A 135,467-nucleotide genomic window follows, 5' to 3' on the forward strand; every position below is an offset into this window, starting at 1 on the left:
GGCCTGGATTTTAAGGTTAGCATCAAATTTGTCTAGTTTTTTAAAATTTTGCTTTAAAAGTTTCAATCAAATAAAAACAAAGCAAAACATAGAATTGTATAAAAAGAAAATGAAAGTAAGTAAAGATGATCTCAAGAGCATTTTCTGCCACATATGGGTTAACAAAGGCTGAAATAGACTGAACTGGACCTCCTACAGCATGCTGGGTAGAACCACAGAGGCAAATTATAAATAAACTCTATCTGCATCTTTCCAATGGCCAGCTAAAATAACAGAGCAGGATAAAGAACACAGGCTGTATTTAAAGTTCAGGGGAGAAGTACAGCATATACCATCCAAAATCAAACACACATTCTTTTTTTATGAATCTTGGCACTGGCACAGTACAAACTAAACATAGGGACGCCAGGCTGTCATGGAATGTGAATAATGGCAGAGGTACCACAGATGTTAAAAATGGGAAGGAGTTAGAGCCTATCGGAGCTCCAAGTATTTTAGTTCCAGGAGTTAGGAACTTGGATTTGCTCCACTGTGTATCTGCTTGCATTGAAAGCCAAACATAAAGGCTTTGTGCTTCCTGCCCCTGCTGTCTGCAGCATCAGATAGCAACCCCTCAGTATTCGCATCTGGCTACAATGTAAGTTTGGTGTATTGTACTGGGATTTGGAGTTGGACTAAGCGATTTGCTGCTGGTTTTCACAATTTGCTAAATGGGGCTTCAAAAAGTTTTGAGAATATGGAATGGAATTTTATTTTTGCTCCACATTGCTAAAGCAAATTGCAAGGGGACTGCTGCTTACAGATTGGGTAAACATATCATATACTATTACTATGCCCCCATACAGGGCAAGGTCAATGTAAGCAGTTCATACTCCACAGGGCTTATTTATAAACTCAAGTGCAAGTGTCAAATACAAAATTGCAGGCATTTAAACAATATTCACAAAGTTCTTTCGTTCCTTGCAACTCATCGGCCCATTCATCTTGCTTTGATAAATTGTCTGCAAGGTGCAAAGTACCTCAAGGAAGCCGTCGAATTAACTCCTGCCTTCAGAAAGTGTTACTTGCAGGCATGCCTTTACATCAGTTTTCCCCAACCAGTGGCTCACAAGCAACATGTTGTCCAACAACCCCTTGGATGTTGCTCCCAGTGGCCTCAAAGCAGGTGCTTATTTTTGAATTTTTGGCTTGAAGGTAAGTTTTGGTTGCATCAAAACCATGTGTAGTGCCAAACAGAGCCTCCTGTAGGCTATTAGTCAACATAAGGGCTACATATAGCCAATCACAGCCAATATTTTGGACTCCCAGAAACCTTTTGCATGCTTGTGGTGCTTTCAAATTCTTTTTACATTTGAACTCACAAGTAAAAAAGGTGACCCCTGCTTTATATGTTGCACCTAGAAGTGTACCTGATTTATTACTAGAAATGGTGGAATTTGAACATTCATTGACTAAGTAAAAAGCCATTTACAACTTGAACACAGTTTATTAATGTGGATACTAACTGGTAAACATAAGCCGAATTGATATTATACAGAGGGTCATAATTTTGGAAATAAAATATTGCATTATGTTCTTTTATTGATAAATGAGCCCCAATGAGTAACTGCCTCAAAACAAGGTGAGAATATGTAAATACAAACAGGTGAATACTATGTGTTTATTATTAAAATGTATTTATAAAGTGCCAATATAAACCAAGAAAGAGAGCATGGTCAGTATCTACAGATGTCCTCTGTCTGTACAGTGGTAAAGGTAAGTGCTACATACAGAATAAGTGATCATAGATGTGCCCTGTTCATATAGAAGATATAAGTAATTGCACATACAGAATAAGCAATGTGAGTGGTACATACAAGATAATAACAACAGATGTGCACAGGCAAGATCAAGAAGTGGACCAGCCCAAGATCTAACATTCCCATACAAATTGCAATTTACAATATTCAGTTTGGATGTACATTGCCTAAAGAAAAATACATATACAGGACTTCACAGCCTAGAGAGAGTAAGGGAAGGGTCAAATTGGGGGGTGCAGGGCCCACCGGGCACCCCCCAAAGAGACCTCCACCTTGGTCCCCACACACCCCTGGTGTGTGGGTGCCAGTATATTTCAATATATTACCTTTTAGGGTAAAACATAGTAGCCCAGTGTAGCACCAACCTTTTACTTAGCTTTCACAAGTACAAGAATTTTACTTTTCTTTGCATGCACAAGTCTAAGTCAGAAAAGGGATGCCTAGGAATGGCAAAAAAAAACCAGGAAAAAAGTTATTTGCCTAACATATTGACACCCTCTTGGTATTTGGTGTTTCTGTAACGCTTAATCTGGCAGCCTTTAAAATTGTTGTCCTGTAGTGCTGTGGTCCTGGCACTCATTCTGGAACTATTGGCAGTGAGTTTGTATGTTCTCTCTGTTCTTGTGTGGGTTTCCTCCATGTACAAAAAAATACAAATAATTGACTCCTGATGGAAATGACCATAGTGTGTGTATGCAATCAATTATCTGAATGATGCATACTACTTACTTAGGGTAAAGACACTAGTAGCAGCTACTTGCCATGGCTACTAAAGAAGACAATGCTGATCATTTACTGATAATTGTCTCTATGTGTGTTTTAGCAGAGGCAAGTCTCACAATTGTCTATGGCAGGGTATTTTCTGGAGTTTAGTAGCCTTGAAAAAGTAGCTGCTACTAGTAGCCCATTGTGTCTTCACCCTTAATGTTCAACAGGATCCAAAACCTGACCTTAAAGTCATGTGATGTTAAAGCTCCAGCCAACCGTATGCAACCACTTTAACTTCAGAGATTTGGTTAGTCATTTTGTGAAAGATTTGGCATTTGGCATTTGCCCTCTTTTTATTAAGGTGGTCATTTATGGGCAGATTTAAGCTGCTGATTCGGGTCCTTCAGACCGATTCAGAAGCTTATCCTCCAACATCTGGATAATTATTGAGCAGGCTTGATTTTTCTGTCGGATCGAGGGCTGCAATGGCTGTTGATGTGGTTGCACTAGCATATTGCACACCCAGGCTCACCAAACGAGCTAATCTTACCAAGTATGGCCAGATTTACTCACAAAAGCAAAAGGGAATATTTCTCCAATGTCTTTAAATAATACTTTTGTTGGAACTGGGTTTAGTTTCTTGCAAAATTACAAAAATAAATAAAAATGTCAAAAAAGAAATGCGCTCCTGAAAGTCTTTCAGTCAGCCGAAGCAAAATTTAAAAAACTACACTGCTTGGCCAACAACTTTGTCAGATGTTTGCAAATCTATCACAGCTAGGAAATAGAAGCTTTTGATATGAGCCATGTCTCTTACTCCTTTATTTATCCAGCAAGCATAGACCTAAGGAAATAAATATTTGTTTTATAAGGAAAAAACATGTTCCTGAGACAATGATGCTGACTGACTGCCAGAACAAGTGGAGTAAATAAACAACACCCTACCTCCAGTTAGTTTATCACTGTACTCATAGGCAGAACATGTGTCAAGCTTCCAAAGTGCTAACTGAAAATACAGTGGAAACATTTAATCAGGAGCAGTGATTATAACTGCCTCTTATAGCTGCCTTCTGCCCATACTTAGCATCATCTCAGTCCCTAAATCAAAAAGGAATGCCTCAAATCGCATGGGAAACATGTAACAGTGCCAGTACAGACTTAAGAGAAAAAAAGGGGCCCTTTCCTGTTAAGAATGAAGGGTTTAAGAACACTTCAAAGTCCAAAACATAGCCTCCTACCATACACAGATACCTGTACACATTCCTCACTGGTGCATAAATGTAAATAACTGTGTGCAGATGTCTGGATGCCTTATGGCTGGAGAAAGTGACTTTTTCTGTGACTTTTGCCCTGCAGTTTTCATCAGAAACACTTATGTGAAGCTCCAGAGGTTCTGTCTACAATGGCAGAGTGCCGTCAAGAGGGAAACCCTGTGACCTTTCCCTCTTTCCTTTTTGGCTTACTCAAAGTCAACAGAGAGAGAAATGGCTCCCTGTTGGCTCTTAGCAAGTACAAAGGGGCAAAGGGAAGAGATGTTTGAGGACAAGGAATTCTCACAGCTCAGCAGCATATTTTTTATATTATTTGGGTCTTTTCTCTTTGGAGGGTTTAGGCGTCTTCCAAATGAATAGACCTCTGTGAGCAGCATGCAGCAAAACTGAGATCAGAATATCATTAAATCAACTTTATGACCTTTCTGATATTGTAGACAAAACCTGAGGTTTTAGTAACCCTTTGGGGCTGGAAAGCATTCCCCAGTACTTATTCCCCAAGATTTTAAATGACCCAGTGATAGTCCCTCTGTAGCTGGTATCACCATGGCACCATCTGCTAAGATAGAATTATGACATGCACTTTGTCACCTCCTTCTTCTCCTTTAAGGAGATAATGAGAGATACTGTCTCGTTGTAGATTATCATATATAAGACATATACATTTCCCCATCTCAATCCCCCTAACCTCAAGCCAAAATATTGCATTTCCACATGGACTAACATATTTATTATGTTAGAGCAGCTGCCTCTTTAAGGAAACCAGAGATTCTTAAGTGATTTAGAAAGCAGGCAGACTGACAAACCAAATGTTCTTTTATGCTGGGAAATTGTATGTTTCAAGGCGGAACCTTAAGCTTTAGTGCGGATGCATTGTGCGACTGTTATGTAATTTTCTTGCATGTACCATAACAACATTCCAGCTGGGTTACCCTAATGTGGTGTGAACATCCTGGCTCTTAATTGGCTGCTGTGTCGGGTTGTTCCATCTGAGACAGGGCTTGGTCAGATTAATAATAAATGTAGCGACCTGCAGCTTCCTCTGTTTCGTGTATGGGTGATGCTAATCACTAAACTTCCTGGCTACTTGGCAGTTATTTAATCCTTCTCATTTATCATGTACATACGTGACTATAATACTGTGATGAGATCTACTGAGCTGGACAAATGAAATGCCAAAACTGTGATATGAAACTAGAGCGGTACAGGAAGAAAACTGCTTAAACAAAGTTTATTTCTAGGAATTGTGTTACAAAGGGCTAGAAATTTGCCCAAATAGGACTCAATGTCCTCACACTCTTCCCCTTTACAGAGCACTCTTCCCCTTTACAGAGCACTGGTAAGGCCCCATCTAGAATATGCTGTCCAGTTCTGGTCTCCAGTGGGACATGATTGAGTTAGAGAGGGTCCAGAGAAGGGCAACTAAGTTGGTAAAGGGTATGGAAAGTCTCAGTTATGAAGAAAGACCAAGTTGGGTCTGTTTACGCTGGAGAAGAGGCGCTTAAGAGGTGACATGATAACTATGTATAAATATATAAGGGGATTATATAATAACCTTTTTAATGTTTTATTTACCAGTAGGTCCTTCCAACGGACACGAGGGCACCCACTCCGTTTAGAAGAAGGGAGGTTCCGTTTAAATATTCGGAAAGGATTTTTTACTGTGAGAGCTGTGAAGTTCTGGAATTCCCTCCCTGAATCAGTTGTGCTGGCTGATACATTATATAGCTTAAAGAAGGGCCTGGATGGATTCTTAGCAAGTGAGGGAATACAGGAGTAGGGGGGATAGCTCTCAGTACAAGAGAGGGAATACAGGGTTATGGGAGATAGCTCTCAGTACAAGTTGATCCCATTGCCATCTTGGAGTCAGGAAGGAATTTTTTACCCCTCTGCGGCAAATTAGAGAGGCTTCAGATGGGGTTTTTTGCCTTCCTCTGGATCAACTTGTAGTTAGGCAGGTTATATATAGGCATTATGGTTGAACGTGATGGACGTGTGTCTTTTTTCAACCCAACTTACTATGTTACTTTGTAAAGGAACGTTTGGTTCAGCCTGCTTAACAGAAGATGAGCAGTTTATCTATATGTACCATTGGCACACATTACGAGAAGCCATTTGGAACAATATATGACTATTTTCATACACCACATGACCAAAAGAACAGCCTTTACGCTTCTGAGAGGTATCGGAACATTTGTGGTGGGATTTGCTTTACAAGGGTAAGGTTGGCCCAAATGTTGGGAATCAGGCCTTGGTTTGCAGTTTGGCATTCCCATTCATCATACAGGTGTTTAGTTGAGGTTAGAGCTCTCTGCAGGCCACTTAAGTTCTTCCACTTCAAATCAGTTCTCTGTGGGACTTATTGTGCGCATGGGGGTGGGGGGCATTATTGGTCAAAAACAGGAAAGAGCTTGCCCCCAAACTGTTTCCACAAAGAGGAAGTCAAGAATGTAACTGTATGATGTCCACATACATTTGGCCATGGACTGTATATACTATTACAGACATTTAGCATAACAGTACTACCAAATTATAGGTTTTAAGTAAGCTTAGGTAAGATGCTATAAAAAATTATTTTTGCAATAAAAAAGCTTTACTGGCTAGGTGGCCTGGCTAAAGCCAGGTGGGAGGATGCAAGGAAAGCCATGGGTGAGCCCCCTCTACCCCAGGCCTCTACACCCATGGGGTCTGCTTTACTAATGCTGCACTGCTGCACAGTATACAGATCTGAATTGTTCTGAGACCCTGATATCCAAAGGTACCTCAGGGAGCTTTCCTGTAAAGTTCTAACAATCACTGTGGAAATAGCACATAAAATATATTTGAAATTAATTAAAGGAATGTTGGATTTTCAGAAAAATTCACACATTAGCCAATGAAGCATTACTTTGACTGTGAAAATGCGCTTCCTTTTTAAGGTTTGTTTATTTCTTTTCTATATTTAGAGAGTGGAAAGCCAACACATTTGCTGCCCCTGTGCTTTAATACAGTCCAAAGGGAATAACAAGGCAAACCCTGCTCCTATTAGTTTATATTTAGATTATACAGGAAAATCTTACAAAGAATACCTTGATAAATGCCAAAATTCCTCTGCTACACTCCCTTAATGAAAAAAATCTTTTATATATATATAGTGATCTGCATGTAGGGCTGCCATCAGAAGGGCACTGGAGGTACTACAGTCAGAGGCCCAGCAGCAGAGGGGCTCCCAACACAAGTAAAGTTTGATTTAGGGGTAGTAAAGGGGGTTGGGCTTGTGGTAGAGTAGGCTGGGTTTAGTTTGCTCAGCCAACGACTCAAAGGACTGTGCTTGACTCCCCTTAGCTCATAGCGAGGTTCAATTTCCATGATAACATGGTTCTATGGTACAGGTATGGGATTAGTTATCCGGAAACCCATTATGTAGAAAGTTCCTAATTACAGGAAGGTCATCTCCCATAGACTCCATTTTAATACACACCTTGTGTCTCAACCCTTTCTCCTTGTAGATTGTAAGCTCTTTTGGGCAGGGCTCTCTTCACCTCTTGTATCGGTTATTGATTGCTTTATATATTACTCTGTATGTCCAATGTATAAAACCCAATTATTGTACAGCGCTGCGGAATATGTTGGCGCATTATAAATAAATGTTAATAATAATAATAATAATATTATCAAACAATTCAAGATTTAAAAACATATTTGCTTTTTCTTTGTAAATATAAAACAGTACCTTGTATTGGATCCCAACAAATATATAATGAATCCCTATTGGAGGCAAAACAATCCTATTGTGTTTATTTAATGTGTAAATGATTTTTTAGTAGACTATGTATGGAGATCCAAATAATGTAAAGACCTTAATCCGGAAAACCCCAGGTCCTGAGAATTCTGGATAACAGGTCCCATACCTGTACTAGTTATCCATCTCTAGTTTCAAAGATATCCAAGGCAGTAAATCAAATTCATCTAAATTGTCATCCTAATTGGCCTTCAGACCGGACCCTCCCTTCCACCGCACCCAACAGTTTAGGGAGCAACTGATTTACTGTTTATGTATAAATACAAATAGAGAAGGATGTTCTGTGTAAATAGTAAGTTACACCCTCACCAGGAAGCGCAAGATTAAGTATGTGTGAAATATACTTATTCCATAATGTTTGGTGCTCCATAAGGGCTAACACTCAAATTATAGTGACCAGCTGGGAGTGAGGATAGGGAAAAATATTTTGCGCGGAAAATACTATGCAAATTGTAATTTCTGAGGTATTTTTCTTCAGAATTTCAGCATAATAGCAGATGTGCACTAAAAAGTGTGCGCACAGGAGGCAGTCAGCTGAGCTGGTATATTACTTGTACATCAACTCTTTGCAATGAATAATTTATACCGGGGCTCATTCCTTGGTGGACCTTAGCTGCCATTTAAGAAAGATAAATCCCACTAGCAAAGAATATCATATTTATCACAGGGGTACAATGAGTAAAGTACAATACATAGGAGCAAAATGCCATGTGTTTTGTGCACAGTGTACCTGCCTACCATGAGAAATGCCAGTTGCTGACAAGTGCAACTCTTGCCATTAGCAGAATGGAGCACAAAGTGTTAAACCTGGTTGTGCTGCATATGTGAGGGGCTGCACAGGGGTGGGATGTGGGAGTTCCCTTGCTTGCCACTTCCAACTAAGTATGCAGCCATAAGATGGAGAAAAAGGAAAATGCAGTGCAGTACCGATGAACCTTGGTACTGTAAGTTTTCCTTAACGTTAAGAGAATCTCACAATTTCCAAATATTGTGGGCCATCCTGGCATATTATGGGTTACTCATTGTCCTCACCCTGGCATTCTTCCATTAGAAAACATGTAATCTATCTGGCTAGATTGTTTTACCGTTTATGATGCCAAACATCTAGCAATGATGGATATGAATGCTTTTGTTCTCACTCCCCTACCCCAAATACTGCAGTGCCCAGTCTGCCTTATCCTAGGGTCATTACCCTGCTTTCCATGAGGGCCTAGACAAAGATAAGGCACGAAAGCTGCAGCCAAAACACTTAACAAGAGGATGGGTTCAGCTAGTCAACAATTAGCAATTTCCTTTCATTCCGCAGTCTGGGACATGTACATAAACAATCTACTTTCCTGCCCTGATGGAGGCTTAGAGGAATGAGCCAGATGGTTAACCCCTATATTACTGGTAGCGGAAAGCTTTTTAATAAAACAGATGCAGTGCAACAAAAACAGAATTGCGGCAGGTTGGGCAACAATGATATTAAGGTCACCATCTTGCCCTACTGTCCTTGGGCAGGACACAGACAGATCAGAGTCAGCAGCTGTTTGGGGAGACAGGAGGGGTCCTATGTGATGCTTACTTTTATCATAAGGCATGTGTATATGTCTGTGTGTATGTGCACGTGAAAGAAACAGAAAATATTTGAGATATGATTTGAGGCAGAGGCACTAAAAGAAATTGCTGTGGGGGACCAATTACTTTTTGTAATTCCACTGCTACAGTTGCCATCTAGCTCCGTTATAACTACCATCTACTATTCTATTATAATTACTACTAACGGTTCTAATGTAACTAAAGCCCCTGTTGTCTGCATACATATTCATATATACACCCACACCTGCCCTTCTTACTTATCCCAGTAGTTCTGTTACTGCTTTCTCTTAAAAGATCAGATAGTTGGATTCATGGATTCATGTTGGGATCATGTCCAAAAAACCTTGGGAAGCAAACCTGTTTGATGACGTCTTCAAACCACAAACATCTGTACCCTGGTATCGGGTACCCCATAACATTTCGGCTATTTTTTTGGAAATATGGGCCCACAAATATTCAGTGCCCCATGCCTCCATTGTTTTGTGCAGATATTCACGGACATAGCAATGCAAGCCTCCCATAGTTACAGTTGGTTTGTCCCAAAGAAATATAACTGTGCTAATGCCGTTATGTGACATTAATGTTATTTTGTTCTGCTGGTTTCTAGACAAATGAAAGTAAAAGAAAGGCAGGCAATAAGAATCAGTTAGTAAAAGTATGGGATGTATTATCTAAAATGCTCGGGACCTAAACCCAGTAGGATTTTTTGCCTCCAATAAGGATTGTATCTTAGTTGGGATATAAAGAAATGATATCTTAGTTGGAATAAAGTACAAGGTACTTTTTTATTATTACAGAGAAAAAGGATATTATTTTTCAAAAACTGGATTATTTGCTTATAATGGAATCTATGTGACATGGCCTTTCCATAATTTTGAGCTTTCTGGATAATGGGTATCCGTTACATGTATAAAGAAGAAAGTGCACATCTGCCAGGTTGTGTAAAACATCTTTTTAAAATGCTTGTATTTAATATATGTAGTAGCCTAGCAAAGCCTGCAGAAATGGATTTAATTTCTGTTTAGTCTATAAGGCTGTGTAAGTGAAGAAGATGTGGGTGAAGCAGGCTTGAGCAAAGGTCTAACATTTTTAAGGATATTCTTCGGCTTCAGTATTTTTAAAATGACATTTATGGAGTGATATCATCAAGAAGATAAAAGGAGTCATTTACGACCACAACTGCAGTTGGGGGGCTGCATGAAAAATCCTATTCATTAAAGGTACACAAGGCTATGACATGGCTAGGAAGGAGAGAACCAGTGGAGTGTGTTAGGAATTACGGGGGTTGTAGTTTGTTGGGTTGTCTGTTAGGAAGGGTGGGTTGTTCTCTTTTAGTCTAGTATGTTATCTTTATAAAGGGGGAAGGAGCTTGTGGTTATTGTGAAGAACCTGTTAAATTGACATTGTGAGGGGCAGGCCAAGGCCCTGAAACTGTCCTAAGAAGCAGGCTTGGTTTAAATAATGAAATATTTCCAATGGAAAAATATCCCCAATTTGCTCAGTAGGAAAAGCTGTACAAAATTACATTTTAATAAAAATAAAACAGGTTAAATAGGGCCTTATTATACCCCTTGACTGCTACTTTAAAAAAAAACAAACTTTAACTAAGGTTATTCCTGTGGCCTTTATATTATAGAAAGTGTGTATTTTGAGCTTTGATGGCCAGTTACTCACATATTTTATCTGATTAGATTAGTTCATAAAGAAAAACTTCCGGACCTCCCCATGATTTTGCATTCCTTGTGAGAAGATCCACTTGCCTTGCCAAGTCTAGCCCTATCAAGTCAGAGGGATAACGTTTGTCTTCTTTTTTCCATATATATCAGCTGGAGAGCGCTGCATATTTATATACATAGATCTTGCGCCAAAAAAACAGGATAAAAAATAAAGCCTGCGGTTTTGTCTCCGAACAGATGACCCCCTGCCCTCAATCCCCAAATGTTCCAATATAAACACAGCTTTTCTAAATATATTCGGGATACAGTTCTCTTTAATTACTCCCTTGTTTGTGGATATACTTGACACTCAGAACAGGAAGTTTTTGGGCAGCTCAAAGTTGCAGAAGAGGACTAAGCCTTATCACTTGCTTTTTCAATTTGTCTAATCTGGAGTCCGTAATAAGATTAAGAAGAAACTAAAGGCAGCCATACAATGAAAGATCCGCTCCACTGGCAAGGTCGCCAAATGGATTTTTTCCCGATATGCCCACCTTGATTGGTGCATAATGCCTCTATGCAGGCTGTTGGATCAAGGACTGCATTAATGCACAGATCCTGACGTGAAAATGAAACCTACACGATCGACATCTGCCCAATATTTGCCCAGGTATCAGTCGGGTAGGTCCACCAGGGCGGCTTTTATTGGCCCATGTATGGCCAAGATGATCTAGTAATACATCAATAATTGTACTCATAAAGTCAGTACATTTATCAAAGAAGATCTCTGAGCTGCGATTAACACCTCCATACCCCCCTGTGAGGTAAGTGAGTATATTTCCAAGAAAACACCTACTGATGAAAACACAAGTGGTACTGGTAACTTGAACATACCAATCACTCGTCGTAGTAAATTAGCAGCTTTTTTCATCTGCCTTGACTGCATATGGACCTGCAAAGTATAGATCATCTTAATAGTTTCTTCAGTAAAAAATACTGCAATACTGCCAAAATACTGCAGTTTTTAAAAACAAAATTCAGAATATGGGAAATGGGAAACAACACTGCAACAACTTCAAAAAGTGTCTGTAACCCTGTGGTGTGGCACAAGGATTTATAAGGACGGACGCTGTCTGCTTTAATTATCTCTTGTACTAAGAATAATGAGATGAGTGCAAAGGAGCTGGACACCATTCAATGTTTATTCATAATGTGGTTAGAGAAGGAATATGCACCCTTCTCTTAATTAACCACATCCTAATCTGATACATTGGATACTCCTGTATAAGAAATAAAGGATTTTTGCTTTAACAGAGTAGCAATACACTGATGAGATCAACAGAGCCCCATGGGGAAGTTTTATATCCTGTTCTACACAAACTATTATCCTTTTGTCCATCGTCCCTGCACAAGTGGAGATTATAATTTAAGTTCCTTTCACATTCTCCCATTAGAGTTAGTTTCATTAAGAGCCAATTAATTGTGGTATAATATACAAACTTTTCACAATCACAAGTTCTGGAAACCTGTTATCCAGAAAGTTACAGCAAGTCCATCTCCCAGAGACTCAATTATAAGCAAATTATTCCAATTTAAAAAAAATAATTTCCCTTTTCTCTGTAATAATCAAACAGTACCTTCAGTACCTTGTACTTGACCCCAGCAAATCCTAATCCAACTAATCGTTATTGGAGGTAAAACAATCCTATTGGGTTAAAGTTTAAATTATTTTTCAGTATATAATGTATGAAAATCCAAATTACGTAAATATCCTTTAACTGGAAAACCCCAGGTCATGAACATTCTGTATAACAGGTCCTGTACTTTATATAGGGCCTGCCAGGTGGCAGAAAATTCATAGCATTGGCAATAGAAGAAGGGGTTCCCAGAGCTCTAATTTACCTAAAACCCAGTTTGGTCTCAGATTCCTCAGCAGAGGTAGTGTAACTGGATTGTAATCACTACATCTACTGGTCATTATTAAATGCTGCTGGCACTGTTGCTTCCCAAGGAGTTGAGCTGAGACAAGCAGCAGGGCAGCTCCTTATCCAGTGCAGAATAAAAAGCTCATTTGTTCATTGACTGGGACCCTTTTGGTGAATCGCATGTGTTCAATTTATTTTCTTTTTGATTCTATGAATTTTTAAAATAATGGACCCATGGGACAGTTGGGTAGGGGGTATTTTATTTAACTGGGGGGCTTCACCAAGCCTTTTCTAACCAGTCAGCTGCATTGTTCCTGCAGTGAACTGAGTATTTACCAAATCAAAAGACGTAATGCAAACAGAGGCAGCATATTTTCTGTAAAAGAGCAGCCCTTGCTCCAGGTAGCTGAGGGATTAGTGCTTTCCATCTGATAACATGTGGACTGATGCCTAGCACTAATACTGCAGGGGTTAGGCTGATAAGGGACTCTCCCCTTTGACTCTTTGTCAGATCTCAATTCATGTGCTGTCTGATAATGCTGCCCTATGACCCCCTCCCCGCGCTATAATAACTGCAGAGTGCAGAGTCCTTTGCTATCTCTTCTTTGCTATTGCCCTGCCGCAGCCACAGACCAGTAAAAGTGCACTGGGTGTGAGCAGCGAGGAACATTCCTCCAATACTTTCTTTTCTAGACTCCAATCTGTAAGTAAACAGTTAGGGATAATTTTCTTTTGTGCTTTCTGTCAGTGCCGTACTGGTAGCATGTTAACATGTTGCCTTTCAGATACAGCTGTAGAGAGCATTTAGTCGTTAGGCAAACACAAAAACATTTAAAGGAATACTATACCCCCAGAATGAATACTTAACCAACACATAGTTGGTTAAGATATCAAATTAAGTGTGCTACTAAAGAATCTTGCCAAACTGGAATACATACATATCAGTAAATATTGTCCTATTACATCTTTTCCCTTGAGCCGGCATTTAGTGATGTGCTGTGTGCTCCCTCAGAGATCACCTAACAGGAAATAATGCAGCTCAAACTGTAACAGGAAGAAGTGTGGCATTTTAAAAAAGATGTCCATTAATTGGCTAATGTGACCTAACGTATGTGTGCCCTTGGTTTTATGCACCATGAATCGTATGAAAATGGCAATTTTCTATTTAGTATTACCCAATAGTATACTGCTAAAAAAAAGTATATATTTATAAAAATTTTATTTAGATGAAGCAGGGTTTTCAAATAAGCTTTATGCTATATATTTTTTACAATTTTTGTTCAGGGGCATAGTTTTGCTTTAAATGGAATATATACCCTATTAGAGCATACCTTCAGTTAATGATTGTTTTATTCATTTGGCACTGACATGAGTATGATTATATTTATAAAACACCAACATATTCTGCAGCATCAAATACATCCAAACTATGTGCAGAACCTAAAGGTAAAGTGGGCCCTGCACAGTCTCAAAGATATTCAGCATTGGCATCAGAATGTGTGTTCGTACACATAAGATCTGCCTGTTCAGTCACACGAGCAGATCTCTCCATGGTATGCCCCCCATAGAGCTGGGCGATATCAGGTTGATCTGAACGGTTGGCCCTCTGGCCAAATGACTTGACCACAGTGATTAAAATGCAGGCTGTCAGGGCAAGGAGGCAACAAACATATGTGGCTACACACAGAGGGAACTGTCTTACAGGGCTGGCATATTAAAGGGGATGTTGACTCTCTATAAAACTCTTCCATGGTACTCTCCACTTCTCCAAAGCAGGCAGCCCAAAGTTCGTGTTTCAATAGGATTCTGCCTGTTCTTATCTAGTACAGGGAGATTACTGTACAGATTGGGCTTGCTTTTATTGCACGGTTATCAAACATCAGATAAAGTGCTGCTTAGATGTGCGGAGTGCCATTGACGGCTACATAAACAAAGATCAGGGAGCTAGGAACACACAGGGCAGACAGGATTCAGGTACCTGATAATATTCTAGTAGTTGTAGTTCAGCAACATTGGGGAAATACATGGCTTTGCAGTAGTCTACTTTGTACAGGGCACCACCATTCTTGTGCTCCAAAGACAATAGGGCACATGTAGATCACAGTGCAGTGCAGTGAGGAATGTACAATTTTGAGCACAATCTCCATTTATTTCCCACAGTGCAGCTTTTTTTCCCAAAGAATTACATTGTCACTGTGGTTGCAACTGACAATGAACTTGGTGAATTTATGCTGCGCCTGCAACAATTGTGTCTGAATCGTCAAAATTACCACAACTGCATGCAAATCTCTTCCAAAACTGGACACGCGTGGAAGCCGCCATTTCCAGTGACACTTGCGCCCAATTTTTCAGTTGCAGGTGTGCTGTGCCTATTAATGATGGGCGCAAAGGGAACCCTGAAGTTAATGTCTAGTCAGGAGGAGTCAGTAGCTCCTACATCAATAATAAAATGGAAGGCAGGAAGGACTGTGAAGCACCAAGTGCAGCTGTACAGAAGAGCACATTTTCATGCGAGTACCTTTAATAAAAGGTACTGCAAAGACAACTGCCTGCAGGGGATTGCAGGGAGTGTGAGTGCTGGGAAATTGCGGCGAGTGCAACTGCACTGGCAGTCGTACATGATCCCTAATATTTAGTTGCTCTCATGTTGCTGCAAATAATACTCTAGTGGCCCCCAGTGATCCTAATGAGTTTTAATGGTGCTGGCTGACACCCACCCTGCCCCAGAAATGCAAAGGAATCAGTGAAAGGCATCTGTGGCAACTGTGTTGGCAGTGAGGAATGCCATTGTCTCCTATAGACTGTTGTTTTGTCCTAGAGTGGGGATTTTCCCTCCTGAGGAGTTTCCCCTGTGTGTGGTACCCCCTCTCATTTTAGAGTGTAGGCTCTATTGACCAGGACCCTCTTTACCTCCTGTGTCAGTCAGTATTGTTTAATGTATACACCCTTGTACTGTGGAACATGTTGGTACTTAATAAACATGTTAGTAATAACAATATATCTAACGCATGTGTATAAATATACAGGGTATCAGCCTGTTATATAGTTAACCCTGTCAGTGCCAAAGCAAGTGCAGCGTACTGGAGAGGGGTGTGACATGTTTACACACCCTCTGCTGGAACTAATTCCCGCACTATATCCGACTGCCTAAAACTTTTTTTCTGTTTCGTTACTGGTCTGAGCTCGATCTGGGTTTCTCCTCCATGGCAGTCTCCTCCGCAATATTCCTAAAAATATACCCGCCTAATGCATTCAATATGTATGAAATATACCATATGCCGGGGGCTGCAGACAATAGGTGCTCTGTTTTATAAAAACTCCCCTCTCCACACCCCCCTCCTTCTCACTGCTCCTTCCTCTGCCTTCTTCCTGATCCTGGGACTGCTAAGTGACAGAAGGAGAGTGCAAGCCTGTGAGACAGTGTGTATGGGCTTGTGTGGAGCCAACCAACTCCGGAATAGGGGTGCGCTGGGCGGCTGTGCTCTGCAGGTAAGTCCCCCGCTTGCACTACATAAATGTATCCTGCCTTTTCTCTCTGCACAGGGGGATGCACACCTTGCCTTCACCACATAAGTTGTAGGAACAGCTCATTTTATTTATAGGGGGGGCATTATATATATATTCTATATAAGCAATGTTAAATTCCTCAGCTCTTTATAATGGAAAGTGTTGTACTGTTTCATTGTGAATACTTGTTGAAGAGCTCAGCTTCCTATATAGATGTTTATTGAATGTTCTTTCTCTTAAAGTTACTCAGAAATACTTTCCAGTCCTGTTGATATTTTCTGTATAGGAGGCTGTGCAATGTTCTGCAAGGCATTAATTGCAGACAATCTCCCAGATGCAGTCTGGGGGCAAAGCCAGCGATGTAGAAATGAATGGGAGTTTCTGTGCTGCTCGTTGGAACTGGCTGCAGCCCAATGACTGGTGGGCGTCTGACTCGTCTTCATCCAGCTGTTGGGAAGTACAGCTCCTAGCAGGGGATGCTGGGAATTGTAGTTGGTACCAACTGGAAGAACACAAGTGTGACATATCTGCTGTAAGCAATATGTAACTGAACAAAGTAATTAGGTGGGATTAAAAAAATCAAATTTTCCTGCACTCCCAGTCTGTGTATTCAATGGGTGCATTGGGGATGGGGGGGCACAGGTGTACTTATGGCAGAGGGCTCTTATGGTGTTACCTTGGAAACTGTTCCATATATATATATATATATATATATATATATATATATATATATATATATATATATATACACACACACACACACACACACACACACACACACACATATATATAGTAGGTGGCTTTTTATTCTTTCCCTTTTTGATGGTATTTTTGGTTAATACTTAGGCCAAGAAATAAGGTATATAAAGAAATAATTTTCATATTCTGCATTTTTTTTTCAAGAAGCGTTTACACAAGTAAATAGTTGTACATGCAGTAGAATGCTTTAGACTTCTTTATTCACTCCATCTACTTAAGAACAGCAATTTAGATTCAATTTAGCTGCAGGAAAGACATTCATCTGAATGGAATAGCCACTATTGTGATTTTGGGGTGACACAGTAGCCAGAAATGTACACTACGCCCCTAAAGAGGTATAGTCCACCTTTAAATAAATTGTAGTATGATGTAGACAGAGATATTCTGAGACAATTTGCAACTGGTCTTTGTTTTTTATTTTGCATGCTGGTAGTTGAACTATTCAGTATTTTGTTCAGCAGTTTTGGAATTTCAGACAGTATCTGGTTGCTTGGGTCCAATGTACCATAGCAACCAGGCAGCTTGGTGCTGGGGAGTACAGTTTCAGCAGTTCATTGTATTACTTGTGCAGCTGCAGCTGTTCATGATGTTATTACCTGTGTGAACTGCAGCAGATAATAATGACGCCATATGTGCTGCATATTTACTTGTTTGCAGTACTTATAAAAGGATTTATATTTGGTGTCTGGCATTGAAGAGAAAGTCTGTCAACTTTACTTTTACTGGGGATACTTGTTTGCTATTCCTGTGCAATATATGGCAAGTAAAGCCTATAAATGGAATACCATGGAGCTGTTCAAAAGCACAGAAACAAAGGCATGCTTACTATCCATTCGCTATAGGATGGTTTGTTGATAGTTACATTACTGCATTGATGCCAGTGTTATACATAGGTCCTATGGGGTACCTGCTGTTCTGCTGGAAATGATCGAGATACTTCTCATAGCACAAAAAATATCTCTTTAGACTGTAAATAAGCCAGCGTGTTGTTAACAAGTACAGTTGGGGGGAATTTCCCTAACTAGCACTTGGATGGTCTCAGCAGACACAATGCGAGACTCGCAGACACTTCTGCTGTTACTGTGTATATACACAGCTAATTGACATTAATTGACAGTAATTGTTTTTGTTTGGCCAGTGACCTCACCATTCTGGTAATAACAGAGCGTGATAAAGCTGTAGGAGCTTGTTTGAAATCATGTGATAACAAAAATGAACTGTGCCCTATGTATCCCTGCCGAAAAGTTACCTTTAGAAGTCTATTGAGTAAAAGGGGAGATCCAACCTTACCTTCTCCCAATATGTGTAATAAAGATGATAACTTTCATGAGGTTTATACATATAATGAAGATGAATATAATCAGAAGCATTGTTAGAGGACCTGAAATTGGTGCTGCATATGCATCTGAAAGTAGCAGCCTGCTTTGGTCATGGTTGAATTTCTGGGAAAGAAGCCAACCTTGGATTCAGCGTTTTCATTTTGCTAAAACACCCTACAAGCTGATGCTCATGGAACTAATAAGTTATGAAATGAAAGTTTCCAGTGTTTGGTCAGTGGTACAGTAAGTTTCTAGCTGTAGCTGAAGAAAGACCTAAGGCAGGAGTTCCCAATGTTTTTTACCCACATTCAAATGTTAAAAAAAGTTTGGAGAGCAACACAAGCATGCAAAAAGTTCATGGAGCTGCCAGTTATAGCTGTGATTAGCTATTGGTAGCCCAATGTCGCCTGGCAGTCTACAGGAGGCTCTGTTTGGCAGCATTTGTGGTTTGTTGCATCTAAAGCTTGTCTTCAAGCCAGAAATTCAAAAATAAGCACCCGTTTTAAGGCCACTGAGCAACATTCAAGGTGTTGGTGAGCAACATGTTGCTCCTGAGACACTGGTTGGCGATCACTGACCTGAGGCATCTGGAGAAACACTGTGCCACCCAAAGCACATCCTGACAAGCTTTTCATTTCCACTGGGAACAAACCTCCAGGTTGTCGGACACACAACCAGCCTAGGTGCAAAGAAAGCCTGCAGTGTTGTGTGCACTAGGAATGTTGTTCATGCTCTGTCATTTCTACTGTACTTCCCAGTGCACCAGGCACCATTTTTACCTTCCTGTAATGAGCGGAGGTGGGTTTGTGCCATCTAAAAAAACAGTGCAACATTTGTTTAATTTACATGAACTCCAGAGCTGTCAACCCACCCCATGTCATGAGGGAGATAATGATCCAGTCCTATTTTTTTAGGACTAAATTCCACTTCACACTAAATGATAACATGAAATAAGGCCTTGAGTGGATCGTTATCTCCCTCATGGCATGGGGTTGGTTGACAGCTCTGGTTAAAGACATTCCCCATGAAATCTTTTGAGACTGAAGGACTTTGTAATTACTTTGGAGAAACAGGGCGATAAACCAACAACAGGATTTTTATCAAGAAGTTAAAAAGTCAATATACCAGATTTTGCTATTAATTGTATATGTATCTTTTGCAACATTGTCTCTTAAGCTGCCCAAACACGTTCAGGTTTGAGTTGTCTTACACCGAATGTTCAGATATTGGTCATACATTTTAATGCATCAGCTTAGGCTGGTTGGCCACACCTAAATTCATCATCTCCCATATGTCTCCTATTGTGTTTTAAAGGAACAGTAACACCAAAAAAATGAAATTGTATAAAAGTAACTAAAATATAATGTGCTGCTGCCCTGCACTGGTAAAAGCTGTGTGTTTACTTCAGAAAGTCTACTATAATTTATATAAATAAGCTGCTATGTAGCCATGGGGGCATCCATTCAAAAGAGAAAAGGCACAGGCACATAGCAGATAACAGATAAAACACTATTGTATTCTACAGAACTTATCTGTTATCTGCTATATAACCTGTGCCTTTTCTCCTTTTTTCCAGCTTGAATGGCTGCCCCCGTGGCTACACAGCAGCTTATTATATAAATTATAGTAGTGTTACTGTAGCAAACACACCAGTTTTACCAGTACAGGGCAACAGTGCATTATATTTTTATTACTTTAAAGCTCTTTCATTTTTTGGTGTTACTGTTCCTTTAATCCTGATACAAGAAGCTAGAAAGTCTTGTAGTCCATGGGGCATAATGTTTTGGGGAGTGGGGAATCTAAACAGGGCTGTAAATAAAACTTCCCCTATGTAAGTTTGCACAAAGATATACCATAAATCTAATGTGTGTATATAACATATTGCATATCTTTTACTGCAGGAATTGTGTAAGTTGCAGGAATTCTTTAACCCATGGGCTAAAGGTTATTGAACAAGAACTAGTCATAATAGCAGCAGTGATACAGTATAATTGGAGCTGTTTGCTACAGCACAAAGGGATTCTTAGGAGGATACCAGTTTCTAGGTAAATGCAAGGATTCTTGGATAATAGCCCCACTAGTTGGTGGTACTCCCCAAAACAAGTCCTAGCTCACTACTTATGTAAACTTCTTTCAGGACACTTTCTTAGCTTCTAGAAGGGACTCAAATCTGCTATTTCAAATGGTCACTAAGCTTATCTAGACATGGAATTCCTTGCCGTTTCATGTTTCATATACCTGTATGTATGTATATTTATATATAAATAGACAGCCGGTAAGCAGCACACCTTTAGCGCGAGGTAATACCTGGGTGCCAATGCAGTATTTCAGTAGACATCTTCACAGGTAGTGACAGCACTCACAGGAATTTGCATGCAAGGTAGCAAGTTAAAAATGAAAATTGAAGTTTATTTAGTCCAACGTTTCACTTCCTAACTCTGATGAAAGTTCCAGTTGGGAACTGAAACACTGGACTGAATAAACCTCAATTTTTATTTTCACTTTACTACCTTGTGTGCAAATTACTGTGAGTGCTGTCACTACCTGCGAAGATTTATATATATATATATATATATATATATATATATATATTCATTCATAGATTGTGACAGCACTCAAATGAGTTTTCATATAACGAAACAAGACAAATTAGTTAGTTACTTACAAAGTTACTTAGGTTAATTACGTATTCAGTAGTATTGTTTTTATATATGTAATGTTAGCAGCCCTGCAGTTCTCGGGTACCCTCCCTCTTCTGCTCATTTATGAGCCTTGTCTTCCCCTATTGACTAATGGTCTATCCTTGTATTGTAAAAGTCAGAGTTTAACTCTTTTTATAGAGCATTTCCAGTATATGATCCGCAGGAGTTCAGATTGCAACAAATGACAGCAACAGAAACAGAGGAAGAGCATGTCTGTAAGCCATTATTTCAGCGTGAACTTAGTCTTAAAATCCCACTTTTTCGCTAGATTTACACATGACACATGCATTTTTACAGTGCACCTTATGACCCTTGATCAGTCAGGCACAAAATGCAAACCCAGTTTTGTGCCACCTAGAAAGATGCACACAGGGACTTATATAGAACAGAGGTGATGGTCAACGCTTTTTAAAAGACATGCTGTCTTTCTGTGTACTAGAACTCCAAATGTTAAAACATATTTAAATACTGCTGTTATTTTCTATCACATATGAGGTCACATAATTATTTGAAATGCTTTGTTAAATCTGTATTATACCTCTCCAGCCCCCTAACCGATGGACGCCTATACCCATTGTTCTAATTCGATTATCCGATATAGCCCGATATCACCCACCCATAGGTGTGGATATCGGGAGAAGATCCGCTCACTTGGCAATGTCGCCAAGCGAGCGGATCTTATCGTGTATGGCCACCCTTAGTTGCCAAACAATGGCTTACATTTGTTTGTAGAAGAGATAAAAATATTAAGTTTCTTGTTTCCTCCTGGAGTTATTCCTAACTAATAGGATAGGACCCTTTTTTACATTAAGGGCTGATTTACTAATATAGGTGTTATATTGCACCAGTGATGTTACCCCTTAGCCATTAGCTTTGACCAGAGTACTCCAAGTTAGAAAATGAAGGCAGAGATCTACAATAATTGAGTGCTGGTGCCAACTGTACTAGTAAATTTTAGCACCAAAAGTAATAAGCAAGACCCAAATGAATGACTGAGCCAGGCTTATAATTTAACATAGTCTATCCTCATTTACTAAGAGCAGGCAAGTAACAAAGATTGATATTTGACATAGTTTACCATATGTTTACCATATGTTGTATGTTGTGACAATGGAGGGCAATTATTGACATCTTGATATTGTACTTTTAGTTAGGCATAAAAGGTAGCAGCTAAAAAGGTACCTTGTACCCTCAAAATGATATGGGGTAATTTAATAATGGTCACAATGTTTGCACCGGGTCTAATTACCTATTGAAACCACCTATACATATGAGTTGATCCCTAAGCTCATAGACTGCAAGCAGCACAGAGTATGTACAGTGAATCAGCAGAAAAGAAAATGGGGAGCTACTTCAGAGGCACAGATCTTCCCTGCTAAAGGGCTGTGGTTGCCTTGGGCTGGTACAGAACATAATTTACAAGATTTCTGCTGAAGATCATCTGATAGTCTGGCAGGCCAGTCCGACCCTGGGAAAAGTAAACCATGGATCCGGAAGCACTTGAATGGGTGGGTTCTTGACTTATTTGTAGTGTTGGAAGGCTCTGTAGATTTCTGGAGGCTTTAGAGCCCTTTCAGTACAAGGTGCTCAATGCCTATATGCAGTAACAGATTTGGGAGCACACTACATCTGGAAAGTATTAATCAGATCTAGAATTACATCTATTTCCTCTTTTGATGTTGCAGTAGTCATGTTGCAGCTAGACAGTAAAATCAACTTATTCTTTGCAGCTGTAGAATGAGATTTGGTGGAGCTGGGTTTTTTTTTCTATCTTTGGCAACAGCACTGCTTACCAGTGTTCAAAATAAATAAAAAATCACCATCTATATGTATCTCAAATAAAGTTCTCACGTCTCAGGCAGTTTGGACCAATATACCTGTGCTATATGTGTATCCTCAAGAATAGACAGGCCTTGCCCTAATTTCTCCAGGGTGAAACATCTTGTTAAGTATTCCGCAGTAATTATGAGCACATGTTGTTGTCCAAAAACATTTACTCTGGGATCCCAATCAAGTTAATTTAAACTGCTGCAAACTAGGAATTTAAACAAGATAAGTAGTGGCTACTTCTTTACAACTTTACTAATATTGCTAAGGAAACACCTCCAAAGAACCAAGACACTGTAGTATAATCAAGGTCTCCATCTTCCGGTGGTTCTTGGGGTTAATCTGAAATATTATTTTTATGCTTCTTGTACTTTGTATGTAGAGGCATTTCGGAAAGGAATCATAAAGTGACTTCAAATCATCTGAAATACATTGCCTCAAGAACAAAACAAAACCATACCAATCTCCATATTGATCACTGACACTATAGGTTCATTACCAATTTAGATACTTTAGCTTCTCAGATTCTCAGAACATGATAAAAAAAACACAGTTTACTGTGTGTAGAAGCTACGCAGAGCATATCAACATCAGATATTGAACCCTAACAGGAAAAAGAAAAGATCTGCACTTTTAACAGTCAAATAAATTTCAGAAGTGTATGCTGCATATTCACTCGATGAGTGATTTGTATCTAGTACAAAGGGACCCAAAAGGCAACACAGTTTCTGTTAATTTCTGTGGCTTCCTGACCAACAACTATGATCATCAAACACTGTTACAGTATTGGTGGCATGCCTGTAGCACTTTCCCTGTTTACCCCTTATACCCCACAGGTTAAAACTAAAACTGCATATCTATATATGCATATGCATAATCTATATATTGAAGGAAGGAAAAGGACAGGTAAAAACTAAATAAGCTTTATCAGAAAGGTCTATGTCTATACAGCAATAAACACTTACAGAACTGCTGCTCTGAGTCCTTAGTGAAAAGAAACACCACTTGTCTATCTGTCTATTCTGTTTACATGACCTTCTGTGTCAGACTTCCTGCTCTTAGCAAAATCCTTCAGGGCACAGTTTGCTCATCTCTCCGCCTCCCTCCTTATTGGAGGCAAAACAAGCCTATTGGGTTTATTCAATATTTGAATGATTTTTAGCAGACTTAAGGCATGGAGATCCAAATTACAGAAAAACCCCTTATCTGGAAAACCCCAGGTCCCGAGCATTCTGGATAACAGGTCCCATACCTGTACCACACAAAATCAACGTTTCGGGGGGCTACACTGCTATCCTATTTGCCTATTTGCAATAAAATGCCTCAGTATCTTTCCTTTTCCTTTTATTATTTTATATTTTAATTATATGTTTAGGATCATCCTAAGACTCGCGAGTCTTTTTCGGCGATTTCCCGAAATCGCCCCGCCGCGTCTGCCATCCCACCGGCAACTTACATTGTCGCCGATAGGATGGCAGGGGAAGGCAACTCGGGGAGATTAGTCGCCCGCGAACAGGGAGTTTTGCCGCGGGCGACTAATCTCCCCGTGTGCCAGAGCCTTAGTTAGTGACTTTAGGCGGGCCACATGGGACATAACTGTTTGGTTAGTTTGTGACCACGCAGGTCAGATTCAAATGCAAACTAACTGAACAGTTATGTCCCATGTGGCCTTCCCTTAAGTCACTAATTGGTTACTGACTGCTAACAGCTTAGAGAGCTGTAAAGGAGGAAGTAGAGTTCTGGCTATTATGTTAGACATTTGCTCACTCCAGCCCTTATAGATTACATTTTTGCCTAACTAACTACTGTACATTTTTTTATTTTGCACAGTCTGTCTGTTTACCCAGTTTCATTTTTACCCTGAACTGTTCCTTTTAGTTGAACATTTCCTATAGCTTAAAGTTTTCCCTAGATGATGTTAGTTGATATTTAGTTTGCCTATATTGGCATAAACTATAACACAGCGGAATACTATTGAATAAACAATATTAATAATAAATAATTTTGCAGTTTGTCCTTTCTGCTCAAATTCTTTGTTTAGTTTGGATACTTGGCAACTGCAAGAAGGTATAGCAGCTGCTGAATGGATATTGTTACCCAATACCTTTGTAGCTGACTCTATGGACAATATACTCATTCTGTGAAACGCAGTGGCTTCATTTGTATTTGTTGGACAATGAAAAAGCATATTAAATACAAATTTTACTCACTATGGACTAGACATTGAGCCAAATCCTAGCACACTGTAAAGGACTTGGATGCAACTGCATTTAAAAAAAAAAGAAAAAAAAACTGCTCGCCATGGCCATACACTAATATATTTTCTGATCCACCCAAAACCCACTTATTGCAGGCAGTTCAATACTCAGAACTGTCATGGATAATTTGAGTAAATGCTTAAATAAGGTATTCTGCTCATGCAGTTCCTATCATCTCATTCACCAACAATTGAGTTAGATTGCCTAATCTGCAGCCTGCACCTATTGTTTCCCATGACTTTGGAACATGTATAATCTAATTAACATCTCAGGTAAATACTGTTTACACATTGTTTAGTTTTCTGTTTCATAGTTATTATTATGATCTAGTTCTGCTTGTTTTGCATCACTATTACATTTGTTTCCATTCGTTATATTATCCCATAATAGTTTTCCTTATCTAACTGACATAGCCTGTTAACATTTTCTAGCAGCAGTGACCCAAGGGCAAAGACACACGGAGCTATTAGTAGCAACTACTTCGAAAATAGACAATGCTGATCATTTGCTGATAATTGTCTCTCTGTGTGTTTTAGCAGAGGCAATTCTCAGTATTGTCTATGGCAGGATATTTTCTGGCGCCGTGACAAGTAGCTGCTACTAAGTAGCTCCGTGTTTCTCTGCCCTAAAGGTTGTACTGGGATGCCAGGGACCAAAAGTAAATCCTTAGGTAAATCCTTAGGATGACGAGGCGTAGGGCGGATATTTTCAGCAAGCGGAAAAACGCTTGCTGAAAATTCAGTCCTACGCCCCCTCCTAAATGTGCCTGCACCTGAATTTATGGAATACGCTCGGGTGCAGGCACATGTAGCAGAAATATGCATTAATTTGGGTGCAAGCACATGTAGAAGGCGTAGGTCGGTATTTTCAGCAAGCAATTTTCCGCTTGCCGAAAATATCTGCCCTACGCCTCATCTAGCATTAGCCTTAGACCAGGGATCCCCAACCTTTTTTACCTGTGAGCAACATAAACACAAAAACCTTCCTAGTAGGTGACCAATAAGGACTCAAATTGGTTAATAAGTAGCCCAATGTGGACTGGCAGACTGATAGAGGTTCTGTTTAGCAGTACACTTTGGGGCTGATTTACTAATCCACGAATCCGAATCCCGAATGGGAAAAAATCGGATTGGAAACGAACATTTTGCGATTTTTCGTAAATTGTCGCAACTTTTTCGTAGCCATTACGATTTGCTCGTAAATTGTCGTGACTTTTTCATAGCCATTACGACTTGCTCATAAATTGTTGCGACTTTTACGTATTGAGCGCTCGTAAACGGCGGGCAAACCTTTGCGACTTTGCATGATTTTGGAAGCCTCCCATAGGACTCAATAGCACTCTGCAGCTCCAACCTGGCCCAAGGAAAGTCTCCCATAGGGCTCAATGGAACTCTGCAGCTCCAACCCGGCCCAAGGAAAGTCTCCCATAGGGCTCAATGGCACTCTGCAGCTCCAACCTGGCCCAAGGAAAGTCTCCCATAGGGCTCAATGGCACTCTGCAGCTCCAACCCGGCCCAAGGAAAGTCTCCCATAGGACTCAATGGCACTCTGCAGCTCCAACCCGGCCCAAGGAAAGTCTCCCATAGGGCTCAATGGCACTCTGCAGCTCCAACCCGGCCCAAGGAAAGCCTCCCATAGGACTCAATGGCACTCTGCAGCTCCAACCCGACCCAAGGAAAGTCTCCCATAGGGCTCAATGGCACTCTGCAGCTCCAACCCGGCCCAAGGAAAGTCTCCCATAGGGCTCAATGGCACTCTGCAGCTCCAACCTGGCCCAAGGAAAGTCTCCCATAGAGCTCAATGGCATTCTGCAGCTCCAACCTGGCCCAAGGAAAGTCTCCCATAGGGCTCAATGGCACTCTGCAGCTCCAACCTGACCCAAGGAAAGCCTCCCATAGGGCTCAATGGCACTCTGCAGCTCCAACCCGGCCCAAGGAAAGTCTCCCATAGGACTCAATGGCACTCTGCAGCTCCAACCTGACCCAAGGAAAGCCTCCCATAGGGCTCAATGGCACTCTGCAGCTCCAACCTGGCCCAAGGAAAGTCTCCCATAGGGCTCAATGGCACTCTGCAGCTCAAACCTGGCCCAAGGAAAGTCTCCCATAGGGCTCAATGGCACTCTGCAGCTCCAACCTGGCCCAAGGAAAGTCTCCCATAGGGCTCAATGGCACTCTGCAGCTCCAACCTGGCTCAAGGAAAGTCTCCCATAGGGCTCAATGGCACTCTGCAGCTCCAACCTGGCCCAAGGAAAGTCTCCCATAGGGCTCAATGGCACTCTGCAGCTCCAACCTGACCCAAGGAAAGTCTCCCATAGGGCTCAATGGCACTCTGCAGCTCCAACCCGGCCCAAGGAAAGTCTCCCATAGGGCTCAATGGCACTCTGCAGCTCCAACCCGGCCCAAGGAAAGTCTCCCATAGGGCTCAATGGCACTCTGCAGCTCCACCCCGGCCCAAGGAAAGTCTCCCATAGGGCTCAATGGCACTCTGCAGCTCCAACCCAGCCCAAGGAAAGCCTCCCATAGGACTCAATGGCACTCTGCAGCTCCAACCCGACCCAAGGAAAGTCTCCCATAGGGCTCAATGGCACTCTGCAGCTCCAACCCGGCCCAAGGAAAGTCTCCCATAGGGCTCAATGGCACTCTGCAGCTCCAACCTGGCCCAAGGAAAGTCTCCCATAGAGCTCAATGGCACTCTGCAGCTCCAACCTGGCCCAAGGAAAGTCTCCTATAGGGATCAATGGCACTCTGCAGCTCCAACCTGGCCCAAGGAAAGTCTCCCATAGGGCTCAATGGCACTCTGCAGCTCCAACCTGGCCCAAGGAAAGTCTCCCATAGGGCTCAATGGCACTCTGCAGCTCCAACCTGACCCAAGGAAAGCCTCCCATAGGGCTCAATGGCACTCTGCAGCTCCAACCCGACCCAAGGAAAGTCTCCCATAGGACTCAATGGCACTCTGCAGCTCCAACCCGACCCAAGGAAAGTCTCCCATAGGGCTCAATGGCACTCTGCAGCTCCAACCTGACCCAAGGAAAGCCTCCCATAGGGCTCAATGGCACTCTGCAGCTCCAACCCGGCCCAAGGAAAGCCTCCCATAGGACTCAATGGCCCTCTGCAGCTCCAACCCGACCCAAGGAAAGTCTCCCATAGGGCTCAATGGCCCTCTGCAGCTCCAACCCGACCCAAGGAAAGTCTCCCATAGGGCTCAATGGCACTCTGCAGCTCCAACCTAGCCCAAGGAAAGTCTCCCATAGGGCTCAATGGCACTCTGCAGCTCCAACCTGGCCCAAGGAAAGTTTCCCATAGGGCTCAATGGCACTCTGCAGCTCAAACCTGGCCCAAGGAAAGTCTCCCATAGGGCTCAATGGCACTCTGCAGCTCCAACCTGGCCCAAGGAAAGTCTCCCATAGGGCTCAATGGCACTCTGCAGCTCCAACCTGGCCCAAGGAAAGTCTCCCATAGGGCTCAATGGCACTCTGCAGCTCAAACCTGGCCCAAGGAAAGTCTCCCATAGGGCTCAATGGCACTCTGCAGCTCAAACCTGGCCCAAGGAAAGTCTCCCATAGGGCTCAATGGCACTCTGCAGCTCCAACCTGGCCCAAGGAAAGTCTCCCATAGGGCTCAATGGCACTCTGCAGCTCCAACCTGGCTCAAGGAAAGTCTCCCATAGGGCTCAATGGCACTCTGCAGCTCCAACCTGGCCCAAGGAAAGTCTCCCATAGGGCTCAATGGCACTCTGTAGCTCCAACCTGACCCAAGGAAAGTCTCCCATAGGGCTCAATGGCACTCTGCAGCTCCAACCCGGCCCAAGGAAAGTCTCCCATAGGGCTCAATGGCACTCTGCAGCTCCAACCCGGCCCAAGGAAAGTCTCCCATAGGACTCAATGGCACTCTGCAGCTCCAACCCGGCCCAAGGAAAGCCTCCCATAGGACTCAATGGCACTCTGCAGCTCCAACCCGACCCAAGGAAAGCCTCCCATAGGGCTCAATGGCACTCTGCAGCTCCAACCTGACCCAAGGAAAGCCTCCCATAGGGCTCAATGGCACTCTGCAGCTCCAACCTGGCCCAAGGAAAGTCTCCCATAGGGATCAATGGCACTCTGCAGCTCCAACCTGGCCCAAGGAAAGTCTCCCATAGGGCTCAATGGCACTCTGCAGCTCCAACCTGGCCCAAGGAAAGTCTCCCATAGGGCTCAATGGCACTCTGCAGCTCCAACCTGGCCCAAGGAAAGTCTCCCATAGGGCTCAATGGCACTCTGCAGCTCAAACCTGGCCCAAGGAAAGTCTCCCATAGGGCTCAATGGCACTCTGCAGCTCCAACCTGGCCCAAGGAAAGTCTCCCATAGGGCTCAATGGCACTCTGCAGCTCCAACCTGGCTCAAGGAAAGTCTCCCATAGGGCTCAATGGCACTCTGCAGCTCCAACCTGGCCCAAGGAAAGTCTCCCATAGGGCTCAATGGCACTCTGCAGCTCCAACCTGGCCCAAGGAAAGCCTCCCATAGGGCTCAATGGAACTCTGCAGCTCCAACCTGACCCAAGGAAAGCCTCCCATAGTGCTCAATGGCACTCTGCAGCTCCAACCTGGCCCAAGGAAAGCCTCCCATAGGGCTCAATGGCACTCTGCAGCTCCAACCTGGCCCAAGGAAAGTCTCCCATAGGGCTCAATGGCACTCTGCAGCTCCAACCTGGCCCAAGGAAAGTCTCCCATAGGGATCAATGGCACTCTGCAGCTCCAACCTGGCCCAAGGAAAGTCTCCCATAGGGCTCAATGGCACTCTGCAGCTCCAACCTGGCCCAAGGAAAGTCTCCCATAGGGCTCAATGGCACTCTGCAGCTCCAACCTGGCTCAAGGAAAGTCTCCCATAGGGATCAATGGCACTCTGCAGCTCCAACCTGGCCCAAGGAAAGTCTCCCATAGGGCTCAATAGCACTCTGCAGCTCCAACCTGACCCAAGGAAAGCCTCCCATAGGGCTCAATGGCACTCTGCAGCTCCAACCTGACCCAAGGAAAGCCTCCCATAGGGCTCAATGGCACTCTGCAGCTCCAACCTGGCCCAAGGAAAGTCTCCCATAGGGCTCAATGGCACTCTGCAGCTCCAACCCGGCCCAAGGAAAGTCTCCTATAGGGCTCAATGGCACTCTGCAGCTCCAACCCGGCCCAAGGAAAGTCTCCCATAGGACTCAATGGCACTCTGCAGCTCCAACCCGGCCCAAGGAAAGTCTCCCATAGGGCTCAATGGCACTCTGCAGCTCCAACCCGGCCCAAGGAAAGCCTCCCATAGGACTCAATGGCACTCTGCAGCTCCAACCCGGCCCAAGGAAAGCCTCCCATAGGACTCAATGGCACTCTGCAGCTCCAACCTGGCCCAAGGAAAGTCTCCCATAGGGCTCAATGGCACTCTGCAGCTCCAACCTGGCTCAAGGAAAGTCTCCCATAGGGCTCAATGGCACTCTGCAGCTCCAACCTGGCCCAAGGAAAGTCTCCCATAGGGCTCAATGGCACTCTGCAGCTCAAACCTGGCCCAAGGAAAGCCTCCCATAGGGCTCAATGGCACTCTGCAGCTCCAACCTGGCCCAAGGAAAAGTCTCCCATAGTGCTCAATGGCACTCTGCAGCTCCAACCTGACCCAAGGAAAGCCTCCCATAGGGCTCAATGGCACTCTGCAGCTCCAACCTGACCCAAGGAAAGCCTCCCATAGGGCTCAATGGCACTCTGCAGCTCCAACCTGGCCCAAGGAAAGTCTCCCATAGGGCTCAATGGCACTCTGCAGCTCAAACCTGGCCCAAGGAAAGTCTCCCATAGGGCTCAATGGCACTCTGCAGCTCAAACCTGGCCCAAGGAAAGTCTCCCATAGGGCTCAATGGCACTCTGCAGCTCCAACCTGGCCCAAGGAAAGTCTCCCATAGGGCTCAATGGCACTCTGCAGCTCCAACCTGGCCCAAGGAAAGTCTCCCATAGGGCTTAATGGCACTCTGCAGCTCCAACCTGGCCCAAGGAAAGTCTCCCATAGGGCTCAATGGCACTCTGCAGCTCCAACCTGACCCAAGGAAAGTCTCCCATAGGGCTCAATGGCACTCTGCAGCTCCAACCCGGCCCAAGGAAAGTCTCCCATAGGACTCAATGGCACTCTGCAGCTCCAACCCGGCCCAAGGAAAGCCTCCCATAGGGCTCAATGGCACTCTGCAGCTCCAACCCGACCCAAGGAAAGCCTCCCATAGGGCTCAATGGCACTCTGCAGCTCCAACCTGACCCAAGGAAAGCCTCCCATAGGGCTCAATGGCACTCTGCAGCTCCAACCTGGCCCAAGGAAAGTCTCCCATAGGGATCAATGGCACTCTGCAGCTCCAACCTGGCCCAAGGAAAGTCTCCCATAGGGCTCAATGGCACTCTGCAGCTCCAACCCGACCCAAGGAAAGCCTCCCATAGGGCTCAATGGCACTCTGCAGCTCCAACCTGACCCAAGGAAAGCCTCCCATAGGGCTCAATGGCACTCTGCAGCTCCAACCTGGCCCAAGGAAAGTCTCCCATAGGGATCAATGGCACTCTGCAGCTCCAACCTGGCCCAAGGAAAGTCTCCCATAGGGCTCAATGGCACTCTGCAGCTCCAACCTGGCCCAAGGAAAGTCTCCCATAGGGCTCAATGGCACTCTGCAGCTCCAACCTGGCCCAAGGAAAGCCTCCCATAGGGCTCAATGGCACTCTGCAGCTCCAACCTGGCCCAAGGAAAGCCTCCCATAGGGCTCAATGGCACTCTGCAGCTCCAACCTGGCCCAAGGAAAGTCTCCCATAGGGCTCAATGGCACTCTGCAGCTCCAACCTGGCCCAAGGAAAGTCTCCCATAGGGCTCAATGGCACTCTGCAGCTCAAACCTGGCCCAAGGAAAGTCTCCCATAGGGCTCAATGGCACTCTGCAGCTCCAACCTGGCCCAAGGAAAGCCTCCCATAGGGCTCAATGGCACTCTGCAGCTCCAACCTGGCCCAAGGAAAGCCTCCCATAGGGCTCAATGGCACTCTGCAGCTCCAACCTGACCCAAGGAAAGCCTCCCATAGGGCTCAATGGCACTCTGCAGCTCCAACCTGGCCCAAGGAAAGTCTCCCATAGGGCTCAATGGCACTCTGCAGCTCAAACCTGGCCCAAGGAAAGTCTCCCATAGGGCTCAATGGCACTCTGCAGCTCCAACCTGGCCCAAGGAAAGTCTCCCATAGGGATCAATGGCACTCTGCAGCTCCAACCTGGCCCAAGGAAAGTCTCCCATAGGGCTCAATGGCACTCTGCAGCTCCAACCTGGCTCAAGGAAAGTCTCCCATAGGGCTCAATGGCACTCTGCAGCTCCAACCTGGCCCAAGGAAAGTCTCCCATAGGGCTCAATGGCACTCTGCAGCTCCAACCTGACCCAAGGAAAGCCTCCCATAGGGCTCAATGGCACTCTGCAGCTCCAACCTGACCCAAGGAAAGCCTCCCATAGGGCTCAATGGCACTCTGCAGCTCCAACCTGGCCCAAGGAAAGTTTCCCATAGGGCTCAATGGCACTCTGCAGCTCCAACCTGGCCCAAGGAAAGTCTCCCATAGGGCTCAATGGCACTCTGCAGCTCCAACCTGGCCCAAGGAAAGTCTCCCATAGGGCTCAATGGCACTCTGCAGCTCCAACCTGGCCCAAGGAAAGTCTCCCATAGGACTCAATGGCACTCTGCAGCTCCAACCTGGCCCAAGGAAAGTCACGATACTGAAGCTTGAATGAATCCGAAACTCTCGTACTCGGCATGAGAGCTACAAAAAAGTCGCTACAATTTACGAGCAAGTAGTAATGGCTACGGAAAAGTCGCGACAATTTACGAGCAAGTCGTAATGGCTACGAAAAAAATCGCAAAATACCGATCATTACAAAAAAAACGCATTTGGACGCTTTTCAGACGTTCGTGGATTAGTAAATGTGCCCCTTTGTCTTTATGACTTCAAAACATGCCCCCAAGTCAGAAATTAAAAAATGGGCACCGACTTTGAGGCCACTGAGAGCAACATCGAAGGGGTTGGTGACCAACATGTTGCTCATGAGCCACTGGTTGGGGATCACTGCATTATTAGACAATAGATTGACACACTTTCCAAACATTTTTTACTCTTCTCCTCACTCAACCTCTTTATTCTCCTAATGTATTTTCTTAAATTAATCTGTCCTTCCATCTATTTCTCCTCTTTGTCTGCATACAAAAATAGGGAATAGGGAATAGTAATGAAATAGGCCAAGTGTTAAAAGCAGGAGGGCCCACTGACCCCTTGGCTCACAGGGAGTTTTCCTAGTATTTCAATGAATACTGTGGTTATAATAAAAGATCAGAATCAAGAGAAGAAACACAGATCTGGGGAGGCAATCAGAGAGTATGTCAGTAGTCAGAGTCAGTAGAAAGAACATTAACCATAAACTCTCAGAGCAAGAGCCCCTTCAATGGGCAGAGTACAGATGGAGATGACTCCATTTAGGACAGGATATCTTCAGAAGGCATGGGGCATTATATCCCAGAGAGAATTCACTGGAACAATTCTGACTTTTTCCTGCTTTAGGTAAATCACTGGGTCCATTGTCAGCTAAATATTTCATGAGTGAACATCTTGTGAGCTTTGCCAGTCTCTCTGCTGCTCAGCTGTTTGACTGGACCATAAGCTCTGTGGTTTTTACAGCTGCCCCTACTGTTCTATGCAACTAGAAGGACAAGATCATTTTTATTTACTTGCACAGTATTTCTTCCAAGACTCTGGGAACAGGCTGCTAAGATCAAGATGCTGATTCAGTGAACACTTTGACCTATTAATCTAACAATTACATAATCAGTGCCTAACCATTTACTGCATAATTGTACCCAATAAACCTGATCTAGCTTCAGCTGGCAAAATATCAGTCCCCCGGCTCCATTCAAAGTTTCCTCATTAAAAAGTAACATTTTGCCTAGCTATGCATTTTTAGAAGTGAAGGAAAAAACTGAGGGGGTAGTTATGACCCGTATTCTTGTTCTACAGCTGTAAGTCTGTCGGAAATGTAGCTGTTCTCTGGTTGCTATGGCCTAAATACCTCAGCAACCAGACAACAATTTGAAATTCAAAATGGAATATAAATAGGACAAAATCCTGATAATATTAAAGCTTCACAGTTAATCTGTATTTGTGACACTCCAACAGCCATTGCATTTTAAATTTAAGGCTTGCAATATACACAATAGGAGGAATAATTAAAAAATAAACAATAAATACAAATGATGAATTGTTGATTAGGACTGTCTATAATAGCTTAAAAGTTGAAAGGTGAACTTCATCTTTCAGGTATGAAGACATGTCCTTATGGTACATCTTCCCTTCTAGCTTCAACTAGATTATATTGCTTAAATATTTTGTTTAAGGGCATATCATACTTTGAAAAGATCTTTCAGGATAAGCTGGGTCCTACGACAACGAAAAGATCTTTGGCCCCAGGCCCAAACGACCAAATTAGCCTGAATTAGCCCGATATTAAAGGGGACTGCTATTTTACTTGTCTTGCTGACAGAGCCCTAAAATTCCCCACAGACTGTAAAACTGGCCATACACATTAAAGGTGGCCATACATGCTAAGATCCACTTGCTTTGTTTAGCACCTCTCCAGTTTGGAATTTCAGCAGCTATCTGGTTGCTAGGGTTCAAAGTACCTTAGCAACCAGGGAGTGGTTTGAATGAGAGACTGGAATATTAATAGGAGAGGACCTTGTTAGAAAAATAGGTAATAAAAAGTAACAATAACAGTAAAATTGTAGCCTCACAGAGCAATAGTTTTTTTTTGGCTGCTGGGGTCAGACCCCCATTTAAAAGCTGGAAAGAGTCAATAATCAGTAAATAGTCAGTAAATTAATTGACTTAAAGGTGAACAACCCCTTTAACGACAAAAGTTTTTAAAACTTTTATGACCACTGAAGGTACTTTTCTTATGAAAGGTATCATTTGGAGCAAGAAATATGGCAGCATACGCTTATATAACTGTAACGTGTACAGAAGGCATCGTGTACAGAGGCATCAACTAACTACCTCCACTAAATTTTAACCCTCTCATCACATCTCTGTGTACACAGCTGCTTACTGCTCAGGATCAGGATCAGGATATATTAAAGAAAAAGGCAATCAGTGGCCAAAACTGCAGAATCTTGGACTTGACCCTCTCTTAAACGAAAGAATTAAAGTAGAAATTCCATCCAGCCGCTATGATGCAGCTTGTTTTCAAGCAATACAAAGGTTGCACTATCCAATCAGCTGGAAATGACTTTACTACTAAAATGACGGGATGCAAGCAGATGCATCTAATAATTTATCTAATAAGATAAATTTCCAAGCTGCTGCCAGGGCTGTGCTTGCTTTATTATTAAGGTGGCCATACATGGTAAAATTCACTCATTTGGTGAGGTCACCAAATAAGCAAATCTCTCCCCTGATATGCTGAAATGCCCATTTTGGGTGGGCGATATCATGCTAATGTGATCGCATTACAATGTAGGGGATACAAAAAGTCAGAGCGAGGACTTTATCTCTCTTTTTGTCTAGATATTGGCCATGGGGGCTCCATACATGGCCAGGTAAGTTGCTGAATCGGTTGAATCCCAGCCAGGGCACTATCTGCAATCTGCAAGGAGTTTGTATGTTCTCCCTGTGCCTGCGTGGGTTTCCTCCCACACTCCAAAAACATACAGGCAAGTTAACTGGCTTCTGACTAAAATGACTATAGTGCGTGTGTGTGTGTGTATGTGATAGGGACCTTAGACTGTAAGCTCCTCTGGGGCAGGGACTAATGTGAATTATATATTATCTGTGGTGGAAATGTGTCGGGGCTATATAAATAAAATAAAAAATGAATTCATGAATAATGAACGGGACAGGAAATTCTATGAGAAATACTAAGCAGTCTATAGACCTCTTTGTCCAACCATGTGCATTTGGCTAATTGTTGCTTATACATTAACTGTAAATTCAATGGTAAGAATTCTAACCATGGCTTCCCTGGTATCTGTAGCTTCTGTGGGAAACTGATTTCTACTTTTTCAGTAATTCACAAATAAACTTTGCAATAGTGGGTCAGATTATTCTTTGGAGGTATTATCCAGGGTTAAGGACTCTTAGGGCAGTGACACACGGGGAGATTAGTCGCCACGCGACAAATCTTCATTGTCACGGGCGACTCCCCACGATCTCCCCACAACACCATCCCACCGGCTAGAATATAAATCGCCGGTGGGATGGCATAAGCAGCACCGCTGCTGAAGTTGCCGAAGTTTCCTCTCAAGGCAACTTCGGCGACTTCGGAAAATCGTGGCGCCGTGTATGCCATCCCACCGGCGATTTTCATTCTAGCCGGTGGGATGGCATTGCTGGAAGATTAGTCGCCTGCGACAACCGACATCAGGGACATCAGTGTAAGATTTGGGGTTAAAAACCTAGATATTTTTACTATGGCTAAATCAGTGATACACCAATGTTATCCTATAGTGCTAAGAAGGGATGCTGAAACTGCAAAACTCTGATGACCACTGCCTATATAATAAACCTCTCAGCTGTTGCTTTCACAAAAAGAAGGGAATGCCTCCTATTTATCCGAATGCCTCCTATTTATCCTTTCCACAGTGCCCACCTCTCTAAAATAGCTGTTGCCAGCCAATATCGCTGCTTTTGGACAGAGCGTGGCAACTGTCATGCCAGCCATTTAGATGACGATATAGTGTAAGTTTAGGTGACATTAGCCCACCTATTCAAGTTCTGGGTCTGAGTATTTATTCAAATTCCTTGTCTCTGTATCAAGGGCAATTCAAGACCACATGATGAATCCATGTATTCCCATTGGCCTTGGACATTTTTTTAAACATTTCATGGAATGCTTTGCAGAATGCCACAGAAACATATTCTTTGAATATTTGCAATTTTTTGGTACCTGGCCACAAACCACTAAAATTCATTGAAATTCAATACCTGCGGAATCTCTTTGCCTCATCTCTAGTTGCAATGAGCACTGTAGTTTATCAGAGACCACAAAAATAATAAAGGTTTCTGCAGAATATATAGAATTACAGTAATTAGCATTAGCCATGTGTGGAAACGCAGCCTTTAAACTGCAAAGTCTGGGAAGAAACCAAAATTACTGATGCATTTTGTTAAATGGTCAGCTCACATAGATTTCACTTTTTTTTTAATTTAAAACAACAGCATCAATATTCCGACTTGCTTCCAGTGTTGCTTTTGGTAACAATCACTTTGGTCGGGGTAAATCAATAAGACAATAAGATATAAATATACCTCTAGAAAGAGGTAATCTTTCTCAGAGTTCGTACGAAAGGTTCCAGTGGAGCCAAGAATCTCTGTCTGTGTCTCTGTTCTTGGTGCATTTAACACACATGGGTGTTTTAAAATGTGCTGGACCTCATTGCCTTGCACCCCATTGGTTTTTATAAACGTTGAGAAGCTGTAAAGGAAGACATTTTTCACTGCATTTAATTTTTTGGCATTCACCCTGTACCCCATCACATTAAGGCACATATGAAAAAAAGAATTGCAGCTGAGCAAACTACTCGTCTATTGGGTTCCTATTAAAACATGGTTCCAGTGCAGGGAGCAAGCCAAATCAAAAGTAGGGACAGTTACAGTTACTAAGTAAACTGCAAAAAAAATAGTGCAAAATGTCATGTTTTCTGTCCAGAACTTTAACCTCGTCTTGCACACACTCCAGCCCATCCACCTCCGACATCTCCAAATGACAAATGCACCCTGACACCCACCCCCAACACATGCACCCACCCAGCCCCAACACATGCAAACCAACAAATGCACCCTGACACCCACCCCCAACACATGCACCCACCCAGCCCCAACACATGCACCCACCCAGCCCCAACACATGCACCCACCCAGCCCCAACACATGCAAACCTAGAAATGCACCCAGACACCTACCCCTGACATATACACCAATTCACCCACCCCAGACACATGCCCCCACACCCTACCGACCCCCAGATGTGGCAAAACACATGCTACTGTATATTTGCAGTTTTGTCGATAGGTATCGGGAGCAAATTGCAACTTGCAATCAGCTGTGGAATTACTGCCATGTCCAGTGTGGCTTCTCATCAGAGAAGAATGGGCAGGCATACTGGCGGTCTGCACAACTACAGCAAAGTGCAAGGAGTGGACAAGAGCTTTTATGAATGTCATATATGTGCGCATAGGACCACAAGGGAAAGCTAAGAAATAATTAGTAAACCCCTGAGTCATGAACTGCAATAAGAAGATTTATGCCGTTCTGGATGCTCTTGGTATAGAATGGCTTTATTTCTTCTAAACAGAGTTTGGCAAATTCCCATGATAGTATGAGAGGGTTAAATGGAACCCCAACAGACTTGACATATCTTTTTTCCATTTTGGCAAAGGAAACTGGTGAAATATTTGTGGATGTTTGCTTATTCTCCCAGAGGAATTAGTTGCAGTGTAAAGTTAACTGCATAGTAAATTAGTGTGGCCTCCCAGTCCTGGAGTGAAAGGATCAGTTGTATCTGCCCTGTGCATTTGAACTTCTACTAATTCATAAAGACTTGTGTTCCTTTAGATATATGGACTCAAGCAGGGCCATCTGAAATTAGAAGAATTAATATATAATTTAATTGTATTATTTACTATAATGATATAATATACAAAAGCCATGAATATTCTTTAAAAATATGCTTAAAAGTGGTGCTTAGTGATGTTATCCGTTACATTCGGTCAGGGGTGATTCGAACCCCTCAGCCACCCTGAGGTCACCCTGAGGCGGCTGTTGCAATGCCACCCCCCCTTTACCCCCCCCCCCCCAGCGTTTGCCTTTGCAGCCACATTGCTAGTGCAGATAACACACTTGCACTTGTAAAATTCAATAAAATGTATGGAAGGCTGTAGATCTGACCCCTCCCCTCAATTCTGGTTTCTCCTCCACAACCCTTAACAAACTTTATTAACATTTGTGGTATTATTAGCATTAGCAATAATTTCCCCAACTGGGTCCTTTACTTGCTCTTGTTGCTTAGTGATGCAGAGCTGTGGTACCTGGGGGGGAATGCTGCCAAAAATAACCTACAGCACAAAAAAAATCAAAAGCATAATAAGCAAAGTTTTGGCTTCGATAGTAAAGGAACAATTACATATCAGTTACTAGTTAGCATTGTTTGACAGATTCATAGATCATCCATAAAAAATCCTATTTCTCAAACTACCTCTTAAACCTATTATTGCTTTAGATAAATGTCTAGACACCATTACTAACTTGGGAAGGGCTGTGCCGGCTTGTTAATGCATTTGCCCTGTATACCATGGGAAATTTTTCCTTTGATACGAAAGTGAGTGTGTTATGCAATTAATATACAAATTCTATTACAAAATATGAAGTTGTACATTAGAGTTTTGCATTATGAGTGTTATTTTTGTTTCCCTCTTATCAGCAGTTCCAGGTTTGCGAAACATCAATAACTGCAGTAACTTGCCATTCATCACGCAGAATGGGTGCCTTGGCACCGTGTGGACGTGCAGAAGTGGGTTTGGACACAAGTAGTTTTATGAATTACGTCAATGTGCTCTCTCTGTTGTGTTTATTTTAAAGCACTCACTCTTGCAAATGCATTTGTAAATGACCTCTATGGTCTTTGCCATTCCTGAGTAGAGCAGGGAGATTTGGCAACAGATAATGTTGAGTGAATCTGTCCTGTTTTGCTTGCTGAAAAATCTGCAAACCTGTGAAAAAAATTGAGAAACACATTGAAGTCAATAGGTATTTTTTTATGCAAAATACATTGAAGTTAATGGACGTTTTTTCTAATTCCAAATGCATTAAAGTCAGTCGCTGTTTTTTTCTCATTTCAAATACGCTGAAGTCAATGGAGTTTTTTCTAAATTGTTTTCTCACTACAAACGCATTAATGTGAATGGGCATTTCTTTTTTTGCTGCATTTTTCTTATTTTTGTTTGGTCACAGTTTTGCCACATTTATAATACCAGCCCTGGTCTTATCTGGTGATTTACTAGCATAGGCTGGTGGAATACTGACTTGGTGCAACCCTATTTCTCAGAGATGCTTCATTATGCAGTCTACTGCATAATACTACTTAAAATAAATCATACTAACCCTTTGTGTAAAGGTCAGCTTATGGCCCTGATGTGTCCCATCTTCTATGGCGCTGCCACTTTGGTCCTTTTATACCAGATTCATGGCACTAAAAGGAAACTGATGTTAAAGGCATATCAGTGGCCAGGAGCCAGCTTTGCACCTGTTAATACCAAACCCCGCTGGCACAGTACCAGTGGCTGGGACGCCCTGTCTTGGCCCATATCTTGAGTATAGTCAGATTTGCTTAGTCAGGAATTTTAGGCAACACCCGAGCACAGTAATATTTCACTGAATATTAACCTCAGCTCTAAATCTCAGAACAGTTACAGTTGGAGTTGTGCATTTTTATCCCATGTGTGTCTTCCTGCCAAATCCAAATACAAGCTGGTGCGTGTCCATGAATCCTGTAAATGGGTGAACTCTTACTCAGCTGTTTATTGTGCCTAAGGCTAAATCACCGCTGTTGGCAAACACGAGAGGGATAGCAGCACTCAAATAGTCACAGCAAATATTAAATAGGATATTACTGTCAGGGGGCCCTGCTACCATGAGGTAAGTTGAGAAACTTGCTCCTGGTAACTTTAAGAGCAGAATTTTAAAATGGAAATGCAGCTCTGCTAGTGCAATTGTGCTCTCTACACTAGTGATGCGCCCCCCCCCGGACCCCCTCCGGCGCTGTAAAGGTAAGCGTGGGGGTGGCGGCATCGAAGGAGCTGCCTCGGGTGGCTCCGAGGCCAAAAACGCCCCTGATTACTGTATTGCTGGTTTGGCTACAAACCTCTCAGCTAATTGGGCCCTAGGGAAAATACGTGCATTTTGCACACAATAGTCAGAGCCTCATTGGCCCTCTATACCCTTGCTGGTGGGTCTGCTGTGTTTATTTCTACATTACTTTCTTTATATTGCCTGCATTAAAGAATGTATAGTTTAAAGGGGACATATTGTATGAAAACATTATTGTGCCAATGAATTGTAGTCTTCTAAATACAGAAGTGCTTTAAAAAGTAGCGTTTTAGGTTGTCTTTCATGTGTGACTGCAGGACTGTGATTGGCTACTCCCCAACTACTCTGCTTCTGGCAGGGACCGTTAGGACATGCCCACCCCTCATTTGAAATATGCACAGGGACCTAGGAGGATCTTTAGGGAGCTCCTATAAAGAGACCATTTTTACAGATACTATTAATTTTTAGTCCCAAATAAAACCAGCACCATATGGTATTCATAATTGCTTAAAAGATTTGAGATTTTTTTCCCTTATCCTGTATGTCTCCTTTAAATAGGTTAAAATAATGGATTTTATATACAGTCGAGGTGCCTTTTGACACGACCCCACCCTACCCCAACATTCTGGTTTTCCTAAAACTCAGAAGCCATGTGCCAGTTGTCAGGCAAAAATGTACTGTAAACCCTTCTGGCAGATATGGAATCAATATTCAGACAGAAATCTTTCATCCCACCCTCAGGGTATTCTGGGGAACAATGGCTAGGTCTGGTTTGAAAGCCCTGGAATCTCAAGTACACAGAGTCTCAAGCAGCACCCCATAGGCCCAATAGTGACAGTGACTGTCTATGGCATCTTACAGCAGCCCCTCTGGCATTTGCCAGAATCTACAGATGTGGAAGCTGCAGTTTGAAGCCACCATGAGCATTACAGGTTAATATTCCCTGAATCCAGAGAGCAGACAAACACCTCTGTTGTGTATTTGCTACATTCCATGGCTGGATATGAAAATAAATCCATAAATCTCTTGTGCATATCTGTACATTTTAGCATGTGTTTATATAGACAGTGCCTTTTATGTTAGGTAAATGAGAGGAAATTCATACGAGCTGGTGCATACGATCTGCACCAATTATATTAACATGAGCTAGGTCCTGTCAGGATTTATTATGGATCATTTAGATTTCTGGATTTGGTCCCACATCTGTGTTTTGTTCAAAATGATGTATACAGGGTAACTTCAAGGTCCGAGAACATTTCTGATGCCCACATTTCTACTGGCACCTCGCTGTCTTGCTACACACACTATTCCACAGTTAGGGCTCTGGCACACGGGGAGATTATTCGCCCGCGACAAATCTCCTATGTCACGGGCGACTAATCTCCCCGAACTACCATCCCACCGGCGAAAATGTAAGTCGCCAGTGGGATGGCACACGCTGCGCAGGCGATTTCGTCGATTTCAGCTACTTTTTGTGGCTACAGAAACAGACAATGCTGATCATTAACTAATAATTGTCTCTATGTGTGTTTTAGCAGAGGCAATTCTTGTTATTATTATTGTTTTATGGCAGGGTATTTTCTGGAGTTTAGTAGCAGTGACAAGTAGCTGCTGCTAAATAGCTCTGTGTGACGGTGTAGTGGAACTACAAGGAAGCACATAATAAAATATACATAGTGCAGCATTTTGAAAATTATTACCATAGAGCCAAATGCAATTCAGCTAGAAAAACAACTCACTATTTATCAGAAAATACAGAACTAAATTAGGGGAAAAGTTTATTCTCCTTGAATTGAATCTCACCCATTAGTTTTTATGTGACAAACCATAAAATGATCATGGAGCCAAATCTGGCCCACTTTTTAGACCTGTAGAGAAGGCAGACCCCACAGACCCCACAGATACCCCCCTCCCCATTAGCAAAAATGTGGATTTTGCAGAAGTGGTTTAGTGAAAAAAGTTATATTTTGCAGGGTGTTCATGGCTCTTGTTGTATATTATAATGCAGATAATTCCGCCTATGCCCTGTTCACACAAATTCTGTTTTTACTGAAGGAGATCCTCTGTTCTCCGACTGAGAAACATGGTTTGGTTTGTGGACAGAATGGAACCAGATATGTCACTGGCAAATAAGCATATCCACATAATCAGAAATAATTGACTGCTATTTTCAAAACCAATGAATCACTGTTTTGCAAGACTGCTTTCATTTACAGTACAAGTCGTCTAGACCCAATTATAATGTTTTCAATAGCAACTTGCTATGAGGAATACTCCTGATTGCTGCTGATTGGCAAGTCAAGTAGATCCAATGTTAATCCTAACAGGATTTCGGTTGCTTTCAGCAGGACCTAAACCGTTCCAGTTAGTGCAGGCTGCGGCACTTTCAAATCGTCATGAAAGAGTTAAAAAGGCAAAGAAAAAAACTGTCTGGCATAGTAATTGGCTCCTTTTTCCATTCATTTAAATGAAGCAGAACTCATCTCCAGAGTTGAGAGATGACTTCACTGCACATTGAGCAGGAGTCATGGTGCCTCTTTTTATGTTGAAAGAATCTTTTTATCCTGTGCAGACTTTCAGACCTGCCAGCGTAAATGCTAAAAACCCGCTCTGCCTGGATGTGTTCATATAAACTCAAGCCAGATGGCAGCCTTTTGTAAATAGGTTTCAAGCCTGTTACATCTATTTTTTTGCTGATCTTGCACTGCGAAGGTTAGATTAAAGTCTGGATCAGTGTGCAACACATGGTTTAACGTGTGTGTGAAGTTGGTACATTAAAACCTTTTGAAATTTGTTCTGTGAAACAGGATTACGTATGTTTGTTGATGCAATATCCTGGTCATATATAGTAGGAGAAATCCAATATATTCAGTGGAAAAATTTGGACGTCTCACTAAAAGAAGGCATGTTCAATTTCATCTAGACCAACCAGGCTCACCTGTAAATGCTTCAACACTGGTGGAGGTTCAGGGAATAAAGGCCTAGCACTATGATAACTGATCTTTATGGCTCCTCACCGGGGCTGCATCCCTGGGGCAGTGATGTAACTATATTAAAAGTTTTGGGGTGCCCTAAAATAATTTTGCCAGGTAGCCCTGAATCTTCTATTTATGCCTATACCCTGCAGCCATGGGTCCCCCTATAATTAAACTACTTTATACATTTGCCATCCTATTCAATGTTAGGGTGGAAAGGGGATATTCTCTGGAGTCTCTAAATTCAATTGGTAAGATTAAAGAAATACTGTCATGGGATAGGCGATAGAGCGTCTCCAGCAGAATCCTGCATTGAAATATGTTTTTCAAAAACACAAACAGATTTTTTTTAATTTAATTTTGAAATTTCCCATGGTGCTTCATTTCCCAGGGTGCCACAGCCATGTGACCTGTGCTTTGATAAACTTCACACTTTACTGCTGAGCTGCAAGTTGGAGTGATATCCCCCCCCCCCCCAGCAGCCAATCAGCAGAACAATGGGGAGGGGGCAAGATAGCAGCTCCCAGTAAATATCAGAATAGCACTCAATATTAAGTGATCCAAGTCCAGCTTGGGACTCCTCCAGTTACATGGGAGTAGGAGAAACAATAGGTTACCTGAAAGCAGTTCTAATGTGTAGCGCTGGCTCCTTCTGAAAGTTCAGACTCAGGCACATGCACTGTACAGCCTTTTTTTAATGTACCTGCACCCGGAGCCACTGTGTCAGCCTAGGTGCAGGCACACAAAGATTTCCGATGTTTTGGTGTCAAAATCCACACCATGTGCCTCCACCTGCATATGCAAATAATAATAATTCAGAGCTGTCAACCAACCCCATGTCATGAGGAAGATAATGATCCACTCCAGGCCTTATTTCATGTTATCATTTAGTGTGAAGAGGAATTCAGGCCCCAAAAAATACAGGACTGGACCATTATCTCCCTCATAACATGGGTTGGTTGACAGCTCTGAATAATTACATGAAGGGTGTAACTACAGATATCAGTATACAATACAGAGTGTTATAGATTGTTTCCGGCTGCTACACATTTTATTGCTCTATATAGAAACTTAAATAATGTTGGGTTCGTTGATATCACATTATCTACAAACTTAGATAAGATACAACTGAAACTCTGGTATTTACAAGTAGCGTCTCTGATCCATATATGGATATATTTTGTCAGAATAACTTTTAAGTCCTTTATTGGTATTGAGTGGAACAAGTATAAGTATGATGAACATAGTTATACAGATTAGAGAGGGGGGGGGTTCTTGCATCTTTTCTTGTCCCTGAGCCTCTGTTACATGTGCACAGTATATACAGTTATACTGCCAACTAAAGCTGACCCAGGGGCGCTGCTGCCATGAGCAGTTCCTGGACTTTTTTAAACCGGAAATTCTGCTCTTCTAGTACAGGGTGCATAGTGATGTGGGCCCCCCCAGGCCCCCTCCGGCACAGTAAAAGTAAGCGTGGAGGGTGGCATCGGGAAAGCCGCCTCAGAGGGCGTTAGGTGTAGAAATGCAGATGAGCTGACCATACACGCACCAATATAAATCTTACCAAACATAGTTTTGAACAATTTTGGACCGTGTGTAGGCTCTGAATGATCGTCCCGACAATTTTCATACCATGGTGATCAGTTGTTTAGCTGAGCGAACAGGTTAAAAAATTTCAGTCGGATAACAATAGAATCTGCACATGTATTGCCTATCTGACAATAACCGTGGGGGACCTACAATATATTTCTGGGACATAACTTTATTATGATTGTTGTCTGGCAAAATCCAATGGGCAAAACATTGTAAGATTTGGGGTTTTTATGGACCGTAATCCTACAATTTCAGTCTAAAGCTGTCCATACACGGGCAGATCCGCTCGCTTGGTGATGTCGCCAAGCGAGCGGATCTTCACCCGATATCCCCACCTACGGGTGGCGATATCGGGGAGGCATGTAGGCGAATTTGATCGTTTGGCCCTGGGGCCAAACGATCGAATTCTGCACGCGGCAATGGGGCAGTCGGTTCGGGGACCACATCAACGAGCCGATGAGGTCCCCGATCCGACTGGATTTTCTAACCTGGCCGATCGATATCTGGCCAATTTCAGGCCAAGGGACCGATATCAGCAGCTATAATCGGCCCGTGTATGGGGACCTTAAATGTTAGTTTAAGGGCTCTGGTACACGGGGAGATTAGTCGCCCGCGGCAAAACTCCCTGCTCGCGGGCGACTAATCTCCCCGAGTTGCCTTCCCCCTGCCATCCCACCGGCGAACATGTAAGTCGCCGGCGGGATGGCACACGCGGCGGCGCGATTTTGCGCAAATCGCCGAAAAAGACTCGCGAGTTTTGCCGCGGGCGACTAATCTCCTCGTGTACCAGAGCCCTTAGATCATTGCATTAAAACATATGATTGATATCGACATGTTCATTGTAGGATGACTAAAATCTAAACATGTATGGCAAGTTTAAGGGCTCTGGCACACGTGGAGATTAGTCGCCCGCGACAAATCTCCCTGTTCGCGGGCGACTAATCTCCCCGAGTTGCCATCCCACCGGCGACAATGTAAGTCGCTGGTGGGATGGCACACGCGGCTGCGCAATTACATTGTCGCTGGTGGGATGGCAATTCGGGGAGATAAGTCGCCCGCAAACAGGGAGACTTGTCACGGGCGACTAATCTCCCCGTGTGCCAGAGCCCTTAAGGTGGCCATACACGAGCAGATCCGCTCGCTTGGCGACCCCCGATATCCCCACCTACGGGTGGGCGATATCGGGGACCATTTAGGTAAAAAAAATAATAATCCGATCGTTTGGCCCTGGGGCCAGACGATCGGATTATGTGGGCGGCAATGGGGCAGTCGGATCGGGGACCGCATCAACGAGCCGATGCGGTCCCCGATCCGACCAGATTTTCTAACCTGGCCGATCGAGATCTGGCCAATTTCAGGCCAGATATCGGTCGGCCAGGCCGCTCTGCTCTCCCCATACACGGGCCGAAAGTCGGCCCGTGTATGGCCACCTTTAGGCTTCGTAACTCATGTTGTATAGACTATTGTCTACAGATTTCCATAGATTGTAGAATATAGAGGATGTGTAGCCATCAAGGCTTGGTCGCCTAATTAATTTATTTTTAGCAACAATGCAGGGAAATCTATAGAGTGATATGATTTGATAATGGAACAAAGAAACCCTTAAACAAATAAACAAACAGTGGCTAAAACCTTCACTTTTCACTGGTTACGGAAATTAGCATCATTTTGAAAAAATCATTATAGCTGAGATTTACAGATGTATGTGCTAGTCACTAGGTTACTGGAAAATATTTTCTAGCCACGATTATAAATGGTTCTATATAACATATTTTATATATACTAGCTATGATTAAAAATGGTTCTATATAACATATTTTATATATACTAGCTATGATTAAAAATGGTTCTATATAACATATTTTATATAAACTAGGCATGATTATAAATGGTTCTATTTTACAATGTTTAAACAAACACTCTTGCATCGTAAATGTGGCATTTAGCATAACTATACTAGTTTGCATCAAGTCTAATGTTTTGACTCCTGTAGTCTTGCTTATGCTGCTTTTGTTTGCATTTCCTTTTAACCAACCAGATTGGCTAAGGTATTTCCTTGCCATAATGTTAGGAGCTATAAAATGTAATGCTCTTAAGTTAAAGACAATACAGTAAAAGTTAAGATGAAAAAAAAAACCCCACAGAAAGTGACATTTTGATTAATTAATAATTCAATTTGTTACATGTAAGTGGTTTCGTAATCTGAAACGCATAATTTATGGTTCCTCCTTTCTTCTGTGCAGACAGACGCCATCCCCTGCCAGCTCTTTTTTGCTCTTCCTTCAAGCCTCCAGCTTGGTGTATGAACAGCAGAACATAGGCTTTACCCTCTGGACTCGCTACTCTTAGACTCAAAAGTCATTGGGTTCAAATATTGGCTTGGTGGGGGGGGGGGGGGTGTTAGTACCTACATATATATAATAGGTTTCAGGTTTTTTTTCTTTCTTCTTTAAGTAAGCACTTGGCTGATACCAATTCTGAATTCTAAAATATGAATGCACAAGATAAAACATGGCAGAGCCTTGATGCCTGTGTGATTTTTAGGGAGTCACACCAGCCTGGGCCAGAAGATTAGTTCCATCACTCCGGGGGGCCCAACAAATGAAAACAAAAAACGCACTGCACAATGGAACAAAGCCAAAAAGTAGTTCACAGACTGAATATGACCTTTAGTGAAGGGTGCAATTCAAAAATGGTGCATATGGTACATTCCTGGTAACACTGCTTGTAAGAGAATTATTTTCATGCAGTTAGGTATATTTCCAGTTTTAATTATTGCTCCCCAAGTGGATGAAACTATATACATATATACATATGCACTAATGATGTGCAGGCCAGTTTTTTTTAAACTACGCCAACCCAAACCCACCCTAACCCAACCTGAGACTGACTGTTATGCCAATTTTTATATCTGTGATTGCCCCATCTCTGACATCACTGAAGTGGGTGGGGTGGGTGAGGACAAGTAGAAAACCTTGGCTCTTTAAGCTAACAGGCGCTGCCACCCAAGGTGAGTTTCTCAACTTGCCTCATGGCTGTAGCACCCCTACACACACACATGTTTATTTATTAACTAAAATGTAAATATTGCTCTTATCGCATCCAGCCAGGTGACTGCTTTCACTATTCAAACTACACTAGACCACCAGAAACTTACTGGTGTTTGGTTGCCATTGGTTACTAGAACAGTGCAAACATTTTCCCATGCAACGTAATGCCCTACTATGTGTCCTCACACCTGCTCAATCTAATGTTTTGTTTTTTTTGGTTGTTCCTTTGTTTTAGGAAACAGAACAGGAGGAACTGATCTCAGGAAAAGACTGAAAGGAAGAAGGTGAAATTATCCCAGAGGGCAAGCAGACAAACTATTAAAAAATCAGCAAGTGGTTTGCCGGACCCCAAACCTGTTCATACAGCAGCTTGTCCTGTGGCCAATATTTCCTTTGGAGAAGTGCCTATTTGATTTTACATATCCCCATCCTCTCTACCCTTAACTTCCAAAAAAGCCTAGGGAAAAAAAAAAAGCATTATGCTATTGCTGCAAGTAATAGAATAGATCTACAATGCTTCCTTTGCAGTGGAAAAAATGATGTTCTAATCCCTGTGGTTATCAGTAATATATTTGGTTTTTGTCAGATAATGCAAACCTAAATGATACACCTTGGTCAACTTGAAAGGGCCACATTTTAAGTAGAAAAGGAAGTCTGGCGAGTATGAAAGGTGATTTGATGAGGAGCTGGTGTAAACAATTGGAGCATTAAAGGAGATTTTGTGAAGAAGGAATGATGCTGAAAGCAGATGTGTCTTCTTTAAACACCTTGGGTGGTCCCTTGGTGGTACATACCCATTCCTTAATGGAATCTGAGCAGAATGAAATGATTGGACATGAATCTTGGGTAAGAACCAATGAAAATTCAGATCTTAACGACGATGATGATGTTTTTAAGAGTCCTCAGGAAACCGATTGTAACCAAACAACCCACTGGGAATTAAATGACCAAGAACCAGTGGACAATAGAAATGAGATGCCTATCTTGACTACCAACAGAGACACATCGAGTTCGCCCGTGCCTATATCCTCCAATGCACCTACAGCTGAATCGGTTAAAACATTGTTGAAGATTGTCCCCATTGCTAACAAGCCTGAAGAAGTGTACAAGTCATCTTGGAAGACTGTGCCATCCCCCAAGCTAAAATTAAACTTTCAGCAGCCCAAGAAGTCTTGTAAGTTATCTTCACTTCTCATGTCTACTTATTATCCTTCACATGACAAGTAAAAGGAAATATTTATATTAATGTTTTACTTAGGGTTATGTAATAAAAGTTTGCCCAGGAGCAGTATCGCATAGCAGCCAATCAGCGGGTAAATCACCTGTTTAAAAGCAAACATTTTATTGGTTGCTATGGGTTACTGCTACTGGGCAAACTTAGAGCCTTTTATTACATATGGGGAAAGTGTGCTATATATATATATATATATATATATATATAGCAACAAAGAGATCCACACTCACAGGACTTATAGAATTAATATGGTGTTTATTGAGAAGACTTAATTGAGTCTTCTCAATAAACACCATATTAATTCTATAAGTCCTGTGAGTGCAGATCTCTTCGTTGCTGTATCTAATTCTTCACCTGGACCTGCACCCAGTCTATTGTGACCCAAGTGACATGAGTGCCCGCTCTCTCCTGATGTATATATATATATATATAGTCTGCAGAGAATTGGCACTCACCACATCAAAGCACTCGCCGGGGGCTGACCAAGGAATACAAAGCACATGTATAGAGAGCACTCACGGCATTATAGTGTAGAAAAAGTCCGTTTATTTAGTCAACGCATTAACGCGTTTCAATCCCCACAGGATCGTCATCAGGAACTGATGATGATCATGTGGCGATCGAAACGCATTGATGCGGTGACTATATATATATATATATATATATATATATATATATATATATAGTAGACTATAGTACTATAGCACTAAAGTACACCCCTAGACTCATTCCTATCTATTATACTGTATATTATAAGTAATAATGGTTTTTAGTGGAAATAAACAGGGGTTGTAGCTCATTCAGGACTCAACATGAAAATATTTCTCATATAAAAAAAATAACAAAATTAAAATAATACGGTGCTGGAAAAACAGATATAACCTTTACAGGTAACACAGATTTATGGTCTCACTGGCCCTTTAATACAGTGGCCCATAAAAATATGCTGTTTAGTTCTGTTGTCCTGGGAACGCTGTTTTACGTGGATAGAAAATGACGACAGAATAAAGTACTAGGTGGTATACCACAGACTGGTATTCAGTAATATGTAGACTTGGCAGTACTGAAATCAGTGCATCTGTGTTTACTCTGTAACAATGGAAGTGGGTTTGCGATCCAATGACTCATTTATAAAGGGAAAGCATTTTTTGCCCACAATGCACCTTACCCCCCTTCTTTATGGAGATCAAAGGTCTGCAATGTTGAGGTTTCAGCACCTGCGCCTATCTCCTCCCATGTAGATACATATAAGGCTATAAACATATGCATGCAATGTATAGCTTTAATAGAACTAAGCTTGTAATTATTTTAATGTAAGCTTGTGTGCCATAGCATAGAGATATGTTTTTGCCTATTATAACATCAACTGATAGCATAAAAATGGCCCAGAATTAAAGCCATGACAAGAATGATGTCAGAGTCCTCTTGGAGAGTCATAATATGTTAGATAATACCATAAATTGTCTAATGAGTGAGATGCAATTAAAGATTTTAGCATGACCAGTGTCCACAGGTGGGATCCCTTATCCATAAACCTGTTATCCAGAAAACTCTGAAGCCCTTTAAAGTAAGAATGATACATGCTTATTATTAACATATTTGGTAAGTGGTATCAATGGGCTGGCCATAACTAAACTAGTAATACAGTGATAAGTTTGTTATAATAACTTTATTAATGGAAACAGTATCTGGACTTGATCTAAATTTCCACCAAAAGTCTTGCATATTTCTAGATATAATGAAAGCTATCAGGAACAGATTACACTGATAGGTATGTTGAGGGTTTCTGTGTTGTGTGGGGCTCTTTTTGGTTGGGAAACTGGAGTTCCTTTTTAGGGTGAAGACACACTGGGCTACTAGTAGCAGCTACTTTTTCAAGGCTACTCCAGAAAATACCCTGCCATAGGCAATACTGAGAATTGCCTCTACTAAAACATATGTAGAGACAATTATCAGTAAATGATCAGCATTGTCTTTTTTAGTAGCCATGACAAGTAGCTGCTACTAGTAGCTCCGTGTGTCTTCAGCCTTAGGGCTCTGGTACACGGGAAATTAGTCGCCCGCGACAAATCTCCCTTGTTGCGGGTGACTAATCTCCCTGATATGACATCCCACCGGCGATTTACATTTTCGCCAGTGGGATGTCATACGTGGCGGCGATTTCCGCAAATCGTGCCGGTGGGATGTCATATCGGGGAGTTTAGTCGCCCGCAACAAGGGAGATTTGTCGTGGGCGACTAAACTCCCTCGTGTGCCAGAGCCCTTAAGGTTCCTGATGGACAGAATAAATGTGATTAGGAATGCTAAATGAAAGAGTTAAAGTAAGGCTATATTAAAATAATGCAGGCTGTGCAGAATATCCAGTGTCTGTATATTATATCCCTAGTTTCAAACAGTCCATATAATCCGTATAATATAATAATAATATAATATGTTTCCCTTTAAAACATATTTGAAGTAGGAGCTTGTTTTTGTCTGATGATGATGAATGTAATGTTCTAGCTGGGTGTTTTCATTTAAAATGAGCTAACCATTGGATAGCCACAGGTCATAATGAATATATATGTCAACTAAAACGTGTAGTAATGATCCATTCTTGGCATTTTAAAGGCCCTTTATCTTTAAACGCTGCAGATAAAAGTGCAGTATATGGCATGGAAATATTCACGACTGGATCATTATCGCACTGATGACATGGAGTTAGTTGACATCTCCGCTATCCTTAACAGATTTTAATTGGCCCATTGGGAATTGCGAGATGTGTTGTCGTGGCTGGCATCAAGCAGGCAAAATGATATTCAGTAACCCCATTTGCTGCTTTCTGCATGATACAGTATGTCTGCGCAAAGCAGAGTCTATAAATCATTGTTTTACGATGCTGACATAACCCTGAGTAGTCTATGAATCAAACTGTGCCATATTTCTTATTTGTTTCAGTGCAGTTTAATGATGGAAAATACATATTTCCATGTTTATTCAGCTTGACAGACTCATGGTCATCTGTCTGCAATAAAAATAATGATTTGTTTTGGTTACATATTTGGAGAGCCCAATTGTTTCTGCATCTGGAGCCCAGATATTTTGGCGGTTTATTTAGAAATGTATCTTGTTTATTTTATGTTTTAAGGAAAGAGTAGAAATCTCTGTGTACAAAAGGCAGCATTAAAGTGTGTGTGTAAATCCTTCTTCTCATGGTTTGACATTGGGTTTCCTTTATTAAAGGAGTAGTTTACCTCTACAATTACAATATTTAACATCAATGTTTTGTCCTTCCTCCATTGCAAGGATTCCAAATGATGCAGAAAGAAAAGAACTGTTTTGCAGCTGGATTTCAGCATATAAAAATGGTATTGACTCATACTTTTTCAATGAACAGATTACAGTGATAGGTATATTAGGGGTTTCTGTGTTGTGTGGGGCTCTTTTACAAATTTTGTTCCCCTTTATAATGAACATTTATATAAAAACATTTTACAAATATCCAAATCAGTTTTATATAACCTTAGGATATTAATGTCTACCTCCAAGTCTGATTATTCTAATTGTTTCACTTCTTCTATATACAGATTGTGACAGTAATTCTCAGTTCTTATTCTTCTGTGTGTGTGTGTTTACTTTGTAACAGTGTTTTGTGGCTTTTATTGTATTCTGTCTCTTGTGCGGGGTCACTGGGCTGTGTCTGTTACTTCTATCTCCAGACTTGGCTGTCACCACACTGTGAATGGCAGTCTTAGAAGGGAAGTGGGTCTGCTATGTCAACACAAAGGGGAAGGGATTTGAAAGTCTAATCAATTAAAAATAAATTGTCTCTTTTTTAAAATGTTTTCATAGAAACCATTAGGAATATATTTTGTGAGTGGTGAGTTGCCTTGAGGAGAACAATAATATTGTGAAATCAGATTTTGTTAGCCAAGTACTAGCTGTCTCAAAGATGCTTTTAGAAGGCTAAAAAAAGAAGGTGTTTGTATGCCTTGATAGTTATATCATGGGAAATTTGGGTGGAGTCTGATTTTGACAGAATACAATCAGGCATATGAAAAGTGACCATCATGTCCTTGTTAGTGTCTAGTGCCAGAGGGCTAGACTTTTTGGCTTTACTGACCCCTTTGTTAGTTACATGGTCCACATAGTTACATGGTCCAGACCTGTAACTTTTTGAATTTGATTAAAGTACGCCGTAGAAGGTTGGACAGAGCTTAGTACACACTAGGTACCCTCAGGCTGCTGGCAAAGTGGGTGTATCCTCTATTAATATTTTCAGCCATAAGAGACGTGCCCAAATCCACAGCTGCTAAATAATTCACATCAATGGATATGAATGAGAGGAGTTTAATGGTGCTTTTCAAGCTGAAAACTCTCAAGTTTGTTTTTTGGGGCTGAAAATTTCTAGTAGAAGTGGAACCATGCATATATTTTTGAAGGTATTTGGAAGCCGCAGTAGCAGTTTTGGGCACTACATCAAAATACAATAGACCCAATGTCTCTCTTGGGCTATGAAATGTCTGGTCAAAATGATTCTTACAGACTGCAAATCTCCATGGCCAGATGGTGAGAAGAGAAGGTCAAGAATACAGGAACTTTCAGCTATTTTCAGGTATTTCTATTCATGCAGCGGGGTCATTATAGCCAGGCACCTTGGATGCCAATTAAATTGGCCTGGCACTGAACATAGTTAGGATTATTAGGAAGCACTGTGGAGATCAGGGCTTAGCTTTGAACTGGAGTATTGGGTGACAAGAACCACTAGAGAACACAGCATATAAGGTATTCCACATATAAGGTGTCCCCCAGTCTCTCCAAGAGCTCCATGGATTTCTTTGTGTGACATCAACACTCACAACGTCTGCATTCAGGCTTCACAGATTTATTATAGTCAACACCCAAGCCTCACCCAGTTGAAATAACATTTCAAATACACATTCTTGCACTGCTTTACATATATATATATATATATATATAAAAATGGTCAATGGCCCAGGTGCTTCCAAACCGAAAGCAAATCCACATGTAAGTGATAGAGTACTGGTGGGACTTAAAAATGTGTGCACATAATTATTGTAATTGGTTTCGGTCCTACACTTTGAGAAATGTCCTCTGGGTAGGACCGAAAACGTTGGTTTAACACCGATAAATATTTGCATTTGTGATGCTGACAGGACTGTTTTTTTTGTTGTCTGGAGCCTTTGCAGCAATACCATTTTCCAAGGATATTCCTTTGATAAACTTATGGAGATAGACCTGTTGGCAGTTGCACTAAGTTTAATAGTAAACATTCACAAACATTCAGACCTACACATACTAAAAAAAACCAAGTAATTATGCTCGACAGATGTTATAGCATGTAATAATATAGACACCATCTGTGAGCACAGAGCTTATTCATCAAGACTGGAACCCTCTATGTTTAGTAAAGGAAAAACTATCAGACTGAAATATTCTTTCTCTGATACAGATGAAACAATACTTTCCTCCAAAACGACTCCTACATTTGGTTTCCTGTAGAGTATATCCTCCAGCTGCAGAAAATAAGCTATTTAATAGAAAGGCATTTTGGAAATCTTGGCATAGAATATGAGAAAACCTTCTTTGTAGTTGTAGGCTTGCTCCTTAGTGCAACTGAAGCAAGTCAGATGCCTAGACATCAGGGGGATTTTCGAGGTAATTATGCAGGTAATTACTCCGCAGTTAAAATGGAATTTATTTTGCAATAAACGCAGGTACGTAATGGCTTGGCAAGAGGGGCTGGTAATTTTACTCTCTAGCCGAGAAGGTGTGTAACTTTCCCTGCATGTGGCTTAAGAAACTATTCATAATTAGTCATTTTCGGGTTTGAAAAACAGGCCTCAACATTGCTGGCTGTTCTGAAAGCTTAAGCTGGCCATACACTCACCAATATTATCGTAGGAAGATATTCGGTGCGTGTATAACAGCTCGACGAGGCGCCCGATGTCGCAAAGGCTGCGACCAATGGTGGCAGGAAAGATCAAATTGCTACATGTATGGCCACCTTTAGATTAGGGCAAACCCCTAGTCTGATGAAGGGGCGTGCCCCCGAAACGTTACATGGTTTGCTACTATTAAAATCAGCAGGGTTTATCCCGCTTAAACAAATCCTGTTGTGCCGGTATTTTGTGCTATTTGGATTGTGGTGGAGAATGCTGACGTCTCTCTAAATACTGTGCACCAGGTGGAACAGAGTGGAAAGGCCAGGGTGTGCTGGTGAGTGTGGATTGGCAAACCCCTAGTCTACCTGCAAATTCCCAGAATTCGTTTTGTAGCTTTAGGTATTATTGATGGGACAGTAGACCCAAATGTTGCCACACTTTTAGCTTACTTTATCTGCACTCAGACCAAGGTGGGGGGAGAATCATGTAGGGTGTCTTTATGAAATAATACAATAAAGAGGTTATAGTTATCTAAAACTCAATGCAGAGCATCAGGAATTTCGTTGCTATTGTTGTACCGACAAAAATGCAAGCCAGTTGACATTCAATGTGACCGTTGAAGTTTCTTGTCCTCTTCAGCACTCCCAATGATTTATGGAGAAAGAGGTCGCACAAGTCACCAAGAGATATATTTATATGCAGCAAATGCGCAAGAGATCTAAGTCAACAAGAATAGTGCTGGATGTAGACTGTAATCTTGGCCAGTTCTCAGGACACCTTTGCAACACCCATGGGGTTGGTATTAGTGAACTATTTGAGTTATTTGACTTAGCAAATTTCAGAACACCCCAATGTAAATTGGGGTACAGTTTTCTTGGACAGCGTGGCTAAAACCAGGCTAAAAAGCACACAAATTAGAACTGGAAAGCCTTACCACCAATAATTCCTAAATGAAGAACAACATGGGTCTTTTGAACTGAGTTGTTAAAGATCTGGTCAAAGTACAGCTTCACAGAATCTAAAATCAGCAGCTTCACTGGTAACAGAACAGATAGCAGACCCTGTGGACGTTAAGGGGGCTGATGATATTGCAAGGTGTGCTCATTATTTATAATAACCTTACATAAAAAGCCAGCTGAAGCCTTTTCCCCACAGTCCAGGGACATGGTGTGAAGGCAACAGGGCCAAACATGGTCACAAATGGAACGTTCTATAGCATGAACAGCTCCATAGATAGACTGTAAAAAGCACTCAGGAAAATTTGAGGATTTGGAATCCTTTTTGGAGGCCAATGAACAATTAGGCATTGCAGTTTGTTAAAGCACAAACATATTCTGTAATGCTTTTTAAAGTGAATTTGAAGAAAGTACAAAGAACATATCCCCATCCTTCATTGTCACTGTAGTGACAATACACTTAGCCTAAGACCATGTGGATTCCCATTACCACTAAATTCTGTGCATCCTGGCACAGAGTACGGTTCCACCCAAGGTGGGTTTGTCTGTGGAGGAAAAGACAAGAGATGAAATTCAGCACCTGTGGCTTGGGGTGCCATCAGGAACTCCGCTGGCCTTATACTTGCTTGTGCTTTAGAGTATTTGGGTGGGAATTCACTAAAGGATCAGTGTTAGGCATCACTTTTCAGGGCTCCAAGAAAGATGCCCTGCCATGTATGATAATTGCCTAAGAATACCCAAAGCTGTTCTTGCATTCTGAGAGGAACTCGGCAACCAAGCTCAGGCATAGACAGGTGTTCAGCTCCCTGTTCAGCACAGAAGAGAAATAAAGGAAACGTGATGCCGTTTTCTCCATGAAGAATGTATGAGCAATGCTTTTCATACTGTGACTTGGTGCTCTGTATGGCGAGGAATGCTTGGCAGCTTCTTCCCTGTATACTCAGCTGGTTCCCCAGTCTTCTAAAGCTGCTCTTTATGTCACATGGAGCAATGGTGTCAGTGTTTGCAGAAAAGCTTGCACAGTTTTTAAGTGATACTTTATTTTCCTCTTTTAGTATTAACCCAATGTCCACACTTATTTCATTACAAGGGTATAGCATAACTAAAGGGCATTCTAAAGGTTTAAAACATTGATGTGCTTTGTGGAGGGACAGTCTGCACCTCCCAAAAGACTAAATAAATGACAAAGGTTTACACCATTAAGGGGTAAATATGGTGGCACAGCATTCTGTTTATGCAACATTTTCCCACAACGCTTCATTGCCAGTATCAGTAGAGCAATTCTCCAAGATTAGTAGCTACTTAGACACACACTGCTAGCACCAAGAATATACCTGGAGGTGGCCAGCTTGCCACACATGGGACTTTAGAGGGCCCTTTTTTTAATATCTTTCAGCGACATTATTATTGAATTCAGTACCCTAGTACAGCAATGCAGCAAAATGAACCATAGGGACACCATGCTGTCCCCTCATTATTAAAACTGCTATCAACTATTGTAAAGTTGACAGGTATATAGTTGTAACAGAGATTTTATAATAAGTCTGCAGAGGGCACAGCCTCCTCTGTAGATGACTAAGAGCTAAAAGTAGTTGTGAGCCCTTCAACTTCAGCTGTATCAACATACGGAAGCAAACAATTTAAATGAAACTTCTATTTTAATGGGCACAATCTACTTGGCCCAAAGTCAAGTGCTTGAATCAAACTAGAAAATGTCCCTGAATAGCCCATTTATAATAGGAATGTGTCTAACGTCACCTGGTGTGCTATGAAGTAAGACGGCTTGGCTTTGGTATGGCAGGGTATCTGAAGGTTACTGATTATACACACAAGACTGCCATTTGTTGTCAAGGTAAAAAGCATGATGGGAACTGTAGTCCAGAAACATGAGAAATGGACTCATAAAGCAGTATGACACAATTGTATGTATATATGTATATCTTTATTTATAAAGCGCTACTTATGTACGCAGCACTGTACAGTAGAATACATTAATCCAAACAGGGGGTTAATTAAACAATTAAACATTTTCCAAGTCCTGCAGTGATACAAGAGGATCTTCCAATGACACTCCTGCCTGCTTTCTTCATGGTTTCATATGGTCATCATCAAAGACAATTTTCAAGCTCTGAAAACTAAACAGCTCTACATCAGCCCTTCTTATGTTTGATTACAGTACAATATTGTTTTGTAGAGCTATTGGGCTGCCAGTGAATCAGTTTTGGGGAAGGATTGCATCTCCTTTGTGCTAGCATTTTAAGGGCAGAGGCAGACGGGGAGATTTGTCGCGTGGCGACTAATCTCCCCGTCTGCCACTGCCCTAATAGTTTATCCATGGCTGGCAGGACTATCATGGCCCCATTCTAAAGAGGTTTTTGGTGGATGTTGGTGGGTGTTTGAAGGGCCTTAGGGTGAACCGCCTTGATATTTATAGTGAAAATATTTTTCAATTGTCAACATAATATATGACTTTTGTTTACTTTATGCAGTTTTATCCTGTGGGTGTAGCTGGTAGTGAGGTTCCAGGGAAAAAAAGCCCTACCCTAAAACAGGCCCTGAAGCGAACAATACAAGCATGGCAACATTATAATGCTTTGATATGGGCAGTGGTTATCCTTTCTGCCTTGCATCATTAGGATCTGCCTGGGCACTATCTGCAAGGATGTAGTATGTTCTCCTAGACTCTGTTTAGGTTTCCTCACATATAGGTTAATTGGCTTCTGATGAAAGTTTCCATAGTGTATGGGATAGGGACCTTAGATTACAAGCTCCACTGGGATAGGGATTGGTGTATAATCTCTGTATGCACTCTGTAAATGTGTCAACACTATATAAGTTACAGATAATAATATAAATAAGTAATAAAAATTTTTTAAACTAGTTAGGCAATGTGCAAAAACTGGCACAATTCACAATTTTTTTGTACTTTGCACACTGCCTTCCTGCTTTTAAGAATAGCTATTTAGCAGCACCTCTCTCCGCCCCCATGAACACAGTGCTGTTTGCGTTCAGCAGAGCTGTATTCATGAGGAGCAGAAGGGGGGAGGCACATAGTTGTAACCACTTCCACCCCGTACACTATATTAGTAGTAAGCAGCACTGTATTAGTACTGTACAGTATAATAAAGCCCATTCAGCAGTTTTAGCAGTAATGTACAGTACAGGTATGGGATCAGTAATCCTGAAACCTGTTATCCAAAAAGCTCTGTATTACGGGAAGGCTGTCTCACATTAAATCCATTTTGATCAATTCAGATTTTTAAAAATGATTTCCTTTTTCCCTGTAATAAAAAGACAGTGCCTTGTACTTGATCCCAACTAAGATATAACTAATTCTTATTGGAGGCAAAACCACCCTATTTAATTTAAGGTTTAATTAACCTTAAAAATGATTTTTAGTAGACAAAGTATTCCCAAATTATGGGAAGACCCCTTATTTGGTGAACCCCAGGTCCCAAGCATACTGGATATCAGGTCCCATAACTGCATATAAAGGTCTTTGAGAAGTGGCAAATCTTTTCCATAAGCAGCAATAGATTAGTTTATAGAAAGAATCAGTGCTAAAATGATATTAAACATGTAATAACCCTATAAAGGATATAGTTCTAATGTTAGTGCACAAGTTTAAGAATTAGAGAATGATCTGATTACTATTTTCCATAAGATACTTATTGGAATGAATTCAGAATAACTTGCCAATGACACCGCAGTCTGTTCATTCATAAATATAATATACTCATTTTTTTTGGATTGCTTAAGAGAAACCTCACTGAAATACTATGTGATATACACATAATGTACTTCCAGGGGCTTTCCAGAAAGTCATCAGTTGAGTGCAGTATTGCCACAATACAGGGTGCAGACTTAATACAGGAAATACTTAGTGGAAATTTGAATTTTTATGGTTTCTATGTTAGGTTTGCAAAGGATAAATGGGAGAAATGGGAAAGAATTGAAGATAGGGTCTGCTAAAAATTAGCCCCTTCAAGTTCATTTGTTTAAGAAGAGGAGTACCTGATATAGAAAGTAAACTTTATAAATTACTGTGAGTGCCTAACCCCTGCAGTGATTTCGAGTTTCCTTTTGCTTTCAATGCCATGCTTTTATATGAACTTTCTAAAGTAGCGCTTCAATCATTCAAGGCAGCCCTGTCCCTTACTGCCTTCCAATTAAAGTCTTCCAAACCTTTGGGACGATGACCTCTCAGCAACAAAAGACAACACGTTAAGGGCAAAGACACATGGAGCTACTTAGTAGCAGCTACTTAGTTCACAGCTACAAAACACCAGAAAATACCCTCTACTAAAACACATGTAGAAACAATTATTAGTAAACAATCAGCCTTGTCTATTTTAGTAGCCATGACAAGTAGCAGCTACTAGTAGCTCCGTGTGTCTTTACCCCAAGGGTCCCAGCTGATCATGCCCACACTGAATTACCAATGTGCCAAATAGGATTATGGCCCAAGAAGCGAATTAGACCCTGCAATAGATCTCTGCTACCACGCACAACTAACTGCTCTGAAACTTTGCGCAACTTCGGAAAGCCGAATCAATGAATTGGCCTTTCCACCGGTGACTCCCATTGTTGCTAATGGAAAGGCATTCCAGAGCGGTTAGTCACCCCCGGTAGTAGAGATCTATTATGGGCAACTAAATTGCTCCGCGGACCATCAGCCTAATGGAAATAGGTTCACTAACCGATATGCAATATGTCTAATCTCTAAGATGTTGATGTTAAAAGGGAATGCTTGACAACTTTCCATTATCCATTGACTGAAAATTTGCAATGGGTATTGAGACATTTCTGTTTTCTGGTTCTAAAACTTGAAACAACGTAGCAGTAATCTCCTGTTAATCATCTGGTTTCTGCTACTTTGTTTCAGGAGTCTGAAGTACACAGACTGTAAACTATTTTAGCCATGTCAGTTCAATGCCCTTTATGCTGTGTCAGTCGACTGCAGTTTGTTATGCCCCATTCATGCCTTGCAACGCTGAGTCAGTTGGTTGCTGTGTGTCTGTGCAGCATAAGAGTTGGGATTGGGTTTCACCAAACTACATCTGCTATATACAATGCTAGTAATATATCCTATAATCCGATATGTCAGCAAGCTGAGTCAGGAAGCATGCAACATACCAGAGTGTATTCCCTGTGCAAGGGGGCTTTGCCTTTAAGCAGGGGGACATGCAGGTAGTTTGCAGGGTGACAGGGTAGAATGGGTACAGCGCTGCGGAATATGTTGGCGCTTTATAAATAAATGTTAATAATAAATCATAATGGGTAGAATGTAAACAAACAAGAATTACATATACTGCACCAGCACCTGGGGTGACTGCAAGCCCTGCAGAACTCTCAGTGCCCAGAGGGATCAGATGAGAAGCAGGGAAAGCTCAATTCAGGGTTTATTGTGAACTGAGCTGCAAGAAAAGAACAGGATATTGAAAACTATATGTGAGAGCAGAACAGAATCCTGGGATAAATATAATCGCCATTACGCTGGGATAAAACAGAAAAAGAGAGAAGGTTTTGGAAAAAGAAGAGACTTTCTACTGTTATTAAGCTGTAATGTGTGCAAGAAAGCAATGAGTAATGAGCAATGAGCAAATAGTACAAAATCATTTCATTCTTATAACATTATGTCAGCTTGTAAAAAAGGAGGCATATACCCAATGAAACAGTGTCAGGGTGCTCTACTAAGCAATCTTGCAGTTACCGTTAATTATTTTTTCTCTTTAACTTTTCATATTTGCAGTTTTAAAATATTTACATCATGACTTTGTAACAGAAGCACCTTCTGCTGTACTACCCAGCAGGCCAAATGCACAGAACACCAGAAGCTGAATTGACTGTTGCAGAAGGGATTTCCTGACATTTTATGCTCAGGTCTCTTGCTTCTATCTCACTGACCAATATAGCTGAGCAGAGAAACATCAGGAGACACCGCCAACAGTAAGTCAGGTGTTTAGTCAGGGGGCACTGATACAAACTCATTATATGAGCAGTATAAAACTGTGAATACCATGAAAACTAAAAATAATAGTTTACATTTCTTTGGATGGGTAAATGTCCAAATGGTATATTCCCTTGTTATTCTTCTTATTCCCTGTCAAAAACATCAGGGCTGCCATTCTAAATTCTAGGCTTTAATTGTAATAGACCTTTATAACAAAAAATAGATTAGTTACCCTCTATATGAAAGCCTCTCATTGTTTCCATATAGATATAGAAAACGTATATAGAGTATAGAATAGAAAGATAAGTACAGGTATGGGATCCATTATCTGGAAAGCTCTTATCCAGCATGTTCCAAATTACAGAAAGCCTGTCACCAACAGACTCCATTATAAGAGTATAATTCAATTTTATTTTAAATTAGAGAGTGATATAATAAGACAAATTGCAATTGATCTTCATTATTTATAATTTGTAGTTTTTGAAATATTTAGCTTTAAAGGACAAGGAAAGGCAAAGTCACTTGGGGGTGCCAAAATGTTAGGCACCCCCAAGTGACTTTAATCGCTTACCTTGTACCCCAGGCTGGTACCCCTGTTAGGAGAAAACAGCACCAGCCCGGGGTACCTGTAGGAAGCGCTTCCTCCTTCCGGCTTCGTTTTTGGAAGGACTAAATGACAGGCGCATGCGCAGTAGAGTGAAAAGCCGACTTCTCTGTTAAAGTTCCACTATTCACTGTACTGCGCATGCGTGTGCAGCGATACAGGAAGGAGGAATTGCTTGCTGCTACCCCGGGCTGGTGCTGTTTTCTCCTAACAGGGGCACCAGCCGGGGTACAAGGTAAGCGATTAAAGTCACTTGGGGGTGCCTAACATTTTGGCACCCCCAAGTGACTTTGCCTTTCCTTCTCCTTTAAACAGCTGTCCAGCTTGGAATTCAAGCACCTAGTTGCTAAGGTTCAGATTACCCTGGCAACCAGGCACTAATTTGAATGAGAGACTAGAATACGAATAGGAGAAGGCCTGCATAGTAAGATAAGTAATGAAAAATAAAAATAACAATAAAATTGTCACAGAGAAATGGTTTTTTGGCTGCTGGGATCAGTGACCCCAATCTAAAAGCTGGAAAGAGGCAGAAGAAGAAGGCAAATCATTAAAAAACTATAAAGAAGAAAAAACGAAGACCAACTGAAAAGTTGCTTAGACTTGTTTATTCTACAACATACTAAAGGTTACTTAAAGGTGAACAAGATCCAAATTATGAAGAGACCCCTTATGAAGAGTATTCTGGATAACAGGTCCATTACCTGTAATAATGAGTAATAATAAAATTATAACCTTACAGAACAATAGTTTTTTGGCTGCCGGGGTCAGTGACCCCCATTTTAAAGCTGTAAAAGGCAGAAGGCAAGTAATTTAAAAAAACAGAGACCAACTGAAAAATTTCTAAGATTCTAAGATATTCTGTGACATAGTGTAAAGTAGGCAAAGCAAAAAGCTCTGCATTATTGTTAGAATATTCAGTTGTATTAGAAACAGAGCAACACAATATGCAGAACTGTTTAATACCGTTTAGAAAATAAATGGGGGGGGATTATGCAGTCACTGTCCCTTTAAGGAAGAAAAAAAGCTGATGAGGTGCGCTGGCAGAGAGAGAAAGTAGGAGGAAAGCAGTGGATTGGGCAATGACCAGAAAGAGACCAAACTGGGATGTGAGAGTTTGAGCTGAACTTGGGAAATAGAGGAAACTACTGGGCAAGTGAGGACGACATAAAGTTCATGAGGCAGTTAATTTAGGAACAGAGCAACCCTGAGAGAGTAATGGGGCAGAGTGAGAGGCAGAAGGGGAGAGAGCCGTGCGTCAGCAGCCAGCCCTGGCCAGTGGGCAGAGTGGAGCTATTTTGACAGACACAGCCAGTTGCATTGCCTGTATGGGACATCCAATCCGCCTGAGCCGTAACAGAGGAGGGGAATGCTGTGAAAATGACCAAACTCCAGTGCCCCCAGCACAAACCTGACTAGGACACAGCCTCGGCCACAGGACACCCACCACTAAGAGGTGAGGCTAGTGCTGCAACAGGTGGGGACTGGGCATTGGGCTTAACCCCCTCTGGGTCTGCTCTGGCAGAGAAAGGGTTGATTTCATGTCATTGCTTTAATGTTTGCACCTCAGAGATGGGAACGTTACTGCCTGTACCATTCTGAAGTCAGATGGAGGGGGGCGATCGATCATTAGAGACGACAGATAGAATTAATGCATGTGATTAATGCATTTGTAATTTAAAACTCCCATCCTGCAGATGGTGTTCAGTAACATAATATACAAAGACTATCCCATGCACTACATCGATTCTACTGAGTTATAGATGTTAGGTGCCAAAACCCATACAACTACAACTACAACTCCCAGAAGCCCCTGCTAGAGGGTGGAAAGTGGCTGCTGGGAGTTGACATTCAACAGGTAGAAGGCTGCATGTTATAGAACTCTCTTACAGATACCAAAACTATCCATCAGTTCATATTGGGCCTGAATGTTTGTGACAGCAGCTTCAGTCTCACCTTCTGCAGTCGCAGGGTTTTAGTTTCAGTGAATTCTTGTGGTTAAAGCCAGGATGGGAGTTTTCTGTTTTTCTAACCTCTTCCACTTCTAAGGGAATGATCTATAAACCATGCTAACGGTCAGATGATGGGTGAGTAGTAATGTACAGGTTAAAGATAATAAGCAGTATACAGAAGATTATGTACCCCCTGACTGTATAATATAAGGATATTATTAGTCACTGAAGCATATGGCCAGAGCCCTAGTGTATAGGAGCGTATGGGTCCAGCCAGAGGGCCAGTTATGAGGCAGGACATGCCTAATGTGCATCAGGGAAGGGGGAGACATTTTTGTATGGGGAAACTAATTGAAGGTTTTCCACTGTAGAACTTATATAGGTTAAACGTCCCTTCTCTGCCTATGATGGGCATAGTTATGAAGAAGAATGTACCATTTATCAGTAATGAGTTACAGCAGATACCTTGGAAACATTTCTAAAATCACTGAAATTCTCCACAGTTGGTCAACCAAGGACACATGTATATTTTTGGCACACCTGCTTCCACACCCCCCACCACCATGGCACCTTACAACCCAACCCCTTGGGCATACGGGGGGAACTAAAGACTAAAATTATGACCCATTAAAGAAGCAGCAGAAAATGCTCCAGAATGAGTGCCCTCTCATAAAACTGACATTTTTAGGCCAGGCCTAAGTGGCTTTCCCACAAATATGGAGACTTTTATGTGTCTGATTCATATTCTTTATACCCTCGATGATATCACCTGGTAGATTTACCATGGAATAAGCCCCTCTCAGGCATTTAAACCTGAGCCTGGGGTCTTCTTCATACAGAATTCTGCTGTGTGGATGAGGTGACAATGAAAACATCTGGGACTGGTTTAAGATTAGTAAGGATTTTGGCCCCCGTGTAAGTGTATCAGTGCTAAGGATGGTGGGTAACTTTACTTTGCCTCAGTGTAGTGATACTGTTTTAATGTGGTCAAAATGAGATTTGTTACAGCGAAAGCAGAGAAAATCTAATATTCATTCATATCTGGCAAAACAATATCTTGTGATCCTCTTTTCATGGCTTTGCTCTTCTGATTAACCGTTTCCCTGCTGTTGGACAACTCTTTGATCCAGCAACATGTTGCCATGTAAACATCGTCACGGTACAGATCGAAGTAGAACCTTTGGCGCAGACACTGTGGTCTTTTAATGTGTAAAAGACTTGATTGGGTCAGCACATGACATTTAATCACAACAACAATGATGTTAGGGGGCGGGGCCTCTTTATTTACAAAAAAATGGGTTTATTTCCCTGGCAGGGCAAACCTAGCAACCCAGCTCTAGCTATACCTCTTATCATTTGTCTTAGCAGTCAATACGCTCTATAACCTTGTTAGATGTCCCTGCAAAACTATACTAAATATGGCGCATCACATTTTGCGCTGGCAAAATGAATTTGGCAATAAAAAAAAAACTAAAAAAATTACATTTTGTCAGAACGGAATGGTAGAAACTTTGTTTTGTGGCCATATAATTAATTTTGTTAAGATTAAGTAACTCTGTGAATCTTCCAGTTTTTTAAGAAACTCTGTGAATCTTTTTCATTCAAACCACTGCCCTGTTGCTAGGGTAATTTGGACACCTGATAGCTACTAAAATACCAAACTGGGGAACTTCTAATCAAAACATTTAGTTGGTAATTCTCAGAATAACAGTCTCAGCAACATACTACAAGTTTATGTAAAGTTGAACAACCCCATTAATGCTGGGTAAATGAGCACCTAATGGGTGGGGTCCAGAAACATCCCATATACTATTAGCCTAACAGGAACCATGTAGCTGAAGCACCAGTAAATCCTCGGTTATACCCTGCAGCAATGTAGCCCACAAAGCCTATGTATTTGTGACAATGTAGGCTAAATCCCTGGCAGATCAACAGTTTCTTTTATGAAAGACTTTCCGAGAAATAGCTTGTATCTGCTCCGCTTGATTGGCTACATAGTTGGCACTTGCTGCTACAAAACTGCAGCTATGAAGCAAGATTTTCGCTCTCACTGTTGGAGTCAATCTCTGTCTCCTTTCATTTAATCTGCTATTAGATAAAGCTCATTACCTTGATTGCACTTCATCAAGGACATTATGCAGGACATAAGTACATGTCTGTAAATGGTACCTTCTGCATGCACAATCATTCTCATTGTTCTTCTTGTATCCTAATTCTGACTGACTGGTGCCTAGAGATGAGAGGGGAGCCAGTCATCAGCTCTCATGAGTCACACACATCAGATATTTGAGTTCTAAAAAGACAAAAGGGCAAATCAGAAGAGCAGTGATGTGTTCAGAATGGCAAAATGCTTCTCTTGGGCCTGTTCTTGCCATCTGTAACATGTACCACCAAGATATTAGAATTTACCAATAACCATATGTTGGCTTTAGTATATAAGTCAAGACCAACTCAAGGATGAATTCTAATGAAATATATTTTAAAGTAGGGAAATAAGTGGAGAATAATAAAGGCTTAAGGTTCCCATACACGGGCCGATTCTAGCTGCCAATATCAGTCCCTTAGACCAATTCGGCACCTAATCGGCCTGTGTATGGGCACTACCGACGGGCCTGCCTGACCGATATCTGGCCTGATATCGGCCAGATCTCGATCAGGCAGGTTAGAAAATCTAGTCGGATCGGGGACCGCATCGGCTCGTTGATGCAGTCCCCGAACTGACTACCCCATTGCCGCCAATATAATTCGATTGTTTGGCCCCAGGGCCAAATGATCGAATTAGCCTACACGCTCCCCGATATCGCCCACCTGTAGGTGGGGATATCGGGTGACGATCCGCTTGCTTGGCGATCTCGCCAAGCGAGCGAATCTTAACGTGTATGGGCACCTTTAGGGTAGTGGTTGCCAGACTTAGTGCAGGGTCAAGTATCATTGCCACCTGCCTGTCCACAAGACACAACCCCCACACCCCCTGCCCTTGCCCCAATGCTGCCATGTCACAGACTGATTTCCTTACTCACTTCTCATGTGGGTCAGTTGGGCTCCAAATTAGCTCAGGGCTGTGCCCCCAATTTTTCCCTCGGCACAAGCCTACTCTGGTCACACTTCATGTAGACAGGACCATATTAGCCACTTACCTACATATATTTCACCCTTCTCCCCTGAAAGGAGCTACAGTGTACCTTATCTCTGATACCCATTATCCAGAAAGCTCCGAATTACTGACATGGTTGTCTCCCATAGACTCCAATTCAATTTTTTAAAACGATTTCCCTTTTCTCTGTAATAATAAAACAGTACCTTGTACTTAATCCTATAATATGATTAACCCTTATTGGAGGCAAAACAAGCTTATTGAGTTTATTTAATGCTTACATTATTATTTAGTAGACTTAAGGTATGAAGATCCAAATTATGGAAAGACCCGGGAACATCCCAGGTCCCGAGCATTCTGGATAATGGGTCCTATACCTGTAATACATACATACATCTGGTGCAAGAATGTGCTCTGTGATTATGTGTAGAGTAGGAGCAAGTCAGTTACTTGTATAAAAGCAAGAAGCCAATGGCTCTGTCCCTTTGTATGGGATGCAATTCCTGACATCACAGGCTTTTGTAGTGGGGCATAGTAGATGATTCTGCATGTAGGTTTTTGGTGTGTTTTGTTACTCTGCATTACCGCAGCTCTGTCAGCCAATGGGTTACTAATATTTATTTCTGTTTATTGCTGCTGTTTTGCTGTTTTATATAGATATATGAAGGTATTTCAGCATTGCTGATGTTAATGGAAATATACTGTGAGTTTGTTTGTGCGGCAGTAAGATGATATAGTGTGTGCTTGCCTGTGTGAGTGAGTGTGTGTCGCAGCCAGTGGAAACTGGGCATCTATCAGGGAAATAAGCAGCTGGCGTGGCTGCGCTACTGAGAGTAGCAGGTCTCAGGGAGGCGTGGGTGATGGGGGTGAGCGAGCCAGGCCTTTCTCTCCGGCAAGACTCATCCTTCATCCCCCTCATTAACAGGCTCAGCCGTCTGTGGTAGGTTCACTATCATAATAAATTCATTAGAGAATTTTGTGCTTAATTACCCTAGCTCCCAGAGCCAGTGCGGGTGCTGAACAAGAGCTGGCCTAGATAGGAAAATAAGCAGCGTGACCCCGGGAAGCACATTCCTTCTACATATCTATTTACTATAGTCAGGAAGGGCAGTGCTGGAGAGAAGAGAGGGCCCCTGGCAATGTAGAAAGGCTGTTATGCTGGGAGGCGCTTATTAAATATCTGACAGTCTGGATGGAGTTTATTTCAGCAACAGCTGAAAGTTGGGCAACCTTGATAGAAAGTAAGTCCAACTGGATGCCATTGGGCTGGGTGTGGCTCTTCAAAAGATTTTTATGGCCACAAGATTGTTTTATAGCACCACTGATCTATTTGGATGATATACTTTTCTTGTAATTTGGCCCCAAAAAGCTGCTCTGCATGGCCCCTACCATGTGCAGGACCCTGGGTGGTCATACCTATTGGGAACCATTAATCACGCCTGATAATGGGGCCTATTTATTATGCTGTGTAAAGCGAAATTTGCCTAAAAAATTTTGTAAAAAGCTGTGTGAAATAAATGGTGAATTTATTATTATTATTATTATTATTATTATTATTTTACGCTGTCCCGACACCAGATTTGTCTCTCTAAGAAAAAACATGTAAAAAATTAACGCCATTTTTTTATGTGCCGATGTATAGCGAATTTTGACGCCGTTTTTTACATCACATAATAAATCCGTCCCTTTACATTTATTAATAATTTTTCCCACCCAAGGGATCTCTGTTCAGTTCAGTTGGTAAATTTGGACCTGTGGTTTCCCTTAATGTAGAATAGGGAGACCTGCTTTTCAGACTGATAGAACTGTGTACATTTCAGAATGAATTCTGGACATATATTCTATGATCTATTCCTGCAGCAGTTTTACACTGTTGGGGTTAACCCTAACTAACTGAGGGGGTCGTATGCCAAGCAACAGAAATATGAAGTATTACTGTCCCTATCTGGCCCAGCTATTGGCATCTTGGCAGAGCAGCCCCTGTAAAAGCTCCTGTATATCTGTCCCACTTATTATCATGCATTGGGGCGCCAGGTTACTACTAGACTATTTCTTAGCCCATCTGCTTGTGTGTGATTTATCCAAAGGTTCCGTAATTCTTAGTATTTGTATCAAATCCCATTGTTTAAACACTGATGTGAGATGTAGACATCCGACCTTCAAAGCATCTTTGAAGGGCAGTGATGAATGAGCAAGCATGATAACATTCATCTTCCATGGAGGACAGAGGTGCTCTGAGCTGATTCCCACATGGGTAACATTGTCTATGCCAGGTAGCTGAAATGTAACCTCCTTGTGGCCCTGGCCGGCTAGTGCCAAGGGATAATATTCCCACCACTGTCACATCATTTCTCAGCTTTCAGGGCTGACCTCTAAGTACATGGGGGGGTAGTTTGGTAGGAATAGCGAGTGCTCAGCTTACTCAGCAGTCCCTGATCCCTTACAGCACCTGGCACATACGGTGCAGCCTGGGCATATTTATAAAAGGCTTACAGTCAGCTTACGAGAAGCCACTTGGTGCAATATAAACATATAATTTATGTTTTGCTACATGTATATACCAACAGGAACAAAATAACCCCTTTGCTTTGCTAGTAGTATATTGAGGAGCCCATGGGACCTGGGGCACTGCAATGCACTCTTACTTTCCCCAGGATTCCCCTTACATGTATTTATATTTGTATTGGTTATCATAGTTATATTGATGACTGTTTCATGCTATTATGTATATTGATCTTTTTGCCATCTTCGGAGGAGTAGGTATTTTTGCAATATATATTTAAAAGGGGTTGTTAACTTTTAGTATGATGCCGAGAGTAATATTCTGAGACAATATCCAATTGGTCTTCATTTTTTATTATTTGTGTTTTTTTAATTATTTCACTTTTGGTTCAGCAACCCTCCAGTTTGGAATTTCAGCAGTTATTTGGTTGCTAGGGTCCAAATTACCTCAGCACCCAGGCAGGGGTTTATGAATTAGAGAGGATTTGAATAGAAAAATAAGTTATAAAAAGTAAAAATAACAATAAAATTGTAGCCTGGCAGAGCAATAGTTTTTTGGCTGCCGGGGTCAGTGACCCCCATTTGAAAGTTGAAAAGAGTCAGAAGAAGAAGGCAAACAATTAAAAAACTATAAAAAATAAATAATGAAGATTAATTTAAAAGTTGCTAAGAATTGACTATCCTTTGACATACTAAAAGTTAACTCAAAGTTGAACCACCCGTTTAAGCTTGTAGCGCTTTATAAAGTTATCCTGATATAATATACATGTTTTAGTAAGGCTATTAATGTACTCTGTGGACATTTTTGCTATTACAATGACACTGCTTAAAACTGTTTGACCAAATAAACACTGATTTTATTTTAACTGACTTTAGGCTGAGTCCCAGATCCATTGCTTTGGGCCCCCTAGGGGGGTTCAGCCCCACAGTTTGGTAACCTTTGCTGTACTGCGTCTGTATTATAGTGGCCATGACGTCTCTTGCCCTTGGAGCTTTTAATCACAGGGTACAGTAAAAGCGATTACGGGGGATGCAGGAATAAACAGTTACTTTCAATTTATAGAAAGACTTAGTTTGTTTCCAGCAGGAGGAGGAGAAAGAGCCCAGTCTGGAGCATATTTTAGGGAAACATCAGATCTGGGGAGGAGTACAAGCCTGGGGACTACTGGTCTGACTCAGGTTAACTCCTTACATAGAAAGCACAGACTTTCCACAGATTAAAACCATTCTTTTTCATTCTGCCCATTTATAGAGACTTTAATGTAAACTTGAATCTAAAAAAAACCCCAAAGCGGTTATTCAAAGAAACTTTCCAGAATACATTAAGTCCAAAAATTCAACCGAAAAGTGTTTGTTTATCCTTTCTGTTCTGGCTCTTCAAACAGTGCAGGAGAAATCAGTTCTCCTCCAGGTCTTATGATTAGTTTATTAGCTGTCTTCTGCTACATTGCTTCAGAAGCCGAGCCGACAGACAAAAGAACGCTGCTTTCAGTTGCAATAACAATGACAAATTATAAACTATAAAACCATTAAGACATTTACATAGATGCATATGTCTTATTTTATTTAGAGTTGCCACAGGGCTGTCCTTGTGAAAGCTGTCTGTCCAGATTTCCAAATTAAGAAATTCGGAATGGATGCTGAACAATCAGCCAACTTCTATATCATAGCCCCACCCTCTTGAAATGTCACCACCTCACCCCTGACATCACTTGCCCACCCATGACATCACCCATCCCAACACCTGCCTGGACTTCCCTGCTCCACGATGTGGCAACCCTAATCTTATTTCATTATGAAAAAACTGTTTTTGGGTGGCATTCCCTTTTAAAAGAAAGTGCATTTAAATCAATCAAAAGAGCCTGCACTACTAGAAGCTACTAATAGTCTTGAGTCCATTAAAGTTAAACTAAAATCACTGCAGTAAAATCACCGGCAGGGATACTGTTTCATTGCAACCCCTAACCAGGCTTGGACTGGGCCCAGACCTGATCCCCGTCAGCGCCCCCCCCTGGGTCACAGCTCTCCCTCCTCCTGGAGACCCCTTGGGGGTGTGTGGGACCCCTGGGGCTGCAGCCTGGTGGACCCTGCACCCCCCAGTCCACCCTGCCCCTACCTGTTCCCTAACAGCATCATTCAGGTTATGTGCGCTCTTTAAGTTTGGCGTGAGGTGCAGAAGGCCCCTTAGTGTGAATGTGCACTAAAGGGCACACTTATTCACCCCTTAGCATTCCTGGACTTGTGGTAGGGGCAGCTAAGGATGAGCTAAACATTATGGTCATATGTATTAATCCAAATATATGTTTAATAAAGAAAAAAATATAGGCATATGTAACGATGCTCTACATGCCCTATACTCTATTCCAGTGGTCCCCAACCTTTCTTAAGGTCCCCATACACGGGCCAACTATAGCTGCCGATATCGGTCCCTTGGACCGATTCGGCAGATAATCGGCCCGTGTATGGGGAGAGCAGAGCGGCCTGGTCGACCGATATCTGGCCTGAAATTGGCCAGATCTCGATCGGCCAGGTTAGAAAATCTGGTCGGATCGGGGACCACATCGGCTCGTTGATGCGGTCCCCGATCCGACTGCCCCATTGCCGCCCACATAATCCGACATCGCCAAGCGAGCGGATCTGCTCGTGTATGGCCACCTTTACTCGTGAGCCACAGTCAAATGTAAAAAGACTTGGAGAGCAACACATGCACCATAATAGTTCATGGAGGAGCCAAATAAGGGCTGTGATTGGCTATTAGGTACCCTCTATGCACACTGTCAGCTTACAGGGGCTTAATTTGGTAGTAAACCTTGTTTTTATTCAACCAAAACTTGCCCCCAAGTCAGAAATGTATAAATAACTACCTGGTTTGGGGGCACTGAGAGCAACATCCAAGGGGTTGGGGAGCAACATGTTGCCCTGAGTCACTGGTTGGGGATCACTGCTTTATTCACTCATACTGTATTGTTTGTTAAAAGGGAAAACAGAATATACATTGCTGTATTTATTTTATTCTTGGTATTTTAGACGTTGTCCAGAACTGTTCATTGGCACAAAAGCTGCTGGGTCCCGTGGCAGGTTAAAGATTACATCCATCACTCTGCCCCTTAAGGAGATAATAAAATGATGCCATAGCTTAGAATATTCATTCTCTGTATAAACTCATTTGTACATATAAACTGAAGCTGTCAACTTACTGACTGAATCATGGCTCTGCAATCTAATCATCTGCATATCTGCATTTATGAATATAAGTAGCGGTTCCCATACTGCTTCGCTTTGCCAAGGTAACATTAACTCTCAACCTGCAACTCCCACTGACTTTGCTAAACAATGCTCATTTTCCCTGCGTATCAGTGGTCTGTCCAGTGTATGTGGTGTGTAGGGTGGGGAGGTATCATAAAAAAAATAGGCTAAGCTGGGAGACTGAGGTTGGGGCCTGAGGCTAAAATAAAAAGCTATAATTATATGTTACTCAATCTTGATTTATAGTTTCCTTTTCTGCAGTAGATACATAATCCGGTTGCTCTTCAAATTTGTTTCTGCAGTGTGAGCATAAATATAATTCTTAATAGATCTATATTTACTGTGTATGTGTGTTTATGTGATGGGGGTTACTGAACCCTTTCTAATATAATGTGTATTATATTACCATCATCATCAATTTTCATGACCGTATAAAAGAGCCAAGTGATGCAGTCACTGAATAGTTTATAGCGGGGGTTCTTTATTCCTTACATGTTTTAATGAGTCTTTTGGCACGGATGATGTCACTAATTACATCAGAATGATGACATCACTAAGCGCTGTTCCTAAAAATACATTTCACAAGTTATTCAGGACTCGTTTTCATTCAGTAATGTGGACATACACTGTTTGAGGGGTATAGGGCTATAAGGGGCAAACGATCAGTGCTCCTAATGGGTTTCTTTAATGTTTAAATAATCTTTTAGTAGATTTAAGGTATGAAGATCCAAATTATGGTAAGATCCCTTATTTGGAAACCCCAGGTCCTGAGCATTCTGGATAATGGGTCCCATACCTGTACAGGTATTGGACCCATTATTCAGAATGCTCGGGACCAAGGGTAATCTGGATAAGTTGTCTTTCCGTAATTTGGATCTCCATACGTTAGGTCTGCTAAAAAATCACTTAAACAGTAATAAAACCCAATAGGATTGTTTTGCCTCCAATAAGGATTAATTATATCTTAGTTGGGATCAAGTACAAGTACTGTTTTATTATTACAGAGAAAAGGGAATAATTTAACCATTAAATAAACCCAATAGGGCTGTTCTGCCCCCAATAAGGGGTAATTATATCTTAGTTTGGATCAAGTACAGGTACTGTTTTATTATTACAGAGAAAAGGGAATCATTTAACCATTAAATAAACCCAATAGGGCTGTTCTGCCCCCAATAAGGGGTAATTATATCTTAGTTGGGATCAAGTACAGGTACTGTTTTATTATTACAGAGAAAAGGGAATCATTTAACCATTAAATAAACCCAATAGGGCTGTTCTGCCCCCAATAAGGGGTAATTATATCTTAGTTGGGATCAAGTACAAGGTACTGTTTTATTATTACAGAGAAAAGGGAATCATTTAACCATTAAATAAACCCAATAGGGCTGTTCTGCCCCCAATAAGGGGTAATTATATCTTAGTTGGGATCAAGATCCATACTTGTACAAGCAAGATATCAATAGTGACAAAAGCCAAGTGCCCTGGTAGAAGAAGCCAGCAGCCCAGTTGGGTTAATCAGCAGCCTGGAAATGTAGGTTTGTACAGCAGGCCTCGGGCTACTAACCTGATATTGCAGCCTATTGATGAGTCTCACTGAGTAATTCTGTGTTTGCCAGATACTTGAATAAGTGGCTAAAATATTTAAGTAGTGTGTCATAAATCAAACACCTTGTAAATGTTCATTCCTGGGTGATTAGCCTTCTATGGTTTAAGGTTCCCATTCAAGAGAAAGGGGAAACATGAGTCAATGTTGCTTCTAGGTGAAAGGGGATTTTGTATCATTCATAAATATTTATTTAAAGGTTAGCACACACCTTTTCAGTAGCCCTTCTTATAGGAAGGGTGCATGTTTTTCCTTTTATTATATTTTTAGCAGAGATCCTTAGTTCTGTGCACGTTGCCATGCTGCTTGGGCTGACAAGGAAAGGGGGACACAGTCTGGCCTCTAATAAAACCATGTCCATGTTATTAGGGATGTAATTGCCCTCCCTGTCATATTAGTAATTACAGACAAATCTCTATCAAGGAAAGATGTGCATTTTCCATAGCAGTGCTACACTGAGGTGCTACACCCTAGTACCAATGACCCCCCCCCCCCTTTGGACCTTATTGTGTTGAATGGAAACAACTTTTGCTTGTGTTACTCATTTCATAGGCCAATTCTATCTATAGAGGCCCATCTAGCTGGTGTAACCAATGGTGCTAACCAATGATAAGTTCCACATATTGTGCAAATAGGCCAGTGATCCCCAGCCAGTGACTCCCCAACCCCTTGGATGTTGCTCCCTGCCACCTCAAAGCAAGTGCTTATTTTTGAATTCCTGGATTGAAGGCAAGTTTTGGTTGCATAAAAACCAGTTGTACTGGCAAACAGAGCCTCCTGTAGGCTGTCCGTCCACATAGGGGGTACCAAATAGCCAATCACAGCCTATATCTGGCACCCCAGGAACATTTCTCCTGCGTTTATTGTTCACCCACTATTTTTACATTTGAATGTGGTTCTCAGGTAAAAAAAAGGTTGGGGATCCCGGAATAAGCTATGTATTCAACTATAGGCAGCCTCGCTAATTTCTTATCTGAGAATGATTCTGTAGTCCAAACCCTTTTTATTGTGAGATTCACTGAACTCGCTGCCTTCAGAAAAAACCTTCATTTATTCCACCCTAAGAGCCAATGTGTGCAAACAGTGAAACTAGTGGCTTGTGTGAAACAAACAATGGGGTGTGGAATGCAAGTTATTCCATTTGACCAAATTTATGTTGAGAAAAACAAACAAAAACTCCCCTTATTCTCTAAGTTCAGAACACATATCAACAGGTTCATCTTACACAGAAGTGCTACCATTAACAGCTGCGTGTAAACTTTGCCTCCATTAAATCATTCTCTCGTTTTCTTAAATCGCACTCTACAGAAACGAGTGATAACCAGGGCTCATTTATCAACACTGGGCAATTTTTCCCATAGGCAACCAATCAAGGATTGGCTTTTTTTAGCCATCTGCATGTAGAACAATGAATGCAACAATTGGTTGCCATAGGTTACTGCCCATGGACAAATTTGCCCAGTGTTGATAAATGACCCCTGGGTGCGTAGGAAAGACGTCAGGCTCAGTGTGCGCAAGCCAAGCAAGTGGTCAGAGACTGGATTTGTGGTTAAGCTGCATATGCACAAAGACTTTCTATGACTTACACTTTGACGTTTTCACTGTCATCATGGGCAGAACAAGAGGAAGCAGATCTTGTGATATCTGGTTGGGAAGAGGACTTTGGGGTGCCTAATGGGGTGCCTAATGGAGCCTTTACTGATTAGTAATTTCAGTATAGATTTGCACCTTCTCAAGGTTTTTGTGGCCCATTAAATTAGCTCGGCAACTACTTGATATTCCACTGTCTCCATTCAAACACATTATTATTATTATTAAAGGCTATATGATCTGATATCTAGAAACCCATTATACAAAAAGCTCTGAATTAGGGAAAGGTGGTCTCCCATAGACTCCATTATAATTAAATAATTCAAATGGTTTTCTTTTTCTCTGTAACAATAAAACAGTACCTTGTACTTGATCCCAACTAAGATATAATTACCCCTTATTGGGGGCAGAACAGCCCTATTGGGTTTATTTAATGGTTAAATGATTCCCTTTTCTCTGTAATAATAAAACAGTACCTGTACTTGATCCCAACTAAGATATAATTACCCCTTATTGGGGGCAGAACAGTCCTATTGGGTTTATTTAATGGTTAAATGATTCCCTTTTCTCTGTAATAATAATACAGTACCTGTACTTGATCCCAACTAAGATATAATTATCCCTTATTGGGGACAAAACAATCCTATTGGGTTTATTGGGTTTTAAGCAGGTCAAAAACTCTGGTGAGGTACTAATGCATTGGTTACTCCTGGTGACTAAAGTCCAGCACTGACATCTTTGTCCATCTTTCAGGTATGCACTGCCCTTAGGGTTGCCACCTGGCCAGTATTTGATTGGCGAAGCTGATAAAATGCCAGCTAAGGCTGGGACTGGTATTATAAATTTACCGGCAATGTACATGCCAGTAAATTTATAATAAGTAGTTAATCCTCCCTCGGCACTTATCTGCCCCATCCCACCTCTAATTCGCTTTCTAGCACCCACATACTCACCAGAACTCAACACCGACTGTACAACCCCACCCCTTGTGTCATCACTCTGCCCATCTACTTCATAACCTTGCCCGCCTATGTCATGACCCGCCCCCTGGTGGACCCACCTCCTACCCCAGCCTGTATCCTTTTAATCAAAAGTTAGCAACCCTAACTGTCCTGTGATGGGCACAACCAGCAGGGAAGAAGATGGAAGTGCAGCACTGTTAAAAAGTACCCCGGGGTAGAAGGTAGCCAATTTTAGTCAGTGGGGGGTGGGGGGCTAACAAAATGGCAACCTTAGTAATTTTGACCTCTATACTCATTAAACTAATGGCACAATGTGTGTCTTTAAACTGAGGCCTGTGTGACTGCCAAGGTGATTGTTTGGGTTGAATGATAAAGTCCAATATGTGTGGAAATGGGGGGCACATGGTATTTTACATTCTTCACACTGCTTCTTCAGGTAACATGAAGCTCTATAGGAAATCTACATTTGCTACATTCTATAGCTTTTAGGGTTTTCTATATTGCAGGTTTGGTCATTTGGAAGGGAAAAGTGGTGGGCCACGTATTTTCCCTCCTAGTGCCAACAGAGGCCTGCCAATAAAGCCACCTACAACTCTGATTATACGAGATTTACACAAGATTTACGATGCAACACACACACCCCAGAGGCAGATTCAATAAAACAACCTATGGAAATCATTTACATTTGTTCCTTGAGGCAGTCAGATGGGTTTAAACACATTTAACTGTTAATATTGATAAACTCAATTTCTCCCACATTTACCCCCTTCTTTCTTAACATACAATATAACTGCACAATAAACTACACAATAAAAAATCACCTGCCCTTTTCTGAAGTGAAATTTAAGATACTATACAGTTGCTAAGGTGAGTGATCTTGGCAACCAGTAGGCGTCTTGATTGTAAGATTGGATTGATGTTGTTGGTCTTATTATTTGATGAAACAGCACTTTTTTTTTTTTTTGGCTAGAATTCCAGCGTTAAGACAAGACCATTCTACACTGTGCCCACGGCACCTTGTATGGGATGGACCAATATGGGCACAAAGCAGTGCCATTTTGGTAAATCGCACACAAGCTGTGGCACATTTCCCCTGTATCTGTGTTGGAATGGTGTCGTTTCTGGCATTTTAACAATAATAAAAAAATAAAATTTTTATAGGGTTATGTAATAAAAGACTTTAAGTTTGCCCAGGAGCAGTAACCCATAGCAACCAATCAGCAGGTAGCATTTACTAGCCACCTGTTTAAAAACAAACATCTTACTGGTTGCTATAGGTTACTGCTCCTGGGCAAACGTAGTGACTTTTATTACATATGGGGGTTAATGTTAAAAATTCATTTGGCTTTGCATTGAGCCCCCTAGCTTTCAGCACCCCCAGATGTATATGCCTGCCTCATCTCTGATCCTATTGAAATTTAAATAGTCAGCGGCCATGTTGCCTGCTCCATGCAGCTAGAGCCAACCAGAAACAAGCACACATGGCGCCTAGTAGTGACATCACTCTTGCATTCCCTGTCCTGGTTTATAGTTCGCATAGCCCTGAACTTGGTGACTGTTACAGACACATGTTTTTATATTTGCCTTGTTTAATATACACAAAACTTTGACCAGTTTCTTTAGACCAAAGTACCTGCAAAGCTGTTTCCATGCTTTCCATTTCCTAATACACAAACATATATTTATATTGAAAATAACATTGTATATAGGGCAATTCACTGTACTAGTTAAGATAATGGTTTCAATTGTGCCATAAACAAAAGGGAAAAATAACATTTTATTACTTACTGTACATTTTTATGATATGACTGTGGTTAATGCACTTTTTAATTGAAGGTCACGTTATTTTACACCGATGGTTCAAGTCAAAGTGACACACAGTGTGCCTGCAGTGATCTGGCACAGTGGGAAATGATCCCCGTTGCTATAAAGGGAAAGCAGAACCCTTTTCTCTGTAAAGGTACCTGCAACCTATAATACTGCACAAAAATAAATGTATTTGGTATCTTTCTCAGCACCTACACTGCTGGTTCCAGTCCAATGGTACCTGAACATACTTCTTGTAAATCTACAGCCTAATTCTACAGCAGTAAGCTAACTATATACACACTCTTTACCTTCAAATATGTGGTAAACTTCACAACTGCACTCACATTTCATCGCAAATCAGGTGCAATTACACAGAGGTCCATCTGGTGTTATTTCCATTATTTAGTAACATAGTAAGTTAGGTTGAAAAAAGACGTACGTCCATCACCTTCAACCATAATGCCTATATACTGTATAACCTGCCTAACTGCTAGTTGATCCAGAGGAAGGCAAAAACCCCATTTGAAGCCTCTCTAATTTGCCGCAGAGGGGAAAAAATTCCTTCCTGACTCCAACATACAGTACATACTTGACATACAAGTGTTGTCTGCATCCGTTTCTTTAGGCTCAAGTGTGCTGCCCCTATTGATGCTGGGCACAAAGGGCACCCTGGAGCTACCAGATAACAGTATAAGTTCCAAACCTGAGCACTGCAAAACAAACAAAAAAAAATTCAAAAGTGAAGACCAACTGCAAATTGTCTTAAAATGTTGCTATCTCCACCACACTAAATTTGGCCATACACGGGCAGATCCGCTTGCTTGGCGGCAATGGGGCAGTCGGTTCGGGGACCGCATCAACGCGCCGATGCGGTCCCCGATCCGACTGGACTTTCTAACCTGGGCGATCAATATCTGCCCAATTTCAGGCCAGATATCGGTCGGCCAGGCCCCTCGGTTCTGCCTCTACATGGGCCGATAAGCTGCCAAATCGGTCCAAGGGGCCGATATCGGCAGCTATAATCGGCCCGTGTATGGGGACCTTATGGCATGCAATCATATTAAGGGTATACTGAGCACTGAAACGCAAAACTATCCATTTTCGCACAGATATTCGCTCAGTGTGTCTCCACTCAGGCCAATTCTGTGCCCGTCTGTGCAGAGGAACAACTGAGCGGATGGGAACACACTAGCTTCCCTCTGCCTGTGGGGGAAATGCAGATGGAGAGAAGCAGAGCCCAGTGCCACCTCAGGGTTCCTAGCCACCTGAAGCAGCCAAGTTGATGGCACCATCACTCCCTTCCCCTGCTCTTTTTCATGTCGAGGGGGCTGCATCATTAGTGCAGAGAGAGCAGTAGTGCTCCCTCTGCTTGAACTGTACACAACATTTCTGCATAAATGCTATTATGCAAACTGCCATGCTGATTGCTTTGGCAGAGGTAAACATTCTTCAAATACATTACCGAACTATTATCTCTAGTCACCATAATAAACTGCAAGTGGAATCATGCTTTTGTTGTTCATGGCACTGTTTATTAGTCTTGGGTCCGCAGATGTTGCTGGACTGCAACTCCCAGAATGATCTAGGAATGTTGAAAGACATAGTTCTGCACCATCTGGTGACTCAAGGCTTAGTGAAATAAATCTGCAATTGCAGAATACAGTTTACGGTTTACAAGTACAGAGGCTGATCCTATGTATTAAAGTGGTTACACATTACAGAATTATAGTTGGTTTAAGCACAATACAGGATGGGGCATGATCCAGTTGCTATGGAAACAGATAAAAATATATATAAATAAAGGACTGTGCTCAACAGGTATAATCATAAGGTTAATGCAATGGGAAGCAAGTTAATCATTTACAAGACATGTATGTATGTATGTATGTATGTATAATTTTATTTATAAAGCGCTACTTATGTATGCAGCACTGTACAGTAGAATACATTAATACAAACAGGGGGTTAATAAGATAATAATAGATAAATACAAAGTACAACAATAAATACAGATAAATACAAGATAAATACAGTTGCAATAAGTTAAGAGTCAAAGACACAAGAGGAAGGTCGTCCCTGCCCCGTAGAGCTTACAATCTATATGTAAGTAAACTACAGAAATGGTATTAGAAATATGGGATAAACAATTCGGAAAAAAATTTCTGACGTGTTACTCCCTGTTTAAAGGTTGAATTAATGATTTTCAAGGGTGTTAGAGTTCAGCACTGCTGCTGAGCTCTAACACCCTAAAGATCAGACTGTTGACTGGAAGGAGGGGGGCAGGTGTGGCCAAAATGCACCCAAATTAATTTGAATTCAGGTTGGCATCTCTGTTGATATGTGTGTTAATTCCATTTCCTACTGTCAAGGCAGTGATTAAAAAACAGCAGATCATTTAGCAATACCATATTTCCACCCCATAACCTTTGTCAATATGGAAAATAATGTGACTAAATGATTATATAGTATACCACTTACCCTATTAGTACCACAAGCCATCCACACCCTGTAGGCATAACCACATAAAAGTACCATTGTGTTGCCAACACTGATTCTATAGTTCTTGGGCCCTTTCCTAGGCACATATTGGTTAATGTTCCTTAGTGGTGGGGATAGAAAAACATAAGAAATAAACATATACAAATACACCTTATCATTATTAGAATTACAGCAGGTACATTTCTGATTTAGCTGCTTGGGAGAATACATTGAATCAAGGAATGACATAAAAAGAGAAATGATATGCAGATTTTATCTTGAGGAAATTAAGTTATTTCAAATGTTATTTTTCTTTTGCAGATATTTCACGAAGCGTCAGCCTCACAGAAAAGGAGCTGAAGGAAGCGCAGTCTATCAGTGACGATTATGCTTCCCAACTGAGCCCTACACAGAGTAGCTGTTCCAAGGGAGCACTATTGTTTCATCGCCGCCGGCAAAAACTAAATGCCCTTGAGCAAAGGCAACATGAACTTATAGCACAGAGAGGGAACAAGGTTACTCAAGAGTCTCAAGATCATCAAGGAAAACAAAGTAACCAATTCAAATATGAAGTGAGAATTTTAAACTCTGTGTCAACAGAAAGTCAACGTAGGTCTTGTCCACCTCCAGTTGGAAAGAAAATGGAAGACACATCATCTGACGCAGGGTATGCAGAAGAAACGGAAAATAGATGGGGAGATGACTTCAAAGAACCCGATTTCCCACCAGTTGATAATAGAGCCCCCTCACCAAGTGCATCAGAAGAAGACCCTCAAATTTCAATATGTGCAAACCTGAAGGAAAACCTGACAGTGTCAGATTCTAATGGTTTGGTCAATGACATTGTTGAAGACACTAAATCCCCTGTCAAAAGTGAGCAGAATGGTCAAACTAAAATGTACTCTGAAGTACATCTGACTCTGTCCAAACCTATCAATGTGGCTAACAGAACAGCTAGGCCTTTTGGATGTAAGCAGTCTTCTAAAGAAGATCAGCCTTTATCAGATAAAACTGCATTGATAGATCTTCTTCCACCACCAACTTATGCTGAAACATTGTCAAGTCCACCACCAGTCACACGTGTTCGATCACCACCAGCATATTCTGCATTATATCCAACACAGACTGAGCATTTACACCCTGTAAATCAGGTAGTAACTCATGAAGAAGGCAGGGTGACGCCCCAGTCAAAGTCCGGAATCTTAGAGTCACTTGCAGCCCGCAGAGGACCTAGGAAATCGATGTTCACATTCATTGAAAAGCCAAAGATGGCACCAAATCCTGACCTTTTGTCTATGATACAGACAGTAGATGAGAGACATTCAAAGCCCAATAAGCATGTAGAAACACGTGCTGAAGATGAACCCTTTGCACTTGGGGCAGAAGCTTCCAGTTTTCAAATCAATAGAGAGAACAGAGCAACAGATAATTCAGCACCTATTGAAAAAGTGCCTGATTGGTCAACTGGTCTGAAGTCTCCAGAGGTCAAAGCAAAGCCACCTCCTGTACCAAGCCAAGGTCTGACAGAAGCTACAGGGAAAGGTGCAGATTTATTTGCTAGGAGGCAATCCCGGATGGAAAGGTTTGTTGTTGAGTCCCCATCACCTTTTGATCCTGCCAGGTCACCTTCTCCTGCCATGTCCCTGCCACCTTCTTGGAAGTATGCCACAAATGCTCATACACCTCCCTCATTTAATCATTCAGCCAAAGTCAATCAAAGATCACCAAAACCTGCAATGCCAGTTGCAGTAACTAATACTGCCTCGGAGAGTGTACAGTCACAGAAAGAACTTGAGATTTCCAAACGGCAGCCTTACCAGCTTCAGTCTTCTCTGTTTATTCTCTCTCCAACCAAAGACCCTGTGAGTGCTCTTCCAAGAGCAGCCCCACCACCCAAGGCCATGGTGGAATCTTATCGTTTAGCAAGGCAAACGTCCTGTCCAACTTCTCCACTAACTCCATCCCCTACAGTGTATTCACCAGCTTACTTTAATTCAATCCGATCCCCTCCTGCGGTGTCTCCTTCTCCAGCCAGTGATACCCCAAATAATTTTGGAAGGCAAACACCAACCAATCAGGTTTCTACGATATCTCCAGTTCCTTTCTCAAGCACTGGAATAACATCTCCACGAACCAAAGCTGGGTACCAAGCACCTCGTCCAACATTCTCTGCCAGAAGTGCCGGCCTGGAGTCTCAGGTGTGGAAACCTTCTCCATATTACAAATAGTTAAGCTAAGAATCCAGCTTCAGTAATATTACTACTCAGCTACATTAGGTGGTAAAAATTCTGTGCCCAATGATCATATTGCAAAACTAAAAACTAGTTCTGTTATTCAGATGGTATACTTGATACGGTAAACAGTCACCGCACACATCAGTATCTACCAGCATAGCATGCAAAGAAATATAATAACATTATAAGGCACTCGTCATTCTTCTGCTCTTCACCTGGAACTTTGAACTTCTTCTGCTTTATCTTCTTTTTATCTGATTTACTTTTTCTTTTCAAATTTTGACGGACACCTAAGGCTTTGACTCTTAGTTCTTGCTTTGTCTTCTTTTATCTATTGTGACAATGTGTGTATAGTATATGTCAAAAAAAATCTCACTGTATTTTCGAGATGTTCTTGCATATAAAATTATCTTGTTTCTTCCTCTATATCTTTACCTTTTTTAAGAATTCTTATAAACACACAGAATTACATGAAATAGAAGAATTTCAGCACAGGTATCACAAATTTCACTCATCTGAACAAAATGGAACTAATAACTAGTTACCGATTGTCCCTTGTATTATCAATGGCACCATAATGGTTTGTGCTTTTGCTACTCATGGTGCATATGGCACACTGCTCTTATACAGTATACAAAGCACAAATCAAGATGGCTCCATCTGTATGATGATTTTGAAGGTGTGTCACATAGGTTGCACAGGGGAGGCTGAAGGAATATTGTGCATTTTTAAATGGGACAAGTATTTTATGGATAAAAAAGAAGCAAACATAAGAATGAGACAGTGGTAAGCATAATGGAATGTATTTGGAAATGAGAGCAGAAATGGACTGTATGAAAGGCTCCATTGTTAAGGCCCATGAATATTAGCACTAAGAATTTGAATTTAATTTTAGAGGAAGCAGAAAACCAATAAAGGTATTTGCACAAGGAAGCAGCACATTTCAAGCAGTGGGATAATTGGAGTCCAGCAGCGATTGCCATCATATTAAAAATATCTAGATAGCTTCTGCTATTGACTATTCTTCATATACATAGATATCATATTCACCTGGTTCATTTAAACTTTGCAAAGCATGAATCTGAATGGGCTTTACTTATTCTCCATATGACGGTTGATACTTTTGGCATATTCGCAAGCATTTGTGATGTTTCATCTCTCAAAGATCTAACATGTGTCTGCTGGGTAATATATACAAACCAATATAGAGAAAGGAAGCGCGCCAACCTTAGTACCTCTCAGGAAGGAAAATGTTGTTTGTTCCAATCAATCACGCTCTTTCATTCTCCAGCTCAAAAAGGGAGACACCTTATTTTTAAGCTTCTATTCATCCTTTATTTATTACATTTACAAATTACATTTGAGGCTACTGCCAGGCATTCCCTATAGAAAGCTGTGGTCTTGTGCTCTTGCGAGCAGGACCCTCTGATCCTGTTTTGTACTCTGTAAAATTATTATAAGACCCCTGTTCAATATAAATTAATGTAAAATGCTGCATAACATGCTGGCACTATATAAATAAATGATGATGATGCTGGTTCCCCTCAGTAGAGGCAAGCAATATGGCATCTATAGGTACACCTTATGTATGAGAGCAATATGGAGAATAGATCCCAGCTATATACTATATATGTTATATTCATATATTAACGGACCACATGTCAGGTGACATCCAATGTGCTGTACTATCCCATAGCTGGAAATTATTTGGCAACTATGTCTATTTGCTGATGGGCGACCAAGCACTGATTAAATAGGTTTCCTTATGGCTCCAAGACTTTTTTCCAAAGCCCCTTCCCTTTGTTCTGTTATGTGTAGCACAGTTTCAGTAGTTTAGCTTGCGTTCCGGCAAGAACAATTCATCCTTTTCAGGAAAGTTCAGACTGAAAAGCCCTGTTGCTGTTGGTATGCGAGATACAATTAGAGGTACCACAATGCTACATTTCTGTCAACAATCCACATGGTTCATTACCCGCAGCTCAATTTAGACATGAAGTGGAATACAAGGAACCTAGATGCTAAAGACGTATTTATAGTTTGCACGTAACCGCATTGTGCAGAATCTTTGCCTGATTGCTACCATGATAAAAATGGAAAAAGGTATGTGTATTGCATTGTTTGGGTCCAGACATGCAGGGTAATTAGTTGATGGCAGGGAGTGTTATTAAATACAATGCACAGCTCTTAGTGAGATTTCCCCTTCACTATTATGCCTATTATGCACTATTTTCAGAAAAATGCCTGGTCGATAAAACAAAATTCCTAGCGTAAAATACACATTATTTATACAAAATGTGCAATGTTTCTCTTTCTTTTTCCTCCTAAAAAGTATGTTGGATTCAAAACTAGTAGGCCCACCCTGAATACTTAGAATTTTTACACAAAATCTATTTGCCCTCCTGCATCTTCCTGGAAGCCCAGTTCAGAAGGTGAGAAAAGGCCAAATGGTCATTGAGCCAATTGGACAGATACTATATGAGGAGCCATACACATGGTCACCTTGTGCACCTCTGTTTTTTAACAATACCAAAAAAATGACATTTACCTATTTGTTCTTTAGCCACTCCATATTTTGCGTTTGGGATCATTGTCCTTTTGGGATTATTGTCCTGCTGAAAGACGAAAGGTGAACATAAGATTCAGTATTTTACTTTCTACAGTATTTTACCAGTATTTTTAGTATCTAGTCGTATGCAGGGTGCCAAGTAATGTTGCATAGGGAATCAATACTACTTGGCCCATGTCTGGTAACCTACACACTTACTGCCCTAATACCGACCAGCTGTCATTTTCCAACTCACTTAAACTGACCAAACTGGTCATAGTATTCCCATCTTCAGAGCCTGTGTTCTCTGTTTGCAATTTTCTACCTTAGAATCAGTCCTCGCTAGCTCTAATGGGAGACTTTTTCCCATATTTGAATAATACACCTTCCAGAAATTATTAAACCCCTGCTTTAATAACACATTTAGTGGAAATGAGTAAATTATATTTCAATAACTCATTGTTTTCATTCTGTTGTGAAATTTGTGGCACAGAAAGTTCCATAAAAGCACAAGTATGTGCAGCTTAGTGTACATAGAGCCTTGGGTGGGACTTCTCCCCTGAGCTTATTTAAAGATTAAGAATACGGAAACCAATAAATAGATTTCATTGTCATACACTAAAACAGGAAACATTCATAAATCTCATGTGGTTTCAAAAAGGAATTCATTCCATTATCTGCAATTGTTTTAAAAGGAACTTGATAACTGGATCTCTCTGGATACTATTGGGACCTATTATATTTATATATTATATTTATTTCTCTCTGGTAGTGAAAGGGGTACAATTGTGCAATCTACTGACATTGCACAATACAAAGGCATGTAACCTCATGTGTATGCACTATTTCGTCTCTCCCTGGTCACCCACATCCTCCTGCACCCATAATTTGCACCTAAATTACTATGCCCCAGCTCAATTGACAACCAACCAAAAATTCCCCTGATACAATTAGTTATGGGCAAAGGTCGAGAGAATTCTGTCCACTCTATTTCCCGATTCTGTGCTCAGCCAATCTGAGCTTTTGCTGTGGAACCTTTTTACATTAGCTTAAATGGAATTCTGTCACGGGAAAACATATTTTTTTCAAAATGCGCTAGCCATATTCTCAGTTTCCTAGGTGCCCTCAGCCATTTGACTTGGGCTCTGATAAACTTCAGTCTCTCTTAAGCCGGCCGTACATGCACCGAGTACGATATTTGGTTCGTGTATGGCGGCTCAAAAAGACGACCGATATTGCAAAGGCACCGGAATTTGGTTGTCTCGTCGATCGTGCAGGTTAAAAGATTTTGATCGGCGCCTGAGCAAAATCTACGTTTAGGGCTGAATCGGCAGGTGGAGGTAGAATTTCTATTGTTTCTACCTCCATATCCGACGATTCAGCCCTGAACGTCAATGGAGGGTGGGAACAATCTTTCCTGCGACCAGTGGTTGCATGAAAAATAGTTATTGCTATATGTATGGCCACCTTTACTCCTGCGCTTCAAGTTGGAGTAATATCACCCCCTCCCAGGAGCCAATCAGCAGAACAATAGGAAGGTAACAGGATAACAGCTCTCTGGCATTCCTAAAAAAATAATCCCATGCCCCACTTAATGATAGATATCAGAATAGCACTCAATACTAAGAAATCCAAGTCTGGCTTGGGACTCCTCCAGTTACATGGGAGTAGGAGAAACAATGGGTTACCTGAAAGCAGTTCTAATGTGTAGCGCTGGCTCCTTCTGAAAGATCAGAATCAGGTGAGACGCCTACCATTTTTGAAATGGTAGAGTGAATTATTTACAATGTAAAAAGTGTAATTTAAAAATAAAAAGCATACCATAAAAATCACAACAGAATCTCTTTAAGATTATGCCAAGAGAACTGTAGTAAAGTAGGTAGAGTTCCATCTTGCCAAAATCAGCTACTGCAGCTCTAAGAATCAACATGGCAGCTTTTAGTTCTGATAAAACCTCTGTTTCTTTAAATGCAACAAAGCAACTATATATATAAACATATCTCCATATGTTCTACTGAACCTGTATATGTTTATGCCAGTGATAATACTGGATTACATTCACCAAATTGCAATTTCATATTTCAACATGGCTGGCAATGTGTGTAGCTGTAGTTGTATTTATTGCAATAAACACAATTAGTGGGGAAATAACATAGGAAGTGGTATTTTTGAACTGGGTTTGTTTATTTTCAACTTTTATTTAACTAATTAGAGTCCTTGAGCACTGATTGTAGGGTAAACACAACATCAAAAGAAGATGATAGATGACCACAGAATGCTTTATGAGCCACGGCTTCGTAAAACTAGAGAAGGGATTTAATATTTACTTCTGGGTATTCTTTTAGTTGATATGACACATGAGTGTGTATGCCCACACAAGTGGTCCTGACAGCTACAAACATCTTGTTATGGTTAGAGAGATTTCTGCGAGGAAGAAATAGTTTCTGGTTTATTCTAATTTAATGCAATAAGTCATTACAGACTAGGAAAGGACTCTTGGGAAAAATGCAAGGCCAGCAGGTCTGGCCAGTTAGAACTACCGGGCAGAATAAATAGTTGTGTTTGTGTGTGTTTGTGTGTTTGTTGAATGTTTGTACTGACTCTTTTGCCCCTCTGCAATCAAACATCAAAAAGGTGACATTCAGGTGTGTTTAATGCAATGTTTCCTTGCCTTGTCTTCTTAGATGGCCCAAATTAAGTTGTTCCTCATTGGCTATTTTCTGATGCAGAAGGAACTTTTTGTAGGGTAGTCATGGAGACCTATCATAAACAGCACGAGGACCCATCTTTTGGGCCTGATTATCATTGGAGGATCTTTTTGCTTTAGTTTGGTGTTCAGGCCCTGGATCACTTGGGAAAAGTTGTACTTTGTTACTTTAAGAAGTCATCTCTAAAGCAGGGCCGGGCCAGGCTGACTGGGCGCCCTAGGCCACCTCTCCCCTGCACCTTCATTGCCCCCCACCGCGTAATGACAACCAGCGGGGGCACTGACAAGGGAGCGCGGACTAGGAGGAAAAGGCCCCCCAATTGTTGCGCCCCTTCTGCCTACCCCTAGTTCCAGTCCTGCTCTAAAGGAGCGCAACAATGAGACTATGTGATCCTCACGCTGATGAGATTTTCAAACCTGCCTGATTGACACCTGGCTAACTTTTGGCCAGATATTGCTTGGACAGCCCCATCAGAGTGCCCCATACATGGGCAGAGATGGTGACCCAGTGTGAATGGGCCAGATCAGCATCTCAAATTTGCCTTTGTTAGGAGACCACAGCATGCTTTAGCTTTACAGAGATACTGGCACCAGAAATTAACCCTTTTATTTTTTTTTACATCATTACATAGTCTTTGCGTGATATTTAGAATTTGACCTTAAAATTATTTGCCCAATGCTTTTACATTACCTGTTTGATCCCCCATGTTCCTCTATGAGGAGGCTGCCATATTTGTGCAGCAGTAGTCCTGTAGAAATATAACTGCCAGGTTGAGAAGGAACAGTCAGGTTTGCAAAATCCAAAATGGGGAGCTTCAGTGATAACCTTGAAGGCCTGAATCATTACTACTATAAAGATTCCAAACCTTTAGGAAGGTGCAATAAGTTCAGTGTATAAAATAACCATCATTTTTATGGTTTAGTTCACCTTTAAAACAGTTCCCTATGTCTTGGGTATCATTTTAAGGTAACTTGGCAAAACAAATTATTTATGGCTGCTCCTTTCTGCTACAATCATTTACATGTATTAATGAGTTTTCTGCATGATGATAAAGTATTTAATCTGGCTCTGCTCTTGTACTTCCGCCCTCCTTTCCTCTTGTAAAACTCTAATAAGTACTAGTTGCTGAGCAGAGCACTGGGCATGGGCAAAAGCAGCATAGAATTGAACTATAAGAAAAGCTTCATATACACAGGCAGATTGAAGCTGCTGATTCGGCCCCTTCAGACCAAGTCAGGGCCGTATCTGCCCATGTTTAGGCCCTGCCTGGCATCCAACCCAATACATATCTGGCTAAAAAATTGGCCAGGTATCTATCAAGCAGGTTTTAAAATCCTGTAGGCACATTAGGTACATAGGTACTGTCCTGGAGGGCCTGGAGATTTGTCCTTAAAGCCTGCCCTATGGGACACCCTTGTAAATAACTCCTCTTATCACCATGTCTGTTTGACTGTAGAGCGATGGTAAAATAATTACACTAACTCATTTTTTTTAAAACCTTTCACTTTTTTAAAGTCCATTATAGGTTGGCCTGACAACATTGTATGATTCACGACCCCCACTTGTTCATAAAAACAGCAGTAATGTAAAATGTAGCAGTTACACCCAAATTCAGTGGCAAGAAAAAAGCTACAAGATCTGTTTTTAATAAGTGCTGTAAAGCACAGTGCAGACATTGTTGTATAAATAATGGAGTCAGAACAAGTAACTGCAAATGATGTCCCCGGTCAGCCAGTGAATGGCCCTGGATTATGTTGATGTGACAGCGCCCATTGTCCTGAGCCGGAGCAGAAAGGTTATCAGTTGGCTAATCACTAGGCTGTAATGGGCAGCTAATTACCTACTGACATGTCCCAGGCCTGCAGCTACAAATATTTAACAAATGTTGTGATAAACCAAAGGTTTCTCCTCTTGAGTATGCACATAGAATATATACCATTCTACATCTACACGCACCCCCACAATGTCCAGTGTATTCATTTACCCAATTACATGTGTAAGTGCATTGGCAGGGGATAGTTGGGAGTACTGAATCTCAGTCAGTCTGTCTGTCTGAACAGAAATGTTGCCATTGCTGCCTTTCATCATATGTGGGATGGGGGGGGGGGAGTTATTATCCAACATGAAAAGTGATAGGATCACTAGGATCACATAACTTTTTTGGAAATTCAGCCAGTCACCCACCAACACAGAAACAAACATCAATGGCATGGGGGCTTAGAGCAAAGGAAAAGAAGGGGGAGGCAGTAAAATTTTTTCCAGTTCATTTCAATTCCACCCAAGGCACTATCTGCAAGGAGCCTGTATGTTCTCCCTGTGCTTGTGTGGGTTTTCTTTCACACTACAAAAACATACAGGCAGGTTAATTGGCTTCTGACTAAATTGACCCGAGTGTGTGTGTGTGTGAATGTGATTGGGACCTTAGATTGTAAGCTCCACTGGGGCAGCAACTGATATGAATGATGAATGATGCCAGGTGCTACCAGGATTGTGTGTTGTGCATGATAATGTGCCAGGGGAATCCTGGGTGCTGCCCATCTCCTGCAGGACACACTCCATTCCTTAGATAAGAAAGGTTAAATGTCACACTTTGCACCTAGCCCAAATTTTGTAAATGCGTATAAGCAAGAAACCATTATGAATACCCATGTGCCATTGTCCGTAAAGTAAATAAACCCAAATGAGACCTATTTATTTATAAAAATATAAAAATAAATGCTTTTAAGGTTAATAATGTCTTTTATATACTAGGAATAGATTTCCTTATCTATAGGTTATGCTTATGTTCAATGATGCATCTTATGTATTAACTATTTATTTCTCTTTTATATAATGTCTACAGAGATCAAAAGAATTTGGACCTGGGTCTCCCGTTCCAAGAAATCTGCAACATCGTGGATCATTGGATGCATGGAGAAGCTCTCCGCTTTCATTCCTACCAATCAATGAAGAAGGTTGCAGGAGTCCAATCCACCCTTCTCGTTCCATGTCCCCTTCATGGAGTGAACGTTCTCCTTCTCCGTTTATAGGGGAGAGGGAGACTGGGAAGCAAATGAAAGCTCTCATTGCTCGTAACATCATCAACGCAGCCAAGAGGAAGAGTTCATCCTCTGTAGGTGCTTTAAGTCCTCAGTCTCCTGTTCCAAACAGTGGAATTTGGAGTCCAAAATTTGGCAATGGAACCTCTCTTCCTGAAACACCTAGATCTAGACACTCTCCCACTGGCTCTGAAATTTCCCTGGATTCAGAAGATTCTGGGGCAAAATCACCAGGCTTCCGGGTCTATCCATTGTCCCCAAGGGGATGGTATGGCAGTTTGAAACAAAAGAGGAATAGCTTGCCCAACAACTCACCATTCACTTACACACCATAGCCAATCATCAATATTAAATCTTTAAGACAATCTAAGTCCATGAATATTGGCACAAATCTTCACTCCATAAAGCTATGGAAAATGTAATCAACGCTTTACAAAATCAAAAATTCAATCTTTTTATAGTAAAGGCCTGGATTATATTAAACAATACAATTATTGGGGCTTTTCCAGTGGAATGTTGACCAAATAAGTAATCATTTTCTTCAGACATTGTAAATAATAGAGCAGGGGTGGGGTCTCTCAAAGCCATATCTCCAATATACTCTTTTCCGTAATCATGATTTACACTACCAAGATATTCATCTACAGAATTTGTATATTCATTTACATTTGGACCAAACATATGTTCTGTTTATATCAGCAGAAAAAACATGGAATGGAAGAAATTAGAACCTTATTATCTAATACTTTCAGTTCACAAATAATTTTCGAAATAATTCAGTTTTAACATCAGTATCTTCAAAAACTCCATGAGATGACACGCCCATTGCACATTTTTTGATGTTTTGAAGATTATCCACAGTCTAACATGTGGGTTGGACTATTCTTACATACCAGTCATGGAATAAGAGTATATGTGAACACTGAGGTGAGGATCTACAGGAGGACTATGAGCATCAACATATCTTCAAGCTGCCTTTGCACTGATGAAACCTCACAGTATTTTACTCACAGTTGGCTTGAACTCTGCAAGTAACATAAAATGCACTATGGGAACTGGTCTCATAGAACTGCTTGTGGCCTTTGCTGGAGAGAAGAATGGCAATACCCTTGTGGAACAAAAAGATGTTTGCGATGGAAATATATATAAATAGATGAGCTAGTACAAGTGGCGTAATGGCTGAGAAAGTACTATACAAGGTAGAACAGACGGGGAAATGACTTTTGAACTGATAATGGATAATTCGGATGTTTATATCAAAGCACTGAAACTGAAGCACTGTGCATTTTTGGAACGAGACTGTTAATTGCATTTAATGCCACATTAGGCCTGATAACGTGGGGCTACACTCAAAGCTCAACCTGAGTGATTTTTTTTTTTGTTTAGTATTTTATTTTGTGTATTTTGTATGGGAAAAAACAGGTGCAATAGAAACAAGATGCTGGCAAAATGAGATTGTAACGCAATGCTGGGCTCAAGGACTCCGATTATGGACTACAATGCAGACGTGATGATTTATGGTTTTTATTTAGCCTTGCAACTGTTTGACTTATGCCTATGTATTGCCATCCAGTGATCCTGCACAATTCAAGTAGTGGAAACCTTCATTTGAGAAAGCAGCATTTAAAGGGATTGCTGAAACCACACCTCTTTAGTATCCATAATAAGCCATTTTAGGGATTTGGAGAGTGGTATTGCGTTCCATTGGAATGGCGGCGCAACTAGGGGTGCCACCTAACTGGTGGCCCAGCTGATACAAATAAACGTTGATGGCAACCCTAGGTACAACCAGATGCACCCTGGCAGAATCTCCATAAGGTCCAAAGGGCCTAATTCAGCTGTATTACAAACTTCCTGAAGCTTTTAACCATTAGATTTGCCACCATATATAGGTTATTAGTTTGCAGACCAAGTTAGAGGTCCAAAATGCTAAAACTACAGCACAGATTAATGGGGTTAAGTAATAAAAGGTGCAAACTTATTAGCTACGATCTTATCACCAATGACAGCCAATCAGCAGGCAGCATTTACTGGCCAACTTTGCGCCTGTTATTACATATTGGGAATAAATGTCTATATCCGTAGGGGAGACGTATGTTGCCAATGGGGGGACACACAAAGGAGTATATTTATAAAGGTGTGTATATAAAGCATTGTCCCTGTGACCCATAATAACAATGTTTCACTCTGCAAGGGATTGCTGCAGTCTTTTGGACATGTGGATAGCTGTATTACACCCACCCAGACCAGGGTATTTCACAGTGGAAGTTACATTCTAACACTGTAATAAATTAACTTAAATTTTAGCTTTATGTAATGGATTATTCCTGTAATTGCTACACTTTTTTTAGTGTAAATCATATTACACACCTCTGTAAATATGCACCTAAATGCTGGAGTTAATCCTAAAAATAAGGCAGCTAATTTACCAAAATAGGTGCTAAATTGCGCATTGTTAGTGCAGCTACCCATGGCAACCAATCACAGCTTTGCTTTCAAGTCTTCAAAACTAAGTGCTAGTTGATTGCTATGGGTAACTGCATTGGAACAATTAATCATCTAAAATTGGCACCAAGGAGTTCAAGGGGAAGCTGCTGTCTTAACCCTATTAACAAATACAAGTGCAATAAAGTACAGACTATACTTATTAGAACAAGGAAATTATTATTATTAGAGCAATTTACACACAGTCTACACATCTTATCACATTCAGTTTGTCCACCCTCCATTACTTATTTTCAAGGCTTTGTGGCAACAAAATTTCTGAGGTTTCTGTCCACTGTGGACAAAATAATGAAAAGTGTGAGTTGCGTTGGTAAGCATTGGATGGCTGGGGATTTATCTGCGCTTCCATATAAACTGCATGTGCTGATTGTTCTTTAGAAGATTGGACAAACCATTTTACCCTACACTCCCCCTTTCTAGAGTGGAATGTGCTCGCAGTTGGACAGTGAAAGACGCACGGCCAGATGATAGCGGTTTTATTCTGATTTATGTTTGTGAATGAAACCAAAAGATGATGGGGGGGGGGGGGGGGGCTGGGACTGAGTTTGATGCCCTTGGTGTGTCTGGTGGCAACATTTAGATTGTAAGCTCTATGGGGCAGGCACCCACAGAGCCTCAATAAACAGTGCACCGTGCTGATAGAAGGTTTAAGTGCTATGTTAGAATGGCAACAATTAAACGTGCTTTGACATTTTATTTACAGCAATTTTACATTAAAGCCTTTTGCAACTTCACTTATCCCTGTGTGATGGGTACCAATTTGTTCTCAATAAAGTGTAAATACTCCAAAAACCAAACTACGTAATGGCTATAAATGGGGATACATATACTATGCACTGACAAAGATTATTAATTAAGTATTATTATTAAGTATTTTCCCTAAATTAAATATAAGCATAAATTCAAAAATATTGTTCAGAAATTCAATCAGGCCTGGACTCACCACCATGCTCAAAGTGGGATTAAAAATAGACCCTGGCATTTCAGAGGCCCAAACAGCCCCCCCACCCCAGCCCAATACAGCAGCCCCTCTGGTATTTGCCACAATTACCAGGGTGTAAATGCCTTGAGTCAGTCACATTCCGGATACCAAGGTGGATGTTATTTAAACTTTAAACTGTTTTTAAAATATCCATTCAAACAATTGCCTGTAAAATAAAACAGTACAGGTATCGGACCCCTTATGCGGAAACCCATTATCCAGAAAGTTCCGAATAATGGAAACGCCATCTCCCATAGATTTTAATTTAAATTTTAAAAATAGTTTTCTTTTTCTCTGTAATAATAAAACAGAACCTTGCACTTGATCCCAACTAAGATATAATTACCCCTTATTGGGGGCAGAACAGCCCTATTGGGTTTATTTCATGGTTAAATGATTCCCTTTTCTCTGTAATAATAAAACAGTACCTGTACTTGATCCCAACTAAGATATAATTACCCCTTATTGGGGGCAGAACAGCCCTATTGGGTTTATTTAATGGTTAAATGATTCCCTTTTCTCTGTAATAATAAAACAGTACCTGTACTTGATCCCAACTAAGATATAATTACCCCTTATTGGGGGCAGAACAGCCCTATTGGGTTTATTTAATGGTTAAATGATTCCCTTTTCTCTGTAATAATAAAACAGTACCTGTACTTGATCCCAACTAAGATATAATTACCCCTTATTGGGGGCACAAATCTTCTCTGTGTGTCAATTTTATAAGAGTATATTTTGCCTTTTTATGAGCCTCACAAGGCAGATTAATAAATAAAGCCCTAAACTTGTAAAGAAAGAGAAGCAGTCAAGAGAGAGCACAGAATTCTAGAATGGGTTGGGAACATGAGTGGGAGTGATGTCAGCTTTATGGAGCATATCAGGATATTATGGCTGAGGGTACATAACGAGAAATTAGGGCAGTCGGGCTGTCCCAGCTATATTTGGATAGGATGACACAAATAGGAAGTGGTTATGGAGAAGACTACAGGAAAGAGTTGATATATATCCCAGATACTGTATTTATCTAGCAATGTGCAGCACCCTGATTGGCTAGCGCATGTGGGACAGTTACAGGTGCAGACATGTGTCTCTGATGAAAGTTCTACGTTCTATTTATATGTGGGTAACCTTTAAGAGCGGAGATGGGCACGCAAGGCATCTGGCCCACTGGATACCAGAGCTCCGCGCAATGCCCTGCCAGTCTTGGGAGAGGGAATGAGTGGAATGGGCCAGGCTCAATTTGTTTGCCAACATCACAGTAATTTGTTGTAATGACTGCATTTAGAGCACACAGGGTGGGCAGAAAACATTCATTATTGCATTTTACTCAATGGCTATGATTAGAGAAGGGATTTATTTTCTTTTAGTTGTTTGATACAACACAACACCATTATCCTTTAGTGGCTGTTAAAGCTTGCAGAGGCATCTATAAAGTCAGGACTGCCTTCTTGTGATGGAAACTGGGACTGACTACTGTTCTCCTGCCTCAGCCATCTGGTTTGGCAACGCTGATGGGGTTATGTAATAAATTTTTGCAGGAGCAGTAACCCATAGCAACCAATCAACAGGTATAATTAACTGGTCACCTGTTTAAAAGCAAACATCTTATTGGTTGCTGTGGGATACTGCTACAGGGCAAACTTAGTACATTTTATTATATATGGGGGTATGTGTGCTATCCCACACTCCTCCTGCATGCTGTACTTAGTACTTAGTTTGTATATATCAGGAAAAACGGAATGGGTCATTGATTTTCCATTGATTATTTTTATCCGCAATATATTTATACAAAACAAGGAAAACACACCCACTCCATTTGAGTGGCCTTCCCTGCACAGGTCTCTTCTCCAACCCCCCCCCCAAAGTCCTCTTGCGCCTTCTCCCCTTCATGGTGAGTGACTAGCACCTTTCTGCAGTGCTCTACTTTTATAGACAAGGTACAAGGGAGACAGCAGACTCTAGGGAAGAGTTCATTTTTAAAATGAGCAGGGCATTTGTGTCCTTTAATCCAAACAAAAAAATTACAAATATTTACTAATATTCTTAGCCACTAGAGCAGTGATCCCCAACCAGTGGCCCAGGAACAACATGTTGCTCCCCAACCCCTTGGATGTTGCTCTCAGTGCCCCCAAACCAGGGAGTTATTTTTGAATTCCTGACTTGGGGGCAAGTTTTGGTTGAATAAAAACAAGATTTACTACCAAATAAAGCCCCTGTAAGCTGATAGTGTGCATAGAGGCCCTTAATAGCCAATCACAGCCCTTATTTGGCTCCTCCATGAACTTTTATGGTGCTTGTGTTGCATTTGACTGTGGCTCACGAGTAAGAAAAGGTTGGGGACCCGTGCACCAGATGCTCCAAACTACAATTTAACCAGCCCTTTCTGTATTTTTAGGACCCTCTTCCATTAAGCCACAATACCTTAGGGCAGTGATCCCCAACCAGTGGTTTATGAGCAACATGTTGCTCCCCAACCCTTCGGATGTTGCTTAAAATAGGTGCTCATTTTTGAACATCTGGCTTGGAGGCAAGTGTTAAAACACATAAAACCCAGTGTAAAGCCAAACAGAGCCTTCTATAGGCTACCAGCCCACAGCGAATTATAGCTCTTATTGGCACCCCCAGGAACATTTTCCATGCTTGTGTTGCTCCCCAACACTTTTTCCAATTGAATGTGGCTCACAGGTACAAAAGGTTGGGGATCCCTGCCTTAGGGCATATTGCCTCCAATATTCCATTCCATGAAATGTAAAGGAGTCTATGTCAGTAGAATGCAAGTAATGGTGGCCACACACATGGCGATTTGCGATCTTTCGTGCGACCATCGGTCGCACAAAAGATTGGCAAATCCGCCACTAACCTTCAGGGCTGAAACAGCAGATAAGGAGGTAGAAACAATAGGATTTCTACCTCCTTCTGCCGATTCAGCCCTGACGGCAGATTTTGCTCAGGTGCCTTCTATGGCGCCCGATCAAAATCTTTTAACCTGGCCGATCAGCGAGTCGACCGATATCAGCAGCTTCCTGCGATATCGGTCGACTCACCGACTTGCCATACACGAAACAAGGTTTCGTACGATATTATCGGTGCGTGTATGGCCACCTTAAGAGAGACATCTTTACTGCCTAGATAAGCCCAGTACCCTAATGCTTATTGATCACAGCACATTTTCTCTGCCAGGGTAGAAAATCCCACACCCTCCCCGTATGTGAAGTGACAGCAATGAATGAGAACCGCTTGTCAGTGCGCACACAGACAGAATATGGGCAGTAAACACTTGGGTTTGTGTTTTCTGATCATAAAGTGATATTATTCTTTTTAGAACCTCTACTGTGACAACAGTCCAGTACCCAGTACCAGTCCAGCCAATTCATGCAGGAGCTGGCAAAGTGAAGGTCTCTGAATAGTAATTACAACAAAATCTGCCAGAAGTCACAGTACTTTTGTGCAAACTCCCTAGAAAAGCTGTTCCCATGTGCTGCACCTAATGATCTGTAACCTGAGACCCTTTCCTTATTTTCAGAGAATATTGTATCCTCTTATTATTTTATTTAAAAAAGAGAACATTTGCATTGCTTTTCGCTATTTCAACAATGGCTTATCCTAGAACAATGTCGCCCTCTACTGCCAAAAAGAGACAGCAATTAAGAAAAAAAGTAATTTTTGGCTCCAATCATAAGCGTAGCCTAATCCTGGCACAGAGTTTATAGTCTCATTTATCATTAACAAGCACTTAGCTGAGCTGATGTAACTTGCACAGATAAACAGTGCTCAGCATGTTAATAACCTGATATGTCAGTGCCTCTGGTGCCATATTGGGCCTGTCGCCTGTTATTGCTAGGTAAAAGTTTATTTTAGTAAGTATGATCTGAATTTGTGCATGTATTCCTAAATATTTATGCCAAGCATGAAAGCAGAAAGCATGGGGGGGAACATTTGGTGCCTTTTTTAAACATTTTTTTTGCTGCTTTTGCTTTGCATTTTGCAGCCACAGTGGTCAAATGGCAATTTGCCTTTGTATTTTGACACAATTTAAAACACAACGTGCACCTAGCATTTTTAGATTGGGTTGCAGCCATGAAGCCACCACTAGGTTCAAGGTGACAGCAGCTCTAGGTTTTCCCTGCGTTCATAAATGTATCTGTGCGCCATTTATCAAGGGAGGCAGGATGGACGCATTGGCAACCAAGTGCATTAATAAACTGCACCAATATTTGCCCTCCTAGCATTACTGCAAAAAGCTGACTGAGAAGGCCGCAGCTGCAGAGATAAGGCATACCCCACTTTTCGTGAGACAGTCCCGGTTTTTACAGCACATCTGGCTCCGGCTCGTTCTGTGGCTCCTGCTTCTTATTTGGCTCCTCGTACGGCGGCAACAGGCTCTTTTATAAGGTTGTGCCTTTGGGTGTGACGTCACACGTACGCATGGGGCGCAACCTTATAAAAGGGCCTGTCGCCGCCGTAGAAGGAGCCACATAAGGAGCAGGAGCCACAAGAAGCAGCATATATGGGGGGTACTGTGTATTGGAGGTACTCTCTATGGGGGCAATTGGGGGCACTGTGTATGGGGGGTACTGTGTGTGGGGGCACTGTGTATGGGGGGCACTGTGTATGGGGGGCACTATGTATGGGGGCACTGTGTATGGGGGTACTGTCTATGAGGGGCACTGTGTATGGGGGGTACTGTCTATAGGGGCAATTGGGGGCACTGTGTATGGGGGTTACTGTGCATGGGGTGTACTGTGTATGGGGGCAATTGGGGGCACTTTCTATGGGGCATTGTGTATGGGGGGTACTTTCTATGGGGGCACTGTGTATGGGGGCTACTTTCTGTGAAGCAATTGAGGGCACTGTCTATGGGGTCAATTGGGGGCACTTTCAATGGGGGGCACTGTCTATGGGGGGCACTGACTATGGGGGTACTGTCTATGGGGGCAAATGGGGCACTGTGTATGGGGGCACGATCTATAGGTGGTACTGTCTATGGGGGTACTGTCTATTTGGCCATTGGGGGCACTATTTCAACTATATAAAAAATTAATTAAAAATGGGGTGTGGTAATTGGGACGTGGCCACAAAAGTGGGCGTGGTCAAAAAAATTGCCCCTCTTTTCATTTTTCAATTGTTGGGAGGTATGGATAAGGGGGATACATTTATCTAAATGTGGCCATACACTGTAAGAGCCACTCGTTTTGCGAGGTCACCAATTGAGCGGATCTTCTTCCAATATGCCCACCTATGAGTGGCCAATATCGGGCCATACGATCAAAATAAAGTTGGTTTAGGGACAGCATCAATGAACCTATGCGGCCCCCAATCCGACGGAAAAATGAAACCCGCCCCATTGAGATCTGCCTGATTTCAGGCCAGATGTTGGTCGGGGAGGCCCGTTGCTGGTGCCCATACACAGGCAGATAAGCTGCCGATATTGGCCCATGTATGGGCACCAGCAACGGGCCTCCCTGACTGAAATCAGCCCATGTATGGCCCCCTTAAGTCCTTTACCTTAAGCATACAAACATTCAGATACCATACCCCAGCTTCACCTTGGCCAGTTACACCCAGACAATCTCAGAGACACGATAAAGACACTTTCTCGAAATCCCCACAACCTTTAGGGTCTGTGATTTAGAAATGTACCAACTATTAGGGGGTATACCTCAAGGGGCATCTTTGATGTTGAGAGCCCATCTCCAGTACCATTTCAGTAGACATTTAAAGAAAACTATTACTACAAGCAATATATGTCTAAATAAAAATATACTTTTTTAGTAGTATGCGCCATTGGGTAATCCTAAATAGAAAAATGTCATTTTAAAAATTAAAGGACAATGAAAGGTTAATATAAATTAAAAGTAAGTCTAAAGGCATTCTTTTTAAGTACTTACTGCATATCTAAATTCCCAGATCCCTGCTTGCTTCTCTGAGATATGGTGCTGGCAGCCTACAGCAGTGTGAAGACTACAGTGACATCACTGAAATCTCTCTCCCCTTCCTGTAGGTGCCAGCGGCAGCCTTCCTATTCTCTGAGCATGTGTGATCCTGTCTGCTGTTCTGAGCTACACATGCCCACCAGCCAATCAGAAGCGGATCTGGCAGAGGGGAGGGGGGGGGGAGGGAATGAAACACATGTGCAGTATGAAGCAAGGAGGGAAAGGAAGGGAGAATACCTTTTTAAAGATGGCTGCCTGTTCTAGAAAATGTGAAGTAAGTGTGACTGAGTAAATATGTGATTAGGTGAGCCAAAAGTGTGGTGTTATTACTAAACAATAGGAGGACTATTGGGCAGTATGCTTTTTATATTTTGACTTGCATTCTCCTTTAAGGGCCACCCCCTGGGATCATAGGATTCACAGTGCACACAAACAAGCCAAGGCACACATACATGCTAGGCCCCATCAGCCAATTAATGGGCAAAGTTCTGCATTATTTCCTGTCAGCTGATCTCTGAGGGAGCACACAGCCCATCACTAAATGGCGGCTCAAAGGAAAGGATATAAAAGGCCAATATTTACTGATATATATATTCCAGTTTGGTAAGATTCTTTAATAGGCCACTTAATATGATATAAACTATCTTTTGGTTAAGTATTCATTCTGGGGGTACAGTTTTCCTTTAATAACCGAAATGCAAGAGATGGTGATACAATTTCACACGTCTTTATTCAGGGAGGGCTAACACTTTGCTAAAAACAAACAAATCAGTGCTGAGTATCAGTTTAACCTGCCAACACATGGCACGACTGCCAGGCATCAGACATTGGTTAACATATACAGAATTGTTTCGAGAGGAGAACACGGTATATTTACCAACTGTAAGGGCCAACAAGGCACTCACACTAAGGCCCCAGGATTTAGGTGTCCCCATCCTACATGAATAAGTGTGCCACAGAGGAATAGCCTTGATATATTGTATTACATGTGATGTAAGTGCTGTGCTCTAAAATAAACTATTATTCTAGGTTTTACTGGCCCTTTGTTTTATATGATGACTGGATGCAGGCTGTGACTATAGGCAGGGGAGACATTTTGTATGGGAAATATGTGGAATGATAAGCAACTGCATAGTATAAGGGTTAAGCCTGGGAGGTGCATATGTGTACTGAAGCCTAAGCACTACTTGTAACACTTGCGGCCAAAAATATCCCTCAGTGCCCACCCCAAAGTAGAACACGGGCATGGTTGCCAGCTGGCAGTTATCTTACTGGCCTGGATGGTAGAAATGATACTTGAAGGCAATGTTATTAATAGGGAGGAAAGATGGCAGATATAGGAAGGTCAGTATTTATTTTCTGAAAAGGGGAAACCCTTAACTTGGGCCGTGTGTGACTCATTACACCCCAATATAAATGGGGATTAACTCACAATTTAAGAATCATGGCACGACCATCACAGTCCCCTTAGGTCAAACTATGGCAGTGTTACTTTAGAATCCATTCCTAATGTTACTTTTCTACAGCTCTTACGCTTTAATCCTTTATTCCATGTTGCAGTATGCTGGCTGTTGTAGTTCAACAACATTTGAGTAGGCAATAAATTCAATAATTAAGCAATGATCTAATTGAAAGTTTAACCCTTTCTGTGCCATTAAAGTTGCCCCTTTTTTGCAACAACAACAACAAAAAAATACCGGCTGTCCTATGTATTTGCCTTTTTCCCTTTTAATAACTTTGACATCAAACATCATATTTGCCAGTCAGTCTGGAAAAATACTGGCCAGGTGGCAACTCTATGTGCCATTGATCTATGGCGCTAACCAGTGGCATAACCATAAAGGAAGAAGACCCTGCGGCTGTGGGGGGTTGGGCAGGGGACCCAAACCACTAAGGCCTGCTCCCTCTATAGCTCTAAGAAATCCCCCCATCCCAGTTTCTTTCTTTCCAACCCGGTGCCAGCGGGCGTGCAGTGGGGAACACAAGCGGACAGGCAAGCAGGTGGAGGGGGGGCCCGGTAGGTTAGCGCCAGGCCCCACCAAAGATTCTTTTTGCAGGGGGGCCTAGCACAGTGTTGTTACACCACTGGCACTAATCTGGAAGTCCATTGTGCAAGTTTGTATCCGGATTACAGGTTAATCTATGGGGCTGCAAGTTACACCAGCAAGGGGCACTGAAAGGGTTAAAGGAGAATTACATTCTTGCTCAGCCATTGGGTGTTGGACTGTAGCTTACGTAATACATCATGCTCTGTGCATTATGAATCCATCCGATATGCTCTGTGCACACCCATCTCTCTGTTCCCTGATTTGGAACTGGAGAAACTAAAGGAGAAAGCAATATAAAATCAATGAGAGGGGGGCAAATATGTTAGGTACCCCTCAGGGATTAGAATCACTACATCCTACCCCAGTCCAGCTTTTAGAAAACAGTCTAGCCCCCAGTACTTGTGTGCAAAGCAGACCATCGCCATCTTGTTCTAGGCTCTCCATTACCCCGTGTCAGTTTATACCAGGCAAGTGCACGGTACAGAAATCTCTGCAAAGTACTATACAGTGTACTGTGAATAATTCTGGTTGACACAAGGAACCAGAAAGTGCTGCTACTGTGCTTTAAAAATATACCCCACACATTTTACCAATGCTGGTCTGGTGTAGGAGGGGTTTAGTCACAGGGTGCGATTGGCTGACCAGGGGGAATTCATCACTTCCTTCTGCCTAAAGCACAATTTTTCAAGCACTGGACCCCTAAACAGCTGTATCTCTGCCCTTGTGTTTAGAATGGAATATCAGCAATGGAAATACATATCTGTCTCACAAAGTGATTAAACTGCACTCAACAGCTCCAAATGCTGTAGGCCGCTACAGACTGATTCTTCTTTTCATCATATAGTTGGTCTTTTATAAAGATAAATAAGTCAGATTTGTTTGCAACATTTAGGGTTCATTTCCAACATTCATGTAATACTCAATGGTAGATCTTTCATGTCATTTTTCAGATCAGATTTTAATACCAGTTACATTATTTTTAGACTTGTGAAACTACATCTGAACTGCTGATTGAGGACTTCCAACAAATTTTCTAGTGTAGTTCAGCTCTGTAGCAAGCAGCAGGATACACTGGCAGATAGTCTGGTCCTCAGTCATATCGTGTAGTGGTGCCTAACCTTTACATATACTGGGCCAATCATCATACAAAGAAGTGTGTGCCTCTGCTGAACAGACACAGGCCTTATTTTACAGCCATGTCAACGGTGGAATGAACCACTTTCCATCTAAAAATCTTGGAAACATGGAAAATAAACCTGCAATGATATTTCTTCCTGCCAAGTCTGTTATTTAAGGTTGATGCCACACGGCTGATTCTTAGCTCTGCAATGCGTACTCACATGTTTCAGTGTCGAAAACTGCTCTGTTTGCCTGCACCAGGGCTGACTTAATGGCTTCGAGCGCAGGCAGAGGAAAATACAGATGCCAGAGTAGGGACTGATTCTCTGCCGGCGTTTAATCACAAGCCCAGGATGATCCCTGTGTGGCATTAGCTTAAGAAGTGTAGGCAATTTTTGGTTTGTCTACACACTGTAATAAAACATCAGATAGGCAGTCATGCTGTTTAAAGTGATACTGACACTAAAAAAATACTTCAAAATATTAATGTACATTAAAAGTTGTACAGGCACAGGTCTACAGGAAAAGGTTACCAGGGCTGCTGCCCAGTGGGGGGAAAGGGTCCGGAACCAGTGGTAGGTGGAAGTGGTACCTGTCTGGCGCCCCCCCCCCCCCCCCCACCATTGTGTCCTAGGCAGGTGCCTCTTCTGCCTACCCCTAGTTCCGGCCCTGCACCCAAGATTTGCTTGTTTGGGGACCTCACTAAATAAGGGAATCTTACTATGTAAAGCCACCTTAATGCATTGGCTGGCACACTTTTTCAGTTCAAGCCATAGTTCCAACAATATGTAGGGCAACAAATACATATTCATCCCAAATTTTACCCTAGGTGACCTAAGTGGATTTCAGGAATTGGTGTAGCATTACCCAGTCATACCTCCAGGTAAAAACATTTTTGAAGCCTGGTTGGCCTCCAGGCTAAGCACCTCCTCCCACTGCTCCAACCCTCCACCCCCCAGCTCCACAGTTTGGGATCAGCTGAGCCAATGCCTCCAGACATGCACACATGGACAAAGGATAAAGGGTCAGATGTACACAGAGAAGGCTGGATAAGCTGGAGTAACTTGTAACGCAGTTTCATTAAATCTTAGTAACCCAATGCTGAGCAATCCTCCCAATCCTCTCCTCTTGTCATCAACTACTTAAGGAAAAACTATACCCTGAACAATGTAGGTCTCTATAAATATATATTGCATAAACCAGCTCATACGTATAATTCTGCTTCATCTAAATAAACCATTTTCATAAAAATACACTTTTTTTGTGGTATGTGCCATTGGGTAATCCTAAATAGAAAATTGCCAATTTTAAGTACTAAGGCTGCCTCATGGGATCACACGATTCATGGTGCACACAAACAAGCCAAGGCACACATACATGCTAGGTCCCATCAGCCAATTAATGACCAGCTGATCTCTGAGGGAGCACACAACCCATCACAAAATGGTGGCTCAAGGGAAAAGATGTAAAAGGCCAATATTTACTGATATATATATTCCAGTTGGGTAAGATACTCTATGGGTAACTTAATATGGTATAGTATAGTTTTCCATTAAAATAATGGAAGTTCCCACAGTGCTTTGCAAAAAAGTGTGTCAATGTATATAAATATATCCTGGGTTATTTTATTTGGATGGACTTCTATGTCGCAAAAGTTGTCATCTGGGCCAATAATAGCGACATTAGGTCACCAAAGGAAGACCAAGTCTGAAGGAGGGAAAGAAAAAGGACTGAAGGAGAGACAGAGGGGGCCCAGCAAGGAAGCGAATATGTAACATGTATCCGCACAGAAGGGAGGGAGAAAAGAAAGTTAATAAAAGATAGACAGTGACAGATGTACAATATAGTGAAGTAGAAGAGAGGGGTAAGTCAAAATACAGATCACTGGAGAGAGAAGGTCAGTGCAAGCTGTGATGGATTAAATAATATTTTACACTTTACAGAGATATATACAAGGAACGGTACAGCTGGGCGGAAAAGGGAGGTACAAATATACCTGCTCTGACGCAAAGTAATCAGCCCAAGTACTAATTCCAACGGACAAGGAGAAGATACAGAGAAGCTGATCCCCATAAACAGGTGGGATATTTGTTTAATGTCTTCGCATGAGAGGAAATCCTCATGAACAATATAACTCAGAGGCAATGTAACATTCAGGGCTAATTAATAGGGTACAGCAAAGAGGGCATTTGCCCTGGGTTTCCCTCAAGGGGCCACTTGAGGGAAAGAATCTGGCTTAAAATATATATCATGCAATGACTGGTATTTCTAATTTTAGGTGTTATTAAGGTTGCCTTTATTAGGGTTACTGATGGTTGATTATTAGGGTTTCTGTTTCAGATGACAAGTTTCTGCTATCTGCCCAATACACAGATGTGATGGAAAAACAATATAAATTCCTATTTCCTAGTCTGGAAAACCACTATTTGCATAGTTGCTCCCCTTTACATTGGGGTTCACAGGTTCAAAACATCTTTGAAACATCTTTAATATATACAGAGGATTGAAGTAATATAGACTATGTATAACAATTGATAACAGTATATATAGTTCACCAATGTGTATATTTCTAGAGGGGAAATCTTGCTCCAAACTTGAAAAACAATCAATAAGTTTACTAATCGTTGGATTTTTCTTCTTTTTCCAATTCGGATTTTTAGCGCTAACAGCAGTGGGGAAAAAAGTTGTGATTCTGAGATTTACTATAAGTTTAAATGGCTAAAAATCTGAATCCGACAATTTGCCCGGTAAAACTTGCTGAGATCATGTAGAAGGTAATGTCCCTTTCCTGAAAGATCCTTTTTTTGCCTCAAAACTTGGGTTTTGGATTTTTGACGCTGTTTTTTTTGTGCAACAATTCGGAGCAACAATCTGAAAAGGTCTCACTTTTGTGACTTTTTCTCGCACAGACATTTCCAGTTCAGACTTTTTAGGAAATGTAAGACATTTGCGGAAGTGAGTTTAAAAATTTTAGAGTTTTAGTCAATCTGCTGCTAAGGCTAAGAACCCATGGTGCAGTTCTAACCACTCCGAGATGGCTTTCCATCGGCAACAATAGGAGTTGGCGGTGGAAAGGCCATAGAATCGCTTCGGTATTCCCAAAGTTTCCTCCTGCAGGCAACTTCGCTAGAGTTCGGAAAACCAAAGCGATGCAAAGGGCTTTCCACACAGCAGAGATCTATCACGGGCGACTGAACCGCTCCTTGGGGCCATTGCCTATGTTTTGAACGGACTTGCAGATATTGGTAAACAGGTCATGTGATAAGATTGTCTCAGGTTGCTTCCTACAATTTGCTAAGGGATTCTCTATTAGTAAACATGGCTTCCAATGCCCAAGAGCAGGGGTCCCCAACCTTTCTTACTCGTGAGCCACAGTCAAATGTAAAAAGACTTGGGGAGCAACACAAGCACCATAAAAGTTCATGGAGGAGCCAAATAAGGGCTGTGATTGGCTATTAGGCAGTCTCTTTGCACACTATCACTTTACAGGGGGCTTTATTTGGTAGTAAATCTTGTAAATTTTGTTTCTATCCAACCAAAACTTGCCACCAAGTCAGGAATTCAAAAATAACTACCTGGTTTGGGGGCACTGAGAGCAACATCCAAGGGGTTGGGGAGCAACATGTTGCCCCGGAGCCACTGGTTGGGGATCACTGCCAAGAGCAACTGCAATCAGAACAGGCCTGAATGTGAACGTATGTTTTTCTTCCCAGTCAGGAAAAATGAATCCTTCCCCTCTAGATATGGTGCGGGGGCCTAAGGCAAACGCAGCAGCAATAGTGAAAGAACTCACAGGGCAGGGTGAGTAGAACAAATACATTATATTCTCCTCAAATATTACTGACTATTCCCTTGTTTATTACACATAAGCACTACCATTTTTCTGGCAGTTCCACAGCTGGATGGGCAGCTAGACCTGGGGAAGAAGGTGAGTGTCCCTCAAGATTTGATGTTCGAAGAACTTAATCTGAAGCGCAACCGTGGCTCCTATATGTACTTAGAGAGACAGAAGCGAGTGCAGAAATATACATATGAATACCCACCAGACCAAATTCATGTGAGTACAAATATCAATGTTCTCTTATCTCTTGAAGAGCAAATGCAGAAATTCATTTTTGTATGAGCAAAATCTGTGTGTGCATTATGGATGGCTCTTACGGAATTGTCAGGGCACCTGTGTGTATTGATGCAGAAAGCTTGGAACTTCAATGCTAAAGTGTAAAAAGAATACATTTTCATACCAGAACAGGTAAGGCATAACTTTAAATGGCTGGGGGATTACAAGCCATGGTCAGGTTGATGGGGGGTGGCTATAAAGCTCCCAAATATCAACAAACTACTACCCTTAATGGAGCATACATGTTCACAATGGTAGTTGCATACTCTCACATTGACGTGACGCAAACTGCAATGAGTTACATATACTTCATTGGAGGTCAGATAGGCTGAAGAAGAAAGGAGTGCATGGGTATTAGTAAGCCCCTTCCTTTGACTATTGTGTTTGCAGTTTGGCTAAAATAGGTTTGGTTATTCTGGAAAGAGTTTTTCTTCATATTTAGACATGATCATTAGGCCTTTCCTTTCCTCAGGCTGGCAGTAAAATGAATCACATGCAGTCAGTTCAAGCAGCCAATGGTGATCACACAACAGCAACAGAAGGAATGCATGGGGGAGAGCACTGCCACTCAGAGATCTACATACCAAGAGGAGACAGCAAACCCCCCCCGAATGTACCCAAAAAGACTGCTAAAGTTTTGCAGATGAAGATGTGCCTCAATCCAGGGGCAATAGCACCAGGTAATAACACTGGTTTTAAAATGCTCTGAAAACTGCATACGACCCCAGCTTTTCTTGGGCACAAAGTTAAGAAATCCCTCCCTTGTCACATTACTACTTTCTTGTAAAGTGTTCTACCTATTGGCATGGAATTTGTGTATTTCTAGAAAAGGAACATAAGCAAAGGCCTGTTGCAAAATGTTATGCAGAGGCCCCTCATTATTGCCCCCAATGCCCACTACCACTTTTTTTGCCTTTAGTCAATTGTGCATTGCTCCATTTCAGCTGCAGTTTTATTCTTCTCCTTGAGTAAAGTTTTAATCATTTGTGCCCATGGGGGTTCCAGACCAAAGTGCAGTCTCAAACTCTACACCCCCTGTACTATGCCCCTGCAGACTGTATGGCAATGAAAGCCCTGGTTTAAAAGCCTATAACTGGTTGAGTGCTTTCTATGCAGTCAGTTGCTTCAATGGCCCAGCTACTCTCATGGGTCTGATAGCTCATTTGGTTTTGTGGGATCTTTGGACTTTGTCTAGCAGGAAGCAAGACCAGAACTGTGACTTCTTATATGCCTTATGGCTTCTCACTGGAGCACAAATCCACAAACCATAATGATAACCTAGTTATGTTATCATTGTAAAGTGCATAAAAACTCTTTTTTTGTCTTTTCATATTGAAAGGTTACTCAGCCCCATGGAAAGAGATTCCTTATGAGAAGTTTAACAGCACAGCCATCCCCAAGTCATATATATCACCATGGATTGAGGAGCAGAACGTAGAAACAATAGTGTCTGTCACTGAATCCCTACCTGAACCACCCAAGACTCCTCTTAATGTCACATACCACAGCTTTAACAGGTACTGTGCTTTTCTAAATAAACATTCTTAGTTAAGATGTTATAAATTAAAGCAAACAAATATAAAATAAATAAATATAACTTTGGATCAGAAAGGTAGTTATTCAGTTAATTGCACAGTAGTGCTGTATTGGTGAGAGGTGTTTAAGTCTAGCAGGAGAAGCTCTGTCTATTATATTGTCTATTATATCATATGGGTGCATATTGGGTTAGCAACAGCTGAATTTGGTTCTTTACCCCCAATAGGATTATTTTGTCTTCCAAATGGATTTCTCTTAACTTGACATAAAAGATGATGCTCTCTTATTACAAAGAAATAACAAATTGGTGAAAAACGATGGATACTGTAAATAGGACAGTGTTTCCACTTTGAATATAATTGCTAACCTCAGATCAGCCATGGGCTCCTCATTGCTGAAAATACATTATTAACTGCATCCTAGTCTACAAAACACCCACCACGCCACCATCTTCTGTCTTGTTCCAGGGACCCTTTTCAGTGGGCTGTGGGCATACACAGTAAACAGTCACAGTAAAAGGTTAAATTGTACTTTAGAAGTTCTCTGCTCTACCTACACACAGTGGCACACAAAAGGGAACTCTGGGACAAGCCAGAATATGGAGGTATTAGTAAAAAAGAGCACTAACCTAGGGTCTAAGATTAGCTATTAAATTCACTGGGGCTCAAGGTTGTATTTAAGTCTAAAACAAATCTATTACTTAAGCACCCGAGGGCCGCCCCCCAAAATCTTCCACCCTAGGCACAGTCCCTCGGGGGCCTATATATATAAATATGCCCCTGCTGGTGGTGCCTAATAAATTGACCCTCCCCCTAGTGATTAAACCTTTCCTTACCCTTTAACCTGGTCCTCCAGGAATATTTTTCATAGCAAATAACACAAAAACACTTTTTTCTCAGACTAATTGGCCTTTAGACTGGGCCCCAATAACGACTGCTTTGAGCCCCCGAGAGAAAACAGACCAGCACTACAGCTTGGAACTTCTGGTCTATATATAATGTTTCTACATGTACCCATGTATCATCACAACTGAGATTAAATGTAGGTTGAGCCGTGGACAAATTGTGGACCCTAAAGAATTGGTCAAATAGATCTGATTATTTTCCTTTGGAATATGAAGCTATTCATAATAATCAATTCCAACCTCATTTAATGGAACGATATATTTGTCTTGGAACAGACGACATTTGCATGACCTATATTTAGAACTGGCATCCAACACCTTCTCACTTCATTGTCATCTGTGCTCTGTAATGAGTAATTAATTGAAGCCATATGTCTGGCTGAACTATAAGCCACATTCTGTCTTATTCAGCAAATGAAAACACTTGTGATAACAGTTCCCAGTTATCTTTCTCAAATTCCCTGTAACCTTTATATCACAACATAATAAGTTAATATCACCACCATCTTTCAATTGATCTATGCCGGTGCAATTTTCACTCTTTGAGCAAAGTTAATTGAAATGGACCTTTTGAAAGACTTATAACATTAATAACTCAAGAGAATGCATTGTAAAGAGTGAATTATTTCAGTATATGTAACTGGATCATTGCTATGCGGCAGCTCAGAATATATGAGGTCAGCACATGTTAAAGCTACAGATTTCAATGTTTGCGGCAATTAAATTGGATCTACATTAACATTTGTGGCGTTTCTCTCTGACTTTGGGGTTGTTCCAACTGCTGGGCTCAGTGTGAATGATGGGGGCCCAGCATGATAGACAGTGAAGGTGACAGTAGGAGACCATTCCTTTTTACTGTCCTGAAAATACATAATGCTGCAGCAAGGTGACATTTATTATTTAACATTTTCTTCTTTTCTATAACCTTATTAAAGGTGATTTTGTAGTCAGGCCAGAACTAGAGTTAAGCTGGCCATACACGCACCGATAATATCGTACGAAACCTCGTTTCGTACGATATTCGGTGCGTGTATGGCATGTCGGCGAGTCGACCGATATCGCAGGAAGCTGCCAAAATCGGTAGACTTGCCGATCGGCCAGGTTAGAAAATTTTGATCGGGGGCCATAGAAGGCGCCTGACCAAAATCTGCCGTCAGGGCTGAATTGGCAGAAGGAGGTAGAAATCCTATTGTTTCTACCTCCTTATCTGCTGTTTCAGCCCTGAACGGTGTGTGGCGGATCTGACGATGTTTCATCGAAACAACGTCAGATCGCCACGTGTGTGGCCATCTTTAGGCAGAAGAGGTACATGCCTAGGGCTCAACATTGCGGGAGTGCTGGGCAGTAATGATGTGCGGGCCGGCCTGAAACATGTGGGCCGGGTCAGGAGCAGCTAGAGAGCAACCCGGACAAGCAATCTGTGGATTCGGCCAATTGCCAGAGGAGCTGTTGTAAGATGCCATAGACAGTCACTATTTATTGGGCTGGTGGCCGAATCCTGGCTGAATACCGAACCTGGGGTTTTCCAGATAAGGGATTTTTCCACAATTTGGATCTCCATACTTTAAGCCTGCTAAAAGATAATTTTAACATAAAATAAACTAAAAATAAATAAACCCAATAGGATGGTTTTGCCCCAATAAGGATTCATTGTATCTTAGTTGGGATCAAGTACAGGTACTGTTTTATTATTACAGAGAAAAGGGAATCATTTAACCATTAAATAAACCCAATAGGGCTGTTCTGGCCCCAATAAGGATTAATTATATCTTAGTTAGGATCAAGTACAGGTACTGTTTTATTATTACAGAGAAAAGGGAATCATTTAACCATTAAATAAACCCAATAGGGCTGTTCTGCCCCCAATAAGGGGTAATTATATCTTAGTTGGGATCAAGTACAGGTACTGTTTTATTATTACAGAGAAAAGGGAATCATTTTTAAAAATTGTAATTTTTTGATTAAAAGAAGTCTATGGGAAATGGCCTTCCTGTAGTTTGGGATTTTCTGGATAACGGGTCCCATACCTGTAATATGAGCAGTGTACTTTTTGCTCCTGTAGTAGATGTAGAAGGTGCTGCTGTTCAGCATTAAACCTGAGACGAAGGTTGGAAGATTTGGGGGGCACCACCAGCCCCAGCTTTGCCCCTAGGGCATCAGAAAACCTAGTTATGGCCCTGACAGAGATTATTTGCGTTATCTGCAATATGCATGTCTGTAGGTTTGATTAAGAGATTCAGTACTGGGGATCTGCCAAAACGGAAATATCATTGACGAACCCATGACCCAAGTAACTGAATCACAAAGAAAACAATAGAACTCTTGGTTTCCCATGAAATAACTTTTAACCAAGTATTTTAAACCCTTGTTTTTAACCCTTGTAATACTCAGCAAGAAAAGTAATTAAATATATTGTGAATGTTCTGTAAATCATTTTCTTTAATAACTGCTTTTATCCGCAGGCATATGATGTTTAGCCACCAAAAACCAGATGGTGGGTTGTGTTCATTACCGCAGTGCCCCCCCCACCCCCAGCAACCAATCAAAACATCAGTCTATTCTAACCTGCAATAGGCAACCAGTTTGGCTTCATGCGCGTGGTTTAAAGGGTTTCAACTCATGGGTTTTGTGTATGGAAGCCATTTAAACCATGTGTGCTGTCAGAGGCAGTTCATTTCAGCAAGTTACAGTCTAGAATCTGATCTGTTTATTTTTAGGAATCCACATAAAACTTCCATCCTGTCGCTATCGCTGGGAAACTTATAATGATAAATGATACTGAAAGCTACAAACCCACAGAGGCCTGAATGAAAACAGCCGTATTCCCATATGGGCACAAAGAGCACTAACACATGTGTGGCTACAAACTGCCAGATTCACCTGCATATTTTGCTAAAGGTTTAATGTTTACAGAGTATTTTCCATCGTTAATAAGCTAACGACAGAGTAAGAGGGTACTTTTTTGGCATATTGAAATGTAATTGCAATGTTTGTGTCACTGCTGGTTTTGACTCCAGTTCCTACAGTACCGTGCATGCTTCTCCCGTCTGGTAATCAGCTTGCTTCAACATTACGTTTTACTGGAGAATATTTCTTTAACAACCTAATAAAGTCTGTTTTTCTCCGGGCAGTGCCACAACCTCAGTTGTCTCCTGGGCCTGTCTCCTTCTACTGCAGCTCTTTCTCTTACAACCTTGTGTGTTAAAGTACAGGTTGTTCTACCCACCACGGGCCTGTTACACATTTGTACTGAACAGAAAGTACAGTAAGGCCAAACATGATGGGACTGACACTAGCTGGCACTGCTCATATGTTACTGAAAGCATCTTACACATGATTAGCATCAATGTTATCTGACGTTAAAGGAAAACTATTCCCCCAGAATGAATACTTAACCAACAGTTTATATTAAGTGCCCTATTAAACAATCTGGAACATATATATCAGTAAATATTGCCCTTTTACATCCTTTCCCTTGAGCCACCATTTAGTGGTGGGCTGTGTGCTCCCTCAGAGATCACATGACCAGAAATAATGCAGATCTAAGGGTGGAAGCAAAAGGCAGAACTCTGCCCATTAATTGGCTGATGTGACCTAGCATGTATGTGTGTCTTGGCTTGTTTGTGTGCACTGTGAATCCTATGATCCCAGGAGGTGGCCGTTAATTCTTAAAATGGCAATTTTCTATTTAGGATTACTCAATGGCACATACTATTAAAAAAGTATATTTTTAAGCAAATGGTTTATTTAGATGAAGCAGGGTTTTACATATGAGCTTGTTTATGCAATATATTTTTATAGAGACCTACAGTGTTTGGGGTATAGTTTTCCTTTAACCTACTCCTACTATGGTACTCAGTGAAGATGTTTCATCAGAATAAGAAGGGGTTATTTTCTTTATGGTCAGATGAGGGATTCATTGGTCATATGTAAGTACAAGTTCAATAAACTTTAAAGGGGACATATTGCACAAAAAAAATATTGTCCAAATGAATTCTACTCATATAAATGTACTATGGATACTGGTTGTGATTAAAGGATACAGGCATCCCTTGTGGATATTGGTTGTGATCAAATACACAGAATCTTGTATGAATCTTTCTTTTGTTCAAATGTATCTGTGCATTAAAGGCCATCTCAAAAGGCCTCTTTCCCATTATTTATATCCAAAAGATCTAACGCCAGAAAATCCCCTGCCATAGACAATACTGAGAATTGCTAAAACATACGAAGAGACAATTAGCAGTAAATGATCAGCATTGTCTGTTTTTGTAGCCGTGGCAATATCTGCTACTAGTAGCTCTGTGTGTCTTTACCTAAAGAATTATCAGGTCCCTTTGCAAGTACCTCTTCTCCATAAAACCAAACTGGATATCAATGCTCTTTCCTCCAGACTTAATGGCTGTATACCTTGTACCACTTTGTACTCTTTCCAGCTCATTAGTATCCGCCCCATGCACTGGCGCAACACTGTACTGCATCCTCCAGGTCAGGCCTTGCCTTTGTAAAGAAGCAAAAGGATTCTTTCATTTGCATCAACTCAACGGACATAGGGTACCCACTGTTATGTAATGTATTTATTTCTATTTTTTATTTCATATTTTGCAGCACTCCAATCCCCTTTGGGAGTTTATCTGTACTGGAAAATACAAACTCTCCAACAATGTTTGAAGAACTCCAAGCTCAGATAGAGGAGGCCACCAGCGGCCTGGAACTAATGTGCCAAAGACCCAGCTTCAACAGAACCCCACGGGGGTGGGCAATGAAATTCATACCTGAAACAGCAGACCTGTAGCCGGCTGATTGTCTGGAGCATGTTTATTATGCTTTCCTATAATATGCGTTTCAACTTGTATGGATCTTGTATGCAATCATATGCCTTACCTAAGTACATACAGTGAGTTATCTCTATGCGCTCTTCATTTTCCTAGTGTTTGTACTAAAGTTTGTTAAAAATTGTCATGTTGCTGATTTTCTGGTGAAAATTTGATGCCAATTTCCTTCTATAAAGTTTGCAAATTGTAATCGCAAAATGGTATCAAATAAATTGGTATGTCAAATTAACAAACACATTTAAGCACCACTTTTTGAAACCCATATGAACTCTTGCAAAATATACTGAGAGGTATGTGACCTGTTATCCAGAATGCTCGGGACCTGGGGTATTCTGGACCAGATTATAGAAAGACCCCTTGTCTTTCTATAATCTGGATCTCTATACCTTAAACCTACTAAAAATTACTCACACAGTAATTGTATTGGATCCAATAAGGATTAATTATATCTTAGTAGATCAAGTACAGGTACTGTTTTATTATTACAGAGAAAAGGGAATCATTTAACCATTAAATAAACCCAATAGGGCTGTTCTGCCCCCAATAAGGGGTAATTATATCTTAGTTGGGATCAAGTACAGGTACTGTTTTATTATTACAGAGAAAAGGGAATCATTTAACCATTAAATAAACCCAATAGGACTGTTCTGCCCCCAATAAGGGGTAATTATATCTTAGTTGGGATCAAGTACAGGTACTCTTTTATTATTACAGAGAAAAGGGAATCATTTAACCATGAAATAAACCCAATAGGGCTGTTCTGCCCCCAATAAGGGGTAATTATATCTTAGTTGGGATCAAGTACAGGTACTGTTTTATTATTACAGAGAAAAGGGAATCATTTAACCATGAAATAAACCCAATAGGGCTGTTCTGCCCCCAATAAGGGGTAATTATATCTTAGTTGGGATCAAGTACAGGTACTGTTTTATTATTACAGAGAAAAGGGAATCATTTAACCATTAAATAAACCCAATAGGGCTGTTCTGCCCCCAATAAGGGGTAATTATATCTTAGTTGGGATCAAGTACAGGTACTGTTTTATTATTACAGAGAAAAGGGAATCATTTAACCATGAAATAAACCCAATAGGGCTGTTCTGCCCCCAATAAGGGGTAATTATATCTTAGTTGGGATCAGGTACAAGGTACTGTTTTATTATTACAGAGAAAAGGGAATCATTTAACCATTAAATAAACCCAATAGAGTTGTTCTGCCCCAATAAGGGGTAATTATATCTTAGTTGGGATCAAGTACAGGTACTGTTTTATTATTACAGAAAAAGGGAATCATTTAACCATGAAATAAACCCAATAGGGCTGTTCTGCCCCCAATAAGGGGTAATTATATCTTAGTTGGGATCAGGTACAAGGTACTGCTTTATTACTACAGAGTAGAAATGTAAGTATATGATGAAAATGGAGTCTATGGGAGATGGCTCAGAACGGGTTTCTGGATAAAGCATACCTGTATAAAAAAAAAAAACTAGCTGTCAGTCCCATTGGAATCCCCAATGGACATCTGTGACTAGAGAAAATGTTGCCTTTATTTAGCATTAACACCAATATTTAAGCAGCAGGGATAATTTTTAGTGCTTATTAAAGGCTGCAAAATAATCTATGCAGTTATTTCCTGCAGATAGGATAATGGGCATAAGATTTTTTTTCACCAGTAAAGCAGCAAAACGGGCACCTTTACTGGTTAAGTTTGGTAAACAGGCAGTTCAACTTTAAGTTAACTATTAGTACGTAATAGAATGTCCTATTCTAAGCAACTTTTCAATTGGTCTTCATGATTTATTTTTTTACAGTTTTGGAATTATTTCCCTTCTTCATTGCAGCTTTTAAATGGGGGTCACGGGGGATGGGGTCTGTGAGGCTACAGTTTTAATATTATTGTTACTTTTTATTACTTATTTTTCTATTCAGTCCCACTTCTATTCATAATGCAGTCTCTCATTCAACCACTCCGTTTGCTACGGTAATTTGGACCCCAGCAACCAGATAGCTGCTCAGATTCCAAACTGCAGAGCTGCTGAACAAAAAGAGAAAAAAACTACAAATAAAAAATGAAGACCAATTGCTAATTGTCTGAGAATATTACTTTCTACATCCAGGGCCTCATTTATATTAAGGCACCCAAGAGCCTGTGCCCGGGGGCGGCAGGTTTAGCGGCTAATATATATGAGCTTTTAGAGTGTTATAGAATGGCCAATTCTAAGCAACTTTTTAATGAGTCTTCATTTTTTGTTTTAATAGTTTTTGAATTATTTGCACTCTTCTTCTTCTGACTCTTCAATTAAATTGTAGCCTATTGTTGCTTTTTACTATTTATCTTTCTATTTAGGTCTTATCCTTATCATATTCAGGCTGTCATTTAAATCAATGTATGCTGCTGAAATTCTAGACCAGAGAACTGCTTAACAAAAAGAAAAATAATTAAAAAAAACAAACCACAAATAATAAAAAAAATGAAGACCAATTGCAAACTGTCTTAGAATATCACTAACTTAAAGGTGAACAACCCCTTTAACCATTGGAACTAGGGGTAGGCTGAATAGGCATCTATCTAGGGCACAGTTAAGAGTGAGATTAGAGCCTGGAAGAGGTGGAAGGGAACGATTCCGTCAGGGATGAAAAGAGAAAGTGAGCAATGACTATGGCTGTGGGAGGGAGGTGGGGTTGCAAGTGGGCTGGGGGGATCATTTCCTTACCACAGATTTTCCAAAACCTACCTCTTCCAGCAGCAAGAAGGCACTGGGCCAAGTAGTATTTCCTTGGGCATCAACACTACAGGGCCCAGCTCTGGAACACACTTCACAGACAAGGAAAGTAAATATCACTGGGAGTTAATATTTGTCAAGCAACCCCCAAGTGATTACAATGGCTGGCATTGATGCCTCTGTCAGTGCTCCCCTTTACATGTTTGCGGGACACAGAGTTTAAGGCAGGGGTCAGGACCCTTTGCACCCGGAGGCTCCCCTCGCTCACACCAAGTCCCTGCCAACTTGCAACCTAAGGCCCCTCATCACCCCTACAGGAATGCAAAGGGGTATGCCCAGGAGGGATGTGGCATCATAAAGGCCATCTTATGGCAGGGTAGGGACAAAATCACCCCTGAACCATCTAAGGAATGAATTGAATGCCGAATTTGTTTCAGCATACAGTCTAATCACATCACTTTTAGTAGGAACTGGGTTCAGCTCAATCTTAACCCTTAAGGTCACATGACTGTTGAAATGAAAAGTGGGGTTCAGATTCAGCTAAATGCTATGTAGAGAATCAATCCAAAGATTATGGGTTATCATTTGAACCAACTGTGTCACTGTTACTGGTATAAAAACTTAATTTAAAAAGATGAGAGCCTAAATACTACTGCTTTACTCTCATCAAATCTCATTGTGACCCCAGCAATGCATCCCACATACAGGATACTTTGCTGCAATAGAATCCATGTATATTATAGTTACCAGGCATGCACTAGAAAATTGCTAATTTAATTCCAAACCGCTTGCTTGGCTGGAGTTCCTTATGTTAAATATAGTCACTCAGCAGCTCAATAAAAACAGGTTTATCTTGCAGCCTGATCGCTGTTCTGCCTATTTAAGTCATGCAATAAACATGCAAGCCATTCTTGGAAGCTTTTCCAGTGCCTGCCAGGCTTATCTTACAGCTCCATTAACATAGGCCAATCTGCATATGGATCCTCCAGGGGGAACAGCGCAGAATGTAATAGTGGGTACAAGGAAGCCTACAGTATTGGCACTAAGTATGCACAAGCTGATACATATGAAGAATTTCAATAACAAAGTCTCCTCCTGTCTTTAAAGAAAACCCATTTCCATATACTGAGCACACAGATTCCCCACTAGGCTTGTTGATTTGATCTTTGCTGGCTAAATATTTCAGGAGAAAGGCTTTTTTTTTTATATAGTCCCTCATTATAGGCTGCAGCATGCACATTATTAAGACATAAAAGGCTTTCCAATACAGATGCTATTTTAGAGCATCCTCATTAACAAAATGGTACCATCTGCAACTTGTCAATGCCTGGAAACCAATCTGTGTAGCTTTGATGCCCGTATCCTGTTCTGGGAAAAATACATTTGGACTGGCCAATTAAATACAAACAAATAGGGAAGAGCTCTGGGCTGCAGCGATTATGGACACTGGCTAGGTTTCTGACTTACGACCATACTCTTCAATAAAAGACACAGGAAATAAACATGAACAGTTTTTCTGTCCCTTTGGTGTGTGTGATAAAGGGACATTATCCCTCTAAATAAGCTTGTAGCATATGGTTGATAATGGTTACAGAGACCAGTTTCTCATGGTTGTGCAACAGAGACAAGATGTATTTGTAATTTAATTGGAGGGTAGATGTCTCATCAGCAATCGTAATTTACAGTAGAACCCCGATTTTACATTTTCCTTGAATTGACCCCGTTTGTTGCAGCCCTGTTGAGGTAAGTGGTGTCTTTTCATACACAGCTATGCAGCATAAATTACACCATTGTATCCCCCAGGCCCTGATCATCATTAGGTATAGAGAGCACCCCCACTTATTTTACAGGTCTTAATGATAAATATCAAAGAGTATTTATTGAAAATCCAATGTTTTGGCAACATAGGTGACTTTTCTTCAGGCAGCAACCCATAGCAACTACAGAATTCTACCTGGTATAGATGACCAGACTTTGCACCTTTTATTACATTTTATTATTGATATGTCATTATATATAACAAGAAATCCTTTGCACTTGCCCATTATCAATAATAAAATGTAATAAAAGGCAGAGAGTTTGTTAATTAAAGTAATAACCGGATTTTAATTATGGAGCCCAGAGGCCGCCATAACTAGCTGCCACCCGGTTTTCTGTGCGTCCTATACCCAGTGCTCTGTATGTGAGCAAAGTTTAGAACCAGCCGGACGGCATGCCGCCCCTAAATTTGTGCTGCCCTTGGCCTGTGCCTTTGTGGCCTCACCACAAATCTGGGCCTGCCTGTGTAAAGGTGCCATGCACAGACAGACTAAAGTTGCCGTTTCGAGTCCTTTAGTGATTTGCCAGCTTATTCCATGTATGAGGCCTCCCGACCGACATCTGGCCATAACTTGGCTGGTTGTCAATCAGGCAGGTTTGATTTTCCTGTTGGATAGGGACCAACTGCAACCAAACACCAAAGGCTTTCAAACTGTTCAGCTGATGCATGTCCAGACAGGACTTGCACGTATCTGCAGGTAGAACAGGGACTTTATCCAGACCAAGTTTCCTATCACTGAAGCTAAGGTAGCAAGTTGTCATGGCGCTCTAATTATACATAGATATTATGTTTCTTGCAATAGTGGAGCAAGTTGATGGGTTCTATAGCATCAGTTTGTACCCACATCTCTATTATTTTCCTTGTGCTTTAGAAGAAACATGTAAGGTGCACAGATACCTAAAAGACTGTTGTGTGAAATGACTAACACGACAAATAGAGCCATTACTTCCCTTCTAAAGGTGGCCATACACGAGGCGATTTCGCTCGTTGTGCGATGAACGATTATATCGACAAACGATCGTATGGCGATCGAGTTCCCATACGATATGCCATCCACGGGCAACGATAATTCGGGAAAGATTTCGTCGCATCATTATCGTAAAATACGTACGATCGTACATCTACGTACGATCGAATGTCGTTGACTTCCGCTGCTGGCAATCGTGACATGCGCAGAGAACAATCGTTGAAAGACAAATGTCTGATACTCACACCAACTGGCAGATTTTATCGTTAAACGACCAAAATTTTTAAACCTGGCCGATCGATTTTGGGGACGATAATGTCGGCTCGTTTAGTGGGCCGACGATCGTTCGTACACCACCAACTATACGATAACTTAACGATTCCATCGGATCGTTCGGGAATCGGTCGTTTGTAAGTAAAAAATCGGTCCGTGTATGGCCACCTTAAGGCTTTGACTGGGTGACACAATTAGCCTGAATTCTGGCACGGTCATTTTGACTACAAGTAATACATCCAATTCTTTACTGGAAGATTCATTTTACTCTCATTTCTAATATCTAATTCATAAATATCTTACCCATGGTTGTATTATCCCAAAGCCAAATCCTCATTACTGCATCAGCTATCCACCATCATCTGTAATTGATCTTCTTTGAAAGAAAGGCACTTCACTCAGCCACATGAAATAGTACCATCTTTTTTAATATAATCTAGATATCAAGCAGAGTAATAAGATGGCAAATTATTTTTTTTTTACACCTTCCATCAATTCAGATTTTTATCACATGGCCGGCAGTGCTTCCATTATATATAGATTTGGCAATTTTTCAACTTTTAGACTATTGTCAATGGCCTTCAAACAACCCAAATGAAAGGCTCACAGGGAGGGAGCAGCAGCTTAGGCTCTTCTATTTTCTTCATTTCAATTAAAGTCAATGTACAGTTATGGGCAAAAATATTGGCATCCTTGCCCTTTTTTTCCTTAAATAATGCAAGTATTTCCTTTGTTTGCCATAAAAACAAAAAAAAATGGACCCCCCCCCAAAAAAATCTTATCTAATTATTCTACATTAGCTAATTATTCAAAAATGTACTGGACAGATTTATAAATATTTGGATTTCAAGCAGGTGAAGTAAATACACCTGTAATTAAGGTGGCCACGAATGGGCCCATAAAAGTTGCTGGCATTCTGACCCGGTTATTTATCGACCAGCATATGGGGCCCTACATGACTGATATTTTGCCAAAAATCAGCCAGATATTGATTGGGGTGATGCAGTCCTTGTCCCAATAGCCTGTCTCCCTTCAATATGATTTAAACATTGCGGCCATCGGGCAAAACAATCAGTTATAATCCAATACTGCCCACCTCAAGATGGGCATATAGGTAAAAGATCTGGTCATTTGTACCTTTGCCAAACAAGCAGATTTCCAAGTGTATGGCCGCCTTTTTAGTTGCAGTCACCCACAATATAAGAACACACATTCACTTAGTCTGAATTGTCTGTGTGTACTGCACTTAATATGGAGGAAAGAAAGGTAAGACCAGAACTGTCCAAGGCAAGACAGAATATTCTATGAAAGCATGGACAAGGCTAAAAGTCCATCTCCAGAGACTTTATGTTCCTGAGAATAATGGATACACGTTCTCATGGTGCGCCCAGGCACTGAAGACAATTTTCATGGACAAGGATGCAGGAGGAAAAACTGGTCAAAAATTGACAAGGTTTGTTACATTTTTGGTGAAAGAATCTCCATCAACTGCAGGCTAATTTAAGTTGACCTTCATATGCAAGGTGCAACAGCTTTAGTTTCCACCATTAGCCACCAACTCGACAATATAGGGTAGAAAGCCCAGGATGACCCCCACTGACAGATAAAAATAAAATCCCACCAAAATGCTCCTGAAATGCCACATTCAGTTGGGAGAAGGCATCCTTCATATGTAGAAGTAGAGAAGTTTGCAAAAGGACAGTGATCCAAACTGCCAGCAGAGAGATAGAGAAAGCTTACTTATGGCTGTAGGAAGCATTTGATTTCAGGGATTCTTTCTAAAGCAGGCCATACACCTTTGGCAAGGTTGCCAAATGAACAGAACTTTCCCTAGCATGCCCACTTTGAGGTGGGCAATATCAGACCTTTTGCCCATTGGGCTGAGCCATCAATCACATTCACTTGATGCAGGCTGTCAGGATGGGGACCACATGAACGTGCCAATGCGATCCTCTTCCCGATGGGCTTTTTAAACCTGCCAATTGACATCTGGCTGAGCGTTCCTCTTCCTTCTGTCTTCTTTCGTCAGAATCCTGCGGCCAACGCATGTGCACTTGAGTGAAAAGACTTTTTTTTTTTTTAAAATTTGGCTTTTCGCTCTATTGTGCATGCTCAAAGCCAGGAGCAGAAAGAAGTATTGGTAGCTCACATACACCCTGGCCGGTGCAGTTTTCTGCTAACAGAAGCATTGGCTGGGGGTTTCAGGTAAGTGATTTTTAGCCTTTCCTTCATATTTAAACTTATTTTGCAGCAGATTAATTTCATAGTCATTTGTGTGCAAAAGAGCCAATGGTTTTGGCCAAGACTGTACAGTTAACTTGCTGTCAGGAAAAACCAATTGTTTAATAAATTATCATTAGAATAGCAAAACCACCCCCATCACAAAATAAATACAGCCATAGTTGTATTTGCTTTTTTTACTGCGTATTTACTACATTACACTGAAGCACAAAGGCATGGTAACATGTGATGACAGAATGGATTACAGTGGAACTTCAATTATACATTGCAACCCTGCTGCAATAACAGTGGCAGTCACAGGTTCATATCATCTCTTATCTACAGTCTAATGAGCAAAACACATTTTAACACATAATACACTGAAGTGTCTATTATTCAAATGTGATGTAGACTATCTACCCAATTACAAGGATATGTTACTAGGTAAATTATTAGGGCCACCTAACATTTTATTGACCTTACACTACCAGCCCAAAGGCATGGCAGCTGTATAACTGCAAAGATTCTTGTCCCCAAAACTAGAAGATAAATGTCTAGATCAGTGATCCCCAACGAGTGGCTCGCAAGCAACATGTTTCTCACTCAGCGGCCTCAAAGCAGGTGCTTATTTTTGAATTCCTGGCTTGGAGGCAAGTTTTGGTTACATGAAAACCAGTTGTAATGCCAAACAGAACCTTCTGTAGGCTGCCTGTCCACATAGGGGAGACCAATAGCCACTTACAGCTCATAATTGGCACCATACCTTGGTGTAGGTAACCCTAATCCTAGGTGCCCACTCCATGGTGTAGCAGCTAATACAGGACATACAGTCTGCTGTTGTTGCTGCAGGGACTTCAATAAGGAGCATTAAGGCATGCATCTTTAGACAGAGGGCTCCTGTACTCCCAGGCTAATACAGCAGCCCTATGCATATTATATAAAGGTCATTATTTCTAGATTTATTACATTGTTCCAGTTAATTTCTTTGAACACAAGAAAAATACAGTCCAGTAAGTATAAATAAAATGTATTCCTTTCTGCATGCATGTATATATGTCAGTATTCAATGCATTCTTTATTAAATGGAAAGAACCTATGTGAACTAGCTGCGGCAGGGAAATGTTATCTTTTGCTATATTTCATATTAACTGAATCTGGATTTTTCATTTAAAGCAGAACTAATCCATTACCAGCAAACTACTGCAAGATAAGTGGGTTTGTTGTTTTATTTATTATTTTTTTTTTTTTTTTACACCAGGCTAAAATAAACTATTATTTCAACCATTACCCTGTACCCTTTGGAGTGAATGAGACAAATTCAGGAATGAAACCTGGTGTATAATGCATTGGCACTTAATGCTAACAATTGCTACAACTCGACTTTATATTTGTCCACACAAAATCATAGCACAGCTTAATAAATAACAGTGATTGTACATGGTTTACTGAGGTGCTAAAATTCCAATGTTTGGGGAATTGCAGACCATTATAAATATGAGCCCTGATATGTACACACTAACAATTTATTAATCCTATACCCAATGTTGGATAATGATGCTTACCCCAATCTTGATCCATTTTCAAAATGGTTAAGTAGCATAAAGACATTTTATAGAATAAGCATACAAGTTGGCTTTCAATGAGACATCCATTTTTATATATTCACTATTAGACTTTACTTGATTTAGCCACCAATGTGCTAGAACAAACTAGGATGATCTGATCATTCGGTACCTGGGACAAAGATCAGAATATATTGCAGGAGATGAGAAGACCTGTTGGCACATCAGTGTGGTCATTGCTCAACTGTAGTTTCCAACCTGCCTGATAGATATCCGTGTAGGCCAAATACATGGCCCAGTATGCTGCCAACTTGGTCTGGGCCACCCAAGTTGGCAACATGTATCACCTTAACTATAGCTCTGCCATTAAGGGCTACAGGAAATTTAATAAAGAGGCCTCAGTTAACACTACGGGAATCAATCAACACATTTTCCAATCTGGGCAGTCATAGGAAACAACCAGTTAATACTTTCTAAGCCATAAGGGCTGTGGTACACTGTGAGATTAGTGGCCCATGACAAATCTCCCTGTTCGCGGGCGACTAATCTTCCATCCCATCAGCGAAAAGGTAAATTGCCGGTGGGATGGCATACGCGGTGCCACGATTTCCCGAATTCGCTGAAGTTGCCTTGAGAGAAAGCTTCCGCGATTTTGGGAAATCGCAGCGTCGCATATGCAATCCCACCGGCGATTTACATTCTACCCGGTGGAATGGCATTTCGGGGAGATCAGTCGCCCGCGACAAGGGAGATTTGCTGCGGGCAACTAATATGCCCTTCTGTCACAGCCCTAAACAATAAAAGGAAAAAGCTGATTGGCAGTGATGGGATCAATTTAGCCCAGTGTTAATAAATGACCCCCAATGTGTTTTACACAAAGGCAAATCCTGATTAGCGAGTGGTGGGAGTTCTGGAGAAGGAAATACTAGCAATGCACATTTATATTTTATAGTGTTAAAGGCAAAAGGTAAGGATTTTCCCTCCACATCCAACGCTTCCATTACTAAAACACATTACTAAAACAATTGCATTACCTGACTGACCTACCTATATTTTATGTGCAAAGTTGCAAGACTCAAGTGTGAATAAGTAGTTAGTAATAAAAAAAAGCACAACATGGAAGGGAAATTCATTTATCTGAAGAATCATAGATATTTAGGGATTCCTACTGACTGGTAGTTTAGAACATTATTCTTACCTATTTTTTTACCCAGGCTGTAGCTCATTTGATAAATTACTACTGACATTACAACAGATGCCTGCAGATATAACAGCTATAATCACTTTTAAGAGCAACAGAATGTAACATTTTGCCATTTTAACTGGCCCTGTAAAACACAGCTCCTACTGCCATGCATGCTGAAGATCCAAGATATTTACAGGTCAAGCTTCATAACAGCAGCAATATACGGAACTGATGAGGCCACATAATTGCCGCATTTGGCCCATGGGCTCCCAGCTGGACAAAGGTGAGTTTACAGTGCTGAAAACAGCAGAATTTAAAAACTATAAATAAATGACTGAATTAGATTTAAAAAAAAACTAATCTCAGTCTGAATAAGGTAATAAGAGTCAGTAATTTTAGTGTATTTTATTCTCCCCAAACAGCCAGGCTAGGCATATTAACAGTTCTAAAAGATCATGCAGTTCTCAGGGTTTGCCACTACTCTGCTATAAGGTTTGCATTTTAATTTTAAAAATTGACAATAGATAAGGCTTTAGCACATATCTTGCTTTTTGGACAATGATTCACACACTGCTTGAGCTGAATTCATGTTGCTCTTAAAAATCCAAAGATCTGGATTATGTTCCTTAGCAAAATAATGGAGCAGAAGCACTGATATCTATTACAGTGTATTCCTCCAATGAGACAGCTTTACTGTGAGGTACTTACAGCATCCCCATTCAAAAGAAGCTGGGAAGCTAGACAGAAGGAAGAAGCCACAGATCCCAGCCAGTAGGCATTAATAGATTGAATTAATGTAAAATGGCATGAACTTGTGTATTTTTTTCCAATAATGGTCAAAAACAAAAAAAAATGCCTGTTAGTAAGGGCCACGTTTCATGAACTATAGTCCTATATGCCAGATAAAGAGAAACTAGCAAGTAAGGAGATGCTAGGAAGTGCTTCCATTGTTCAAGCTTAGCATACGTATTCAGTTTAGTTACACTATATAAATACAAGTAAACAGCATTGCGGGTGCAAGTTAAATGTGGGAGGTGCAGATCTTTTTGGGCAGTTTAGCATATTGATGTTTGTAGTTTGACAAGAACAACATGTGCAGGGCATAACAGACAGAGTTAAAGAGCTCCCCTAAATGACAGAAAAGCTTTGCCACTGGCAGACACACTAGCACACTCCCACGGTTTCTTGTTAGACAAACACCACTCAGCAGCGGTAACACCACCCTAGCCTTATTCCTTATTCACTGGTGGCCCCAGTTATGTGCTCCTGTACAGGTGCCAGCTATTTAGCTTTACTGGGCAGGTGGGACCACAGGCCCCAGGTCAAGCTCCACATGATGAGTAAGCCACACTGCCTCTGAACTGGATTCGTTGTCTTCAAGAGGTCGGATAGGAGCTGCCAGGTTTCGGAAGTCATGTTTGAGCTTGAAACTCACTATCACTTTTCCTTTTTCTTGAAGAGGACTGACTTTGATAAAAACCCCAACTTTATTGGCCTTCCTAAAGGCAACAACACTGGAGAAAAGAAAGAGAAGGTTTCATTAGGACAAGACAAAGGCACATTTACAGACTAAGGAGTATTTAGAGGGTGTGCATTATCTGATGCAATATAAAATGCAGCCACTTCCATGTAGAGGTTAATCTTAAGAGAAGGGTTTTTTTGCCTTCTTCTGGATCAAGGTTTTATCCAAGCATTAAATGTTGAACTTGATAGATGTGTCTTTTTTCCCAACTGAAGTAACTATGTTACTATGTATGTTACTATATCAATAGGTAATAATGGGTAATAAAAGTCATTCTAGGGTGATTTAAAAGCACAGGGCAAATTTGTATCTGGTCAGTAACTCATGGCAACAGATCCAATGCTGATTGGTTGCTATTGATTACTACCCAGGGCAAATTTGCCTTGTGTTAAAAGAAATTAGCCCCACAAAGTTTCCAGCTAGTAACCCATAGCAACCAATTGGCAGATAGCAATGGATTACTGTATGCTACTAGCCCTCATATAAAAGTTTTAGAACCATTATTTAGGCATAATAGCACAAAATTGGGTCCGATAGCTTACTCTGGATCATCCTGAAAATCTTGTGGTTCAGCCAACTCATCATACTCTGCTGCCGCATCTTTACCAGCGAGAATCAGCTCCTTGTTTGGTACAATCACCTGCAGTGAGTAGAAATAACGTATCACAAGCTGCTCACGCATTCCCTCCAGATATTAAGGTGGCCATACACAGGCAGATTTCAGCTGTCAATTTGAGTCTCTAAGACCGGTTCAGCAGATTAAATACCCATGTATGGGCATCCCCGACCTAAAACTGGCCACATATTGATCTGGCAGGTTTGATTTTTTATCAGAACGGGGACTCTGATACAGTCCATGGTCTGACAGCGCCTATGCCCGCTATTTTAATTAGCCCAATATAGGGAGAAGATCCACTCGTTTGCCGACCATGCCAAACAAGCAGATCTCAAAGTGTAGGCCATCATTAGTACAGTATGTATGGCCTATCCTTACTAAAGTTGTGCAAATACCTTAACCGTCATTAAGAAGGGTTGTAATCCATAGATAGCATAAGCTTTAGGCTAATGCCACAAGGGGCAAATTCTCAGCATGTGTTTATCCACAGAGTGAAAAATCATCATTGCGTAGCATTATCCTTAAAGGAGAAGGAAAAAATGTTAGGCACCCCCAAGTGACTTAAATCGCCTACCTTTTACCCCGGGCTGGTGCCCCTGTTCGGAGAGAACAGCACCAGCCCGGGGTAGCTGCAGCACTTCCTGCTTCCTCTTTCTCTCTAACAGAAAAGTCGGCTTTTCACTCTACTGCGCATGCGCCGACCACTGGCATTTTAGGAAAAGGAAGCAGGAAGCGCTCTGGTACAGGTACCCTGGGCTGGTGCTGTTTTCTCCAAACAGGGGCACCAGCCCGGGGTAAAAGGTAAGCGATTAAAGTCACTTGGGGGTGCTTAACATTTTGGCACCCCCAAGTGACTTTGCCTTTCCTTCTTCTTTAAGCATAAAATGCAGTAAGACAGGCAAAGGTGAATTATATATGTAATTAGTTCAATATTGTCACAATTCGTTACCTTTGCTGTGCTGTTGATTTCATCTTGGTCCCCCTCTTCACATGGCAGAAGGTTCACATGAGTGAGGTTCTCCACTGGGTTAGTTAAGGTTAAAAGGACCTGGCTTTCCTAAAACAGCATCAAAACACATTTAAGTTATTCTGAGAATACACATATTAACATGCACACTTCATATAGGAAAGAATACAGGGGATTTTTAATGTACACCCACATCCAATCTGATAATTTCTATTCATAAGCCTATGACCTGAAAGTGACCTGACTGTTTCATTAATTTCATAACATATTGCAGCATTCTTAGAAAGAACTCTCTCTTAGTTGCCTAAACAGCCTGCAGGGTAACTGTCCAAAGGCTGTGCCATCAAATGAAATGTGTTTACAAAGGGGAGTGTTAGTAACTATATGTCTTAGAAATCTGTATTTCATTTTGTTAAACATAATAAAAAAATCATAAAACAATTCTGTAATTCTACTGACCTTCATGTAACGCAGATTGGGGATAGACATAATCCTCACTTCTGGAACATAGCTCCTGCAAAGTCAACATAAGAATATTAGGAGCGTTTTTTTCTTTTTAATGTTATTCCCATTCCTCCTCTTACTTTGTTTTTCTTAACTTCAGCAGTCAGCTAAAATCAGTCAGTAACAGAAATATCTGCCTTAAAGAGATACTGTCATGGAAAAACATGTTTTTTGTCAAAACACATCAGTTAATAGATTTTTTTTTTTTACATTTAATACATTTTGACAAATTTGACACAGGGATAGTCATTGCCTAACTTTCCCAGGTGGCCACAGCCATGTGACTTGAGCTCTGATAAATTTCAGTCACTTTTTACTGCTGTGCTGCAATTTGGAGTGATGCCAACCCCTCCCTCTCCCCCCAGTAGCTCCCTGACACCTCTGCTGAAGGGTTTAGCTGCCTAAACCAGCAGTGTCTCCATAGACTAATAGCACACACAGTGTGCACTTGTAAATAATGGTACACTGACTTCTATAAACAATAACTCCAGATCCTAAATACATTATGCAGTGAGGGGCAGAAGCAGTGGCATACTACTATAGATTGTAAGCTCTTGCGAGCAGGGCCCTTTGATCCTGTTGTTACTCTGTATACCCTTGTTTCTTAAACTTTTTAAGATCCATGTTTGTTTAAATGTATTGTAAAGCGCTGGTAATTTGCTGGGGCTATATAAATAAATGATGATCCGCAATACATTCAATACAGTGAGAAGAATTTGAACTTTAGCCCTAAATACATTAAATACAATTAAGGACAGGGATTTCTGACAGCCTAGACCCCCATACTCTTTCAAAAAGCAGGTTTCCTGAAGGCTGGAGAGGATTTTAGCATTGTAGAGTTCAGAACGAGTTCACAAAACATTTGTATTGCTAAATGTGCTTACTAGCCCCACCTAGTGAGCACCCAAAGCAGGAGAAACCCTGTTTAGCTACTATGCAACTTGGGTCCTATTGAAAGTGCATTGAGCAGGAGAAACAATAAGTTATCTGAAAGCAGTTATAATGTGCAGAGTTGGCTCCTTCTGAAAGCTCAGAATCAGGCACAATGCACTCAGATGGCTGCCTACACATCAATATTACAGCTAAAAAAATATACATTATACACCCAGACCAAACTCTAAACATTACTAGAAGATTTAGTGCACTTCATAAAATGTAGCCTTTAATAGCTATATCTTTAAAAAGTAAAGCTGCAGAGGGATAACCTATGAAATCAATTAAATCCACTGCATTCAAAAGAATTCAGATATAAGATCATGAGGGGTTATGGATAGATAGTTTAGCGACTCGGTGTAAGCAAGTTCCTTTAGCTATAGTTATTAACCCAGAAGACTATTGCTGCATCTACCAGCTAGCTAACCCACCCGCTGCTGCATCTCCCAGTAGTCAGGTCCAGCCTCCAGTCAGATGATTAAATCTAATACATGGTGGAATGCTGTTTTTAATTATATTAAATTGCTATATTTGGGATGGATGGGTCAAATGGTACATTTTTAGTCATGATGGTTACAAATAGCTACATAAATCACTCCCATCATCCTACAGTTAATAATATCTCTGATTTGATACACATAACCAGTAGTGGGATGCTTAAATTCATTTGTCGGTTTTATGTACTTACAAGCCTTACAATTTATCCTATCCACCATTCTGCTTTTTTTTTCCCAGCTCAGGTAAGTGAGTGTGTACAGGTATGGGACCTGTTATCCAGAATGCTCGGGACCTGGGGTTTCTGGATAAGGGATCTTTCCGTAATTTGGATCTCCATAACTTAAGTCTGTTAAAAATCATTTAAATATTGAATAAACCCAATAGGCTTGTTTTACCTCCAATAAGGATTAATTATATCTTAGTTAGGATCAAGTACAAGGTGCTGTTTTATTATTACAGAGAAAAAGGAAATCATTTTTAAAAATTAGAATTGTTTGTTTATAATGGAGTCTATGGGAGATGGCCTTTCCGTAATTCGGAATTTTCTGGACAACGGGTTTCCGGATAAGGGATCCCATACCTGTACTAGGAGAGTCCTCCTGAACTTTCAAACTTCCTGTTAGTGATGTGACTGGTAGCTGAACATTACTAGTGGGAGCTGCAGCTAGGATTGGGATTGGAAGTTGAAGAGCAGCTAATTGGGATTGGGTCCTTTATTCATGATCATTATGCAGTACTTATACCCACAGCAATTAAATAATGTGGATAATACTTATGATAAACTTTACATGGTGTAGATGGTTGTGCAGACCACAGCAAAGCTTTTCTGGCTTAATATAGTTGAAGCAACATGCTTGCACCAAGTCACTAGACTATCTACCCAAAACAAATTATTTTCAATGTAATGCCCTTAATCGATTTTATAGGTTATTCCTCTGCAGCTTTTCTTTTAAAGATATAATTATTAAAAGCTTATGTTTTACAAGAAGTAAACTAAACTTCTTACTATGGTTTAGAAGAAGGAGACCAATGAACTTACAGGGCCACCAGCTGGATCTTAAACTTGATGGATGTTGGGTTGAATTCAGGCTTGCTCAAATTATGTTCACATTTCTGGTTATCGGAAGGAAAAAAAAAAAAAAAAGAATACTTTAATATAAATAATATAAAATTGTTGTTAAATTCTTTATGAAACGTATTATCAGGCACTCACCCTGCATCGCAGTGATCGCTTAATTAAGAGATGTTTATGGCGAGGATGCAGTTGTGAGGCACATATGGGCTGGAAATCTGGTTGAAGCAAGCGCTGATCCAGAGTAGTAACTGTTAGCAGACAAGACTTTGTTATTGTCTTTATTTAAACAGTGCTCATATATTTTGCATTCAATCACACTGGCCCATATCCTGTACATATCTTTAGATTTGGAAGGAACCCCATACTAGAACATGATAGAGGTTGCTATTGAATCCAGGTTTTGCAAGGTAACAATGCTATCCCACGCCAAACCTATATAGCTGAAAGCTTGAAAAATGCAGCTACAGAAAATGACTGCTATTAATCATTAGTACCTTCAGTCAGATTGATAGGCCTGGTGTAATAATCCTCTGGCAATGGTTCCACTTCTTCAATCGCTTGTGCCGCCTCAATCTTTATCTCTTTCTGGTCTTCGCCTTCTTTGAGACTGAAAATCCAAGATTTTCTTTTAATTTGCAATAAAAATTCAAATGTTGATATCTGGCATTTACCAAAAAACCCCATATATTAAATATAGAAGTTTATTCAACAAAAACAGGACTGGTTTCAAAATTCTTAATTGGTTTAGTGTGGTCCATTTTAAAGGACATTTATTGGCAAGAAAAACCCTGCCTAGTATAATCAGTGTCCAACCTGTGACCAGCCAGTTGCTCTTACATGACTTATTAACCATGAAAAATGGCAAAGAGCAGTTGCTCATCAAACAGCAAAGCCTTACACTAAAATTCCTACTAGAGAGATTATCAGGAATCCAAACTTACGTCAGTCCTGTAAGGGCAGTAATAGGCGCCCCTGGCCTCTGTCGCTGGAGCCTGGTTCCACGTCCATATTTATCCTGTAAAAAATGACAAATTCAACATTGCACTAACACTTCACAATCAGATATATTTTTTATAATATACAGTTTGGTCATTTCCCTAAAGGACCAAACTGTAAATTATCAGAGCTTAGTGATGTAATTTCTAGCATGTAATTAACATTTAACCTTTCCGAATGCTATCTGTATAGATTAGGTTATCTGTATAGATTAGGGAAGCTGATACAAAATAGAATGCTGAGCCAAATATTACCTAATTAAAGAATTAACACAGAAATTAAACCAAGGAACAGCACCCATTTTTATATCTTTTAACTTTATTCTAGATTCACTGTCACATTGCCTTTTCCACTGATGTAAGAGATATCAGATATAAAGTGATTATTATGCAGAACACAGGGATGACAAACCTTGGGACTTACCGCCACATGAATAGTGTGTTGCTGCAGAAAAATTCCAACGTTTGCAATCAAAGTAAAAACAAAAAGCAGTTACCACTGAAATCTGTAGGTCGAACAATGTATATATTATATGTGTGTGTGTATTTCACTGCCCTGGGGAGCATATTCTGGTTATTGCAGTCTTGGATAAAGGAATCTTCTATTTGTTCAATACAGATAAAAATGCCTTTAATTATCATTAAGGCTCATGTCACATGCAGCATATTGACCATG

General features: G+C 41.3%; 3 protein-coding genes across 6 annotated transcripts in view; 2 read left to right on the forward strand and 1 right to left on the reverse strand.

Moving 5' to 3' along the window:
* Window positions 1–15,909: 15,909 nt before the first annotated feature.
* synpo (synaptopodin) lies at window positions 15,910–96,193 on the forward strand. Of its 3 annotated transcripts, none has more exons than XM_002937256.5 (4): window positions 15,911–16,209; window positions 48,796–49,734; window positions 82,747–84,623; window positions 92,755–96,193. In XM_002937256.5, exons 2-4 carry the CDS (start codon window positions 49,293–49,295, stop codon window positions 93,283–93,285), a joined length of 2,850 nt encoding a protein of 949 aa, XP_002937302.2. In that variant the 5' UTR covers window positions 15,911–16,209; window positions 48,796–49,292; the 3' UTR covers window positions 93,286–96,193. The 3 variants fall into 3 exon arrangements, with proteins under 3 accessions (XP_031754585.1, XP_002937302.2, XP_004912829.1); XM_004912772.4 differs by lacking the exon at window positions 15,911–16,209 and adding an exon at window positions 35,584–35,679; XM_031898725.1 differs by lacking the exon at window positions 92,755–96,193 and having other exon boundaries at window positions 15,910–16,209; window positions 82,747–85,085.
* An 11,102-nt stretch (window positions 96,194–107,295) lies between these two features.
* myoz3 (myozenin 3) lies at window positions 107,296–117,130 on the forward strand. The gene is made up of 7 exons (NM_001011273.1): window positions 107,296–107,404; window positions 107,484–107,619; window positions 109,254–109,341; window positions 109,431–109,597; window positions 110,130–110,337; window positions 110,997–111,174; window positions 116,706–117,130. Exons 3-7 carry the CDS (start codon window positions 109,284–109,286, stop codon window positions 116,890–116,892), a joined length of 798 nt encoding a protein of 265 aa, NP_001011273.1. The 5' UTR covers window positions 107,296–107,404; window positions 107,484–107,619; window positions 109,254–109,283; the 3' UTR covers window positions 116,893–117,130.
* Window positions 117,131–125,115: 7,985 nt separating this feature from the next.
* dctn4 (dynactin subunit 4) overlaps window positions 125,116–135,467 on the reverse strand; it is an 18,850-nt gene continuing 8,498 nt past the window's right edge. Inside the window, 9 exon segments of one of the 2 annotated variants that reach the window (NM_001030502.1) lie at window positions 127,615–129,195; window positions 129,746–129,843; window positions 130,769–130,876; window positions 131,246–131,300; window positions 133,761–133,834; window positions 133,935–134,044; window positions 134,291–134,403; window positions 134,738–134,811; window positions 135,216–135,236. In NM_001030502.1, the coding sequence (NP_001025673.1) occupies window positions 128,973–129,195; window positions 129,746–129,843; window positions 130,769–130,876; window positions 131,246–131,300; window positions 133,761–133,834; window positions 133,935–134,044; window positions 134,291–134,403; window positions 134,738–134,811; window positions 135,216–135,236 (876 nt within the window). In that variant the 3' untranslated portion in view covers window positions 127,615–128,972. 2 annotated transcript variants of the gene reach the window in all.

This window comes from Xenopus tropicalis, chromosome 3, assembly GCF_000004195.4.
Source record: "Xenopus tropicalis strain Nigerian chromosome 3, UCB_Xtro_10.0, whole genome shotgun sequence".
Classification (NCBI taxonomy): Eukaryota; Metazoa; Chordata; class Amphibia; order Anura; family Pipidae; genus Xenopus; species Xenopus tropicalis.

Bases quoted from the DNA above. Each gene is read 5' to 3' on its own strand.
- synpo (XM_002937256.5), top strand. From the start codon at position 49,293: ATGATGCTGAAAGCAGATGTGTCTTCTTTAAACACCTTGGGTGGTCCC. The intron at 49,735-82,746 runs GTAAGTTATCTT...TTTCTTTTGCAG, and splicing joins TCAGCAGCCCAAGAAGTCTT to ATATTTCACGAAGCGTCAGC. The intron at 84,624-92,754 runs GTGTGGAAACCT...TAATGTCTACAG, and splicing joins GTGCCGGCCTGGAGTCTCAG to AGATCAAAAGAATTTGGACC.
- myoz3 (NM_001011273.1), top strand. From the start codon at position 109,284: ATGGTGCGGGGGCCTAAGGCAAACGCAGCAGCAATAGTGAAAGAACTC. The intron at 109,342-109,430 runs GTGAGTAGAACA...TTTTTCTGGCAG, and splicing joins GAAAGAACTCACAGGGCAGG to TTCCACAGCTGGATGGGCAG. The intron at 109,598-110,129 runs GTGAGTACAAAT...TCCTTTCCTCAG, and splicing joins ACCCACCAGACCAAATTCAT to GCTGGCAGTAAAATGAATCA.